Source organism: Epinephelus lanceolatus, chromosome 21, assembly GCF_041903045.1.
Source record: "Epinephelus lanceolatus isolate andai-2023 chromosome 21, ASM4190304v1, whole genome shotgun sequence".
In the NCBI taxonomy this organism is placed as follows: Eukaryota; Metazoa; Chordata; class Actinopteri; order Perciformes; family Serranidae; genus Epinephelus; species Epinephelus lanceolatus.
This window is the reverse complement of record NC_135754.1, coordinates 35621005-35765183: the sequence shown is the minus strand read 5'-3', so window position 1 is coordinate 35765183 and position 144179 is coordinate 35621005. Positions and strand designations below refer to the sequence as shown.

The 144179-nt window shown below is 41.9% G+C and overlaps 5 protein-coding genes across 12 annotated transcripts; 2 read left to right on the top strand and 3 right to left on the bottom strand.

Annotated features, from left to right (window-relative positions):
* Nucleotides 1-29780: 29780 nt before the first annotated feature.
* ccser2b (coiled-coil serine-rich protein 2b) lies at nucleotides 29781-116159 on the bottom strand. 8 transcript variants are annotated; one of them, XM_033610731.2, is made up of 16 exons: nucleotides 115697-116159; nucleotides 80561-81924; nucleotides 79239-79406; nucleotides 78945-79121; nucleotides 78790-78863; nucleotides 76313-76495; nucleotides 64970-65057; nucleotides 61857-61941; nucleotides 60833-60928; nucleotides 58996-59110; nucleotides 57029-57118; nucleotides 56794-56880; nucleotides 56578-56703; nucleotides 53408-53513; nucleotides 50101-50140; nucleotides 29786-31272 (listed from the first exon to the last, which is right to left on the bottom strand). In XM_033610731.2, exons 2-16 carry the CDS (start codon nucleotides 81879-81881, stop codon nucleotides 31227-31229), a joined length of 2802 nt encoding a protein of 933 aa, XP_033466622.1. In that variant the 5' UTR covers nucleotides 81882-81924; nucleotides 115697-116159; the 3' UTR covers nucleotides 29786-31226. The 8 variants fall into 8 exon arrangements, with proteins under 8 accessions (XP_078019767.1, XP_033466622.1, XP_078019768.1 ...); XM_078163640.1 differs by lacking the exon at nucleotides 50101-50140 and adding an exon at nucleotides 84350-84404 and having other exon boundaries at nucleotides 30969-31272; nucleotides 115697-115935; XM_078163642.1 differs by lacking the exon at nucleotides 60833-60928 and having other exon boundaries at nucleotides 115697-116149.
* Nucleotides 116160-121478: 5319 nt separating this feature from the next.
* On the top strand, nucleotides 121479-124065 carry LOC117247637 (D(5)-like dopamine receptor). Its single transcript, XM_033612227.2, has one exon. It carries the CDS (start codon nucleotides 121547-121549, stop codon nucleotides 122921-122923), a length of 1377 nt encoding a protein of 458 aa, XP_033468118.1. The 5' UTR covers nucleotides 121479-121546; the 3' UTR covers nucleotides 122924-124065.
* Nucleotides 124066-129404: 5339 nt separating this feature from the next.
* Nucleotides 129405-130993, bottom strand: LOC117247487 (uncharacterized). Its single transcript, XM_033612074.2, has 4 exons — nucleotides 130872-130993; nucleotides 130707-130768; nucleotides 129566-130387; nucleotides 129405-129486 (listed from the first exon to the last, which is right to left on the bottom strand). Exons 1-3 carry the CDS (start codon nucleotides 130892-130894, stop codon nucleotides 129570-129572), a joined length of 903 nt encoding a protein of 300 aa, XP_033467965.2. The 5' UTR covers nucleotides 130895-130993; the 3' UTR covers nucleotides 129405-129486; nucleotides 129566-129569.
* Nucleotides 130994-135766: 4773 nt separating this feature from the next.
* Nucleotides 135767-137019, bottom strand: LOC117247600 (uncharacterized). Its single transcript, XM_033612187.2, has 4 exons — nucleotides 136873-137019; nucleotides 136729-136790; nucleotides 135920-136450; nucleotides 135767-135842 (listed from the first exon to the last, which is right to left on the bottom strand). The coding sequence occupies exons 1-3, from the start codon at nucleotides 136893-136895 to the stop codon at nucleotides 135924-135926; spliced, it is 612 nt and encodes a 203-aa protein (XP_033468078.2). The 5' UTR covers nucleotides 136896-137019; the 3' UTR covers nucleotides 135767-135842; nucleotides 135920-135923.
* Nucleotides 137020-138860: 1841 nt separating this feature from the next.
* Nucleotides 138861-140428, top strand: LOC117247493 (uncharacterized). Its single transcript, XM_033612080.2, has 4 exons — nucleotides 138861-138979; nucleotides 139083-139144; nucleotides 139464-140285; nucleotides 140364-140428. The coding sequence occupies exons 1-3, from the start codon at nucleotides 138957-138959 to the stop codon at nucleotides 140279-140281; spliced, it is 903 nt and encodes a 300-aa protein (XP_033467971.1). The 5' UTR covers nucleotides 138861-138956; the 3' UTR covers nucleotides 140282-140285; nucleotides 140364-140428.
* Nucleotides 140429-144179: the final 3751 nt, after the last annotated feature.

Sequence of the window (144179 nt, the reverse complement as noted above, 5' to 3'; positions counted from 1 at the left end):
ACAATGTAACAAGGAACTCTGGCTATAATGATGTTAAGGTATACAGTGATATAAAAGTTGATGGTAATCATACAGTGCAAATTTGCTTATCTACAATACTGGAAAAAATGCACCTGGATGTTGAATCTCCTTTTTTTTAGTTATAACACTGTAATAATAACAGTAATAATAATAAAAACAGGACAAGAATAACCAGATGACATCACACACGTCGTGAAAGACGACCAGGGATGGTTGGTGTGGACCATCGTGTGGTCTGTGGTCTGTCATGTCTATCGGCCAAATCACGGCACGATTTTGTGACCCCGCAATCACATAATCTGACATAGTGAGTGTTGGAACAGACAAAAATGCTGTGTAGTCTGAACCCGGCATAACTCTAACTTTTATAATCTCATTTAATCTTCACCAAGAAAGACCACAGCTGCAACTAACAATTATGTTAGTAAGGATAGACCGATACATCGGCCGGCCGATATATCGGGCCGATATTTGAGTTTTTTATTTGTATCGGCATCGGCCCATACGCGCGTGAGTTCGCAGATTTATTTTTCCCTGGCACTTTTTTTCATTTGAAAGTATGTGGTTAAGTTGAACAAAGCTGTTGAATCCTACTGTGTACAGTAGTTGTTGTTTTATTTATGCTTCAGCTTAAATATTTGTTTATTTTATAAAGACATTACTGGAAGATTTAAGAGCACTGAACTCTTTTTTTTATTTGAATGTATAATAATAATAATATTCTACCTGTTCTACCTCAACTTTCCATCGTATTTTAGTATTTTTTACTGTTCAATAAATGTTTCTTATTTTAAACTTGAGACCTGTAATATTTGTTATCATTGTGTCATTTTTTTTTATGTAAATTGAGGGAGCAAAAGCAGTATCGGCCCCAGATATCGGCTCAAGAAAATCGGCAGTCCATAATCCGTCATCGGCTAAGGGTGATGGAAAAAAATCGGTATCGGCATCGGCCCTAAAACATCCATATTGGTCTATCCCTATATGTTAGTATTAACTTGATTCATTAATAATTTCTTGCCCAAAATGTTGGTTAATATAGTGAAACCTATCCACCACAAGATCCCAAACCCAAAGGACAGGCCTTCACATGACAGCACTGATTAAGTGTTGCTTACTTTCAAATAAGACAAAAAATTGAGTGTGAAATAGCAAATCAGTTAATGAGGTAAATGTTCACTTTCTTGGGTTACAACAACCACAGGTATGAATTTAAATGTCTGTGAGACAACATTACCAATCTATTATATTATTAACAGCACTGAAGGTGACAATAAACAATAACTCAGCACTATTACTGCTGCATTATTTCATGTACCAGTGTGTCACACAGCTCAGTTAAAACAACACAATGTATTGAACAGTAAATAACAGCAGTGTTAGCTAGCTCACCTCTCAGAGGAGCAGCTGCTGCTAACTCTGTTCAGCTTTGTTTTTCTTTAATTTATTGAATTAGCTTCAGACTGAAGAAGAGTCAGCTCTGCGTGTTGTCTTACCTTCATCATGTGTCCAATCCCACCATCCTCCTCCTCACTGAAAGCTCCTGGATCCATGAAAACGCAGTGACAGTATGTTTCTGTTAGCTTCCAAGTTTCCACCGCTGATGACGTTTGGATCGATTATTGACGTTCTGGATCGATTATTAACGTTCTGGATCGATTATTAACATTTCTCCGACATTTCGGTGATATTTTTAAGAGTTTCAACAAAGCAGACGTTTTTTAGTCACTCTTTAAAAGCCAAAATATGTCCAAACATCAGACTTCCGGTTCAAATCTCCCGCTCGAGCTCCGTGTCCGCCATGTTTGTTTTGCAGTGGAGGCGCGCGACCTCTCCGTGACCTTTGTAAACTTTTTTTTTAATTAAAACTTTATTATTATTTTTACACAAACGGAAAAAATGTAATAAACTGTTATCACACAAGTCAGAAATATAACTGAACACAATGAACAAAAATGAATGAATTAAAAAATAAAATAAAAGACAGATTTTAGTATTTTCTTTTTACCTGATCAGTTGGATTTTTTTTATTTTTCTAAAAACTGCCTCAGTCTAGTAGTGTTAAATTGCTGTAGTCATTATTTTACTAATTTTAAATTATTTTACTCATTATTTTTATTCATGTAGCCTATCATAATTTAAGTAATTATTCTTTACTCCATGTTTAATTTTTTGTCAGTATTTCGGTTGTTTTTAATGATTTTGATAATTAATTAATCTTAGTTATTAGTTTAGCCATTTATGATTATTTTGTCATATTTTATTGTAGCCATTATTTTAGAAATATTTATTTTAGTCATCATTTTCAGTAATCACTTTGGTCATTTTGTTGTTTTTGTCATTATTTGGCATGTATTATAATTGATGTAATTCATGTATTTGAGTTGTTTTTAATTATTTTAATCATTATTTTATCTTAGTTATTAATTTATCAATTTATGATTATTATAGTCATATTTGATTTAGTCATTATTTTAGTAATACTTTATTCTGGTCACCAGTTTAGATTTTTATAAATTATTTTAGTAATCATTTAAAACATTTATTTTCTTTTATTTTGTCATTTTTAATCATCGCAATCATTTATAATATTCATGTCAGATTTTATTTTAGTCATTTCTAAATATTCTAGTCATTATTTTAGTTATTCTTTCTTTTTTTTAGTCATTTATTTATTCTAGTTTTAAGTCTTTTTAATTAATTTAGGCATTAGTTTGGTCATTTTGAAGTATTTTTGACATTTTTAATTATTGTAATCATTTGGAATATTTATGTCGGATTTTACTTTGATTATTAATGTCATATATTAGTCATTTTAGATTACTTTAATCATCTTTTTTAGTCATTATTTAATTGTTTTATTTTATTTTCTGTTTCATTTTTATTTAAGTCTTTTTGATTAATTTTGGTATTTCTTTCATCATTTTAAATTATTTTTGTCATGGTTTATGTCTTGTTAAGCCACAGATACATTAGATTCTCCTGTTTCTAACTCTTGTAAACGTTGTTAACTGTATTTGTTGTTCCAGTTTGGCAGATAATGATTTCTATGAAATAAAGCATACAGTGTCCGTCTGTCCTGTTGTATCTGTCTGTGACATCAGCAGGAGTATCAGGAGTTGCCAGATTGTGATGTCATATCCCACCTTTAAAATCAGGAGACTCTGCTGCTGTGTCTGAGTCCAGGCCGACCACAGCAGGTCTCAGTTAGCAAGTCACCGTCACAGCTCCACTACCTGGAGCCACAGATTTGTCACCTCCTGTTAACGAACCAATGAGAGGTCAGTAAACACTCTGGCCTCTCTGTTAGAGTCTGAACAGAGTCCAGGCTGACGCTCACTCTGCAGATGTTCGGCTGAGTGGCCAGATGGTCAAGAGACAGACTGCTCTTTGGAAAGGGAGACAGACGGGATTAAAGAGAATATGTTTTCTTTTTTTCTTGACAACAGAAGGGCCTCTCACAGTCAACACATTATATTCAGGATGTGATGCAGCTTTTTGTATCAAAGATTTTATAGATTTTTTAATAAAATGCTTTTTTTTAATGCAACAATAATGATGAATAATTAAAATGCTGAAATTCTTGTCTAAAAAGATTATTTTATGTAGTATTTATGCGTAGCATGTTCATGTATGTATATGTGAGATATGTTCATGTGCAATTTGTTTTAAAAAAATATCCAAAATTGTGATGAAAAGTTTACTGATTTGACCTTTAAAGCAAACAGTTTCTGCCTTTGGCTGGACGCTGATGATTCAAACTCTCAAGTGTTTTTGTCTCACACACACACACACACACACACACACACACACACACACACACATACGTCCCAGTTGATCCCCACCAGATGGAGGCTGGAAATTAACCTGCTTTGTCGCCAAGGTGATATTTCAGCTGACAGGTAACAGTCGACTAGCGGGACCGCCATTGTATGTGTGTGTGTGTGTGTGTGTGTGTGTGTGTGTCAAGTGCACACACAGAGCTGAAAGTAAAGTTTAAAAATGGAAGAAGAAGAAATCCTCCTGCGTCCTCCGTCAGTGGTTCATCGACAGACTCTTCACACGTTCCTCTCTGTGGGAACATGCTGCCACAGATCCATGTGACCATCTGCTGAAGAGACTCTTTAAAGAGTAACTAAACCCTAAAACCATTTTTTTCAGCTGATAATCATTGTTTCTGGTTGTATAATAGTGTTACTGACTGATCCTGCTCAAAATCTTGACAGTTTAGTGCAAACTGTTGAAAAGCTACATTTTATTTAAAAAATGTGGTATGGAGTGCCCTCTACAGCTTGAAACCTGGTTACTACATTTGAATTTACATTACATTACATTGGAGGCGAATGATTATTTTCGAGGCGAATGACATCACTAACCTTCCACGCTAAAGCCTGCCCTCCTCCCTTTACTCCTCCCCTTACTATAAAACCATTCTGTCCGCAGAGAGAGCTGAGCCTCGGGGGTGTATGTGCGGCCGGGCCGCAAAGGAGGGAGGGGTGGATGGATGGATGGATGGATGGATGGATGCGGTGGGCTGCTGTGCGGTGAGCCCAGGCTCAGGCCCAGAATCGGCCGCCTTGCCTTCTGCCCGTGTGACACAGTTAGGGGCGGTTTTCCAAGCCACCATCGGCACAATGAAAATAAGTCGAAGTGTGGAGCGGAGAAGAGGGTCCTCTCTCCCCACAGTGAGGGACAATCTTCACTCTGCCCCCTTCCTCAGCCGCTCCATACATGTGCCCCATTAATCCTACACACTGGAGCTTTACAAGAGCCTTTCCTGAAGTCCTGGTAAAGCAAAAATAAATGTATTCAGAGTTTGTCACACCACAGAAAAATGTGTTAGTAACAGCCCAGCCAAATTTGAATGATTAAAAAAATCTCAAACTATATAATATTATGTTTCAATAGAATATAAAAAATATATATGTTTCTGTCAACATAATCCCTTCATTTGGTAACACAAGGCTTTTACTGTGAAATATTTGCAGGACCGTGTTGTTGACAATGCAGCGGCTGCACAGCTCCATGAATTAGTGGAATATCAGCTTATAATTGTTGACATACAGTCGCAGGCAGCTCAGAAGTTCCACAGTAGCAGCAACACTGTCTGTGTGAACATAGTCTCGCTCACCAGACCTTTCTCAAGAAAAGAAAGGTCTGGCTGGGCCGACTCTCACTTTAAGATTGGAGAAAAAAACGCCCCGGCTGCTTGTACTTCTTTCAACCAATCACAATTGTTCTGGGTGGTGCCACAGCAACGGTGCGCTTGCAAAAATATTGCCGGGGGGGAACAGGTTTTGGTGTAACACGCCCACAAAAATATCACCTACAGGACGCGAACCATGGCAGAAAAATGGCTACATCCCCGCAAGATCAAACACTGCAAAAGTTAGTAAAGGACGTGTTGAAAACGGTTGAAAACTGCTACACAACCGGAGGTGGTAGGGCAGGACTTCAGCGGGCGGCTCGTTCCGCCCAATGAGAGGCTGATCTCTGTAGCAAACTTCCGCCCACTCAGACTAGTGTGAACACCACACGACTGAGGTGACGTAGCGCTGCTCATGCAGGCAGTGTGGCCCAAATGTAACGTATCAGACAGCATGCAGATGACGCTGCTCTGCCTTTTTTGAGCATTTGAGCTTTTTTGAGGTTTGGTTAAACCCTTTTTGCTCTTTGGGGAGCATAGGTCATTCATGAACTTTCTCCAGCTGGTTCGGTGTTGGGTGATCTTCTCTGCTTCCTTCCAGGATGTTCTTGTTTCCTTGAGTTCCGCCTCAACAGTCCTTTTCCAGCTGTTTCTTGGTCTTCCTGGCTTTCTTTTCCCTTGTGGGTTCCAGGTTAAGGCCTGTCTAGTCGTGTTGGAGGATGGTTTTCTCAAGGTGTGCCCAATCCAGCCCCAAAGTCCAACCCCACATCCATGTCGTGAGAGGCGGGAACAGCTAGAAGTACGGGATTGCCAGGCAGGGTGAAGTATGGAGAGTGGCCACTGAGGCCACCCGGGCCACTACGGTACCCATGAAGGCCTCCCTGGACCCACCCGGAAATATGCTGACCAATGGGGCATTGGTGAAGCTAGGTGGGCCAATCATCCGCTTAGTGGATAAACATGATTACAGAAACATTCATGGAAAACATTCAGCAAGGTTTGGAAGTGGAAGGTGTCTCCCCCCCAGACAAAAATGACGCTGGACAACTCGTGCCGGAAAGATGTTGTTCAGATGATCCACCTTCTTTTGAGCATCGCAGCCCCAAAGAAATGACTCGTTTATCTGGATTTGATTAATTTGTTCCAATAACATTTGGAAAGTCCGGAAGAGCTGCATGATTGAATCTTTTCACCCCATACAAATGAGCTGGGTAATTTTATACTTACATTTACATTTTTTTGGCTTTGTTCACCACTGAGCAACTTGCAGAGGAATAAATTGGGCCCTGCCTCCAATGCTGTATCCAGGTCTTGCTATACCAGTGGCTCCCAACTGGTCCAGCCATGGGGTCCAGATTTCTCATTAGTCATTAGTTCCGCTGAAATGGCACTTCAAAATAAAAGCTCTGTGCCAGAAATTCACCGCACTTAAAATAAAGTGTGTTTAAACAAACTTGACACGTTTGCGAGTCACTTGTGGTCCATTCAGAGTGGACCCATGACCCATTTTTGGACCCAGACTCACCAGGTAGGAACCACTGCTTTTCCACAGAAGAGACGTGGAAAAACTCAGAAATAACATTTTATTTATTTGACTTTTTTAAATCTAGATAAAAAGACAAAACTTAAACTTCCACTGAGACTCATTTTTAGGTTATTTTTTCGAGTTCAGACGTTTACTCTTGTTGTTTTTTAATATAGGTATCACATCTTTCCTTTTTTCTTCTTCTGTGATCTTTTTTATTTTCCTCTTCCCAAGTTGTGTCGTCAGGAGCAGATAGAGGTAAAACTAAAGTTTAAAAACTGGGATTGGAAAAGCTCCTCTTGTGTCCTTCACTGATTCATCTACACACACACACACACACACACACACAGCTTTGGTCCCATTACAATAAGAGCACTGGTGCAGCCCTCATCCCAATTCCCAAATCTGTAACACACACTCTGTCCCTCTTGTTGCAGTTACATCAGCTCAGTTAAACCCCATCACTCTCTCACACACACACACACACACACACACATACACATACACACACCTCCCAGTGGAAAAGCCGCAGCAGTGAACATGTCAACATCTGCTGGAGGAAAACTCTTTAAAGGAAAGTTCCCTCTCGTTTCTTCACCCTCTCTCAGCTGAGTTCAGCCTCACAGTGTTTTTGTTTCACCTTACAATAAAGTGTGTTTACTGACTTTTATCTTAAATTTCATTCGATAGTTTTCATTGATTGTTTTTATGTCCTTGCAGCCACCTCGCCGTCCCTGCTGGGAGAGTTTATCCCGTGTGTTATCTTGTTTTATCTGCTCTGTGTTCGACCTCAGTGACTTACTACAAGCACAACAAGACAGTAAACGTCCAGATCAGCAGGAAGCAGGTCACAGCTCAGCGACGCAGACTTTTAGAAAACAAAATAGCAAAAAGAAAATCCTGCTCTTTCAGGGGCTGAGGATGTGCTGCATGTAAACACATCTCAGTGTATTTTAATGAGTTCTTTTCTCTGTACAGCCCGAACGCTTTCACCGACTGACCGCAAAATGTGATGACCTTGTAAACTGCTGAGCTGCTCTTTAGCTCGTCTGCTGCAGGAATGATGGACAGTTTGAACCTGCGGGGAGAAAATCAGGGTTTGTAGGAGATTATTTTCTGCACCATGGACAGACACAGAGAAATTGGGTTTGATAGAGTTCATTAGACTTTTAAACTTTGGTTTATTTGAAAGGTTTGAATCCAGAGATGGCACAGATCTTAGCATCTTATCACATATTACAGTGAGGGTGAACCCACAGTAAACATTAAAGTTGTGGCTGGACAGTTAAAACTCACTTTAAAGCTCCACAAAGCTGAGGGCAGCTGCTGATTACTAGTGACGACAAAGGCCGATTGTTGCGTCGCCTTTGTCTCGGACAGAAAGTTGCACTTAACGCACCGCACTGACTATAGCCCATGTAGAAGGAAGGACTCACAAAGCAGACTCACAGACTCGGATAAAAATTCAGGGTCTTTAATCAGGCTCAGGTTGGTATGCGGGTGAACACAGGCAAAGGTATCCAATTTGACAGGTGAAAAAGGGTGAAGGGGTGAAGACAATTTGGCAACAGAGGAGGGGAGGACAGGGACTTAAATAAATTAAGACAAGGGAGACAATGCGACACAGGTAAAACGAGCATGGTCTTTCTCCGAAGTCGTCAAAATCCAGTGCTTGAGCAGTGACTTGCATCAGAAACCAACAAATAAAGGCGTCCTTTAACGTCGGCATGATACACGGATAGGGGGAACACAGCTGGACAAGGATGAAAGTTGAGGTGACGAAAGTCCAACTGAGGTGGGCAGGAGGGGTGTTGGATGGGTCCAACAAACACCGACTTTCACCTGAGAGAGCGGTGTTCATGTCCCGTAAGATTGTAAAGCCAAACCCTGTTCTTTTGTCCTAAACCCAACCACGTGTTTTTGTTGTTGATGAAAAAAAAACATCAATTTGCTGTGTTGTCCTGATGTAATGCTTTTATTTTGAAAGAGACTGTGTGTAAACTTTAAATATCCCATGAAAACAGAAGTATATCTTGAAAGAAGAGAACTGTCCCAGAACGTCAACAACCAACACACCCAGGGTACCTTGCACGTCGTTTATGGACGTGGATAGTCCATGACCAAAACGTCGATATGTGACGAGGTCGGAGTGAGAATGTGTTGAGGGAACACATGAGGGCGGGGCAAGTAGTCACAAAGGAGGTAAACTTGACAGGACATGGGATCTGAAAGGAGATGAGACAATGGTTACCAAAATAAAACAGGAAACACCAGGATGACAAATAAAAATGAATTTAGGTAGCCTGACGGGTCATAACACACCCGACGGCTGACTAGCACGTACATTCTGTGTGAGAGGAAATAATTCTCAATACGAGCAACAGCGGTCGTTTGTATTCATCATCCAAAAAGGGAAACCAGAAGACCGACAGCACGGATTCAAGACACTAGCCAGTTAGCACCATAGCAACACAACCAGATGTTGAAAGATCAAATGATATATCAGTCAGGAACACTTTAGTCAATGAGACCTTTATTGCTATTTGCAGTATTAAATTTGACGGTATTGCTCTGTTCTGGGGCCTCTCTGCCCTTCCATGCGCCTACGCAGAAATCCTTTTCCATGCGCCTACATGGAAAGCAGCAGCAAAGACACCCGGGAACAGAACAGAGCAGCATCAGTGACAAACAGAAATGACATTGATAAGTCAGACACAGCATAAAAAGGAGGAGCTGGGTGGAGGCAGGTTGCAAAGCAGCTTGCAGAAGAAGCAGCAACAGTAGGCAGGCCAGAGCAGTTTAGATAGGGCGCCCTGAATGAGATTTGGTTGCATAGAAAGGAATCTTGTGACTCCATTAATCAATCAGCTGATCCATCAGTTGATTGGCTACTTGAGATCACCTGATGTAGCTGGGACATTGACATTGTGTCTTTAGTAATTTGTTTACTTTCCTCACTTCTGTGTCTCTTCGCATGCGCTGAGCTGAACTGCCAATCAGAGTGATTTTATCAATCCACGGCTCCTCTGCCTGTGACGCCGATTCAATACGTTGAATCTCCTGAAAAACCCAGAAAAGGGCCGACAAGTGGTGCTGCACGCTGCAAAAACTAGGACGACGGACGCTCACTGACAGCCCGACAGTTGATTAGAGTGTCAGGGCCTTAAATATGAAAATATTTATTACTATAATGGAGGTTTGAATTGAAAGTTTGCAGTCCCAACAACTGCACAGACTCCTTCAAACACTCATTTAACATGTTTTTCCTTCCTGTCGAAAAGTCTCTGCAGCTCGTCTTCATGCCTGACGTCTTCCTAACTGTGTGGAGAGACAAAAGATGGTGCAGCAGAGAAGTTTGGAAACTGTTTCACACACTTCCTTTTACTGGGAGTGAAATGCTGTGATGATCTTATGTGAGATAAAATGTGCAACATCTGTTTAATGGCGGCAAAGAAATGATATGAAACTCGAAGTTTATACAGCGCTGGAGTGAAATCTGCTCCATCATGAAAACAGCTGCTGCAGTGTGTTACAGTCACTGAGGAGGTTTCTGTTCATCCAAAAACACACTGAGACAGTGACACACAGATCTGAGGATGTGGAGAGGGTTCTTAAAAGTCACTGATGAAACTACACATTTCTATGTTATTAAAGATCTTCACTGGGAACCAGTGAGCTTAGAGCTGCAAGACACAGACAGGAAGTGAGGCCGTATCGAGAGACGCACTAACAGGTTGTTAGACTGAGTGTGAACATGAGATTTGATGATGATCGGGCTGGTATTGATCGACAGCTCAGAGCTCCATCTGTCTCTGTTTGATTAGTATTTAAACAGAAACCCGTCATCATTCATTCATTTTTATTCCCTGAAAATAAACGACCATAAAAGTTACCTGCTGCAGATTTAATGTCTTTTTCACTTCAGGGCTCAAAGCAATAAAAAAGATTTAAAAGAAGAGACAAGAATTAATTTACACACAAACACACACACACACACACACACACACCTGCCTCTCAGTAATTATCGATGATGCTGATGACACGGAAAAACCTCATCTGATTATGCTGATTGGCTCTGATTGGCCCCGCCCCCACACATACACAGGTACGAGTGCTGACAGAGGAGAGGAAAAGGACAAAGTAAAGACAAGGAGGATGAAAAGAAAAGGCTGATGAGACGAGATGTGAGGAGAGGAAGGAAGGAGATGTGGAGGATGAAGGAGAAGAAGGCGAGGAAAATGGATGGAGAGGAGCTGCAGGGTGGAGGACAGGAAAACAGCAAAGACAAGATGAGGGTGGATGAGATGAGGATGAAGATATAGATGATGACACACCCAAAGACATTATTTGGTCATTTTGTTTCTCTTTGTGGTCGTTTGTGTCTCTTTGTGGTCATTTGTGTCTCTTTGTGGTTGTTTTGTTTCTCTTTGTGGTCGTTTGTGTCTCTTTGTGGTCGTTTTGTGTCTCTTTGTGGTCGTTTTGTGTCTCTTTGTGGTCATTCTGTGTCTCTTTGCGGTCATTTTCTATCTGTCCCTGGTCAGTACATGTTAATCTGACATTTGACATTTTGCAGGTGAAGGCCGGGGCCCCTGACACTTTGGGCCCCTGGGCCAGTGCCCTGTAGGTCTGCTCACTAATCCTTCCATGGACAGAGAAGCAACAGACGAGGGTGGGAAGTGGAGAATGAAGGAAAAAATTAGTGGAGAGGATTAAATGTTGTGTTTTTTATGCCAAATCTGAATCTGAAAAGAAACTAAAGCCCGTCAGATAAATGTAATGGAGTAAAAAGTATAATGTTTGTGTTTTTACACAACAATGTTCCGGCATTAAAATAATCTGTTTTATACTTTATTACACACTTGTGACTATTAAAAATAAACCCAATGTCCCCTCATGAGGACTTTTTTTGTTCTCCCTGTTCAAAGACGGTGCGTAGTGTTTTTATACTTATCAGGTGTGTCTCATCCCAAATATCGAGGAGAAATTAAAAATGCATACCAAACAAAAGCTGGTGTCTCAGGAGGTTCACAACATTTTGCTGATACAGGCTTTAACTTCAGTTTCAAAGGTTTTGAATGCAGGACTTTAACTTGTAGTGGAGTATTTTCACAGTGTGGTGTTGGTACTTTTACTGCAGTAAAGGATCTGAATACTTCCTCCATCAACTCTTATTAAACACAAATATATAGAGATAAAATTAGCTCCACTGATGCATCAATGATTATAATCCAGCTGTGTGATATTTATGAGACTAAGTGCCTTCAAAGCCTCCTTTAATTCTCACCAACTTCCAGGGCCTGATGGTCTCTTTCATCAGCTCGGCTCATTGTGGTTTTTTATTGCTCTCGCTGCAGTTCTCAGATCAGCTCTGTCCTGCAGCTCTTCTATAAAACCGTAAACAGACTCATTGATCACGACGACGTTATTATACGAAGAAACAAACCTCTGCGAAAAGATTCAGCACCATTTGTTTGTAATAACCTGCACTAACTGCTGAGCACAGTTCATTTAACACACATTTATTGGTTAATAATCAATCCTGGCTGAAAGTATCTGCAGCTGTCGCCACGGATACAAAATCTGCTGCTTTACTGACCCTGTAATATGCAATAACAGCTAAACCCCATCCATTAAAAACACATTCATCCACCTCGACGCTGCACATATTTAATAAAGCTACAGGACGCCAGCGTGGTGATGATGGCGACGATTTGTCTGTTGCTATCGGAGACGACAGCGGCGCTTCTGGCTGGTTGTAAACGTGAGCAGAGATAATTTTAATAGAATAATTTGTCTGGATAAAAACGGCTGACGACGCTCAGGATTTAGAAAAGCTCCATAAGCTGTTTTGTAATTTGCAGGCGGAGGTCGTAATGATGACGTTTGTCTTTCAGCCTTAATGTGGCCTTATCTGACAGGAGCTGCAGCCAGAACAGCATTTCCCAGAAGCCCTCACTCTCTGTCTCCTGTTCATGCAGGAGATAAGCAGGTGGAAAGATTTACGGAGGTAAAGGAAAACAGAAATGATTAATAATGGAGGGAGAAAACTTTATGTATTTCCTACCAAAAATATTCATCTAGTTTATTAGTGTGTTTAAATAATACACATTATTGTTCTACATGTATTGGTCTTGTTCTATATTTTGTTTTTATTCTTCAGCCCTGACATAGTCCTGACCTCAGAGCTCTCAAACACTGCTCACATTTTAGTTTCTCAGATGTGGTGTACAGAAGATTTGAAGTGCCTAAACAAGACGACAAACTACGGAAGTGTATTGCATTCACTTGACAAATAAAAAAAGCCCTGTTTTTCTGAGTAATTTATTTATTTTTCTGTTTTTTGCTGTAATTTTTTTTCCTGAACGAGGAGACGAGATACTTCACAATCTCATGAGAAGCTCCCACCTGGCACCTGCAAGTGACCGGTGCCTGCGTAAAGTCGACAAACTAATGATAACACCATCTATATGACTTAAAGACAAGAGTATCTCCCAGTGTCTCAAACCCAAAACAAAGTAATACTGGATTAAACTAAACAAGCAGGTCATGTTTGCTTCCATTGTATTGAGCTTTCAAGGAAGGAATGAAAGCATCTGTTGTTCTATTGCTCTCTTAACTCAGAAAAAAATACTCAGAAAAACCGAAACAAAATTACACCGAAAACTGAAAAAATGACTCAATAAAACAGATTTTTTTTTTTATTTGTCAAGCGAATGCAATACGCTTCCGTAACAAACAGATAATTATCCTTTTCACATTTTCTTTTTAAAATATGACACAAGAAATGATAACCAAAAAGAAAATACATTTCCATTTATTTATTTATTTGATTTTTTTTTCTCGTCGGAATTTTGAATCTTCCACGCTGCATCACAGCCAGGGTTTTTCAAAAAGTACTCACTGTTCAAAGACGGTGCGTAGTGGTTTTATACTTAACAGGTGTTTCTCATCCCAAATATCGAGGAGAAATTAAAAATGCATACCACACAAAAGCTGGTGTCTCAGGAGGTTCACAAAGTCAGTAATGTGTGTGTGGTGTTGGTAAATCACCTGAAATGTATGGGGAGGGTTTTGGCCCAAAATTCAACTTAAATTTGACGCAGAATACCAACAACAGGTGGTCTGAGTTGCCAACGTTATCTTGACGTTAAACCCAACGTTGTGTCATGCAGCTGGCAGGTAAAATCTGGTGAACACATGAGGCTGTGACACTCTGGGATATTTATAACAGCCCCCCCCCCCCCCGACACACACACACACACACACACACACACACACTACATACTACTACACTCCCTTCAATCGCTGGAGGCCGAGCACAACGGGGAGGAGACATGTTTCCTCTCAGCTGTCTTCATTCAGCTCCAGGGCTCAAAAACACACTCTGATGTTCCACATCTCCCAGGTAGTGTCTCTCACACACACACACACACACACACACACCTGTCTGAACATGTGTCGGTGCGTTCATGGCCTCGGGTGAAACAAACTGTGCAGCTCTCAAACAGCAGCAGGTTGTTCTGTTCACATCAGTCTGATCACAGCCGTCCAATCAGCTGAGAGGAACACAGTGAAGTCACACACGTGTCAGACAGAGCACATGTAGCGAGGTCAGAGTGATGAAGACGTCTCACTGTTCAGTCACTCAGACAGAACACATGAGGAAGATACTGAATCATTCAGAGCTGCAGTCAGTGAAGAAAACAACCTGCGCCATCTTTGATCTGCAGCGCCTGAATGTAACTAAGTACTCTAGTTACTCAAGTACAATGTTGAGGCAGAAGTACTTGAGTATTTCTTTCTTCCATTACTTTAAACTTCTGCTGCACTCAGACAGAAATATTGTCCCTTTTACTGCACTATATTTATTTGACAGCTTCAGTTACTTTTGACGTAGAAATAAGATATGACTTTTTTTTTTAAATCAATATTTGGCATATGTTTATTTTTCTCTTTTATATTACCATAATATATAACAAATTATTGTCAATTTTTATGTTTTATAAAATTATTCTATTTTTATATTTTTATTTGACCAAAAATAAAATTTTAGTTAGTTTGACTTTAAATGAACAAAAGTCATGATCCTAAATTTGATGTGAAAGTGAAAAGACAGATTTACTTCCTGGTTGTGAAGATGTTTGTCGATCTCAGTTTTGAGGAGCAGCCGTCTCCGTTTCCATGACACCCACTCATCATCATCATCATCACGCCATCACCATCCCTGTCACTCTGCTCGGCCTTCAGGATGAAGACGGAGCGACGCCTCAGCTGACCATCAGTCCTGCTGCGTTCAGGGTGTCGGGACAAATGGGAACATTTTTCAGAATCGACCAGCGGGCTCAGATATTAAAGTTCAGCTGAGGACGATGAAGACGTCAGCGGGGAGATGAGGACACGTAATGAGGTCAGAATGAAGAGGCGGCTGTGAGGAGACGACGAACATCTGGACTGAATTACAGACACGGAGGAGGAAGTTTGCACAGACGCATGAGAGGAGAACTTTACGAGGACACGGCGTCTTCTGTTTGGAGGACAGTTTTAATTCGGTAAAGTGAAACCAAATGACGGTGAAGCACCAACAGAGAGAAAACTGGCTCCAAATTCAACTTCACTATCTGCAATCTGCTGGTCTCCAGAAGGGGGCGGGGCAGAGGTGAAACCCACGTGATCCAGATACAGGAAATGAATCTAAAGTGAGCCATCACAGTTTATCAACTGTCTCTGACTTCACCAAACCTTAACTGGAGTGATGTCAGAGCGTCCTGCTGATAAACACATCAGTTAGTGATTTTAAACGTTGCTCTGGAGGACGGACACAAACAGCAGAGTGTGTCGAGGACGTGTTGCTAAAAACGTCTGCTTTTATTTTGTAGGAAGATTTGTCCTTGGCGGAGGAGATGCAAGACGAGGAGAGCTTCCTGCTGAGAGTGAGAGGGATTATGGCCAGCTGAGTGTGTGTGTGTGCGTGTGTGTGTGTGTGTGAGAGAGAGAGACCCTCAGGATTTGTCTTGTTTTTTTGTTTTTTAATCTTCAGCAGCAGGAAGCAGCCGGATGAAAAACTCAGACGGGGAGAGAATTAATCAGGAGGGACGTCAGAGAAACTTTACTACGCTTACCTTTTCTCACTCACACACACACACACACACACACACACACACACACACACACACACACAGTGGTGCAGCATAAGGCTGTCAGGAGGGAGCTGACTGTAACTGAGTGCAGCTCCTCTGCTGCAGGTTCATTCAAAGTCTAAACAGCAAAGACATGATGTGAGTCCGTGTGTGTGTGTGTGTGTGTGTGTGTGTGTGTGTGTGTGTGTGTGTGTGTGTGTCTGTGTGTGTCTGTGTAGTTTCAGTTTCTGTCTGCAACATTTCAACATGACAGCAGACTACAGTAAATGATTCACACTCACATCAGTGTGAGTTTTTCTCCTCTGTGTGTCTTTGTTTTGTGTCATGACTTACAGGTCGAGCTGGTGCAACAGAACACGGTGCAAATGAATGAAGGTGAAGAAACATCAACTCTGAGGATAAAATATTTGACATGAACATTTTTACTGTAATATGAAAAACATGTCTGAGAGCAGAATTAAAGTGACTCTGGTCAAAGTCAGCATGAATAATAAATTGTTTCGTTGACTTGAGATTTCAGGGTTGTTGGATTTTTCCATTTTAGTTTTTAAAAAGTTCTCAGTGAGTTTTTAAAGTCAGGTTTGGAAGACACTGTGTGTTTTAAAACTGACAGATGTCAGGGGCAAAAAGTGACCGCAGTGCAGCCGTGCTCACCTTTAAAACTTCTGAGGACTTTAAAACTCAAACTTCACAAAACACTGAGACGCTCCGTGTGTTGTTCGTGTTGAACAGTGAGACTGTGGGAGACGTATCTCACTGTCTGAATAACAAATAAAGTCAAAGACAGAAATCAGGAAAAGAGCAGGTTTCAGACGCCATCACTCGAACACGTGTGGCAGAGTCCTGCACCGGGTCAGGTGCCTGACAGGTGACCTCACACAGCTGTGTAACAAGTAAAAATATGTATATATATAAATTCAGGTGTAAAAATAAAGCACATGTTGGAGGGCAGTGAGTGAGAACAAAAATACATTTTTATTTTTCAGAATAAAACAAAGTAAACAGATGTGCGGTATATGTGTAATATTAAACATCTAAATCACTATTATCAAGCTGCAGTTCCTTTTATTTTGAAAGTCAGTGACACAAGTGTAACCTTTGACCCCGTGGTCACATTGGTCACCGACGTGGAGGACTCCAGCCATGAAACTTTGCAGCCCGAGGATGAGGTGGCAGCCTACATGGAGTTCAAGACACCCAAGGAGGATCCTTTGGAGAAATATATATTAAAAAATGTTGGAAAAAAATAAAAATAAAATGTCAGAATAATTTTACTGAAATGTCCAAAAAATGTTGATAAAATGTCCAAAAATTATAAATAAAATGCCTGGAAAAAATCTGATTAAACATCCAAAAAATATTATTTAAATGTCCAAAAAAATGATGATAAAATGCCCCAAAAATGATGATAAAATGTCCAAAAATTATAAATGTCCAAAAAATATTGATAAAATGTCCAAAAAATGTAAATGCCCCAAAAAATGTTGATAAAATGTCCAAAAATTATAAATAAAATGTCCAAAAATTATTAATAAAATGCCCCAAAAATGTTGATAAAATGTCCCGAAAAAATCCAATTAAACATCCAAAAAATATTATTTAAATGTCCAAAAAAGTGTTCATGAGATGTCCAGAAAATTATAAATAAAATGCCCCAAAAAATGTTTATAAAATGTCTGGAAAAAATCTGATTAAACATCCAAAAAAATATTTACTTAAATTTCCAAAAAAGTGTTCATGAAATGTCCAGAAAATTATAAATAAAATATCCAAAAAATATTGATAGTATGTCCAAAAATTATAAATACAATGCCCCAAAAAATGTTGATAAAATGTCCGTAAAAAATCTGATTAAACATCCAAAAAATATCATTTAAATGTCCAAAAAAGTGTTCATGAAATGTCCAGAAAAGTATAAATAAAATGTCCAAAAAATGTTAATGTCTAAAAAAAATTATGAAAATTTCTTTAAAAAATTTAATTAAATGTCAGAAACATATATGAAAATGTCCCAAAAAATTGTTCATAAAATGTCTGAAAACATAATATTTGAAAAAATATATAATAGAAAAAATGAATTGAAAGAGACATGACTTAAACGTTTCCTAACCTGGCAGTGACTGAATGTTTTCACCACCATTCAGGTGTCGGTGCAAAGTTTTATAAAATGCCAAAATAACCACCTGACAAATAAACCGAAAGACAAAAAAACCCCCAAATTTCCGCAGACATAAATAAACAAACAGACCTCAGACTTCAGTCCATCGTCATGGAAACAGACTCGACAGACTCAGTTCGGTTGTAGATTATTTTTATTTCAGCTTCTCAGCAGCATCAGAAACATCTCAGCCAATGACAGAAGAGGACAATAAATATGAACCAATAATCGGCCAATCATAACAGGGCTACACACGTCTTTGAGGCTCGGCTTCGGTCCAAACAAACTTCCTGCGCTCAACACCGAAACAGGATGTGATGTCACAGGTCTGACGCAGGACACATTGAACACATATGATATTGACACAGATGAGCGACAGCAGACACACCAGTGATTTATTTCTTCTAACATCTGGATTTTAAAATCTTAACCAATGAGAGGTGAGCTCACAGCTGTCCTGAACAATGACGTCGTGCTTACATCACATGGGAACGTGTTTAAGGTGACATCACACTGTCAGGACGCCATGATTGTAGTTTCCTGTGTGGACTAACACATTAAAAACCACAAGCAGAAAACACTCAGAGGTTCAATGATGAAGATGTCAGTGATGATGATGGTTTACAGGGACAGGTGGTGAACTAATGACACAGGTGCTACAAACAGCCTTAAATTCTTCTTTGCCCTTTTACTGATAAATCTTAATTTTGTTGGTTTGAGTTGAAATAAAAACAACATTTCAGGAAGTTCACCTGAGCTCTTCTGAGTGCAGCTGTTTGAGCCGAGAGAGACAAACAAAAACAAACAAAAAAAAAGCCAGATTAATGAAAACAAAAAACAAAGAACAGAAATAAAATGCAGCAGCAGAGACAGAGCTGAACGAAGCCTCACGTCGTCTCCTTTACATCGTTTAAAGTGCATTTTCAGACTGAGATTCTTTACAAGCTCACACTTCAGTGTTAATATTAATAATAATAATAATAATAATTACAGTAGGTAAGACTTTGTACAGTTTATCACATAAATAAGAGTTAGCACGGCGGCTCCAGAGTTATTGCACACAAACTAAATTCAACAGAACCAGCAGGTGACACAGGAAACGGCAGGAAGTTCATCAACATAAACACCTGTCCTTCAAGTTTTCAGAATAAAAGTATTGTTCCCCAGACGACACAGAGAGAGTGCAGAGTACAGGACACAGCAGAGTGGATATACTGGATACATGTGAGTACATTATTCTGTGGCAATACGACATGAGGACGATATTAAATGTTTGTTTAAATACGTGTAGATACAGTGAGTGAAATATTATCGACAGCAGAGCAGCTTCCTGTCGAGACCACGACGGAACATCTGCAAAACATCCAAACATCCTGCTTTATTCACGCTGCCCGGGTTGTTGAGACTCAACACTTCCTACACAGATGTTTCACAATAAAAGCCTCTCCACGTTACAGAGACGAGCTCTCCTCGTGTGGAAGACTTTTAATGTGAAATGTCTCCAGAAAGTGTTTAAGGAGCGGCAGAGTCGATGTTATTTGGGAGTAAAAACTGTTAAAGAGAGAAACTTGTGTCCTGTGGAAATGTATGTTGTGATGACATTTAACAGAAACGTGTTGTAGAGCAGGTAATTATTGTTTTACCTCGGCCTCTGTTGGTTTGTGCGGCACTGAATTCAGGCTTTAATTTGCGACTTTACAACATCTGATCTTTCTCTGAGCCAAAACAAAAACCTTTTAAGATTCATTTCAGTGTTTAGTGTCTTTTATCACGTCCAGATCTGATTGGTTTAAAATAAAAAACACACAGTAATGTCAGAAAGGACTAAATGATCTTTTACACTGAGAAGAAAACTTGAAACAGTCGTGTGGTTTTTCGTCTGACGACAGAAACAAAGGTCACTTAACTTTCAAAAACACGTCCGTATATCAGAGGACATGATGCAGATGTGTACAGCAGAGCGTTCTGCCAAAAACCAACATCCAGATTCTGAATGTCTCGGACGTAATCGGTCTGTTTGTGATGACTTCCTGTCTCTCAGCTAGCAGTTTATATGGGAGAGGTCACGAAGTAAATGAGAACAACAACAACAACAGCAGCTGGTGATGTGAGGAACATATCAGCAGCTTTTTTAAGTAAGGCGGAACTTCTTTCATCCTGGAGGACGTCACTGATGGATGCCTCCTTTAGGTCCTGATCACACAGAAAGTCATTGTTTTAATGAGAATGAAGCTTTTTGCTCGCTGTGTTTGCGTCGCTACGTGCCTCGTGTTTCCGCGATCTAGGCGCCTGGTGTTTTTGCCGGAGCGCTCTGAACTCCTCAGAGCAGAAAAGCGCCCACGTCATCTCTTTTTTCCCATTGTCCAATGGGATGATTTGAGAGGCGGGCCTTCTGTGGTGATCACGACAACAAGTTTACAGTTGGTTAACAAGAAACTGCAACTGAAAGGAAAGGAACGTTGTAAGACAGGAGAGAAGGGTGAAGAAAAGAAAGGGGGAGGTAGGAAGTAGGATAGGAATGGACAAGGAATGGAAGGAAAGATGGATGCAGGACAGGAAAGGTAAAAGTAAGAAAGGAATGGAGGATATAGGAAAGGAATGGTGGATGTAGGAAAGGAGAGGAGGAAATAGGAAAAGAGAAATGAGTGTTGGGACAAAAGAAGCAAAGTAAAGACCAAGAAAGAAACTGGCAGTAGTGGTTGCTGGATACCCAGAACTATACGGCCTGATGATAGACAGCAGGTTGTCAAACTGCCCCTGAGTCATCCGAAAATCTGCCTGTAAACGTCCATGATGGAGGAGAAGCTCCTGGACCAACTGGTGGTACTCCCCATGATCCAGCCTCTTCTTTAGGGTCTCATGTACCCACACAGATCTCTGTTTATCTGCTGACAGCCTCTCACCCTCAACCAGAGCTACAGACAGTACCCTCTGCCTCAACATGGCAGCAGCTACACACTGATTACTGGGGGATAACTAAACAGTAGATTACACAAGGTTAGGGGGCGATCACACAGAAATGAGACGCCAGAAACGCGGACGCTTCAAAGACGCTTGAAACACTGGAAGCGCTTATTCAATGCGCGCTAGCTACTGGCGTCTGACACTCAAAAAAGTTGAAAATATTTAAACATTTCAGCGTCTACGCGCGTCAAAAAAGAAGCATCTAAAAAAACGCGCGTCTAAAAAGACGCTTGAATGCTGTTCAGACGCGCCGTATTATAAGAAAACAATGGTTTTACTGGAGTCGCGTTTCTAGCATTTCATCTTGGTGTGATCACTCCCTTAGAGTAGGGAGGTGATGGGGTGGTTGCCTGGAAACAATAAAAAGGTGCAGCGAGATTTTTTTTTACTAGTGGCATTCAATTTAAAGAAAAAAAGGCAGTTCGGCGCGCCTCATGTTTTGTAACCTCTGTGTGATCAGAGCTCACAGCGCCGCCTACAAGCAGCTCGCTGTGAGCGTGCCTGAGCATGTGCGTGCCTTTGAGCAAGGGGACGTCTTTTCTACTAGAAGCAGTAACGTTTGGGTATTTTTTACAAAATAACGTAAAAATACAACTAACTGATTGTCAGAATTATTGATGATTACTCCGTCAACTGATTGTTTCAGAGTTAAATTACAGATAGTAATGATTCTCAGTGAGCACAACAACGTCCGTGTTTTCCTGTCGGCACCGATAAGGAAATGTTTCAACCTACAGCCAGTTTGGAAAACCAACCTTATATCAAATAAATATTGATCAAATTAAGACTATCTCTTCATGTTGCTTGGTGTCATAGTTTGTGTCTCTGGAGGTTTTTCTGTCCTGATGAGATCTGAACATTAAACTCAGAGCTGTGAACGATGTGAAGCATTCTGCCAAAACAAACTGTTCTCCATCAGTTACAAGCTTTTTAGGATTCAGAGACAGAAACATGAAGGGACACGAAGGCTGCAGTGAAGCCTTGAGACGACTCTGAACTTTAAGAGCAATCAGTGATGTTTTTTGTTTACGCCTGTACAAGACGTCTTTTTGTGACACAGAAATTTTTAACCTTGTCTGAAGCTGAACAACAGCCGGCTATAATTTATTTTCCTTCCCTGTTAAATGGATCTTCCTCGTGTACTTTTGTCTCTTTTCACATCCAATTTCAATTCAGCTTTCAAAAGGAGGGTACGTTTTATTTTGTTGAACTGTGGAATCAATTGAAAAGCCTCTCTGCAGTGTGCGAGTGAAGTTGTAGCAGAGCAGCTGATGCTCGGCTGTGAACGCACCCCGCTGGGTTTTGTGTCACTTGCATGAATTAGCGCAGCTCAGCTTGCTCTGCTGGAAGCTAAAGAACGCGTCTGAGGAAGAAGAATGGCTCCACTTAAAGAGTGCCGTGACGCAGCATAAAGTTAAGATATCATAAAAAATATATTTGAGGAAGATTCCTGAAATTGGGATTCATATCAGCGGGAATTATAATACATGATGAATGTTCTGTGACTGAGAAATCTCTCTGCACTGAAGAAACATGTCAGATCCAAGAGAAACGGTACCATGTGGAGGTTATTAAAACAGTTACAGCTGCTGTGGGAGATCTGAGGGCAGCAGAGTCTGCAGGTTTCTGGGCTGATAATGTTTATATGATCATACTTCATGTCATGCAGCCTGCAGCAACAACTCAGCAGCTGAAACAGGAAAATGGTCGTTTAGAGACCAAAAAATTCCATCAGTTTGCTATTTTTAGAAGAACATTTGGTCCAATCTAAAGTTGGTTTTCAGGTTAAATAAAGTCAGGCTGATCCTGGACTTCAGAGGCCGGGTTTAAGAAGTACAGTACCTCTACTACTGGCTGATAATTATCATCTTTTTAAATGAAAATACAAAGCATGACATTTGTATTATTGTGACGTCATTTCTTTGAGTATCTTCAAATGCTTCATGTCCCTAAAATGTGTACAGCCAACGCTAAAAGGTTACGTAATGCCGGGTTCACACTACACGATATCAGCCCGACGCAGTGAGGTACAATGTCGGCTCGGATCGTGAACGTCAAAGTGTCGTACATGATCTTGTGTAGTGTGTCATAGTAGACGACAACTGAAGCCACGTCTGGGACGCCTCACGACATCCCAACAGAAAGTCTAGCATGTTTGATTTTCTTTTTGTCTTCCATGACTTCACGACCGTCATCTGTTATTGTGCTTTTAGTTTTAATCTGCTCCTGTTTGTCCTGTTAGAGTAAACGCATCGCGCTGTCATTTCAAACTCAACACTTCCTGTATCCGTTTCAAATTAAAAGTCCCATATAATTTCCTAAAAAAGCTTTTATTGTGAAATATCTGCAGAAACTTGTTGTGGAGGATTCAGTGACTTTTCATGCGGTGCTTCAAATGTAGCTCCACCCATCTGGTGACACTTTTTACATTACTACAGCAACACTTCAGCTGGCATGTGCACAGACATAATAGTAATAATAAAAATAGGACAAGCATAATCTGAAAGATGACCAGCGATGATTGGTCGAGGACAAACGTGTAGTCCTTTTCAGTCGGCAAAGTCATGGCGAGATTTTATGACTCTATCAGAACGGAGCAAACTGTCATGAAGTCTGAACCCGGCATTAAAGCTGCAGTTGTACTGTACTGTAGTTTAACTTAAATCAAGACTCAAAAGTTGAAAACTGCACATAGATTCAAGAACTATAAACATACAGATAGGACTGTCGGCCTGAGGGCCGCCTGACGTCCCTCCTGTTGTTCACTTCCAGCTGTTTTGTCAGCGGAGGATTTTAATTGGCCAGTCGGCTGCTGGGAGGCAGATTAACTGTTATTCCTCCTCGTAAATGAATCCCTCTTTAAGATGAAGTGACCTTCAGGTCTGAGCTCGCTCTCAGCCAGCGGCTGGTCTTTAGAGTTTGTTTGAGGGTGAGAATATTCAGCAGGTAAATCCGGCGTTAAGCTGCGGCTAAGACTCCGTTAATCTGCTCTTGTTTTAGCCCCAAATCCTCCTGCTGATGACACACGGCGCCGATGAACAATAAACTCTATGACTAAACTTTCATGGCAGATACAAACGAGTGGTCAGTGTTCTAACACGGATGTTTCAACCTGTCAGGCCTGGAAGGGAAGGAGAGAAGGAGATAAGGAAACAACGTGGAGAACGAGAAGATACGGAGGTTAAAACAAGAGGTTGAGGAGAAGGCAAAGGAAAGAAGGAGAGAAGGATATAAAAGAACGAGGAGCAAGGTGAAGAGAAGGAAATGAGGTATGAGGAAAGGAGAACATAGTGAAGCCATCGAGAGGGTAAGAAAGGAAAGGAGGAAGTGAAGGAAAGAAAACGAGGTGCAGAAGGAAAGAAGAAGGAAATTGGGGAAGTGAGGAGATAAGAAAGGAAACAAAAAAACAAGGACAAGGGACACGAAGGAGATGTGAGGGGTGAGGAAAGAAGGAGGAAAGGAAAGGAGGAGGTAAGGAAGAAGAAGAGGTAATGAAGATGAGGAGGAAGCTGAACTGAGGGGAAAGGAATGGAGGAGGTAGGTAAGGTAAGGAGGTGCAAACAGAACAAGGAAGTGAGGAAGGAAAGGAGGAGACAGGAGGAAAAATGGAAGGAAGAGATTACTGGGATTTGAACTGACACCGTTTTTAAAATCCAATGTGTGTGTGTGTGTGTGTGTGTGTGTGTGTGTGTGTGCGCGCGCCAGGGTGTGAGTTACAGGGGGCGCTCCTGATTGGCTGACGGGCAGCGGCGATGCGTCACATGTTGAGCATTTAGAGGCAAAACAAGCGACTCATCAGCATCACTGTTTCTGCGTGTGTGTGTGTGTGTGTGTGTGAAACAACAGAGAAAAGACAAAAGTGAGGAGAGGTGGGATGCTGTTGCCGTGGCTGCCGGGCCATATCGCCATGGCAACCGGGCTAACACCTGAGTGGTACCTGCTGGTGCTCTCAGGTGTGTGTGTGTGTGTGTGTATGTGTGTGTGTCTTGGATTAAAACAGTAGTGAGGCATAGAGAAAAGAACCAGATAGTAAAGGAAACCCAGAAGGAGAGGAAAGGAAAGGAGGATACAGGAAAGGACAGAAGTATGTGGGAAGAGAACAGAGGATGTAGGACAGGAAGAAGGACTCAGGGAAGCAATTGAGTATGTAGGAAAGTAGGATGTAGGAAAGGACAGGATGGCGTGGATCAAGGATGTGAGGAAGGAAAGGAACGATGTAGGACAGGAGAGAAGGGTGTAGGAAAGAAAGGGGGAGGTAGGGAAGAAGGCTGAGGGAAGACATAGGCCAGGAACAGTGGAGTAGGAAAGGAGAGGAGGAAATAGGAAAGGAACAGTGGAGTAGGAAAGGAGAGGAGAAAATAGGAAAGGAACAGTGGATGTAGGAAAGGAGAGGAGGAAATAGGAAAGGAACTAAGGATGTAGGAAAGGAATTGTGGATGTAGAAGAGGAGAGGGGGAAATAGGAAAGGAACTAAGGATGAAGGAAGGGACAATATAGGAAAAGAACAGAGGATGTAGGAAAGTAATTGTGGAAGCAGGAAAGGAGAGGAGGAAATAGGACAGGAACTAAGGATGAAGGAAGGGACAATATAGGAAAAGAACAGAGGATGTAGGAAAGGAACTAAGGATGTAGGAAAGGATGATGTATGACAAGAACAGAGAATGTAGGAAAGGAACTGAGGATGTAGGAAAGGAGAGGAGGAAATAGGACAGGAACTAAGGATGAAGGAAGGGACAATATAGGAAAAGAACAGAGGATGTAGGAAAGGAACTGAGGATGTAGGAAAGGATGATGTAGGACAAGAACAGAGGATGTAGGAAAGTAATTGTGGAAGCAGGAAAGGAGAGGAGGAAATAGGACAGGAACTAAGGATGAAGGAAGGGACAATATAGGAAAAGAACAGAGGATGTAGGAAAGGAACTAAGGATGTAGGAAAGGACGATGTATGACAAGAACAGAGGATGTAGGAAAGGAACTGAGGATGTAGGAAAGGAATTGTGGATGCAGGAAAGAGGAGGAGGAAATAGGACAGGTACTAAGGATGAAGGAAGGGACAATATAGGAAAAGAACAGAGGATGTAGGAAAGGAACTGAGGATGTAGGAAAGGACGATGTAGGAGAAGAACAGAGGATGTAGGAAAGGAACTGAGGATGTAGGAAAGGACGATGTAGGAGAAGAACAGAGGATGTAGGAAAAGGAATTGTGGATGCAGGAAAGGAGAGGAGGAAATAGGACAGGAACTTAGGATGAAGGAAGGGACAATATAGGAAAAGAACAGAGGATGTAGGAAAGGAACTAAGGATGTAGGAAAGGACGATGTAGGACAAGAACAGAGGATGTAGGAAAAGGAACTGTGGATGCAGGAAAGGAGAGAAGGAAATAGGACAGGAACTAGGGTCGAAGGAAGGGACAATATAGGAAAAGAACAGAGGATGTAGGAAAGGAACTGAGGATGTAGGAAAGGACGATGTAGGACAAGAACAGAGGATGTAGGAAAGGAACTGAGGATGTAGGAAAGGACGATGTAGGAGAAGAACAGAGGATGTAGGAAAAGGAATTGTGGATGCAGGAAAGGAGAGGAGGAAATAGGACAGGAACTAAGGATGAAGGAAGGGACAATATAGGAAAAGAACAAAGGATGTAGGAAAGGAACTAAGGATGTAGGAAAGGATGATGTAGGACAAGAACAGAGGATGTAGGAAAGGAACTAAGGATGTAGGAAAGGACGATGTAGGACAAGAACAGAGGATGTAGGAAAAGGAATTGTGGATGCAGGAAAGGAGAGGAGGAAATAGGGCAGGAACTAAGGACGAAGGAAGGGACAATATAGGAAAGGAACAGAGGATGTAGGAAAGGAACTGAGGATGTAGGAAAGGAATTGTGGATGTAGAAGAGGAGAGGGGGAAATAGGAAAGGAACTAAGGATGAAGGAAGGGACAATATAGGAAAAGAACAGAGGATGTAGGAAAGTAATTGTGGAAGCAGGAAAGGAGAGGAGGAAATAGGACAGGAACTAAGGATGAAGGAAGGGACAATATAGGAAAAGAACAGAGGATGTAGGAAAGGAACTAAGGATGTAGGAAAGGACGATGTAGGACAAGAACAGAGGATGTAGGAAAAGGAGTTGTGGATGCAGGAAAGGAGAGGAGGAAATAGGACAGGAACTAAGGATGAAGGAAGGGACAATATAGGAAAAGAACAGAGGATGTAGGAAAGGAACTGAGGATGTAGGAAAGGAATTGTGGATGCAGGAAAGGAGAGGAGGAAATAGAACAGGAACTAAGGATGAAGGAAGGGACAATATAGGAAAAGAACAGAGGATGTAGGAAAGGAACTAAGGATGTAGGAAAGGATGATGTAGGACAAGAACAGTGGATGTAGGAAAGGAATTGTGGATGCAGGAAAGGACAGGAGGAAATAGGACAGGAACTAAGGAAGGAAGGAAGGCACAATATAGGAAAAGAACAGAGGATGTAGGAAAGGAACTAAGGATGTAGGAAAAGATGATGTAGGACAAGAACAGAGGATGTAGGAAAAGGAACTGTGAATGCAGGAAAGGAGAGGAGGAAATAGGACAGGTACTAAGGATGAAGGAAGGGACAATACAGGAAAAGAACAAAGGATGTAGGAAAGGAACTGAGGATGTAGGAAAGGACAGGATGGCGTGGATGAAGGATGTGGAAAAGGAAATGAATGATGTAAGACACGAGAGAAGGGTGAAGGAAACAAAGGAGGAGGTAGGAAGTAGGATGTAGACAAGGAATGGAAGGAAAGATGGATGCAGGACAGGAAAGGTAAACGTAAAAAATGAATGGAGGATATAGGAAAGGAAAGGGAGTTGTAGGCCCGGAACAGAGGATGTAGGAAAGGAGAGGAGGAAATGGGAAAGGAGAAATGAGTGCTGGGACAAAAGAAGCAAAGTAAAGACCAAGTAGAACCAACAGCCTCCTCCCTTCACCTCCTCACCTCCTCTCCTTCACCTCTCGGAGGTGGTTAAAGTTTGGCTTTTTTACCACAAAGAAAGACGAAAATGACTTTAATGATTAACTGACTGTTAAAAAACACCAGGTGTTGTTGTTGTTGTTGTTGTTGTTTCACATTTGTCAGTAACATCTTAAAGCTGCAGTGACGTCTTAATGTCCGTCTTCTGTCTCTAACGACAGCACGTGTGATGTTTGATGATAAACGACCAAAAACAGAACTGATATCTGAGATCGTCCGTCACCTTCTTCAGCTGCATGCAGTGTGAAACTAATCTAACTTTGTTTTGCATATATTTTTTAACAGCTCGACTGGTGCTCAGTGGCACGCGGGCAGGGCAGGGTGTCAGTTTTGGGGGGTTGAACCTATGATGTTGCATATTCTGATTGCATACAGTGTCACTAATATCAGAGCGAGCAGCGTGGTGTGAGCAGAGTTTCCTCACTGATGATTGCCGACATGGACGAGATAATACTTTACTCGTCTGAGTGTTTAAAGTGTCGGCAGAGAGTAAATGTCAGCTGGCTCATTTTTTACCGTTTCACCAGGTATTTTCTGCGACTCGCAGCGTGATCTTGACAAAATGTTAATGTGAGGACGGATCCTGTAAATGTCTCAGAGGAGCAGCAATGTGCCTCACAAAGTGACTGACGGAGGAGGGCTCACATTTCAGACACAACTTTCACCTCCTCTGCTGAAGGTTGATACTGAAATAAATAAATGTTTAGCTGAGTTTCTCTGAAGGATCCAGACTTCGCTCTGTTAGTTTAAGGTCTCTGTGTGCTCCAAACAAACATGTCTGAAGTCAGAAAAAGCCTCCTGGCTGCCTCCCTGATCTCGCTCCATTCAACAGGTGTGTGTGTGTGATTATCTCCATGAAATCCCAATATTTACATTATAGTAGGGGATGGAAAAGTGCATGAACTGGTATTTTCTTTTACAGATTTGTGGGTGTCTTTATATACTCCACATATAAGCCACAACATGTACTTAAATTAACAAAAGTAGAAGTACTGGTTGTGGAGTTAATCACACGGTTTGTCTATAAAATCTTGATCTGCAAAGGAACGAGCGACAAGTATGTGTATCAGATAAATGAAGAACTGTGGTGGAGTGGAGGTATAAAGTAGCGTAAAATAGAAATACCTAAGTACAAGTACCTAAATGTTTCTTGAGTAAATGTACTTCATGAAATTCCAGCGCTGCACTGTTTGAAGCACACTGAGACCTTCACCTTCATCTGGTCTTCAGTCGAGCTCCAGGGTGTTTAAATCTCCACTGTCAGCTCCAACATGGTGACACTTCAGAAAACAAGAGATAACACCTTGTTTTCAACAAAGATGGCTGAACCATGCAGGAGCAAAGTCATCCAGACTGGAGGAAGGAAGTTTTAACCTTGAAATATTCAGCATTTAACCGTCAGATTATTACACTAATCAACCGCAGCTGTATCTCTGTTTGTAAAATGCATTTGTCAGCGATTAAAACCCCTCAATCTAAAGTAAATGTAACGAGTGAAATCAAGAATTAATCCTCGTTTTCTGGATTCACAAGAATAAAACTACAAGTGGAGACGAGAAAGAACAAACCGAATGTGAGGCCCAGACCGGACACGTGACGCAGACAGCGAGAGGATCTGAAGAGCTTATTTTCTCTGAACATAAAAAAAGTTTCTGACCTTGGAGATGTGTTGTTTTGCAGAGCAGCAGGTCTGAGTCTTAAACGAACACATAAACAGACGGAGGGATGGAAGGATCCTGTGTTTGGGTGTTTGGGCGACTCCCCAGCGAGGAAGACTTGGTGCCCTTGCTGGAGGAGATTTCAGTGAGGGGGAGGATGAAGGGTGGGAGAGCAGCAGGGTCCGAGGAGTTTCCACGCTGTCGGCTTGAAGTCAGACAGGAAGTGAGTCAGTCAGGCACACGAAGAGTAAAACTGCTTCCTAACACACAGCGAGTGTCGCGAGAAGAAGCACGACGTCGTCCGCTGAGAAACGACGAGCTTCCAGTGTGAACTTTTTGTCTTTGACTCATTAACTAATGGAAATAAATAATAAATACCACACTTAATGTTTCATAAGAGCATCATTTTAAAGTTTTTGCTTCAATAATCTCAGAGAAAACTGACTGATATATTTTGTACAAGCTGTTCGGATGTTTTGCGAGTTACTTTACAGTAGTGTCCGTATAGTATCCTTGAAAGAACTTCAATTTATTCATCACTGAAAACTTTATTCTCCTCGTTGATTTGCCGGCTGCAATTAACTGGAGTTAATTATTTGAAAGTGCCAGGGAGGTTTCACAGAGAAAATAAAAACAACAAATTAATTTGTGCTCTTGATTTAATATCATAACATATATTTCTTGTAGAGAGCAGCACACAGCTTGGACATGTTTGGCATTCAGTCGGCCCGAACTTTTAAAACGATGGCGCTGAGTTTTTATGAACTGGACGACATCTGCAGCTTCATCAGAGTGTTTTGTCTGTAAAATGAATCTCGATGATAACGTAGCGTCGTGTTGAAGAGCCAAAACCTGAAGCATTTCCACATTAAACCATATTAAACCGACGCCATGAAGGTGATGAATGAGGCCAAATCGAGGGTGCAAATTGTTAAGTTGTGCAAATTATTTTTTCTCCGTGACACCTCCGCAGAACACGGCCTCCATTTTCTCCACGCCTGGGACCAAATATCATCAAACACTGTTCTGAACTTACAGTTAAATATCAGTGTCGCTGTATGAAATCATTGTGGGACCTGTCAAATAAAGAGTTTAAACCTTTATTATCAGTCACAGTGCTCAAAATATCAACAATAAATAAGTTAAGTGTTAATAATTTAACGAGTTTAGGATCAATCACGTCGCTGCGTTTTAGGAAGGTGGATAACAGGCCGACAGCTCAGTGGCTCTTTGGCTTGGGGAGGCGCGAGGAGCCAGAGGTGAAGACCACCATTTTGACCTTTACCCCAGAAGTGCCGTTGCCCTCTGGATCGTGAGACACCTTCGTCTTCGCAGCTGAGGCAGAGGTGGGGTTAGGTCTGGAGGTCTGACACATGAAGAGGTGGAGTTTTGAGGGCTGGGGGGGCAGCAGCTGGGACCTGCTGTAGGTTCTTCTCCTCTCCTTCGTCTCTCCTTCCTCCTCTTTCCTTGTGTCCTTTCCTCCCTCGGTCATGCTGTGGGTGCCGTTGGTGTCAGGACAGAGTGGGAGGCTGTCTGCGGGGATGTGGGGATGGGTGGAGCAGGCGCTAGCTGGAGGCAGAGCTCGGGTTGGGGGTGGAGCTGGGCATCGGTGCGTCAGTGGTTCCTGGACTTCTTGGCTGGAGGGGTGAAGTATCTGTGACTGGAGACGAAGAAGAAGAAGAGGAAGGTCAAAGACAACAAGTAGGAGTCATGTTCTCTACATGTCAAACTGCTGATGTACAAACACACAAAGCATTTTTGGGAAAGTAGAAAAACGACATGAAGTTAAAGATGAGACATGCTTTTCAACATTTTAAGCAAGATCAGTGTTTTATTGTTGCTGTGAGACAACTTTTTCCAGGGTCTTAGACCTTAATGAGCTTGTTAGGGCTCTGGCTTGTTCACAGTCATCGTTAGCAAAGGCCAGGTGATGCTAATTTCAAAGCTTTATAAATACTCTGACTCCTGAAAGCTTGTCCCAGCAATCAGCAGCCATGGGCTCCTCTAAAAAGCTGCCTAGCACTCTGAAAACTAAAAGACCTGATGAAGACTAGAAGAAGATATCAAAGTGTTTTCAGGGAGCTGTTTCCTCGGTTGGTCATGTCATTAAGAAATGGCAGTTAACAGGAACTGTGGAGGTCAAGCTGAAAACTTTGTGAGGGATTGTTAGACAGGAAGAGTGGTGGTGCACTGTTCTACTGTGCAGACACACCTGGACAGGTGTGACCGTCATGGAAGAGTAATGCCAGAATGGAATAAAAAAGTCTTGTTCAGCTTTTGGTTGGACTAAAACACCTCGATAATGGTTTTATTAATGTTTTTCTTTAATAAAAATCAGTATTATGACAGTTAACCATAGCTGTATACGCACCATGCTAACTAAGCTAACAGCTAGCGTTAGCTCCACCCTCTTGTCCAAATATGCTGTTCGTCCAATACCCGTACTACCACACTGTATAGTAAGCCAGGAAACGATGTCCCAATACAGAGTATGTCAAATGCAGTTTGCCAAAAATACCAGGATGTTCTACGACATCCAGTCAGATTTTGCAGTCTGACAGTTCGCATGCTTTTCTGGCTGTTCTGACCCACAATCCTCGCAATGATGGACGACAGTGCTTTCAATCAGTGATGTCACACTGGCTGCGTCCTTGATTTTATACGGTCTATGTTATTTTCAGATGTTTCTCACTCTGTGTGAGTTGGATGTTCAACCACACCTGCCGTCACGGGCCTGTTTACTAGTGTGGAAACATTTGTAAATACTTCGACCAAACCAAAATCAAACTTAGGGAATTAGATATTGTCCATTTACTGTGAAGGAACTTGAGGTTTGGAGTTATAATTTCATTGATGCGAGTTTAATTAATCTCCTTAAACTACAGAGGAATCTACATGGAGCTCTGCTTTTTTTTAAAAAATAAATACAAAGCAGTTTAAAGTTTTTCAGCGTGCAGCATCAGGAAGGAAGTTTTGTTTGAATTCTGACACAGACGCAGATTTAAACTGTATCTCTGATGCTCATGCTCCTCTTATCTGAGCTGCACACACACACACACACACACAGGCATGTTGATAACTTTGCTTCATTGATCGCAGTCTGTTTGAATATAATAAAGACAGACAAACAAAGAAACAGAAACAGAGGAGCGAATCCTCCTTTGTTATATAATTTATCACTTGGTGGTGAGAAGAGAAAAAATGGTTTTGGAGAGTGCGAGAGAATAAGAGGGAAAAATGAGTTATTCTTTCAGATGAGTGGTCATTTTAGACATCCACACTTTGATCTCTGTGTGTGTTTGAGTGTGTGTTTCTCTGTGTGTGGCTGCTTCTGATGTGTGTGTGTTGTTGCTTTGATCTAGGTGTGTCCTGCTGCATACGTTGTATATGTGTGTGCAATATGGTTTTATCTAAGAGCTGCTGGAGGAACAGAAAATAGATCTGTTTCTCATGTCATTAAAAGGTTTCAGGCTCACAACAACTTTCTCTTATTTCTCCTGTTTGTTTATCATCTCTCTTCTGCAGTGAAGTTCGCTCACCACAGAATATGTTTTAATTTCTCTATTTTATTTTCATCAATTACAGCTCCTCTGTTTCCAGTGTTGTGTTCTGACGTCAGTAAAAAACAGACGACACAAAGTTTCAGACACAGTTCGGCAGTGAGCCATCATCAGGGTCGCCACTTTCAGAAAGGTCAGTATATTAGCTCACAAATATAAATGTAGGGTTGTGTTATTATATTTCAATCTGTACATGTGCTGAAAACCTTGAAATGTCTACACACAGAAGTCATCATTTTCACATTTTTATTGTGACTTCTTTCAACTTTGGTTTCAGTTGTGATCAGTTCAATCGCTGCAGTTTGGGCAGACGCTGACATCATCAGCACAAGAAAGTTAGATCAGCTCAAGAAACATGAGGACAAATATAAAGAAGAAATATGGAGGACAAATATGAAAGAGATAATGCTGTTTTGTTCAAGGATTTAAAAAAAATCTCTATAGCTGAGATCATTAAATATTAATTTTTGATTTTGGGGTAAAGTGTGGACTTTCAAAAATCTTCTCAATTTCCAAAATGTTCCAACTTTTCAAAAAATGTTTCCACATAAAGAAAAAGAAAATAAATGGTCAAAAACATGTTCTCAATGTCTGAAAAAAACCCATACTTTTCAAAAATGTCTTTAGTTTCTAAAAATGTCTGAAATTTCCAAAATGACCCCAGTTTTCTAAAAATGTCACCACTTTGAATATGTTTTTTCACGTTAAAATATGTCTTCAGTTCTCTGAAAACAAACAAAAAACCCTCACTTTTCAAAAATGTCCACACTTTGAAAGAAAAAATCCTGTTTAAAAAAAAAAAATGAAAATCTCTTTTCAAAATATCTCCACCTTCCTCAAAATGTCCTCACTTTTCTAAAAAAAAAATAAAATAAAATAATTCATCACTTACTGAAAATGTTCTCACTTTTCAAAAATATCACAACTTTCCAAAATGTTCTTTGATTTCTAAAAATGGCCTAAATTTCCAAAGTGTCCCCACTTTTCTCCAGTTTTCTGAAAACAAACAAACGAACAAATCCCAACTTTTAAAAAAATGTTCCCAATTTCCCCAAAAATTATTCCTCGTTTTCTGGAAACTTTTTTACTTTTCAAAATGTCTTGACATTCCAAAACCACCCTCACTTTCTAAAAATGTCATTAGTTTCTAAACACTCCTAAATTTCCCAAACTGTCCAAATTTCCAAAGCCCTTACTTTTCGAAAACATCCTAGTTTTTAAAAAATGTCAAAAATTTCCAGAAGTGTTCTCACTAATCTAAAAAAATGTTCCTCACTTTCTGTCAAACTTCTCACTTTCCAAAAATGTCCACACTTTGAAAGAAAAAAATCGTGTTAAAAAAAAATAAATCTCTTGACTTTTCAAAATATCTTCACCTTCCTCAAAATGTCCCCACTTTTCTAACAAATAAAATAAAATAATTCATCACTTACTGAAAATGTTCTCACTTTTCAAAAATATCACAACTTTCCAAAATTTTCTTTGGTTTCTAAAAATGTCCTAAATTTCCAAAGTGTCCCCACTTTTCTAAAATGTCACCACTTGTCTCCAGTTTTCTGAAAACAAACAAACAAACAAACCCCCACTTTTAAAAAATGTCCTCAATTTCCCCCCAAAATATTCCTCATTTTCTGGAAACTTTTTTTACTTTTCAAAATCTCTTGACATTCCAAAACTGCTCTCACTTTCTAAAAATGTCCAAAATTTCCAAAAGTGTTCTCACTAATCAAGAAAGAATGTTCCTTACTTTCTGTAAAAGTTCTCACTTTTCATAAATGTCCAGACTTTCCAAAAATGTCTGTAGTTTCTAAAAATGTCTAAATTTAAAAAATGTCCCAACTTTACAAAAATAATTCTTTGCTTTAAAATTTTGTTTTCAGTATTCTGAAAAAAAAACCCTTACTTTGCAAAACTGTCCTGACTTTCCTACACCACCCCTATTCTCCAAAGATGTCTTAAACTTCCAGAAACGTCCTAACTTTCCAAAAATGTCTTCACTCTCCAAACAAAGTCACTGCTTAAAAAAACAAAAAATAAAACAAAACAAAAAACCCTTCTGATTCCAAAAATGTCCTCACTTCTCAAAATGTCCTCTTTCTCCAGGTCTAAAAACCTAAATGGTCCTCACAGAGATGGAAGACCAGAGCATCATTCAGCAGTATGTAACAGAGTGTGACTGATACAGAAGCATTAAGCTGCTTGTTGCTTTCCACACTTTAATCCTGCAGCCGGCTCTCATCTACACACTGATAATCCGATTTACACCGAGAATCAGGGGGAAAGTTAGAAAACCGAGCAGTGAAATCCATCATGTGCTACAATCTGAGTTTATTGATCCTGGCAAACTTCTGTGAAGTAATAACTAATCTGCTGTTACCACTCTGGTCCTTTATCTGTCTCGCTCTGAGCTGCTGCTGCTGCTGCTGCTGCACACTACCTGCAGAAATTCACTTAGTTTATATCTTTCTCATTTATTTATTCCTCCTGCTTTTGAGATTTTTCCACAGAATAGATTAATGTTAATAATGTAATGATTATTTCTGCACACCTAGCAATGCTTTCAGACACACCAGAGCCAAATAATCTTCACTAAGTCTTGGATTCCGAGAACATCTTTTATTATTGATTAATATGTCAATGATTGTTTAAACTTTTAAAGCTGTACACTTTCCTTCTTAACCTTCCTTTGTTGCTGATCAACAAATTAAGACTATTCAGCTCTATTTCCACCTGTTGGCTGTAAAAATCAAGACCTTTAAAGACACCATGGGCGTCGTTAACAATTCATGAACGTTTGAAAGACTGAACAATTAATCAAATAATCAATAGAACACCAGCAACTTTAAACAGACGACCAGAACTAACGCATTCACCATTTACTGTACTTGTCTGGGATGTAAGCTGCTATTCTGATTGTTGCATATTTGCACCTTTTGAATTGATTGCATTTACATCTTTGCACTATGTGATTGCTCTTATTTATTTTTATTTTGTATTATCTCTTCTGTTTTATACTTATCCTTTTGCACTGTCTGCACCGTGGATCAATTCAGAGTGATTCTCTGTACACAACTGTAGAATTGACAATAAAGCCTCTTGAATCTTGACTCTTGAATAATAATTAAGATAATTAAAATAACTGTTGGTTTCAACCTTTGACATGTTTGAAGTTTCAGATTGAAGGATGTTGTAATTCTGGCAATATGCTACATTTTTCCGTGTAAATGTGTTAAGGCCCGAACATACTCGGGCGGAACGTACGCGGAACGGACTCCGCGGAGGTCTGCGCGGACTCAAAGTGGATGTCTGCAAGCCCTGTGCGCGCAAAGCTCAGATTTTATGACCGCACAGACTCTGCTCCGCGCACCAGTGACTGCTCGGCATGTATTTTTCACATCGCAGGGATTTTTCACAGACATTTTTACAGGAAACTACAACGCGGAAGTGCGCTCGACTATGGAAGCCCGAATGACTGCGGACATTCCTCGCGGAGTCCGTTCCGCGTACGTTCCGCCCGAGTATGTTCGGGCCTTTAGTGTGACTGAAATGGTTCTAAAGTGAATTTATCACAGTGGGACTAACACACCTAGATTACGTGACTCCTGCATGTATATAGTCAATCAGACCCAAACTGACCGAGGCACTCTGAGCATGCTCCACAGTTTCCGCCCCGGGCTTTGACCCAGAAGTCCAATAGCATTAAATGTGTAAGAGAAGAAGAAGCCGGTAACAACATGGAGAAATCTACATCCAGAGCCGTGACTTTTTGGACGGACCAAATGTACAGAGCTGTAAAGTTGTCCACCATGGTACCAGTTAGCAGCTAGCTAACCGTAGCTAACTTGTTTGTCCATTGTTTGGTCTGTGACGTAATAGGTCAACAGGACAAAGGTCCAATACTAACAAGCTGAAAGGGGGCATATCTCCACCTATCGTAGAGGAGTTGCACATACTTGGCTCAATAAATGGATTCCCCTCCTGTGCTTGTATACTGGGACAAGGACAGTAGGCCAGTTAGATGACATCCCTCATGTTGGGGAGAAAACTTATTCTATCAGATCTATCAATCTGGGTATTGCGGTCGCACACAAGGTCCTCGTGTTTAGGCTCATCAATCAGGTGCAGAAATACTGTGCTAGGTGGGCGAATTACATCTCCTTCATTTAAGGTTCCTGATGTTACTATATGATGACATACTGGCTCAAATCCTGTGTCAAGGATTATTTAATGAATGTATTTTTATTATTTATCTTTTTTGAGTTTTTAGTTTAGGTTTGTCTTAGCTTTTTTTTTTTTTTTTTGGTCGGACAAGATTTGTCCAAATATTCAACTATGGGTGAAACATTTCGATACTTTGAACACTTTAAAAATGTATTCAGGTAAAAATAATTTGGATGTGGAGAAGTGGTGGAAGCATTTTAGGCAACCAACTGCTTCCATTCACTTGATGGGTACTGAAGGAAGATAAAAAAGGTATTAAATAAAGTACTCTACTGGTATTGGTTTCACTTTAAGGATACTGGTTTTGATACTGGGATTGTAATTTTCTGAACAATACCCCGCCCTAGTTCATGGTGATGAGTGACACAGTGAGGCTCACTGATGTCAGGCTGCAGAATCACACTGTACTTTTTATTAGACACATTCACTGTTAGTTTGAGTCTGGACATGAGATTTATTGACGAGGAGAACAAATTCTTTAATCTAAAATACTTTGATGCAAAACTAAGCAACATCAGAAACTGTCCAGCAGGAGGCGACACTGAGCTCATGTTCTGAACCTGTGACATGACAACATGTGTACGTTCTCTGTAGAACATAAAGCTCCAACAAAACGCACAGGAAGGAAATATCCTCTGGTGAACACTGACATCTGGTGGTGACTGTCGGTGCTGCAGCCTGTCTGTCTACCTGTCTGTCTCCTGCGGGGACCTCTCCAGTGTCTTAAAGTGTGTCTGTGTCCAAGCCTCATAAATAATGCATGACAGGATGGATTAACGAGAGGGAGAGAAGGGCAGCAGGAGGAAGGACGAGGAGGAGGATGAAAAGGAGGGAGGAAGAGGTGACGATGGAGGGCAGGAGAGACAGTGAGGAAGATGGAGGGAGAGAGTGAAGAGGAGGATGAAGATGAAGAAGAAGAGTGTCCTCAACTGCACGCCGGTGTTCTCAAGGAGGATTCACCTCTCCTGTGTGTGTGTGTGTGTGTGTGTGTGTGTGTGAGAGGGGGAATCACTCGACTGCCAACTTTTTCTGCTTCCCTGACAACGACTTATAGGACGTCCCCACACACACACACACACACACACACGCACACACACACACACACACGCACACACACACTTTTTTGGCGCACAAACTGCTGATCCATCCAAACTAACTCTCTCCCTCTGCTCTGTCCTCTCATTGGCCCCCTGGAGGCTCGTTAGATGAATAATATCACTTCACTCTGCATCATCAATTTACTCAATTATTAAAATTAAGACAATAATTAATGAATAAACATGAGGTTGTAGTTTTGAGCTGGAGGCAGTGAAATGGTGGGAAAGTACTCAATTACTACACGTATTAGTACAATGATGAAAAAACAATAAGTGTTACAGAGTTATTTATTTCTATATGTGTAATAGTTATTATTTTAATATTGGTAATTGGGGACGTTTTACCATTTAAAGGCCCTGAAATCTGTCCATGACACTAAATTCAAAATGTGAAGTCTACACAAATGCCCAGGATTGTCAAAATGACAAGAAACTTTGTGTTCGCTCGACACAAAAACTCCTCCATTGTGAGTTTGACATAATTTTTTTATGCTGAGTCAACAATTTTTTGAGTTAATTCTACTGATAAAGCTGATTTTACCTAATTAGTTCACGCAGGGCTTGACGCTAACTTTTTTCCCAAGGAGCACATGTGCTCCTAAGTTGAAAAAGTAAGGAGCGCACAAAGAACTTTAGGGGCACAATGTAAATTGATCAAATAATGTGTTTTCCGTAATAAACCTGATGCAAATAGACATTTCCAAACAAAATTATTTAATGAATTTGTATACAAAATGTACAGAAAGGTAAAATCATCAAGTTTATTTAATTTTGTCTTTAATGTTATATATTATCTTTGTAATATGATTATCTTATATATTGTTATTACTATCCTAAAACATTCTCCAGGTCCTCTGAAACTCTGCAGGACTTATTTCTACCCTACCTCAGCGAACGGTCAGAGGTGGTGCTGGCTAGTGTTACGCCCTGGGCAAACCATCCCCCCCCCCCACCATGGTACGATACCAGTGAAAGTATCATGGATGATGTGCCTTTTGTCATTTATAAAAAGATAAATCACTTTTCTATAATACATCAATGATATTTCTGGGCAGTCATGACACCAACGAAAGAGGAAATTACTGGACCTGGAGTCGGACTTCTCTGTTGCCGGTAAGCCGTTATCTTGCGCCACAGAACACTATGAGCCTCCGCCGTATTCCTGTCTGTGACCCCCGTTCAACCCACAACCGCCAGGATTCGCCTTTCCTTTCTGCTGCTGGTTGAAACGTGATAATAGGGGCGCCCCAGCGCCCACTCCACTAACTTGACGTGGAAATGAGCAGCAGTCTAGAAAACTGGCGAGTTTTGTTTGTTTTTTGTTTTTTTTTTGGAGGGCGCTCGTGCGCCCTCAAATAGATTGCACCCTGGGCTGTCGGCCACATTGCCCATAGCAAAAACCGTCCCTGCGAACGGTCCCTAACTGCAGGGAAAACGGAGCAGGCTTCCCTGGAGGTCCGCCGCTTTTCCCGGTCCGTCTCCTTGACTTATTTCCACGCTGCCGACAGTGGGACTTATATTCATTGTGCCGACAGTGGCTTGGAAAACCGCCCAAAACCGTGTCACACAGGGAAGAGGGAAGAGGAAAGGCGACTGGAGTTCCTCCAACATTTGCGGTTAGATTATCACATTTTTTTATTGACAAAAATATAGGCTGCTTTGGCTGATTTTTTTATGCACACAGTTCACACACACCTATTTTTAGTCTCAAATGCGAGTGAAATGCTCGCACTGTCGAGCCCTGTTACAGCCAATAAACAACTAGAGCTGCCCCCTAATAGTCGACTAGAAAGGTCATCAGTCGGCATTGGTTGCTTCGTGGCAGAAAAACAAACAAACAATCACAAAGAAAATGTCAAACTAAGAAGCTGCGTCTTGTCAAAATTAATCCAAACCTCTATGACTGGACCATGTGGGACTTAAATTTGAAAGGACAGACACAGGAAGTGTCCTCGTCAGGTTAATTTCCAGGGCTGGTACCTGCGGTTATTCCACAGGCTAGTTAATTTTATTTTATTTAGCTAGTTTTATTTTATTTTAATGTCTACTTTAATATTTTATTTTATTTATTTCATTGTCTATTTTAGTATTTTATTTATATCTTCATCTTTATCTCTTGTTTCCATTCATGCTGTATTTCTATTTCTACTTTGCACGGAGCATTGGAACAAAAACAATTTCCCCCCGGGGATTAATAAAGTATTCTGAATCTGAATCTGAATCTGAATAACATGTCGGGCAGGAAATCCAAAGTGTGGGATCATTTTGAGAAGGTGAAGGACGAACCCAAGGTGATATGTAAACTCATCTTCATTGGTCGACTACAAACATGACGTATCATCTGAAACATGGAAGTAGCTACATGCCCATTAGCCCACAGCGTCATTAACAGGCGGCTCGCTCAGTGTGTGACGTGCACTTGGAGATAAAATATAGGCCTATATTAATGAAGGTTCATTAGTACGGTTTTGTATTTCTCTGTAATGTAGCACAGTGTTAACAATGTTACTGATACTATTCTTTCTCACACCTTCAACTCAAACCACCAAAATATATCATTTAATCATTACATTCATATCAGAAACATGCAGGAGACTCGTCCACTGATGGACCCTGATGAGGACTGTTGGTTAGGGCTGCCACTAACGATTATTTTCATTGTCGACTAATCTGTCGATTATTTCTTTGATTAGTTGAGTAATCATTTCATCGAAAAATGTGTTAAAATGTTGAAAAATGTTGGTCTGTCTCTCCCAAACCCCCAAATTATGTCATCTAATGTCTTGTTTCATACTCATGCCAAAGGGTTTTAGTTCACCGTCATGGGAGAGTGTGTAAAGCTGCCAATATCTGAACGTAAGAAGCTGCACTAAGAGTATTTTGGGTACTTTTCTATGAAAAAGGACTCAAACCGATTAGTCGACTACTAAAATAGTCACAGATTATTTTAATAGTCCATTAGTCATCGATTAGTCGACTAATCGTGGCAGCCCTACTGTTGGTCAACTATCATTGCGCACTTCACATATTGTTGTGTGTTGGGGCTAAATGGGTGGAGTTGCGTTACAGTAAATGTGGTAAAAGACATTTTGCACCCTGAGTTAAGTCGTATACACAGTTAATGACCTCCTGCCTGTGTGGACATCAGTGTGTCGGACACAAAGTTCTGTTGAGGAGAGATAAAGAGCACTTCCTGGATCAAGTTCATCTCTAGAGAAACCTCAGCTCACCACGCTAAGCTTTCATAGTTCAATGAAATTAAAAAGAATGGTTGTAAAATGTGAACTTTTTATGTTTATATGACGTAGAATTAAATTTCTGCGCTTCAGGCATTTGCACAGATGGACCTCATGTGGTGCTCAGGCACCGGCCCTTTTGGACTGACTGTAAGACTCTTGATAAAAAAACAAATCTGCATATTTATTTGCTTTTTAATTACAATTGCTGCTTGTTCAGTCAAACTAATTACATATTGCAGAGAATTATTATAGATTAATAACTACGTTTTTAGAGGCTTTCAAGCATTCAAAACAATCAAGCAATTTAATATTAATTTAAAATTCTTTGAAGCCAACTTTAATAACTCAGTATCTGTGATCAAAAGGTCAGACCTGCAGGTTGCTCACATGCTGACTGACGGGTCTCTAAATACGCCAGAAACATTTTCAGCTCTGATTAGTTGAGAAACACAAAGTGTTATTTCTTTCTGGGGATTTGGCATGTCAAGGTTTGGCTATTTTATTGTGTTTATTTCATGTTTGGGCTGAGGTGTATTTGTGGCTGTTATTCAGAGGTGTTTTAAGGTCTTTACAGGTGGCTTGATTTGTTTGTTTTTGTCATTTTGCTGAATAAGGTGAGGCGATCGTACATTTTCGAAGGTATTTGGGAGGCTTGGAGGTTAAAGGGGGTTTTAGAGGGTTTCTGGGAGTCGAGGGAAATGCTGTGTCTGGAATTTGTTAATGCTGGAAAACAGCTGCAAGGTGAAAAATACAAACATCACAGATGAGGAGAGCTGTTCCTCGTGTGATGGAGTTTAAAACCAAAGTTCTGTAACAGAGATGGCTGAAATACTGACCCACAGAGAGCGTTAAACAAGAATTTAAATGTTTTTGGTGCCAGTTTTCTTGTAAAATCTTTAAAGTCACTGACAGCCGATCTTTTTATCTCATGATCAACACTTCTGTGATTTTCCTTCAGGCGTATGTGCTCTTGTTGCCATCAGAGAGCAGAAATGCTGCTCAATTCAGAGGCGACAAACATCTAGAGATTCATAGATCGAGTAGGTGTATCGAGTATCTCCTTGGGACCGTTTATGGACTCATATCAAAATGGAAGATAAGCCTACATAATTATGAACCTGCTCTGTGACTATAGCCTCTTTTACACTGCCAGATTTTCGGCGAATGTTGGGTTGTTTGCCAGCAAGCTATGAGCATTTAGACACACAGAGCCGGATTGATGAGTTGATCCGAGGGGTCCAATTTTCTGCCGTAGGGTAGACATATTGGCTTTTGGTTTAAACAGACCGAGGCGACCTTCCACAACAGGAGGGGCTGTTGATGACTTGTGGGAGGAGCTGTTGATGACACTGCACGTGCGAGCCGCTAGTGGTGGATAAACAGGAAACAGCTGATAGCAGGAATTAGTGAGCAGCTAGTAGCAAGAGGGAAACACAAACCTGACAGACACTGTAAAGATGAGCAACTGGGGAGACAAGGAATTGCACGCCCTCCTTGTCCTCGCAAACGAAGAGGCCATTAACCGTCAGATGACGGGGACGGTGAAGAACGGGCCGACTTACGAGAGAATCGCTGAAGGACTGACCAGCCGCGGCTTCCCTCCCACGTCACTGTTTACGTCACACGCTGAGCTACACGTTTTGTTACTTGCTCACGCCCCCCATTGCCCTGAAAAAGGTGCATTCTGTATAAACAAAAGTAGGCAGGCGGCATTTTGCTGCACTCCCCGATTTTGTTTTTATACTGCCAATGCTGAAAAAGACTGATTGGGCTTTCCTGCAAATTTGCACAATTCCTATTTAAAAAGGGCTACTGTGACCCTGCAGAGTGATGTATGAGGACATATGTGTGACAGGTTAGTTGTTTTCCTTTGCTTTGATTCTAGACTAATTTGTTAATTTTTCTTTATGTACTGGAGTCCACCTCCATATTATAAAAAATGTGTGCCTTGTATTCTTGTATGTACCGAGCCTTTCAAACCAAGAAAAACTTGAATTATAACAAAAAAGAAAGTGTACAAAAATGTAAAACGTCGGATGCCTTCAAAGTACTGACATCCACTGTGAAGCAAATTTAGAGACGTTTATTGCCATAAAGTATTACGCTACGAAAAGACGAGATGACTGTGACTGACTGTGTAGCTTCCTAGACATTCAAAGTTTGGTCAAGGTACGTATGTTGTTGTATCACAATGCTTTTTTCCGAAGCACTTCTAAAAACGGCTCCCATGTGACCTGACATGAGTTTCCGCTGGATGATACTGCGACATATAAACTTAGCTATAAATTAAAAATTAGAAATTAGCTATATTCCTTGAACCCCCTATCCGGCATCAAAGCTAAGTAACATACTGCTGTGGACACCATGTTAGTTCAGATATGAAAGTCACACTGTAACACAAATTAAACGATTGAGGTGGCGGTAGACCAACAGCTCTTCTGTGAGGTAAAATTAGTGCTCTTATTTTAAGGAGTTTGGTGAAGATGTGACGTCTGATCAGACCCAAACAATGTGGCCCGATCTGACCTACGGCAGCAGTTTTGGCCCAAGCCAGATTAGAGACCCAAATTTCTAGTGTAAAAACATTACTGACGTGTTTCCTCGCAGCACTTCTCCCTCATCTGTTATTTCAGCAGTTCAGTGGTTCGGCAGAGCGGGTTGTGCATCTCGTCAAATGACAATCACTGCTCTTCGCTGTATGTTACACACATCACTCCAACAGCTGGGGAGGCATCAGGAAACACTACCAACCAACCTTGTCGACTTGTAGCCCCGTGTGCACTCTATGTCTCCGCCCCAGTTCTCCACTACTATACTCCATTGTTCTGTCACGTTCCTCCCTCAGTTGCAGTCCTCCCCCTCCTCTTTTGAGTCAGTCCATTAAAACTCTTGCCATATACGTCTGAGTACTGCCACTTTCATTACCACCCTGACCCAATCCAAGCCCAGGGGAAAATGTGAAATTACAGCCCGACCCGGCTCGAACCCGGCAGGTTGGGTCGGCCCAGTGGGGTTCAGGCAGAGAATCAGAGCTCGAGAGTGATATATGGGCTTCGGTTCCCCATCACCTTCTTAAAACTGGGAGCGTGTTGACCACCACCTACTACATTTCATACACTGACCATAGATAAGCACCTCTTAGAATTCCACTTCAAAAAATTCACAATATCTCTTCCAGTTATTATTCTTATTATATATCAGCGCTTTCACCTACGGCACTGCTTTGCGTTATCGGCTGAGTTGACATTTCCACTTGAAAAGCCCTGGAAAGAACTTTGAGGGAATCGGACTTTAAGTAGACATGGCTTTGAAAGGTTTGAAACACCTGACCTCGTCCACATAAATATCCTAAAACCCACAGAGATTGTAGAGAACTACTGGTACAGTTTAATTATGTAAACAGTTAAACCGTTACAGGCTGTTGGCTACGTTTTCACCTTCATAAACTTTAACCATGTATTTCTATGTCCTCACTTTACCGTTAAGATGTTTTATGCATCTCATCTGGAGCCCAGAGATCCACCTGACGAACTTCAACGAGGTCCGTATGTTAACTAATTAACTAAACTCCCATGATCCTACAGCGCTATCCGGACGTGATTTCCTGAGAGACACGGCAGCTTCACTCCATCACAGTGAGGAAATGAAGGGCGTCCTGAGTGATCTCATCTCTAGTGGTTTGACTGCTTCAAGTGACTGAACAAGCTGAAGTGAAGTGCACCTCATCTAATACAAAATTTAAGAGCCATTTAGAAAGATAATTTTAGCTCGGCGCTGCTTCCTTACGAGCCTCTGGACTCTGCTTTACTGAGCTCATTTCAGTGTGAAGGAGAAGTTGTGACCTGTCCTCCGGGGAGCAATGAATCATGGGTAAAACAGACTGGAGAGCCACTCTGGGTGGGAAATAAGTTACTTATGGATATCAGCACTCTTTGCTTGTAGTGTTATATTTGTGACACGACAGATTCTCATAGTTCGATTAGTCTGATGTATGGGTTGGGTTTGTAGTCTAGTTTGTTTTACATTACGAGAAGGAGGCAAATAAAAAATCCACTGTGGTCCCTCTATGTAAATACAGCAAACATGCAGGAGCCCAGGTGACATCATATCACCCACAAACTAATCTCTATAAACAGATATTTGCAGGTGAACGCAGAATCTGTCGGCGATGGGACAAGATTTTGGTATCAGAAGCATTCAGGTTTCTGTTTGCAGTAAGCAAAGTATTGACCAATCATGTTTGAGCAGGCTTTGGTTGCCTGAAGGTAAACAGTCAGTGTGAAGAGCAAAAGGTGGAATGCAATGGCAGAAATACAATACTGGAAAAACACATAATTGGACTGTAGACACATGGAGGAAGAACTCTTGAAAAGGGATGAACGAATACAGCATTATCTGTATCTGTAATGGGCGGGGCTTAAATGGGAGGTGGGTGTGGTTCACGCTGGAAATGGGTGGGACCTAACCTGAGGGGTTTATTTTACACCTAAAATTGATATGGGTTGCTACATTTATTATTTATTAGGAAACTATTTCCAAAAAATTTCAGGATCGAGCTTCAGATTATTTTTGATCACAAGAGTAAGGGGCCAATCACACCTACAGGTTGCGCTAGAAACGCGGATGATTCAAAGATGCTTGAAATGCCTGAAACGCCCTTTCAATGAGCGGTCCTTATGAGGAGCTGGAGTGCGTACACAACAGCTCCTTATGAGGAGCTGTGGTGCGTGCACAACCGGGTGATCAAAACATTGAGAATGGACCCAAGACGGAGCTATGGTGCTACTGGCACCAAAAGTTGAGATTATTTCAACTGTCAGCGTCTACAAACGCACGTCTAAAAAGATGCCAGAAAAAGAATGTGCGTCTAAAAAGACGCCAGAAAGACGCACGTCATAAAAAATGCTTAAAAAACCAGTCACACGCATCGTATCATAGGGAATCAATTTTTTTACTGGCGTCTCATTCCTAGCGCTCCTTGTAAGTGTGATCGCCCCCTAAGAGATTAAACACAGCATTTCAAATCAGGATTTTCCTTTCATTTTGATCATATGGTATTCATACTCGTACAAAGTACATCAGCTGTACCACATACGTGTATTCGGCTCAACCCTAGTCTTGACCATCATATTTGTTATCAGCATATCCTCTGGCTGCACCGCAAACCCTGAAATATTGCCCGTGGCCTCATCGTCAGACAGATAGCCGATCAGTTCTGAGATTGCCCACAAACTGCCACAGTAAATATCTAATCAGTCCAATTCACATCCACATAAAATTACACACAACTTATGACTCGTAATAATTAGCTCTACACTTCCAAGTTTCCCTTAAACCGTGTGGTGATGTTTTTAAAAATGTGTTGTTGTTTTTTTATTGTTTTAATGTGCAAGGGGAAGTTCTTCCACAAAACACAAAGGAACAACTGTTGGTGCTACAACATCAGCAACACTAGCTCTTGCTCCACCCAGTTCAAGTTGACCGATTCGTCTGGCATTGTGACCTGAAACAGCAGTTTCTAGGATTGAAATAAAACCTGACCAATGGGTGCTTCAGATGGGGCTAATGATTGGTGACTCGGTGCAATGGGCAGGACAAACTCCATTGTCAAGTGTTGTCAAGCGAGGAGTAATAACAACAACGGTGAGCGCTAGGGACAAGAGACTCTGCTATTGAGGCTGATCTAAATCATGATTTTACTTTGCTCCACTCTTAAAAGCTCAGAAAACATGTATGTTGGCATGGCTACACAACTGCGTGGACTTAAACTGACGTTACAGTCAGGCAAATACATTGGTCTGCAGTGATTGGTCAGGGAAAATCAAATCTCTGCAGAAATCTGAGTGGACATAATGTGAGACTGACGATGGAAACAGAGTGAGCTGACAACTGTGTGTGATATCAGGCGACAGTTGGCCATGAGATGCTTCGAGATACTCAGAAGCTCTGTGTTTTATAAATCCTGTGACCCACAGTGAGCTGTAGTCGTTCAGCTTCATTGCTGCTGTTTGCCAACCAGCACTTCAGTGTTTTCTCAGACCTTCAAATCACAAATAGACTGAAGAGTCACAGCAAGTCACAACAAGACAATTAGACTTAATTTACCAATTAAATGAGCTTTTCTAGCCAGAGACCTGCTCTCTTTGATGTCACGCTCTCACCACCCACACTGCTGCCTAACAAACATACAAGACGATAAAAACATCTCTGACTTTCAAGGACAATACTGATTTAAAAACAAAGATTGAGCATCAAACACTTGATTTCCTGCATTCTGGCAATTTTTTATTCACTGATTTATGATGTAGAAGACTTTAATTTTGTGCTTTAATTTCTTTATTGGGGGAACAAATGCACATGTTCTAAATATCAAGGGGAATGTGTCCTCGCCCCGACCCCACCCCCTGAAATCTACACCTATGACTTACATTATGTATGTGACGTTAAATCAACTTATGAACAATAGTGTTGTGTCGTTCGCGAACGAATCATTCAAAAGAACGAATCTGTTGAGTGAACGTACTGAACTAAATCACTTCCAGAACTGATTTGTTCGTTTCTCAGTTCAGTTGAGCTCAGCAGCGAGCGTGCAGGCTGGGAGTGGAACTGCTGATTCGGTCCGTGCAAACGATGAATCACTCGTGAGTTGCAAGGCAGCCAGGGTGCAGGGAGGGAGTGCCTACTGTGTGACGAATCACTCGGTGAACAAATCACTCAGTGAACGACGTAACCCCAATCCCTGAGTAGGGTTGGGTCGGTTCTCGGTAATACCAATTTGGTTCGGTACTCTGTCTTGTCTTACTCTGTTTTTTTTTTTTTGAGATGGGTTTTTTTTTTTTTTTTTTTTTTTTTTTTGAGACCGAGCGGACTCCGTGGAGGTCCGCCCGGACTAAAAGCGGACGTCTGCAAGCCCTGTGCGCGCAAAGCTCAGATTTTTTTTTTTCACATCGCGGGGGTTTTTCACGGACATTTTTACAGGAAACTACAACGCGGAAGTGCGCTCAACTATGGAAGCCCGAATGACTGCGGACATTCCTCGCGGAGTCCGCTCCGCTTGTAGTACGCCCGAGTCTGTGAGCACCTGTGTCTGCCTCTTCACCAAGCGCACAGCGAGCAGGAGAGAGTGGGGGGTGGGGCGGGGACTGAGCTAGGGGGTGCGAGTGCGCATGCGCCGAGGCCTCTACTGTAGCCTGGAGTTTGTTTAAAAGTGAAGGGGAGTCGATAATGGCGGACAATTTAGTCTCGAAGAAATCAAAGAATGCGCCACTATGGCAACACTTTGGCTTTGAGCCAGACGAAGGAGGCAACCCTTGTTTGCAATTGAGTAAGCTGCAACATTTATTTGTAAGGAATAAAAGAAACAACTTGTTACTGTCACTCTGTTGTCCTAAGGTCATTTTTTATTTTAAATGAGTCAATTGCGTCCCCAAGTGGCGAAAATCCGGTATTACTGACTTTTTCACAAAAACCGGACCGTTTTTTTTTCCCCCTCATACCGACCCAACCCGATCCCTGAGTGATTCAAATAATTTCTTCTCAATGATACACTTTCATAGGGACTGTTTTCTCCAAGCTAACGGCTAATGTAGCCAGGAGTCAAGCCACATGAACACAATCACACACCTCCCCATTGTTTTAACAGACTTAGTTTCCAGATAAACAAACTTAAAACGTTAGGCTAGCTAGTAATGAGACTCACCAGTGCAGGGCAGACGCAGCAGCAGCTCAGCCGTGTATCAGTTCAGTGAGTCGGACGACACAGTACACAGTCAGGGCTCCCCCTGCCAAGCACTGAACCATTCGTTGAACGAATCTTTTGAACGAATCTTTTTAATGAACTGATTCTAGTGATTCAGTAACATCTAAAGAACTGCTTTGCCCATCACTAATGAACATGAGTTAAAGTAAGTCAAAGTTGACTTTTGGTTTGACACAGGACACAAACAACCGTTTCCTGGGTCAGAGTCCTGTGTTTCTTTGACACATCTATCCACCCCAACTTTTTTCCACTCTTCATACTATGTCACCTGACTCCACCTTTGCTCCTCTCATCATTACTGTCAGCACTAAAGGTCGCCACATCACAATAAACGTAACTGCGGATCGTAATAAGATGCTCGTATAGACAACCTATGGAGTTGTATTTTGGGGGAGGACAGTCTCACACAAACACATGGGATGATCAAATAATGCAGCTTTAAGGTTTGAAAAAAAGATGAACACAACATGAACTATTTCATCACAAAGAGAACAACTTCCTGTTTCCTTTGTTTTATAGGTAAAAGAGGACAGAGGGAGGGAGGGATCAGGAGAAGGAGGGAGTGGAGGTGGAGGCTGAGGAGGAGGAAGATAAAAAAAAGTTGCACCGTACCACGCTGTGTCACTGAAGTAAAGCACTAAGTTTTCCACTCCTGGGCGAGGGCAGAGAGGAGGAGGCAGAAACACACAGAGGACAGAGGGAGGACAGTTAGAGGAGAAAATAACACCAGAAGACAAAACAAACTCACACATTTCTCAACTGTTTCAAGCAGAGACATGATTTCTCAGACGCACTGAAGGCCACGAACCGTCTGTCCTCAGCAAGAGACAGACAGTGTGGACGTGATGAGTATGAATTTGGGCTGAAGAGAGGATGGAAGAGAGGACGTACGTACGCACAGGAGAAGAAGTAACTGTGGTGGAAGTAAATACAGCAGATTCCAGACATGATTAATGAACACATTTATAAATGAGGAGCTCGGAGTGAAGTGACCAGCGGATTAAATTCATGTCTGAACTCAGTTTCCACTCTCAAGTTTCTCCACTAATGTGCATTCCCATGAATAAGTTAAAATAACCTTCAATGTCAGGGAAACTTTTAATTTGGAGAACTCGATTCAGAGTCATTTTGAGTGTAATATTCGAGTCATTTCATGCTGGCAGAGCCTCCACATCTCCATTAAAAACATCTCTGACCTCTGACCCTTTACCAGTTTACCTCTGGTTTCTTCTGGTTAAATTAAAATCCCACAAACTGAAGCTGCTGTGCTCGTTTCTAACGGGCTACACAGACGACAGAGTTTCTATTAGACTCTTTAGCATTCTGTTTTTTAATTAAAGACTGGATATAAATGGAAACCCTCAAGTTATTCAGTTAATTTCATTGAATACTTCTTTTCAGGAGCGACTGCTGTGAAACCTTCTTTCATACAATAATCATACACCTATGCTTCATGAAAATAGTTGACAAATTCAAAGTCAAGTCAGTGAAACTTCAGGGATATCAATGTGTCCATTTAGGAAGCACAAGTGATTGTGAATCAGTTTCAGCTGCTTTGGTGCAAATCGAAGTGACAACAGGTGCAACGGAGAGGCAAAAGCAAGACAACCCCCAAAAAGGGAATGGTTTTACATGTGGTGTCCACAGACAGTTGCTCTCTCCTTATCCTTCCTGACTGACTCTTCTCTAGTTTGGTCTTCCGCTATTGTCCTTGTCACCTGCAGCCCAGTCAGGTTGATACCAGACACCAGGAGACCGGCTGTTACACCAGGAGAGCTGGACAAGACCATAGAAGGGCATCAACCCAGCAGCAGGACCGCTATCTGGTCCTTTGTGTGAGGAGGAACAGGAGGAGCACTGCCAGAGCCCTACAACATGACCTCCAGCAGGCTACTGGTGTGCATGTTTCTGACCACACTGTCAGAAACAGACTCCATGAGGGGGGCATGAGGGCCCCATGTCCTCTAGTGGGAACTGTGCTCACAGCCCAGCACCGTGCAGCTCCATCATTCACCAGAGAACACCAGAACTGGCAGGTACACCATCGACACCCCGTTGTCTTCACTGAGCACATGTGACAGGCGTGAAAGAGTCTGGAGACGGCGTGGTGAATGTTATGCTGCTTGTGATATCATCCAGCATGACCGGTTTGGCGGGAGGAGGAGGCCATACAGGTAGACAGGTAGACTCACAAGTCAGTCTTTAGACACTTTGCTTAACTAAAGACTGATGTCTTTCTCCCTGATTTTGTGTTTAGATGGGCGGATACAATTTCAGAGTTTAAAAAACTCCCTACGTTGCAGAACCAATAGTAAATCTGCAGGCGGTCCTTCGGTGGCTCGCTGAACTCTTGTGCTCGTAAACATAGTCCGACTGCGTTAAAAGTTTTAAACAAAGTTGCTGTAAGTCCTTCATTTCCACAATCTTGTGGACTGAGCACACGTTTGATAAAACGGAGTTTAATCTCTCAGCATCCATTTTCAAGCTCTCTGTGTGTTTGTTGCCTTGTGGACGAGAAAAGGGGGAGCGCACATTTCCGGGAGGGCGTGTCCTTTTCAAAAATGCAAGAGCCGTTGCTTTGTTGCCGGCCATTTTCTCCGGTGTGTTAAACACACTTTAGAAAGGAGTGTCCCCAGACTATCAGAAGGCGGAGATCTCTGATTGTCTGGTGGCGAGACTAGTAGACGGGGGCCATACGCACTATTGAGTCACATTACGAGTGCCATGATAAATTCACGCAACTTGGATTAGCCTGCGTTTTCGCGTTTTTACCTTGACTTCCAGTGTACACTCCCTCCTACTCTGCTGCTTTAAATAAAGTTTGATTTTATCTTGATGTGACGGGTAATGCCATCCAATCGGAGCACAGAGCGCTCTTCACCTGTAAACCTCCATCAACAACATGTCCGCCCTGTCTCATGTCAAAGCAGCAGCAAGAATTTTTGACATGATGATTGTCTGATCCAGGAGTGTCAAACATACAGCCTGTGGGCTAGAACCAGCCCACCAAAGGGCCCAATCCGGCCCACTGGATGACTTCGCACGCCTAATATTGCTAATCTTGTGAAGGCTCAGAGATGTCAGGTCTCAGGAGCAAGTTAAACAGTGATGAGCCTACTTTATGTAAAATGCTGCTTCAGAGGCGTTTCACCCTGACCAGAATGCAGCTCTCTGAAAATACAATTAATAGTTGTGTTTCCCCGTTACCTATTTATCAGCGGCAGAGCGCTGCTGCTGAATGATGAGCTCTGCTCCTATATGAAAATCTCCCCATATGCAATTAACTCATTATCTGTGCAGCAGAGTCAGGACAAGCAGGGATTATATATTAAACACCAGATAAAGGTGCTCTGATCGATTGGCCATCAGTCATTACTGGTTGCTGGGCATATTCCTAAGAGCCTATCAGATGACGCAAAACAGTGAGGGCTCCCTGATTGGCCGGAGAGTTAAAAGCATGGCACATATCAGGCAAAATGACGCCTACAGACAGAATGTGATTTAACACATATTTACTATATTCACAGGGAAATATTGCCTGTCTCTCGCGATGAGTTAAAGTTAATATCAATATACTGTGCTGTGCTAACACTGACATAATCAGGTTTTTTTGCACTGTCGATTTGTTTCACTCACTTATCCTGTGGTGTATTTATTGATATTTAAAACAGATGAAAAGAAATGACCAAATACTTAAAAAAATGTTAATAATTAAACGAATAATGAGTTAGCTAGCAGGGACACGAGATGATTCGGTGTGTCTGAACGTTGACTGGAATTAAGTAATAAAGTTTGGTTAGCTGGTGCACTCCAAGCCTTAATGATGATGATGATGAAGTTAAGGATGAAGAGGGCGTAAGTAGCATGGACTGGGTGATGGCATCACTATGGCATTTGGGGTGGTTATTACATGACTCACTTTTTCTAGCGAGGTGGGAGGGGATGCTGGGCTTCGGCCGGCCCCTGTAAGGCCTGGAGCGCTGATACTGCCAGGGTGGAGAGAGGAAAGGAACAGGAGGAAAAGCCTGAGGAGACAGAGGGAAGGAGACAGGAGAGGACGAGACGATGCTGATTCAGAACGTCAAGCAAGAAAAAAAGAGGAGGAAAAGAGGATGACAGGGAGACAAACTCTGGAGTGTGACTTTGGTTTCTTGAAGGAAACAAGAAGAGAGAGTTTGGAAGAGATAAAAAAAACACACAACACAGTGGTGCCATCTGTGTTTACAGCACCAGAGACCTCCTCAGGTACAGGGAACTTTGCACTTCATTACCCAGAAACCCTTTCTCAGGTGACATCAGCAAACTGGCTGCTCTGTAATACGTAATATGCTTTAGAGCACTGTTTGCCAACCTGGCAGATTTCAAGGGGTGTAAGAAAACCCTTTTCAAAAGAATCTATTTCATTCATTTATGTGAGGAAAATAAATTACATTTGTTATTTCTAAAGTTTAGATTATTATGCAATATATTAGCTGAGGATCTCACAGGATGAGGACTCAGTGAAGACCTGAACACAAGTTATATTCACAGAGACTTCACTCTCTGCTAAACAGCCTCGTCCTGCAGTAGAAGAGTGTTAAACAGTTAAATCAACCAAAGAGCGAACAATGGCCAAGAGTCAGGGAGAAGAAAACACTTAGGCCCAATCCCAATAACCCCCCTTGTCCACTACCCCTTAGCCCTTGTCCACTACCCCTTCGCCCTTGTCTACTACCCCTTCGCCCTTGGCCCTACCCCTAGCCCTTGTCCACTACCCCTTCGCCCTTGGCCCTACCCCTTAGCCCTTGTCCACTACCCCTTCGCCCTTGGCCCTACCCCGTCGCCCTTGTCCACTATCCCTTAGCTCTTGTCCACTATCCCTTAGCCCTTGTCCACTACCCCTTCACCCTTGGCCCTACCCCTTGGCCCTTGGCCCTAGCCCTAGCCCTTGTCCACTACCCCTTAGCCCTTGTCCACTATCCCTTAGCCCTTGTCCACTACCCCTTGGCCCTTGGCCCTACCCCTTGGCCCTTGGCCCTACCCCTTAACCCTAGGCCCTATCCCTTAACCCTTGTCCACTACCCCTTAACCCTTGTCCACTACCCCTTAACCCTTGGCCCTACCCCTTAGCCCTTGTCCACTACCCCCTTAACCCTTGGCCCTTACCCTTTAGCCCTTGACCACTACCCCTTAGCCCTTGTCCACTACCCCTTGGCCCTTGGCCCTACCCCTTGGCCCTAGCCCTAGCCCTAGCCCTTGTCCACTACCCCTTGGCCCTTGTCCACTACCCCTTAGCCCTTGGCTCTACCCCTTAGCCCTTGTCCACTACCCCTTAGCCCTTGTCCACTACCCCCTTAAACCTTGGCCCTAACCCTAGCCCTTGGCCCTAACCCTTAGCCCTTGGCCATACCCCTTAGCCCTTGTCCACTACCCCTTTGCCCCTTGTCCACTACCCCTTGGCCATTGGCCCTAACCCCTTGGCCATTGGTCCTACCCCCTAGCCCTTGTCCACTACCCCTTGGCCCTCGAAATGAAGCAACTAGGGGTAGGGGTTGAAATCTTTCCCTAGGAATTGGGACACCACTCACTACATCACTGCGTCGGTTACGTTCACGCATACGTAACTATTTTAAACAGGAAGCTGCGAGCCATCTACATTTCCAACCGGCACCTACAATGGAGTCTCATTCATCCTACCGATCACGTTTGCCTTCGTTTGATGAACGACAGATGACAGGGGACTTCTGCTAGCTAGCTAACCAGCTAACATTACGAGGCAGCATAGTTATACTAGCTGGCGTGTTATCGTAATGTGAAAAGTCCGACAATTTTGCAGAACAGGACAGATGACAGGCGCCAGATAGTGCGAGCTAGCTAGCTAGCTAACAAGCAACCTGACGACGGTAATGTTAGCTATGTATGAACGTTTTCCCCTGTCTCTTGCTCGGTGGTAGCCTTGGCGACGTCTACCCCTTGCTGGCAAGTCAGCATCTGAAATCCCTCGCTCTGAAGGGCTAGTTTCATACCCACTACCCCTTGTTATGCCCCCTACCCCTACACGCAAAAAGGAATTGGGACACCACTACCCCTTGCGGGAACACGCAAATCAGGGGTAGGGCCAAGGGATAGGGCTAAGGGGGGGAGTATGACTCCGCCCACCAGTCCAGTGTCTGTGACAGTTTCCATCCATGTCAGTGAAAACATGGACGCTTCACACACACAGAAGATCTATACAATCAGCACAGTTTCAAGATTAGAGTCACCAATTCAGTATCTGACCAAATGTCTCCCCTTCTGTTCCTGAGAAATGACAATAAAACATGATGATGTCACAGTCAAGCTGACCTTTGACCTTTTGGATATAAAATGTCATCACTTTATCATTTTATCTTGTTAGACATTTGTGTTCAATATCAGAATCAGCTCAGTCTCTACTCAAAGTGGACCCTTCAGATTTGAAGAAGTTCCCTCAAGGTGTTGTTAAGATGCTGCGTACACTAGAATGAGAGCGATGCAAGGTAACAGTGATCTTGACCTTTGACGTGTGACCACCACACCACACCACACCACACCGCGGGCGTGGAGACATGAAGAGATGCCTGCTAAGTATGTAGGATTGTTGAATCTAAAAAACATAAATAATACAGACAGATAATAAATATGAAATGTCCACAATGTTTGTCATCTCGTCAGGGGTCGTTACTTTACTCAATGACTAGGGGTCCCTTGAGGAGAAAGGCTGAGAACCAGAGCTTTAGAGGAAGAAGAAAAGAAGTATAAAGGCGGAGACAGAAGAGACGAGATGATAAATATACAAGGAGAATTAATTATATAATACACAAAACAAAAAGGTTCTAAAATCCAGAGAAAGACAAAGAAGATGTTTTGTACAGACGTGCACTGATTGAACCTCCTGAGACTTTGTTTTGAGAAGCAACAACAGGTATTTTACTACTTGATAATATTTTATTTATTTCTCTTTTGTTTTTTTAATCATGTTTTCAGTGTTTCAGGGTTATTGTTATATTGCTCCTTTTGTTGGTAGTTAAAAACACGATCAATAAAACTGTGTGTGTGTGTGTGTGTGTGTGTGTGTGTGTGTGTTCTCACAGTGTGCTCTCTCCACGGCGTCTGCGAGGCCACGCTCTCTCTCTCCGCCACACTCGTCTGTGTGTGTCGATCCACCCTCCCCGGCGTCTCCTGGCAGTGACACCTGGTGGTCGCCGTGGGGACAGTCTGCTCAGAGGGAAACAAGGATGTCAGATTGAGCATAACAGCGTTTGAGCTGCGTACGGATCAGAGTCTGATCATGTTAGAGACACGGACCAGCTGCATGGTGAGCTGTGCGATGGTTCGGTCTCGGCTCCTCAGCTCCTCTCTGAGCTGCTGCACCTCCTGCAGGAGAGCCTGCACCTAAACACACACAGAGAGACACAGTTAGGGCTGTGGGAAGGGATTCTGGGAAATGTAGGAGCAGAGGATGCACATGAGGCTGGCTGAAGGACAGAATGATGCAGGCTGCTGCAATGTCGACCTCAGCTGTTTGAAGTTTGAAACTAACCCGAGTGTCGGAGCTGTGGGAGGAGTCGTTGTTCATCTCAGGACTCAGGAGAGTGTCCGTGGTCAGCGTGTCCTCACCCATGTCCTCCTCCTGGACAACACACAGCGTGCACGTTATTAAAACATGCATCATTTTGTAGTTGCTTCTTGATGCACTCATGCAGTGTGGAAACATTTCAGAACAACATTATCAGCATTTGCATTTTTCACTTGTGAGTATTTTAAATAGCTTTGGAGAAAGATTTATGGAAATTGCATTCTGTCACGCTGAGCTGACAACATTTCTGAATCATATTAAGGTGTGTTCAGACTGAAAGCAAATTGAATTTCAAGTCAATAAAAAGAAACTCGACGATGCAAATAGACATTACTTTGGTCTGGGCTGTGCAAATTAAGAAGGAGACTGTGGGAGCCAAAAATGTTTCATTTGTATCCAAAAACCTACATTATCCTAAAAATGCATTACTCAGTTTATAAACAGAAGAGGCAAGAAGAAAAAAAAAAAGTAAAACCACACACGGTCGGTGCGTACTGGAGCTGCCTTTAGATGATGTCTGTACAGTTGGCACACTGAATGTTTGAGGGGAGGAAACATGGACTGCAGAAAGCACGAACAGAAGTTCACCTCAGGTTCACTCTGAACACATAATACACTCACACACGAACACACAAACTCCGGCTCATTACTGTGCATGATGAAAGACACTGTGGAGCTCTGACATGATGGAAACTAAACTTCTTCACACTGAGCTGTTGCTGCAGGACAACATGCTCATGTTTACGTGGTAAAAACGTGAGTAACATAAGTTTTAAACCTGAACAGCAAAGACATGCAAATATGAACATTTAACCCTCTGTGAGCCGCAGGAGCGCCGGTGATCTCGGCCACATCACCGTCTTTAAGAGGCCGTGCACGCTTGTTTTTTAAGCTAAGGTTGTGGCATCATATGAAACTAGAAGACAAGCAGCATCAGCTGGTGCCAATGATGTCATGCTCCTTCTTGGGAAAGGGGGCGAAATAATGCTTCAAATATGGGCTAAATTTTGGCTCCATGGCCATTTTCACAGAGGTTCTTTGACGTCTCAGCTCAAGATATCTGAATAAAATGGGTTCTCTAGGTCCCCATGAGTCTCCCCTTTACAGACACACCCACTTTATGTTAGTGCCATACAGATTTGGGCACCAACTATGCACTTTTTAGCATTTGATGTTTGAGACAGATTTCATGACTAGAAGAACTTGACACACAGTGCTGAGCTACATGTCATCACTGTGACCTGTAGTGACCTCTGGGATAGTTGCAGCGTCATGAAACTTTACAGCCACAGACTAAAGACCTCGGGTAGTCAGAGGATGTTTGGTTTTCATCATACATTGACACTGACAATAAGGCGGTTTCTCAGCAGTTTCCAAAACAAATCGCTGAAAAATTCTTAAGAGAATTCTTCCAGAAGTCTCCACCATATTTATGATTACACCAGTGGTCCAAAAATTGTTAAATTTAGCACTAAATCTGTGTCACACATGGAATCAACTCAAAAACTGCTGCAACAACTTATGAGATATAACTGAGCATGAGGATGTCGATCATAACGCTCTAATCCCTTAAACACCTTTAAACGTCTCAAAGGTTTCAACAGGCGCCTGAGGAAACACATTTGTCACTACAGATTTATGACTAGAACAACTTGACACTCAGTGTTGAGCTGCATCTCAAATGAATCTTCAGGTTCTCAGCTTTCAAATGATGTATAACAGTTCTATGTGGCATTTACTGTCGCCCTGCTACCTCTCACTAAAGATCCCCCTGTCCCCCAGGAAAAAGACAAACATAGGTCTTTGGCTGGTTAAAGAAAAACAACCACACATCTCTGAATGTTTTTACAATAACATGTAAATGCTGCACATTGACAAACGTTGATATGTCCTGTAGTTGTCGAGGGAGCGCAGTGTTTCTGCCCTCTCACCTGCAGCAGCAACCTCTGCAGGAACTCCAGCTGGGACCTGACTGCAGAACAGTCTTCAGCCAGTTCCTCCACATCAGCACCCAAACCAGGAGTCCCAGGAGACAGGCAGGGAGACCTGAGCAGGTGAAGGACAGAGACGTAATAAATCAGGTTAATGCATGTCTCTCTGCTGCGTTCAGGGACGAGTGTGAAATGTCTAAGTGGTTTTCGCTACAAATACCAAAATACTGGTGTCAAAAAAAACCAAACAAACAAACATCTAAATAGGCTGCTGAAAATGTACACATCTCACATACAGTATCTCACATAAGTGAGTACACCCCTCCCATTTTTGGAAATATTTTATTATATCTTGTCATGGGACAACACTATAGAAATGACATTTCGATATAACTTAAAGTAGTCAGTGTACAGCTTGTATAGTAGCATAGATTTACTTTCCTCTGAAAATTACTCAAAACACAGCCATCAACATCTAAACAGCTGGCAACATAAGTGAGTACACCCCACAGTGAACATGTCCAAATTGTGCCCAAGTGTCAATATGTTGTGTGCCAACCATTATTATTATTATTATTTTTTTAATATATATATACTTGATTAATCCCAGAGGGGAAATTCAATTTTTTTTTCACTCCGTTGTCGATTACACACAGGTCCGACCACACACATGCACAAACTGGACCTATACATGCACTAAGTGGAGAGATGTCAGAGTGGGCTGCCCATGACAGGCGCTCCGAGCGGTTGGGGGGTTCAGTGCCTTGCTCAGGCACTGGCACCTCTCCAGCTACCAGTCCATGCTCCATATTTTGGTCCGGACGGGGACTTGAACAGGCGACCCTCCGGTTCCCAACCCAAGTCCCTATGGACTGAGCTACTGCCGCCCCAAATCTATCTATCTAGCACTGCCTTAACCCTTTTGGGCATGGAATTCACCAGAGCTCACAGGTTGCTTCAGGAATCCTCTTCCACTCCTCCATGATGACATCATGGAGCACATGGATGTGAATACACCTTGCGCTCCTCCACCTTCAGCTTGAGGATGCCCCACAGGTGCACAGGTGAGTTTAGGGCTGGATACATACTTGGCCAGTCCATCACCTTCACCTTCAGCTTCCTCAGCAAGGCAGTTGTCATCTTCTAGGTGTGTTTTGGGTCATTATCATGTTGAAAAACTTGATAATGAAAACTTGCAGTCCAGTTTCTGAAGAGGGGCGATCATGCTCTGCTTGGAATTCATGTTTCCCTAAATGAAACGAGCTCCCCAGAGCCGGCAGCACTCATGAAGCCCCAAACCATGATGCTGCCACCACTATACTTGACTGTAGGCAAGGGACAGTTGTCTTGGTGCTCTTCACCAAGGTGCCACACATGCTGAAAGAGCACCAAGACAACTGTCCCTTGAATTGAAATTTCGTTACCTTAGAATGAGCTGTTTGTATCTACATAGGGAGCAGGCCCTCGTCCACGGAGATCGCCATGTTTCTACAGTAGCCCAGAACGGACAAACCAGACTCTGACTCCACTGTAGTTAGCAGCTCCTCCATTAAATATTGATTAATGTGAAACTGCTTTATTTTATATTTGTTAAAATCACCTGGTCAGTTTGTTTTGTAGAGGAAGACACCTCTGTGGATAATTCAGCCTCCTGAACAATGAACACTGAAGGAATTCTAACCAGGATAAGGTTCAGCCGGTTGCAATCTGCAGTCCTCACCACTAGATGTCACTATTTCCCCCTAAATCTGACACACTGGACCTTTAAAAAAGACTGATCTAGTGACACTGAGCTCTGGTTTTAGTGCAGAGTGAGACTGAAGATGTTTTGTGTCACCTTGGAGGACAGAAGTCCAGAATGAGGTCGCTGTCCCTGGCCATGTCTGTCCTCTTATTCCCAGGGTCCTCAGTTAGCTTGTAGCACTGGAAATCACTGAGGGGATGATGGGAATATTTGCATGATGGTCAGTTTAATACAGGCAAGCTTAGATGACTAGTGTTGAATCAGAAACGTCCCAGAACATTACATCTGCTGCCACACTGACAGACGACACAGACAGTGATACACTGGAGGAGTTTTTCAGGAAAAATCCTGCCAACATTCGCCCCAGTTTCCACGTCAGTCTCATCCAGCTACATTTAATATTTCCACTCACACTGCATGAGCGACTGTCTCTATAAAAACAGCTCATAGTTTCAGTAATTGCCTTGAAATAAGGCGGCTAACTGTCCTCGCTGGTAACTTCCACTTCTTAAAATAGCAGCAGGGTTTGTGGAGCCACAAGTATTTTTTATAACTGAACATTTTGCAGACTTGCTAACGCATAAAAAACTTTGAGCCAAAAGAGAAAGTTCATAAGGCCATGCTCCACAGATAATGTTCTGTCGCGTTAGTTTTAGAAAGTCACTGAATGATCAAGATTTTAAAAAGGCAGTCAGAGACGCTCTGTGACGGGCTGCAAAATGAAAAGCTTTTTCATTCAGCTCCGAGCTTCAATTTATTATTTGCTCCTGCAGGAGCAGAGGTTTATGACATCACTTCTTCCTCTTCATTCAATCATTCACAAGAAAATGTGAGATATTCTGATCCCATTAGGAAAATAAACATTGATTTCAGTGACCCTGTGGCTCCCCCTCTCGCTCCACCGAGCAGAGCAATTCTTCAGATTTCTAATAAGCTGACTTTGTGATCAGACACAAATACGGCTGCACACATTCATGCTCCAAAGAAAGTAATAGAAACCTTCAGTGTGATGCTTCTGTTACCTTTCCCCTAAAACCAAAACAACCAAAACTAACATGTAAACTTTAAAACCACCCTCTCTGGTCTGCACGCAGTCGACGGGAGCACGTTCCCTCACCTCTCATTGTCGTTGTGGACGTCCTGCGTTCCCCAGCAGAGCTGTCTCATCCTCCACTGAGCCATGTGGGCGATGCCGTCTCCATCTGCAGGGTTCAGACCAGCAGCACCATGAAACGGGTTATTACAAATGAAAACAAGCTCATTTGGCACATAAAAAGCAAATTAATCACAAAATGAGCCAGACATCAGGAACTTCACTCTTGCACTTTGTCTTCAGCCCCTGACAGGATCCTGATAGAATGATTTACATGGAAATAATAGAAATTAAGGGTGTGTGGAGGTCGAAAGGCGTATTGGTGGAACTTCAGTTTTAATTTCCTGCATTCAGTTAAACACATTAAAATATTTTTTATTACTAGGAGGGAACATCACTTGACCCAAACTGCCGCACCATCTAAAGCTGGACTGTTTGCTAAGCTTCAGTATTTCAGCTTCTAAAGTGGAACGTAAGCTTAACAAAATGTTTTTGCTTCTGAACTAGCCTGTTAATCTGTTTGTTTTAGCAGCTAACTGAACCGTTAACGTTCCTGAATTCAACATTTTTAGCTCCGACATCAGACTGTCAGTGGTTTAACTGAACCAAAGCATTTCTGAACGGTTAGCTATTTAACCTGACACAAATTGTTTGGATCAATAAACTAAACTTTTATTAAATTAAACCATAATTTTGTTGCTGCCTAATCAGTAAGCCAGTGATACCCAACTAATCTGGCCCTCGACACAGTACCGGGTGGCCCCCCAAAACATTATTTATTTCACTGGGAAAATAAATTGAGCTGCCTTTACAACACCGCACAGCAACCACCCTGATCTGCCTGCCCAAAATATATTAAATACTTTTAAATGTATGTATCATTGCGCAAATGAATAAAAAGCATGTTGGCCGATATGTGGATGACATGCCGATATTATCGTGCATCCCTAGCTTCCATGATGCCGGCCCCCTTTTATTTGATTGTCCAAAGCCAGGCGGCTACTGTCTGACATTCAACACAATGAACAATGAATCTGTCTAAAAAGCAGCACGCCATGTAGAACTGCAAGTTTGCTACTGCACATGCTCACATCCCGCCCTTTCTTCTTCTTCTATTTGGATTTTTATGGCAGCCTTTGTTGCTACTTGATTGGTTAAGGTAGCTTAACTCAAAACAATAAGTAAATTGCGGGTTTTTTCAACCTGCAGTTACTTAAAAAACAGTAAGAAGAGCACATTGCTGATTACCAAGTAAAGTTAACTAATCTCTGTAAGTAAAGACAGCTATTAACCCTATGGGCCCTAGGCCTTTTTGGGGCTATTTTTACTGCCTTTACTTTTAAGCTCATATAAAGGCATTATAAAGGCTACATGCACATGCTGTATCTTGTTTTTTTATTCAGGACAATCTGGGCTAACCAGATTTGCCATCATTACATGTCCTTCTATGTGCCTGTATTTTATATTAATGGAAAAACAAAAAAAAAACAAATCTAAATTCTTGCATTTTTACATGTATCTCAGCATAGCAAGTTGGAAGTTGACATATTCTGCCATATATGAAGAGGGGAGACTCTCTGGTATCTGGCAATATAAGAACCATGATGGTGGGACATTCTGTCACTTCACAGCTGTCCAACACATGTGGTTTGTGTCAGGCGGACATGATTGCCAGTATTTTTTCATTATTGCAAGAAATTCCATTGACTCATTCACAAGTCAAAAATGTGTTTTATCTGAAAGAAACATGCAATATTTACATCTAAGATAATCATTCCTCACTATATGAAGTGACTGATAACAAGATCTATATCATGGATTGTAAAGAAATACTTCAGGTTTTTATTTTGTAGACAACTGATCTGGATTTACAGCGTGATGGGATGACAGTATAATGATGTGTTTGGTATCATCGGAAAGCTCCGGTCCTGCTCTTTCAAGTGATATGCGTGGCATTTCTGTGCGACCCTGCATTCGCTTTGTTATATGTAATTTTAGTGTAACTATGGACTGCCAACAAGTGTCCACGGAAAGCTGTGGTTCCGCTGTTTCGTGTGATATGCGTGGCTTCTCGCTATGACGAACGGTTGTGGAGAAAATCCACAGAGAAGAACAGGTGTGAATTTGGACGCACTTTGCTTCGTTCGGGCCCATAGGGTTAATATTTACAGTGATGCACTGATTTATAGGCTGCACATCAGTATCAGCCGATATATTTTCCTTGTTAACTGGCATCGCTCTACACATGAGATAACATTGTTGGCTGTGGCCAACGTTTTTCCATTAACATCAATTTTATGCAGGCTAAAAAGCAGGCTTGAGACTTACAGCGACAAATGAAAATGTGTCTAGAATGATCCTCCCTGGGATGAAAGGACGCAGTAATCTCACTACCGAAGCGTCAGTGGACGCAGCCAATTAAGTTCCCCAGGAATGAGTCGTAACACCCGGAAACGAGTTAACATTTTTGCACTCTTGGTTCCCTCGTCTCAAAGTCAAATAGTTTTTGGCTAGATGCCTGAAATAAGGTCTGTAGTTAACACAAACTGAAGATACTTTCACATTTTATTCTGCAATGTAAAAATACGTCCGTAATACCCAATTTGTCAATTCTGAAGTTTTTATGTGTCTTAAAAAGGCGGTTGCTAACAAGTGAATAAATGAGACGACAGGATGTCATCACACTGAACACAGCTTTACAGCCTCACTGTGGCGGTGACGTTAAGTCATGTGACCGTGGTGTAGTTTCTTGATAACCTAATGTTAGCCTTTTATTTTGGGCGATTGCATTTTGCTTTCAAAAATCACAAAAGTGGTGTTTATTTGTGAAGATTATCTTGCTGAACAAAATTTGTACGTATGATAAATGTTTGTTTGCCTCAGAGCTTGTCTTCTGCAATAATCTAAATTCCCATTGGCGTGATGTTTAACTTTGCGTTGGGCGACAAATAAACGTCTCTATTTGACATTTAAAAAAAACAATCCTCACCGTTTTAGCTCCTAAAATGAGACTGCAGTCTTCTACTGGTTAACATGGGTTATTTTGCCTCAGTTGAAACTGACAGGCTGTTTGTGGCGGTCGTGTCTGTATGTGACTTTATGACATCTACAGTCAACACACACATGTACAAACATACCGCTGTGAAGAGAAGCATCTTCTTGGAGGTCTGCGTCCAGCATGAGGTCATCATCATCCAGATCACAAGACAGGTTGTTCAAGACGTCCTGAAAGACACAGAGAGACAAACATGGGCTATTTGTTTTGTTACGTACAGGTAAATAGGTCCAACACTTTAATGCCATCTACCAACTTCTACGCTCACAGCAGCTTTTTTTTTGTTCTTGGCTCAAACTCCCGTCTCTCACATTCACTTCTACAGGTTTTATGTGAGGGTTGTTGGCAGGGACGCCATCGTTACAGCATATCGAACATCACTGATCAATAACGTAAAACTAGAGAAGGGGCAGATGATGGATTTCTTTTCCTTTCTACCAGTCGCTCTGTTGGTGTTCATGAGGGACAGTGTGTTGTTACGAATTTTTCTACAAGGTGAGACACACAGGGACACAAGGAGACACACGGCTCTGCTCCCCCTTGCACACAAAATAAAATCCCTGAACAAACACAAAAAAACAAAAATCCAAACCAATTGATTCCCTTTCTGCTGTAAGACAGAAGCTACAGTACGAAGGACGGTGGGACCAAATACTGATAAAAGACTGAAAGACCTTCAGTCATTGTGAGGAGGTCTGTGAGCCTGCTGATCAATGCAGTCTGAGGTTTTGTGTGTGTATGGTGAAGAAGAGGAGAGACGGTTTGATTTAGACTTATTTTGAAACTTTAAGAGCCTGAAAACCAAAATCTGCCACTTAAAGGAGCAGTGTGAGGATTTAGTGGCATCGTGAGGTCTGCGGATTAAAACCAGCTGAAACTTCTTCCGTTTGCTGAGCTTGAACTCCTGTTTGGAATTCCTTCAGTGCTCATTGTTCAGGAGGTGGATGTAAAAAGTTTGGACGCTGTATCTTTTTCAACATATATTTTATCTGACTATATAATGATGAAAACTCTGTGTGTGTGTGTTCCATGTTTTTCTCCTCACTAACTTGGTCAATCCATGTGAAATTTGGCACAGTGGTAGAGGGTCATGGGAGGATGCCAATGAAGCAATATTACATCAATTGGCCAAAGGGGGGCGCTATAGCAACTGATTGAAATTGCAAACTTTGAATGGGCATATCTCATGCCCCGTATGTGGTAGAGACATGAAACTTTGCACAGAGATGCCTCTCCTCATGAGGAACACATTTGCCTCAAGAACCCATAACTTCCGCTTATATAGATTTTCCACCATTTTGAATTTTTTGAAAAACACTTCAAATGGATCTCTTCCTAGGAAGTTTGAGCGATCTGCATGAAACTGGGTGAACATAATCTAGGGACCAATATCTAAAGTTCCCTCTTGGCAAAAGTTGGAAAACTTACTAAAACTGAGCTTCTATAAGGCAATGAATATTGCGGAGGGCGTGGCTCATCACATAAAGGTGTATAACATCTCAAGGGTTTCACCCATCACCACGCAACTTTGTAGGCATATGACCACACATAATCTGAGGGGACCCCTCCATTATTGACCCCATCAAACAAAATGGGGGCGCTAGAGAGCTCATTTCTTATCTAGGCCTAACCGCCATATGGATTTTTACTAAACTTGGTAGATATGTAGAACAGGACGCCTCAAGGTGACTGGAGAAATTTAACTCTAATTGGCAACTGGGTGGCGCTATAACAACAGAAAAATGCTTCAAAATGGCTAAAATGCGACCGATCGCTGTGGCTCCCCCTGTGGACCAATGTTGGTGTTGTTTTCTAATGTTTGGTATGACTAAGTCATGGTATGGTATGCTGTACATAATCACGGAAACTGTCAGTGTGTCATTCTGTCAGTCAGTCATTCTGTCTGTCCCACGTTTTTCTACTCACTGACGTGGTCAATCTATGTGAAACTGCACATAGGCATTGAGGATTGGCATAGGTAGAAGGTGACAAAGCTGCCAGTGGGTATGGACTAGTTGAGTACAAAACAAATGTATTTAATATTCAAAATGATAAACTTTATTGATTTTCGTAGGGCTGTTAGTCGTAACGAGTTAATTGCAATGTGACTAAAGTCCGAACATAATTTGATCATTTTTTATAATCGTGTTCTGCTATTTTCGCCATCGCCTGTCTTTTAGAGGCGTTACATGGCTCAGTGTTAAAGCTGGAGTGATGACACAGGTATCATATGAAAATAGAAGACCTAAATATACAGTGGTACCAACCACGTTATGCTAGCATCTCAGGAAGGGGGCTGAATAAGGTTCCAAATGTAGGCTAGATTTTGGCGAGGGAAAAAGCAATACTGCCATTTTTCAAAATGGTGTATCTGAATATTTCTGTGGTCCCTGAACTGTGTTGCATAAATTGGGTACAGTTGGAACACTGAGAGTGTTCCAACTGTACCCAGTCACATACTCTTTACACTGTTTCAGTTTGACCAATATTTGATTAAAGCAGCCTCAGGATTGAATCAATACATGAAGAAAATAATTATTTATTCACTCACGGTTACATCTTGTGATTTAACACCTTGCAGTCATTTTCTCAATCAATGTTTAATCTGACTTTTCTCTAATCATTTATTGGAGGGATTGTTTTCAGGCCAGGACACACGTGACATCTGCTTTTCAAAACAAAAAAAACAAAGTCTTATCAGTAGAAACAAAATACACATGATTATATTTACCTGTATTTCATAACAGCTGACCTGCCCAGATTTGGCCCACGGGCCGTAAGTTGAATATCACAGTCTCTGACAACAACAGTAAAATCTGAAAACAGTTTAAAAGATTTTCCCCAAACTCATAAATCCAAAACAAACTTTACCTCGAAGAAGAAAAGGAGACGATTTAGTGAAAACAGAGACGAAGACGAGACGAAGAGTCTGACACACCCACAAACACACACACACACACACACACACACGGTTTGTTTGGAGGAGCTTAGTCACACCACAGTGACCTGAGAGGAAACCAAACGTTCACCCTGAATAACTGCTGCATTTAAACACACACACACGCACGCACGCACACACACACACACACACACACACCTGCAGCCTACCCCTGGTGGCTGGGAGCAGCCATCCACATCAACACATTACCTCCTAATCTCCTCTTTCTCTTCCTCCTCTCTTATCTCTCTTCCTCCCGTTTGTCATATTCTCTCCCTTCATCCTTTTCTCTCCTCTGTCTTATCCTCCACTCTGCCTTTGTTTCCCATCACCTCGTGCCTCTCTTTCCCCTTCCTCCTATAAATTACCCTCAACCTCCTTCTTTCCTCTACCTGTCTGCTCCTTCCTTCCTCCTCACATCTTATCTCCCTTTCACCTCCACTCCTCCCACCTCTTCTTTCTTCTCGTCCTCCTCTTCTTTAAATCTCTTCTTTGTCCTTTCTCTCTCTAGTCTCTTTCCTCCTTACTCCCTCCCTGTCCTTACCCTCCATCTCCTCTCCTCCTCTTGTCTCTCCTTCTCTCGCCTCCCCACGGTGGACATTTTGACATCATCTTCATCGTGTATTTTTGATGTGTCTTAGCTGTCGCCATCTTTGCTGTGTGCAGTTACCATGGTTACAGGTGTCTATTATAAAGTTAAACACACTCTTTACCTGTTTATATCAGACTGTAATATTTCTCACACACACACACACACACACACACACACACACACACACACACACACACCCTTTCACCAGACAAGAACGGAAATATTGGATGAATATACAAATTCAAAGATTAAATCCAGTGCCAACATGTTTCAGACTGACAGGTGTGGTTAAGGTTCCTTACTGCGACTGCAGCAACAGAAAGTTCAGTTTACTGAGGCAACATCTGCGCAATGGTTAAGTCTGACGTCCACGTCTGCCCCTAACACGAAGAACTTGTGTTTCCGTCTGGACAGGTTAAAGGAAATGGCCACTTCAGAATGAAAATACAGACAGTACTTACTGACCCTCATGCCGAAGAAGTCCAGTGTAGTTTTTTAATCCACAAAACTCGTTCAGGGTATCGGAGGTTAACAGCTAGCCGGAATAAGGGGGCGATCACACAGAGATGAAACGCAGGACGCGCAACGCCAGTAAAACAATTGATTTCCTATGATACAGCGCATCTGACCGGCGTTCAAGCGTCTTTTTGGACAGGCGTTTTTCCAGCGTCTTTTTAGACGCGCGTTTTTTTATAGGTGCTTCTTTTTAGACGCGCGTAGACGCTGAAAAGTTAAAATATTTTCAACTTTTTGAGCGTCAGATGTCAGTAGCACCATTCATCGTTGTCATCATTGGCCCAGGCAGCCAATCAAATCCTTCTTCCTGTTTTGTTGTGGCAGTTACGGCAGTTTACGAGCAACAGACAACACAATGCAATCCGACGACGAGAAATTTCTCCTGACAATATTTGATTTTTAAGAATTATACAACACACGCACACCTCAGTACTCGAACAAACACAGGAGGGGACACGCATGGAGCTGTGCGAGCAGCGCAACAAATTTGTCTGGTGAGTACGGTGTAATTGACGACACGTAGCAGCTAGTTAACTTTCAGACAGTGGGATATGTGACCTTAGTTCATAGTTCACAGTTTTTGTGCTGCATTTTTATGTATGAAAAGTGCTATATAAACAAAGTTGGACTTGATTTGATAGCTCGTGATAGTTTCACGTAAGCTAGTACTGTCTCTACTGTCTTTGAGGAAAACACTATATTCAAGGGGAGACATAGGGAGATGACGGGAGGTGTGTGTGTGTGTTGCGCACGCACCCCCGCTCCACAGGCGCTCCTTGCTGGGTTTTTTTGTCTAGCGCGCATTGAATAAGCGCTTCCAGTGTTTCAAGCGTTTTTGAAGCGTCCGCGTCTCTAGCGTCTCATTTCTGTGTGATCGCCCCCTTACAGCTACATTTGAAGTGCATGGAACCCACATTTCGAAAATGTAATAAAAGTCCGCTAATGCATTTCAAAAACGTCAGAACGGCCCGTCCGTCGTAATCCAAGTGCCCTGAAGCCGCAGCATGCAAAACTGACTTGAAAAGATGTAATTTACTCCACTTTTATAGCGTCATGTTTCACCGTATGTCGTGGAGTAGCATTTTACATCAAAATGGTGATTAATCAAAAGTCCATTTGTTCTTCTTTGATAATTGATTAATTGTGTCAGTCATTTTTCAAGCAATAAGGTCAAACATGATGGTTCCTGCTTCCCAAATATGAAGATTTGCTGTGTCTCTGTCTTTTATGATGGTAAACTAAAAGTCTTTGGGTACAAAGCAAACTGAAGACGTCTCTTTGGGTTCCTGGAAACGGTGATGAGCATTTTTCACTTTTTTTGACACTTAATAGACTAAATGATTAATCGATGAATCGTCCCAATAATCAGCAGATTAGTACATAAAAAAAATAAATCATTAGTTGCAGCCTTATTCATGAGGACTACAACATTTGTTATCGTGCATTCATTTACAAAGGTTCCTTTTACTTCATTTTTTGGTCCTGAAACATTTTCCATCAGTTTTCATCGACTGAATTACCTCCTCTCCTAACTTCTCCTCCACCCGATTTCTTTGCTCGTCTCACCTCCTGCTCTGATCCTCTCCTCCTAATTTCCCTCTCCTTTGATTCTCCTCCTCCCTCTTTATCTGCTGACCTCCTCAGCTCTTCCACTCATCTTCTCTTCCTCCTCCTCGTCTTCGCTCTACTCTCTTAACTAATCAATGTGTGGAGGCCACACACACACACACACACACACACACACACCGCTGCACCGACAAACAAAAATCTGCTTTTTCAGTGTCGATCCTCAAAAACACACAAAAAAGAAACCACCAGCTTTCAGCTTCACACATGTACATGTACACACACACGTACACATACACACACAGTCTTCAGACCAACACTGACCCCTGGTGGTCAATTAAAGACTATTAATAACAATTTCTGTCACCAAATGTACAAACTTGTGTAAAATAAAGTGACAACTGATTAAAATATAAAACACAGACCTCATTAATGTCGTCAGATCATTACAGCTCTGAGCTCACGAGGGTCAATCGCTCTCTAAGCCCTCGTTAACACACTGAGAGCTCATTAACACTCTACACATCATTCAGGGAGGATATAAACTGCAGTGAAGAGCAGACAGTAAGAATGTTTGCAGTCACAGCTCGAGCTGAGTGAAAATTGAAGGACTAACTTATCCTGAGCGTCCTGTCTGATTCTTCAGGTACTTAAATCCGCTACAGCTGCTGATGGACGTGAAACTCTGCTGTTGAATCATCAGAACAAAAGATAAACAACTGTACTAGAAAACATCTGGTACAAGTTAGTTATTCTTTTATCTCAGACATGTTAGGATGTTACATACATTGACATGTTTTGTTGTGTCACTTGGTGATGGTTGTGACGCGTATTTATCAGCTGATCTGTCAATCAGCCGATGTTAGGGAGGCGTGACCGTCCTGTCAAAAACTGACATGACGGTCACGCCACCTGCTGTCCGTCCGCCGCCTCTCCAGGATGCTGCTCCAGGTGTGGGAGAGCATGTATGTCCCCTCGTCCCTGTTCATCATCCCTGGACCCCGCTTCCTTATTTCAATAGCCTCCCTGATCCAGCGCCGGTATTTGTTGTCCTCGGTGTGTATGATAATGTCCCAGTCCATAAGATGATTTTCCCTTTTGCAGTGATCTGTTATGGCTGATTGCTCTCCCACACCTGGAGCAGCATCCTGGAGAGGTGGCAGACAGACAGCAGGTCATGCCTCCCTAACATCGGCTGATTGACAGATCGGCTGATAAAGACGCGTCACAACCATCACCAAGTGACACTTCTGAGGAAGGCGGAAGGTATGTAACATCCTAACATGTGTGACATAAAAGAACAACTAAAGTCATTATCAGAAACTAAAGATTATCAGTCTCATATTGTGGGATAAATGTGGATGAACAGTTGTAATATAATTAATTTAGATTTACCTAAAACTATGATTCACACCTTGGGGAGCCGAGGCTCATGGGTACTGTAGTATTGAAAGACGTCCTCGCATGCCAAACTGATGAACAAATATTTCTTACAGAAAAAAAAAATCAAATATTCAAAACTGCTGGACAAAACACACACTTACATGACTGTTATTATAACCTAAAAAGCCGCATGATTCTATGTTCAGTTACGCTGAGGATAATGTTTAAAGATACATTTAAATGTGGCTCCAGAGAGGAGAAAACACTGAGCAGCTCCCACTTATTTTTACTTTTGGATATACTGATCACCCGAGCCTGTCACAGTCTGATCCCAGGACAGCCTGTTCCTTCAGCCTGACATATCTATTACTGTGCTGCTTTACTTAAAGGGGAACTACACCTATTTTCAAAATTCATACATAGCATTCCTACGATTTAAGAGAGAAACTGAAATCTGTGATGTCACAGTGTACAAAATCCGGAGCTGCTCCACATACTGTTTGGTGAGAGATGTTGGAGGTTACCCAGGAGAATGTTCTGAGTATATGGAAACATTTTCTGTTTCACAACTGTCGCTTATATGTTCCTGTTGGAATCAGATACACCCTGATTAACATGTGGAGAGACACTGAACTGTGTCACCTTCAGTCAGCTCAGCCTCACACACAGCTGTGAAAGCCACACACTGTAAAGACGAACTGGTTTGTAGCTGCAGCTGTAATTCACACTGCAGACACACGAGGGAGCCAGAGGACTTCATTCAGACTTCAATAGTCCTGATAATGAAACATCAGTAAAAGTCAGACAGTGAAACATCCAAGGAAAAATCAGTCTGAACACTCACTGAGCTGTAAAGGACCCACAACTTTTCATCATATTAATTCTTAATTAATCTGAAGCTGTGAATGAGTTTGACTTAATTCTTTCTGATTACATATCATCCGGTAAAATACTGAGAGACTGATGATTACTGAGAAGTGGCAGCTTTTCTCCTGCGTTTGGTTCGAAATAGATAATAAGAGTAAGACAGAGCTTTTATTGGAGGGTTGGTCGCAGAGGGTTTCTGCCCTGTCATGACATAAATTGCAGGTTTTCAGTTGCAATTATCGTGTTGTGTTCAAGTCTACCTCTACTGTCTTTTTAATCTTAAACTGGGACCAGCTCAACAGTTAAAGAAGCTTTAAAAAAGCTTTTTGATTCAAACTGAGACTTGACTGCATCATTATTCATATCAGTGACAATACTTTCAAAATAAACAGTTGTAGTTCAAGAGCTGGTGGAAAATCCAGATTCCACTTTGTCTGCCAAATGACAAGTGTTGCATTCAGGTGCTTTTATGTTAAATTAGATGGTTATGATAGAGGTGTTTTGGAATCCACTCAGAGACCTCGAGTCCAGACTAGTTTTAAAATATGTGCAACATGTGCCAGCTGTGATGTTCTGACATTTACCGTGAGCAGCGACGGCCTGTTTCTGCCTGTCTGATGCCCAGTTTGTTTCTTCAGGCTGCTCGTCGGGGCCGAACCCTCTGCTGTCCGACGGCAGACACAAGACAACCTGATTCTGGAGCCAGAAACTGGCCTCAAGTAGGACGGAGAGGGAGGACGGAGCTGATGCTGCTGGAATATTAAACTCTCACTTTTTGTCTCTTTTCTGTTCAGCAGCACAAAACCAACAAATGCTCATCTGGCACATGTTCAGCTGCTGAAGCTGTGAGGTCAGCAGTCATTCATTCAAATAATGATTGATGGATGAACTCAGTGAAAGCAGATGATCTGGCTTGTTTTTTTTTCACAGCTGTTGGGCACAAACATTACAGCGCGTAGTTTTGTTTTAATTTAAAGGGACAGTTCACCCCAAAGTCAGGAATCCTTTTTCCCTCTTATGCCTGGTTCACACTACACGATATCAGCCTGACGCAGTGAGGTACAGTGTCGGCTCGGATCGTATACGACAATGACTGTCATACACGAATTGACCTATGGCTAAGTCCCGCCCTCAAACGCGATGAGCCAATCACAGTGCGTATAGCCATCCCCATACACTCGCACATTCTCTGCCTGGACGTCCATTGAAATGCATCACAGAAAGTCAGTTTGTTCGGTTTTATGAGCTTTTTCTGAGATTTGAAGTTTAAAAATGGTCAAACGGTGTGCATGGGGTACATGCAACTCTGACACAAGGTATCCTGAGAGGCTGGGCGACCAGGTGTATTTTTTACACTTTAAACCACATCTCAACCGAGAAAAGTGTCTCCTTTGGATAAAGTTGTGTGGTAACGTTAGACCACAACATCAACTCAACGTGAATAAGATTAACAATGATGTCTACATCTGTTCTAAGGTAAGTCAACATTGTGTTTGAGGCAACATATTGTCACTTTGCTGGAAAGAAATATAAAGTTATCTTTAACATCTCTAGCTAACGTTAGCTAAAGTTAGCCTAACGTTAGCTCCTAGCTGCGTTGTTCATCATGTCACCTTGTTTGCTGGGAGTTCATTAGCCTATTTTGTTCTAGTTTTGTACTTTGGTGATCGTACATCATTGTTAGCTGTTGTCCAAAGGGCTCTAGTTAAGCTAACGTTAACTTCTGGAGCTTAGCTTCATTAACTTATCTGTAATGGCAGAGATAACAAAGGTTGGCAAACGTTATGCTGAATGATTCAGTGTAAATACTGTAGCACCAAACTAACGGAGAGACAAGATGGTAAAGATGGTAAAAGATGGTAAAAAGGCCGTTATCCTTTTCTCATATTCTGAGCCAAAAACCTTAACTTCAGTGGCACTTTGATGCACCAAAGTTTCCAGTTTCCAAAGGCTTGTTCATGAATAATTCACAGCCTGATACATTTTTCACATGGTGAAAATTGATTTCTCTATTACTGTTGTGTGTAGACCAGTTTCTGACTTATAGAGTGACAAAAGAGATCAACAAAGTTGAAGCAGGCTTTATTTATATGTCCATATTTTTGCGAAATGCCGTGTACTGTGACACCTGCCATAGCGCCAGTCACTGAATGTTGATATTTGTCCGAGTGAGTGGAGGGGGGCGTGGCTTAGCCATAAAATTCTGATCACCTGAAGTCACAACCTAAATTCACCAAATATAATAAAGTCTGCCAGTAAACCCGGAACTCCGTTAGCGCTTTTAGCACTTCAGGTTCTCTTGTCTAAAAGTCAATACGTTTTTTGAATGGGATTTTGGTAAAATGCCTCAAATAAGGTCTGTGGTTAACAAAAGCTTAAGCGAGTTTCAGGTTTTGTTCTACGACATAAAACACGTCAGTAAATACCCTACTTGGGAATTTTGAAGCTTTAACATGTCATAAAAAAGGCGGTTGCTAACAAGTTGCTCAATACGACTACAAACCCTGTCGGGGACATTAAACGTCATCACCCCCGAACAGGCGAGAGTGCTGGCAGTCCGCCATTACAGCTTCTTATTTAGCTTAAACAGTCCGATTTCCCCATTATACAATGTTTTTAAAATAAAGCGGCCGAAATCAGTTGAAAGCTTAGTGGCGGTGACGTCAAGAGTCATGCGACCGTGGAGTAGTCATGTAGTCCGTTAAAGCCTAACGTTAGCTTTTTACTTCTGGCGATCGCATTTAAGCTTCAAATGCGGTATGAAAGCTGTTCATATGTGAAGATTATCTCGCTGAACAAAACCTGTAAATATCATAAACTTGTGTTAGCCACAGAGCTTATTTTCAGACATAATCCAAAACGCAATGCAAAAATCACATTCACTTTCTCTTCTGGGAACCTGCGCGATGCTAAACTTGTGGGTTTTGACGTCAACCCTGGCACACTCTATATGTAACGGCGTCAGTGTCCAGCTGGGTACGTGCATGATTTTCTTTTGAAACATATTTTAATGAGCACTGCAGGAGGAAGTCTGAGATCCAAGACTTTCATTACCAACGACTGCTTCTCTGTAACTGTTGTGCACATGACAAATAAGTAATTAGTATCTTGTTTGTACACATCCCTCAAAAGAAATTTGTTTGATTAGTCACCGCATCTAATTATCATAAACCTTTAACACCTGTTGTCGTACTCTCACACAAACAGAAGCTACATTCAGTGCTACTAAAACTCACAGTGAGCGTGTCGAGTGCATTTCCTTCCTCATGAAACATTTGCAGGTTAAATTTTAAGGTATTTTAAAGCCAACATTGTTTACATCAGTGTTCACATGCTATCAGCCTTCATCTTTGCTGTCTTCTCCGGCACATTTACCGCATGAGAAAAACAAAAACTCCACAGAGAACCTTTAATATAAAAATTGATTTTAAAATAATAGTTTTTCCTCCCATGGTGGCTTGAAATCTGAACGATATGATGATTTCTTCTGGGAGCAGACTGGTGTTTATGTTGATCGACTTTAACCTGCATCAGGGTTCATTATCACTCACACACAGACTTACGATGCTGTTGAGGTCGGAGTCGAAGCTCCCGATGTGATGGGTGGCGTTGCTGTTGGTTGTGTTGATGTTGATGGAGGCGGTTGTGGCGGCGCCCCCAAGTGGCTCCAGGCCCTCCTCATCCCACATGTAGGTTCCCCCAGACCCACAGCTGTCCGATGGGGACAGGTCCAGAGACGAACCGCCCTGCGAAGCACAGAGAGGACACGGAGGCTTTTATCTTGTGAGCACTCTGAATATATTCCTGTAGTTCCTGCAGTAGATACACTCAGGAAACATCTGCAGTTTGTGTGTAGATTATTTCACACTGTAATCTTGTTAAAATTATAAAAGCCAGAGAGTTAATCTGTCTACAGCAGGTGAATTATGTTTAGTTTGAAGTGCTTTCTTTCCCTTTCTCTTATCTTAAAATAAAAGCAGCCTCCTTTGACTCCTAACAGAGCTGAGATGTCTCCATGATATCTGGCTTTCAATATATTCTTTTGTTCAACAGCTTGCAGGTTTTAATGGACTCAAAGTGTCTGCTAAACGCCGCAGGATAATTCAAAATCTGTTAATAGGAGGTTAGAAATTGCTTGTATAGCGTGTGAACAAAGTATCTGATGTGTCGCTCTGCTCTAACTGTCTGTGGGTGGGGCTCAAAGGCCAACTGTAAACTACTGCACCTATGAACTCTGACTCAAGTATGTTGACACTCCAGGCATTTACTATTACATAATTTTAATGACGTTACATTTTGTCACTGCATTCTAGCAAGACATACTAAGACCTTGGATATTTTTGAGAACAAATACGTTTCTCCTATGTTTAAAAAAAAACAATCTGTGGACACAACAGTGCAAAGACAACTCCAAACTCTGGCTGAGTCAGTAGGTGGTGATACAGGCTGCATCAATGGTTCACCAAAAAGAAAATATTAATTAAGGTGGAGCAAGTAACACTGGGAGCAGCAGACGCCTCCATTTGTCTGTGAAATGGTGCAGCAGTACTTTTATTTCTCCTGTTCATTTTTACTCTATTTTCTTTATTTATTCATTCTCTTTTCATTCTATGGCGTTTGAATCATCTTTTTTGTAAGTTTGTTCTGTTTTGGTTGGTTTGCTTTTTTTCTATTTTATTGTTTTTTTTGCCATGTGAAACACTTTGGGGTGCATGTTTGTATGAAAGGTGCTGTATAGATAAAGCTGAGGCCATGTTTACACGAAAATGATCCACTGAAAACAGAATCGTTTCTCATTTTTGTTTTGAAAAAATTCCGCGTTTAGATGACAATGTTTTGATAACAATCGCCGTGCACACAGATTCGCAAAAATGACCAAAAACGCTGCAGTATACATGCCAGGCCAGTAGTTGGCAATGTGATGCTTACGCTTCCTTCTACAGAGCGGTGATGTAGAAACAAACAAAATGGCAAACGCACGAACGTTTGTCTGGACGGACGACGAGGTGGAGTTACTACAGTAAATCTACACTATGATGGGGAAGCCTTGATAAATTCAACAGGGTGAGCAGCAAAAGCAGAGCTCAGGAGTCAGCCATTGTTGTTGTGATGGTCGACTTTCTCGTGCATGCCTAGTGACTGGAAGCGTGATGCGCACGTGCAAAAAGTCTCCGTTTTCGGCGGAACTGCATATTGCAAGTTTACATGACAACGGAGACGCTGCCGTTTCCAAAAAATTGCACTCTGGAACCTGTTTTCAATACACCCAAAACGCTGCTGTCATGTAAACGATCGGCCAAAACGCAACTAAAGTTTACCGTATTCAGTTGAAATCGTTGTCGTATAAACGGGACCTGAGTTGAGTTGAGTTATTAATGTAAAGTACTCATTAGACCAGGCAGTGCCAACAAAACACAAACGAACCAGTAGTTTGCGTTTTGTTTTTATTGTCTCTAATGCATACTTATTCCACAAAGCAACAACTGGCATTAGTAAATTGAGATGATGTCATCTGCACCTCAAAGGGCTTTTCCCAAAAATTCTGTTTTAGTGACCTAAAACCATGGATGTATAAAGACAACAGTGGTGCATGAAGCCAAAAAAGTTTGACTTTCCAGATATAAAATTACCCAGATCTTACGCATCATTACTTTTTCTTGAGCCGAGCAGCTAACGTCTCGTTTAGCGCTCTGCTAACTTAAATGGGGATAAAATGACTTCCAAATGTTTCCGAAAATGGATCAAACCCTGGAAGTGAAACGGATCATTGTGTGGAGCTTGTGACACTCAAAAAAAGTGTATCCACTAATTGACAGACGTCTCAATCAAAATGAGGCAAGAGAAGTTTGGTGTTGCCTCTAACAATGAATCAAAGTGCATAAGCTTTGTTTTTTAGATGGAAATTCTTTCATCTTTCAAATACAAGTTGAAGAGCACTTTACCAGATAGTTGGTGAGGAATCCAACAGGCTGTTATTAAAGTGACAGTTACAGAAGTCTCCTATCTGCTAACTGCTTATTGGTCTTTATCATGGTGGTACCTGCTCGTGGTAGTCCGGCTGACTGGACGTTCTCCGATGGGGGAGTTGGGTCAGATGATGATCCCCTTGCTCACCTGGGGAGAAACATAATTAGTTTACCAAATGTTTCATGACTTTTACTGACCTGCACATTCATCCTGTAAACTCAAACTCACCGCTGAGTCTCATGCCGGCCCAGTCCATACCGTCGTCCAGGAAACAGAGGCCTGCTGCCTTGGTGACACCGTTAACAGCCACTTTGTCTTCATCAAACCTGGTGCATGACTGGTCGAGCCCTGAGTCATCCTCATCGTTTTTAGAGGACAGAAGCAGTATGCCCACCCCTCCGTTTCCTGCAGACACAAGACCAGATGCTGTCAATCTATTGAATTCACAGTTTTAACCCCTAAAATGCACCGACGCTCTGCACATATCTGACACAGTAGAAAATAACTGTTGTCTTTTCTTACCCAGGTTGTCAAAGTCGTCCATGTACTCCTGACTGGTGTCGTTTCTATCCAGAGACGAGTTGGAGGACAGGGACATGTCCTCCAGTGTCTCCCCCACAATCGACACCTCTCCCTGGGATGCTGGCTCTGCCGACAGCCCCTCTGTCTCTGGAGCCTCCGGGGGACTTTCTGATAGTGAGGAGGAGGAGGAGGAGGAGGATGACACAGGATTAGAAACGTCATGACGGTGAGAAATCAGAGATGACTGCATAAAATAGAAAACTAGTTTAGTTGAAAAATAACATATAAGATGTGATATTAGATATGAAAGATAAAGTCTAAAAAAGAGAAGAAACATTTGAGATTCAATTTCAAATATGGAACATGGGATAAAATGCATGATCATAACATGACAGGATGTGAAAAAGAAAAGTAGCTGAGAAGTGATGAAAAGAGAAAAGACAAACCTAGGATAAGAGATTTGAGGAGATGAAACAATGAATAAAATAAAAGATAAGTTTACAACAAAGATGACAAAAAATATGATATGTGGTAAGAAATTTGCCTTCAGATATCAGAGATGGAAAACTGAATAAAACATGAGATAAGAGACGACAAATGAGATGAGAACTGTGACATAAAATATGACATGAGCGTCAAAGATTTAATCATGTTTGATGACAACAGGAGAATGTGAGAAGAGATAAGGCAGAGGGAGAGATTTAATGAGACGAGAGATGAGATTTGATATGTGAGATCAAAAATAAAATTACATATAAGATAAAATGAGCTAAATGAGATCTGATAAGATGTGGGGGGGGGGGGGGACGAGTGGTTTAAGTCAAGATGTTGATGGAAAATGGCGTAAAACATATGAGATGAACGATGACATAGGACTTTGATGATATTTTGATGAATTATTAAATCAACTGCAACTAATTGTAATCAGGGATTTGAAATGAAGTATCCGAAATTAACCAAAATTTCTGCCTCGTGGTTGTGCGCTTCCTCGAACCTGTCAAGTTGCACTTACAGGTTATATCCAAGTCTGAAATATCATCACTTCATCATCCTGTTCGACATCTGAGTGAAATTTTGTCATAATTAGTGTACGAAATTCTACTTAGTGGACGTTTGTGCCAAATTTGAAAAAAATTCAGTGATTTAAGAAAATAATAGCCCGAGCCATTAATTGAAGTTTTACGGTATACTCCATAAATTTAAATTTTAAGAGGTTTAAGATGAGAAGAGAGAGAGAGTAAGTGACAGGATGAGATCAGTCAAGATGAGAAATTGAGGATGTTTGAACAATGAGAGTCACGTCCGTGATAAGAATCTCATACCTGGGCTGTTTTCTGTAGTCGAAGGCGTCTCCACTGAGTCTCTCCGTGCTGTCAGTCCTTGGTTCACTTCCTGTTCATCCCCTAGCTCATTGGCTGAGGTCACTCGGAGGGGGCGAGACTGCTTGATGAGTGACGGGCGTGACAGCTTGTAGCTGATGCCGCTTGGCTTAGAGGCGGGGCCAAGGCTGGGTAGGAGGGGCTTCTTTAAGGCCGTGGGGGGAAGTAGGGAGGGGATGCTGAACCCTGACCTCCCTGGAGCAGCAGAAGTTTGAGCTTTGGCCCCTCCACCTCTGCCTCCTCCCTCAGGAGGCTGGCTGGTACCTGGAGGCTTTGCTAAGCTGCTCCTGGGCGGAGCCTGAGCAGAAGAAGCTCCTCGCCCCGCAGCTCTGTTAGAGGAGTAGGAGCGGGTGTTGTGAGAGACTGAGGAGGAGGAGGTGGAGGAAGAGGTGAGCGTGGGGGAGGGCTGCCGTCGGACCTGCGTGAGGCTACGTGACCGAAAGCGATCGCTCTCTGTCAGCTGGCTGGACGGAGCAGAGCCGAGGCTGTCACTGGAGTAGGAGCGGCTGGCCGGTGGTTTCTTCTGGAAGGGGGAACCAGAACGAGAACCAGGACCTGAACCTGGTCTAGAACCGCCAGAGCGAGCAAAGTTCTGAGGCTGTCTCAGAGAAGTGCTCCTTGGTTTGGAACCAGAAAAACCATTTAGGGTTGGTTTGGTGCCGTTGCTGAGCCCAGGAGAAGTTTGGCTCGGTTTGGAACCGTGCGATCCACTTTTAGAGACAGGAAGTGTTCTGGGGCTGGACTGTGGCGATGGTGTTGATGAAGGTGTTGCAGAAAAACCAAAACTACGCCCCTTTCCTGCAGAAGACGTGGTTGTCTTCTTGGCATCACGCTGTGACACCACTGGTGATCCCGGTTGGCGTTGGGAATTAAACTGATGGATGCTGTTAAAGGAGCGGTTCTGCCCGACATTCCCGCCAGTTCCTTTCCTCCACTCCTTCTCTCCGTCAGCTCCTCCGTCCTCCACCTTCTCATTTTCCTTCTTCCATTTCATGGAAAATGAAGTCGGCACTCTGATGAATCCATTCTGTTTAACAGCAGCAGGGGGCGTGGTCAGACTGCTGTTGACCCCTGCTGGGCCGGGGTGGTGGTAGAACCCATTGGTGAGGCGAGTGCTGGTGAAGGTGCCGGTGCTCGCGGTGGCAGCCGGACCTGTCTGAGTGCCATTGGAAAGTGCAGCAGATTTGGGACGTGAGCCAAACTTGGGAAGCCTAGAAACCATGGTGGGCATGGTGAGAGGATCGAAAAGAGGAGGGGCTGACATCAGACCCTGCCCACTTCACCATGGAGACACTGAGCACCAGGAGCTGGAAGGAAGGAGACAATAGAGACTGATGTTAGATCCACCTTTCTAGGTTATCACATGGGCATATAAGGTATGTGCAGGTAATTTTACAAGATGTTTTCAAACCAAATCTAAAGAAAAGTGAGACTGATCTTTTGACAGATTTTACAGGAGGACTTCAGCCAACATGAGGAGACAATAATAAGACTTTAATAAAGGTTATCATCTGTTGAGATCAATCCAAACATCATTTAAGTTTTTAATAGAAAACACATTCCCATCAAGAAAATGCTGCAAGTGAGTTATCAAGTTTTAAGCATAGCATTAGCATTAGCTTTATGTTAGCTTGTGTTGTAGCTGTTGAAAATATTACACATAAAAACATAAAAATGCTTGAAGGTCCAAATTGAAACCTCATAACTAATGCCTTCTGCATATCCAAAACCGTTTGGCCCAACAGCGACCATAATTGTCAGACATTTGATGAATGACAATCTAACATCCGTTGGGTACTGGCCCACAGCTGGCCCAGGAACTGTGAACTGGAGATGATTCTCATGCCAGTTTGTCGGAGTTCATGCCACAAAACACGGCCAAGCCAGTCATAGGGGCTACAGCTGGCTCACATTTGGTCCGCTGGTGCCAGAAAACAGCCGAACACACCGACACTCAGCCGCAATCTGCCACGCTGATACTAGATTTACGAGGCTGATACAGGCACTGGTGTTAGAGAGCTTAAAAACATTTTGCCAGGGATCCCTTCAGTCGGCCGTGGAGGAAAGTAGGGAGGGGATGCTGAACCCTGGTCACAGTTCTTGAAAACTGTGACCAGGATTTTTAGGAGTGGAACATTTTACAGTGTTAGAATCAGGGGTGTCAGCTGGCAGGATGGGATCATGGATGGGAAGGGTGTGACAGTTTGAGAACGTCCCACCACGAGAGATTCAAAAAGCAGGCAGCAACAGTTCACGGCTAACTCTGAGAAAAACAGCAGCCAAAAATGTCTGCAAACTGTGGAGACACTGAGGTCCAGGAGCTGAGTTGGCAGAGGACCAGATCAGCTGCCATATAACTACTGACATGTTCCGCCATTGTTACAGGTTTATATAATGCTGCTGACGTGAATGTTATGTCACACCAGAGGCCCATGCTGTTGTGTTACAGCTCACACCTCTTTATTTATGCTTCCATGCTGTCTAAAATCACACACTGGAGCCACATGACGCCGCCATTTTTCGGTGCTGTGTAAAAATACAAAGGCGCCGTAAAGCAGGGACTTCCCAGCCGCTCTATGGTGCCATCTCAGTGTAACAAAGGCAACAGTGGCCGACCTCCAGTCTCCACCCAGGTTGCCCCGGTGAGTAAGCTGATTCATTTTGGGCCACAAAACCCCCCTTAGCATTAACGATGTTAGCTGTGCTAACAAAGCTAACAGTTATAACATAGTCAACAATGCTAAAGGGGCTTTTGTGGCTCAGACTTGAGCAGCTTTATTTACGTGATGACCGGTGGGAGACTGGAGGGTGGGAACAATGTTTCAACAATAACACTGTTCAGTTGGGGCGGCATTAATACTGGTAATCACCAAATGAGCTGTGCCGCTGGCTAGCTAGCTCCCATCAGACCCAGTTCGTGCAAAGTGCAGTGAAATGAAGAGCAGCAAAATTGATCTACAGACTGACGTGAGTAACCAGTCTGAAATATTTTCGGCAGTTAACTGACTGACATTGCCAGTTAGAATAAACTTGTCAGTGCTCTCTGGTGGACAGATCATGTAACAAAGCAGCTCAGATTTACAAACATATGTACAAGATGCTGTCCAAATTAGTGGCTACTAGTTTGTAAACTGGTTAGTCTCTGTGGCTAGCAGATGCTAACAGATGTTGACAGAGTTTTATACTACCTGAGTTTAGTTTTAGAATAGAGATCAGAGTGTTTACTGTCCAACAAAAGACACAGTGACCCTTCTGAGCAATACATTTGCATCATGAATCTCCTGCACAATACAACAACTGTGTGCAGCCAGTTTCATGTTCATGAAAATTCTCCTGCAGACTTCCATGATGAACATGGCTGTTGAGAGGTCTGTAACATGCCTACAGTGTAGAAAATAATTTACAGTCATGAGTCAGTGGAAAAATCCAGCGAGAAGCAGCAACTCCGACACAAACTGTCACTGAGTGATTAACACCTGAAGCACGTGGCAGCTCCAACACTGCAGGCTGAGTTCAGACATGTGGTTGGTGCAGAGGTAACACATTAACCACCACACACACACACACACACACACACACACGCCCTAATAAAAACAATCAGCTGCTCAGTAAACGACAGATAGTAATCAGACAAACGATGTTCAGCAGGGCACACCCACCACATCCTGTCTGTGTGCAACACACACACACACACACACACACACACACACACAGGTGAGACAGGGTACATACCCTCAGGCAGGACAGAAACAAGGCCGGCCTGTTTCAGAGCTGCGAGTGTTTGATTCTAAAAAGACAGATTTTGGGTGGAGCGTCACTTTAGTTGTTCCTTCAGCACAAACACATCAGGCCTCAGTGAAAACACTATAACAGACTGATATACTGCGGCTGCACCTAATTATTGTTGATTTATCTTCTAATTATTTTCCTGGTAAATCAAACTATCTTTATAATAATAATAATAATAAAATATTTTTACTTGTATAGCACCTTTAAAAACAGTTTACAAAGTGATTTAACAAAGAAGCAGAAGAAGAAACCCCAGAAGCAACATAACAGAAGCCAAACTGAAGTGCTGAATGTTGAAATAAAGTAAGACAAAAAAGACGCAAAAACATATGAGCAAGAGGACAGACAAGACTGAGTAATAGAGATAAAAACGATACAAAAAATACCAGTAAAAATAAATACAATAAAAAGAGTAAAACACAAAATAATAATATTAATAATAAGGAGGATAAAGACAGTCTAAAAAGACACAAATAAAAACATGAGATCACAGAAGAGCACGTCTGTGAAATGGGTTTTAAGAAGTGATTTTAAGGAGGTCACTGATTCTACGAGCAACTTTCAGGTGTGTCGCTGCAAAGCTGAGGGGCGCTGCTGGCAACAGTATAACAGTATAAAAAAACAAAAACAAAAATTCCCAGAACTCTAAGTGAAATATTCAAAATGCTTATTTTGTCCGAGGAGCTGTCCAAAACTCAAAGATATTAAATCTACAGTGATACGAGATACAACAAGCAGGACAGCATCACATCTATGGAGCTGGAGACTGTTTTTATCTGCAAAATGCTTGAAATGATAAATTGATTATCACAATAATTTCCTTGATTTGTACAACAGAGCAAGCCTTCAGTCTTAATTTGAATTATAAAGGAGAGAAGTACGATTTAACAAAACAGAGCTAGGAGCTCACAGTCTGTACTGAAGCATCGTGGTGCTCTGAGCTAAATGCTAACGTCAGCATGCTAACATGCTCATGATGATAATGCTAATATCGTGATATTTAGCAGATATAATGTTCACCATCTTAGTAGTTTAAAATTAGACAAAAGCCCTATTCGGACGGGATTAGTTCAACGTGGAGACGTGAGGTAAAGTAATCATTACCAGGGATTTTAGTCCTTTCGAATGCGCCATGTCTGTAATCATTACGGATAATGTCAGTAAACATTACGGCGACATTTACCTTCTGTAAAACGGTCCAGAGAAAATACCTCGGGTAATATTAACCCCGTGCGAACGCGATCCTCTGTGAAAATGTATGTAAATATTTCGTCACGTCCTGTTTACAACCATTTTTCTGCGTTTACAACTACAGTCCCTGACAAAAGTCTTGTCGCTTATCCAAGTTGTAGGAACAACAAATAATAACTTGACTTGTAGTTGATCAATTGGGATCAGAAATGGCTTATATGAAAGGCAAAGGCCTCTAGATTATGCTTATTATACCAAAATAAAGTTGTGCATCATTCACTGAATTTTATCATTTAATTAGGACAGAAAGGTCAGATCTTGCTTGGACAAAAGTCTTGTCGCATACAAAAATAATGTACTGTAGAAATGATACTTTATTTTGAATACACAAACATGCTCCAATAACATCAGAACATAAAGTCATGGTGCCTTGGGAAAAAGAATTAATATCGTGTATGACTCCCATGAGCTTGGAGGACTGCATCCATACGTCTCGGCAATGACTCAGATAACTTATTGATGAAGTCATCTGGAATGGCAAAGAAAGCAGTCTTGCAGGACTCCCAGAGTTCATCAAGATTCTTTGGTTTCATCTTCCAAGCCTCCTCCTTCATCTTACCCCAGACATGCTCAATAATGTTCATGTCTGGTGATTGGGCTGGCCAATCCTGGAGCACCTTGACCTTCTTCACTTTCAGGAACTTTGATGTGGAGGCTGAAGTATGAGAAGGAGCATCATCCTGCTGAAGAATTTGCCCTCTCTTGTGGTTTGGAATGTAATGGGCAGTGAGAACCTCTTGATACTTCAGGCTGTTGATGTTGCCATCCACTCTGCAGGTCTCTCGCACACCCCCATACTGGATGTAACCCCAAACCATGATTTTTCCTCCACCAAACTTGACTGTTTTCTGGGTGAATCTTGGGTCCATGCGGGTTCCAACAGGTCTTCTGCAGTATTTGCGGCAATTGGGATGCAGTTCAATGGATGATTCATCAGAAAAATCAACCTTCTGCCACTTTTCCACTGTCCATCCTTTCTGCAAGCTGTGGGCCTTGGCAAATGCAGCACGATTCTTTTGTTGTCTTCTGTTTAATGCTGGTTTGTGAGCAGTAATTCGGCCATGGAGACGATTGCGTGAGAGAATTCGACAAACTGTTCTGGTAGATACAGGGGTTTCTGGTGACCAGTTCTGATGTAGCTCTGCTGCAGTTGAAAAAGGGCTGGCCCTGGACTGCCGAAGCAACAAACGGTCCTCTCTAACAGTTGTGTTACGGGGTCTGCCTGACCTGGGCTTGTCATGAAGTGTCACCAGTTTCTTCAAATCTTTTTTTTATCCTCTCCACTTGACGTTTGGATACACTGAAGATGTCTGCCACCTCAGCAGCAGACTTGGTCTTCAGGCTCTTGATGATCAGCACTTTGGTCTGTGGTTGAATCTTTGGCATGTTGTCAGCGGTCAGGTTGCACTTCACATGAAGGTCTGGTGTGCTGGGGTTCTTTTTATACACACCTGGGAATGTGTTAATTACAGTATTTGTCACAGGTGGAGCTCTAATCTGTGATTGGTTGAATTGTTTAAAGACACGACAAGACTTTTGTCCAAGCAAGATCTGACCTTTCTGTCCTAATTAAATGATAAAACTCAATGAATGATACACAACGTTATTTTGGTATAATAAGCATAATCTAAAGGCCTTTGCCTTTCATATAAGCTATTTCTGATCCCAATTGATCAACTACAAGTCAGGTTATTATTTGTTGTTCCTACAACTAGGATAAGCGACAAGACTTTTGTCAGGGACTGTAGTTTTCCGCATTTTTTCGATGATGGAGGCGTTTGAAGAAGCATTCAGTCGTGATAGTGGACATTCTTCTACGTGGGAGACCAATCAAAAAGGTTGAGAAGAAAGCACTTCAGAGCCACGAGACTTCTGGTTGTGTTAGGTAGGCCTAATATGAATCCATATTGCTAATCGCTGTGTACACACAATCCTGGTCATGGCCAATATTTCACATTGGGCTAATCATTAATTATTGTTATCCTTCAGCTGATACTTACAGGAAGCAACGTAGCACGCACATGCCGACAGGGAGGTGACGCTAGGGCGCAAACCAAGTTACCACTCCCATCTCTGGTAGAATTACGGAGATTTCTTGTCCCGTGCAAATCGGACATTTATTACAGACATCCTGTGGTGAACTGACTTTAGTCCACATCCCTATGTAAAACTAATCCTGTCCAAATAGTACTAAAGATGAAGACGAAGACGAAGACGAAGAAGAAGAAATTCAACTTTAAACACCTTTCATGCAACCTAGGGACATTTTACGTAAAGAAAAAAAGCAAAAATCTACCCAAAAAAAGCTTTTTTCATTTATCAAATTAAACATGAACCAATCAAATCCCTCAAAAACTTTTCCATTTCTCTCTTTTTAAGAATGTATTTGCTATAACAGAGACATGGGAATGACACACAGAGAGGATGGTAGGAGTGTGTCCAGGTTAATAATGTATGGAAATAGAAACAGAGAGCTCAGCTGTAGATGTGCACGGAGAAGATGTGCAGTGACTGTTGTGGTGACGCAGCTGTGTGGTGTTAGTTTGAGTCATCACTGATAAATGTGGCAGCTGTAATAACACAAAAAACAAAAAGACTGTTGGTAGAAAGAGAGATCGGTACTAATAAGTGGATTGTTGAATAAATGCGTAGGTGATTTGTGTCTGTGTTTGTAGGTGTGTTGCCACTTGTGTGTCTGCCTCTGCATAGTGTGTATGTTTCAGATCATAATAATGACCTGTCCCTGCAGTCTGAGCACATGGTGCTGATGCTGAAAGCCTCCTCAGTCATTTGTCCGCCCAAGGCCACCGTATCATAAACTAAACTGAGCATCACAAGCCCGTCTGGACGCTTAAATTAACCCTGCTGACAACAGAAGAAAGCGAGGTGTGACAGAGACAGAAACTTGTGATTTCAGTGTGAGAGAAACACAAAGGTCAAAACATCATGCTGGATTTTTTTGACTGATCATCTGCTCGTCTTGAGGGGATCACAGGTTTATAACCTCCTGAGGAGAATCAAAGATGATGATCACACAGTCTGATGCACGTGTCATTAGATAACACAAACATGTTTCACCCATGTGTTTTACTGACAGAAGGAATATTGTTCTCAGTTACATCATCAGACCCAGCAGCATAACATCTCGAAATAAAACGTGTTCAATTTGTTTGCTTTAAACTCTTTTATGCACGGGTCCACAACAGTTGACAGATATGTGGGAGCCATTTTTAACTATTAAGTACCACGTCCCAACCACCAGGTGTTGGACCTGCATAGACTTGACCGTGAGTTATGTTATTGGAAGGATAAATGCATCAGGTACCTCGGGCAATACATACATAAATAAATAACAAATGAAACTAAATGGGATGTTAAAAAATGATCAAGGAAAAAAAAAATCTAGATTAATTAAACTATTTCTGGGACTGATATACATCTGTCCTCCCACCATGTATCAGTAGACACCAACTGCATCAACTGTATATCAGTGCCTTAATTGAACTCGATATAGCTCTGAAAATTTCTTATGTTCTTTGTTATTTAATGTTCTCATGTATGTTCATACCATTAGCTCTTATTTTTCAGACTTTTACTGAGCTTAATTAAATCACTTTTCATACCATTGATGCATGGTGTCTGCTGCAGTGACAAACATCATCCAAACTCCTTCAAAATTACACATATTAAAAAAAATAAATTGTGGGCACGACTTTTCACCTGTTTTAAAGTAAATGCAAACATCAAAAAACTATTCATTTGTGATTTGGGGTTGACATTTCGCCATCACAGAAAGAAACCTATCTTACAGCTGGTGCAAAGTGGCGCACACAGGGGCGTAAATATAGACAATGTAGGCAGTGCGGTTGCCCTGGGGCCCGTGAGGTGGGGGTGGGGCGTTGCAAATGATTCAGATTGCCACCTTGGAACTACACCAGTGTTTATAAAAAAAAAAAACTAAAAAAAAAAATTTCTGCAAATGTACTTGAGCCCATTCGTGAGCTCATGAGCCTGTAGGTCTCAAAATGTTGGCTTGTTGCTATTTTGAGGCAGCAGAAAACGACTGCATCATCGATCAACAAAATCCTGATCTAAAGTCAGAATGGCGCAGCGTTTTCCTCCTCTTTAATGGGCACATCATTCAGATTGTAAGATGCACCTGCAGAGGTGGGTTCACAACGAGTCTACACACAAAGGGACACACAGTTGGGCTGTGGTTGGGTGAAATAATCCATCATTAATGAGGAAAAAATGAATGACATTCTTAAAATGTCAACGTAGCAGAGATAAGAGCAGAGCTGCAGTCAGACTCAATATTAAGAAAGACACTGTGAACATTTACACACAAGGAGCAGCTTAACTTCATTGATTATTTTAGAGGTAAAAGTGCAGTTCTGTTTCATCTGTCAAGTTTATAGCTACAGTTGATAGTTTTGATATTTGCTACAGTGACATTCTGTGAAATGTGAACGTGTCAGAGACAAGAGCAGAGCTGCTGTCAGACTCCACATGACGAGAGATGCTGTGCTGAGCAGCGTAACTTCACTCATTATTTTAGAAGCTAAAAGTGCAGTTCTGTTTCATCTGTCAAGTTTATAGCTACAGTTGATAGTTTTGATATTTGCTACAGTGACATTCTGTTAAATGTTAACATAGCAGAGATCAGAGCAGAGCTGCTGTCAGACTCCACATGACGAGAGATGCTGTGCTGAGCAGCGTAACTTCACTCATTATTTTAGAAGCTAAAAGTGCAGTTCTGTTTCCTCCGTCAAATTTATAACTTCAGTTTTTAGTTTTGCTCTGACTGCATTACTCTCAGCAGAAAACTGCTCACTTCTCTAATTTGGAAATAGAACATGATTGGTCGAATTCATGCTAAAACAACCCCTTTGCCCCTTGCACCTTACTTTCCGCCCAGATTATGTGCCATTTAACTTGCAAAGTGAAGCTGGCCACTCCTTAACTGCACTTGCATCATGCGCTTAAGGCCCTGAGCTACAGATCATCTAAAACGGGCCCAGTGACTTTAAAGAGAAAGATAAACTAATAAAGTGTTTCCCATAAAAGATGCTGCGGTAAGCTGACTCACGACTTCCCCACTGCTGTGTCACAGTCACAGGCTGAGAAGCAGAAGCACTCAGAGTCATCATCACAACCCCAAAACCTCCGGTCAGTATCTGTTGTCTCTGCAGGATCTAACATGACACTGGGGAAATAAAGTCCGACCTTGTCTGCAGCAGAATCATCCAGTGTTGGTTTCACAGCTCTTTAGTGTTTAGTCAGCTCACTCAGTTTAATCCTTCCACCTCAGCTCCACCCAGATACCTTTACGCTGTGTTCACGTTAGGATTTTCCTGCTTCAGTAAGTGACAGTTGCGTTAATGTTACATGACGTTTAAGTGATGCCTGACAATTGACTGAAAGACCCCCAGCAGATAATCGGCTTACTGACCAGTTAAGTGACAGAAACCCTGAAGTTAACTGACTTTTAGCTGAAATTTAACAGAGAGTCAGGTACCAATGCTCGACAGTTAAATGACAAGTGAGTAACACTAAGGCCCTGATCACACAGAAAGCATTTTAGCAGCTGCAGGTGGATTTTTGTAATTGTTTTTAACAACTGTTTCTGAAGTCTAGGCCCCTGGTGTTTTTGCCAGAGCGCTCTGAACTCCTTGAGCTGAAAAAACTTCAACTGGAGAGCACAGTGGGTCACAAAGCATCCAAATCAGTAAAGAACAAAATGATAAATCATAATTTTGTTCACAGAACTTATTTCACCCGTTGGACGGCACAGGATAAAAAGGTAAAGGTACTTTTATCACATGGTATGGACTTGTACTAAGATTAAAACCTTCTGGGACAAATCATTGTATATTGTTCACTGTGATCCTGCAAAGTGTCTTCTGAATTCTACTGTTTAAGGACAACTGGATGCACGAGAGCTAAAAGACTGATCATAATAAAGCTCAGCTGACGGAGGGACTGTGGCTTCAGACATGTCTGGAAATGATCTCCATGGAGGGAGCAGCATCTAACCTTTCTGAAGTTTCTAATGAGGAGCAATGACTGTGGAAGATCATTCTGGATACTATTTGTAAAATACCCTCCTTTCCAAGACTCTAGAGACGGACTCCAGAAGCAACGTGAATGGTCCAGTATCTCTCTCTATTTTGTCTAGTTCATCCTGCAGATCCACAACTGAAACCCTCTGAAATTACAGCAGTGGTGCAGTAACAGAGATTTTACGGTTGAGAAATGTAGTGTACAAGAAAAGGGCTGTCTGACTGCGAAGTAAGACTGTGAAAAAAGAAAAAAAAAAAACCCTCAATATAGCGTCCACTTAGACTGATGATGATTTTTTAGGTGGGCCTCTTTTAAGGTGACTAAAGTCAAACAGTTTTCTGAAATCATTCAAATGTGCCGTTAAAAACGTACAGTCATGATGACACAGACCAAGCGGCCATGTTTTCCTCCAGTGTGTGTGTGTGCACTGCAGCAGAAACACTGCTGTGATACCAAGGACACACAGGAGGAATGAAGACTGATGAACGAGGTCACGACTGAATGATAATGAGACTCTCTCTGTCTCTCTCCTTTATTCTACACTTTCTTTTCTGCCTCTCTCTCTCTCTCTCTCTCTCTCCTCTCTGTCCATCACCGAGCCTCCTCCTTTATTTTGGACTCTCTTCAAGTTGAAACTGAGCTCCTGACCCACTCACTCTGTTTGTGTGTCTGTGTGTGACTATCCTAACACATCCAGTATCACACAGCTGCACCTCCACTCTGTTGGATCATGCACCATGTTTTTCACATTTCCTGTGGGTGGGATTTAAACAGACACAGGTCAGTGAGCTGCCAGGAAATAAAGTTTGAAGGACAAAAGGAAGCAATGAGTTCATAACAGGTTTCCAAATGAGGCATTCATTGTAACATGGAGGTCTCTGCCACGCCCCCAGGAAGTGCGCCAATATTTGTAGTGGTCAAACTGTGGAATTACAACTTCCACGTCTGTCATGTGATGCCACCGGGCGCAAAAAGACTTTCTGCCGTACACATACATTGTGAAAGAGACATGTGTAAAGTGGGTTAATTTCTTTGAGCGTCACAACCCCTGCAGAATGGCTTATAAGGGGAGTTGATTCCTCCATCTGACAACATTTAGAAAGTCTAAAGGGGTCGCATGATCATTTCATCCCCATTCAAGTTATTGGAGGGCTAAACCAGACGGTCGGCCAATGTCGGGCCATCAGTAAGCATCTGTCGCCCTAGTTTTTGCGGTGTGTCCCGCACCGTTGGCACTAGCCGGACCCCTGTCGTCAGCTTTTCGGCTGTTTGAGCATGTTGAATCGGCGGCGGAGCTTGTCGGTGAGAGAGATCACTCTGATTGGCTGTTCAGGTTTTATTTCCTCACCCCTGTAGGGAGTAAATCTGCCTGTAGTGAAACCGGGGCTAACCGGTGCTTCCTCCTCAGGCTCCACTTCACTCAGCTGCTCCACAGACCCGCTGCTTCTTCCCACTTTAACCTGAATAACAAACCGGGGATCGGTGCTCCCGTTGGATCCAAACGGAGAGCCGGGGCTAGCTCAGAGGCTAGCGGAGCATTAGCCGTAGCATGACCACAGGGAAACACAGCCAGTTAGCCTCCTTTTTGAGTTATTTCCTCTCACGCAGGCGCAGAACGCACATGCTCGTTGGCCGTCGGATGTAATCTTTGTAGTGTGTTCAAATGCAACTGACACAGGGCGACGTGAGGCGATGTGAGACGACGTGAGACGACGTAACAGTTGGCTTTCATCGCCGCTAGTTCTTTGATGTCGGTTTGGTGTGTCCGCACCTTTAAACATCTGTGGTCTATGGGGACTGACTCGCTTCTGGAGCCAGCCTCAAGTGGAAATTAGAGGAATTGCAGTCTTCAGCATTGACTTCATTTTTCAGCCCCAGAGGTTGCTGTTTGGTCACAACTGTGCAAGATGCAGTCACGAAACGTCACCAGTGTGTATTTGAGATCACAATGAAGGCCAAGTTTGAAGATGGGCGTGGTCAGAGTGGGGAGGAAGACAGGGAGGGGGCCACTGTCTTTCAACTTTACCCTCCCTGCCCACATTCATTTTATAATGTGGAACACTGTATCTTAGCTGGAGTGTTTGTTCTTGGTTGTGTTTGTTTAATGTTTGCTGTGTGGCTGTTATTGTACAAATATTTTAGAATATATTGATTAAATTTCTTTCAATAAACTAACTCGAAATATTGAAAGACATCAGCTCTTTCATTTCATAAACTACAGAACAGCAAGCGACATGTAGCCAGAGGCATGTTATATAAGTCTCTGAACACACACACACACAAGTCGAGGTTTGAACTACTGGAGGGGAAAGGTCACTTTAATGTGGCATCTGCTCCTTTGAACTTGTGAGCTGGAGGAGTGAGGTCACTGGGGTGAAAGTGCCAGCAGGAAAATTCAATAAGTTACTTTACCTTTACACAAGCTGCTGTACATCCAGTTCACAATGGCCCACAGCAGTGGTTCAACGCTTACTGACTGAAAGGAAAACTGCACTAAATAATTATGAAGCTTTTAATTAAAGGTTGATCAATTCCACTGACAAAAGTTTGATGAATATAACATCCACAGAACCTTCAGTTTCACGTCTCTCTGTATCGTTTCCTGATTTCTCCGCAGGGATCTTTAAAGCTTCAATCAACCACAGTCCACTCTGATGGTTTTGCTGTTGGCTGATGCACGAGAGAGATTTCTACTGTGAAACCATTGTGTCAGATTTATGTGTGTGCTTTAGATTAATTTCCACTTTGATGAGTGTGAATGTGGGGAACACTGAAGCTTTCTGTCTTTGGCTGCGAGCCACAGAGTCCATTTAAATAAATGAGTCCAGGTGTGGCCTAAAGTCTGTTCATTTGTTTAATGGATAAGAAAATGCTAAACTGTGATTACTGACTGCAGGAAGAAAAGCTGCGACTAATAAACCAAAAGTAGTGAAGGTGAATGTAATGATCATGCTAAGACGCTATTAGGGATGTCATTTCTGGTTAATTTTGCTTTCAAAAGCCTGACACCCATTAGCCAGTAACAACGCACATAATGTGAAATACAAGAGGCCTTTTCCTTTCGTCCAGCGCTCCATTGACTCATTGAGCTTTAGCGCTACATTTCAAAGCTCCGTCCATTTAGAGGTGGTGAAATTTGAATGTTTTGTGATGTAAATATTTTGCCAACATTTTGTTGACAGACAGCCGGCCAGCCACATTAACATGCAGAAGCATGCTGTACCACCCTCTGGTCTCCACTGGTTAATGCCAGCCTTGGTTGCTGTGCACCGAGCGCCACCTGGGTCAGGTGGGAGCTAACGAGCAGAACTGCTCATTCCAAGATTAATGGTGGTAACGCCTTCCTGGTGGTGGGACGGCATCGCTGCAGAAACATGGTAAGCGGGTTCATTTTTAGCTGCAGAACGGGGGCGTGCGTCTATTCATGGTCGAGGGGTTAGGGTTAGGTGGGGACCTAAGAGGGAGGCAGAGGGAGGGTGCAGAGGGAGGCATGCGTCTATTCATGGTCGAGGGGTTAGGGTTAGGTCCCCACCTAACCCTAACCCCTCGAACGTGAATAGACGCATGCTTCCCTCTGCACAGTGATACGGTTGATGGGTGTAGCTAGGCAGACAGAAAACAGTTCCTACATGAAGCTGCTGACGAAAAGGTCTGTGGATTATCTTGAGTAACCAGGTCATGACTTCTAGAAAGTGACACTGATGTTGAGTTTTTCAAATGTATTTTTCTGGTGTTTTGAGCTCCACAAGCTGAATGAATCTAGTTCCATTATATTGGAGAGAAGGCAGACATCTCTACGGTCGATATATTCAACAAACAAACAAAACAACGGCACTCACTAATCCATCTTCTTTTGTATTTTAATTGTGGACAGAAAACGAAGGCGTTTCAGCGCAAAGCCATCATCAGCTAAAACGTGTTCGTTTTCTGTCCACAATTAAAATACAAAAGATGGTGCCATTGTGTTTGTTTGTTTGTTTTGTCTTTATCGCAACTGTGCACCCGACATTATCTTGAGATTTTGAGTTGTGCACACTGTTTCTAAGTACCAGATAAATTCAACACTCTGCAACTCATACCAAAACAACCCGGTCTCACGCCAAAGTCATTGAATGCCGGTGCTGGGTCAGTGACTTCCAGCGTCAAACACCAATAAAAAAAAGTTGTCTATCCACATCAGCATGATATGTGGCTGGCTCAGTGACATCAGGGGGAAACCCATGCGGGCAACAACGTAAGTTAAGGTGGCGAAAGTCCGATTAGGGTGGGCAGGAGGGGTGGTGGACGAGTCAAACAACCACCGCCTTTCCTCTGGGAGGCCAGTGCTCGCTTACCATAAGATTGTTAAGCCAAACTCTGTTCTTTTGTCCTAAACCCAACCACGTGTGTGTTGTTTAAGTAAAAAACATCGTTGCGCAGTGTTGTCCCGATGTAGTGCTTTTATTTTGAAAGAGACTGTATGCAAACTGTACATTTACTGTGAAAACAGAAGTGTATTTTGAAAACAGACAATGCATGTAACAGGCTGAAGTTGACACGGCGTCCCAGAACATCAACAACCAACACACCCAGGGTACCTTGGACGTCATATGTGGACGTGGAAAGTCCATGACCAAACGTGGACATGTGACGAGGTCAGACCAAAACTATCTAGACAGCACTTGCTTTAAAAAAACTGAGTCTGACTCTTGATTCTCAGTGAGCTCCTGAGTGCAGAGCAGCTCCAGTGTTTGCTTACGTGTCCTGACCTTGACAGCCACGTTATCGACTGAACCATATCAGTAAAGGATCCCATGATGAGCTCACCCAGACTGGCTGTACTGTACCCTGCTTACAAGTCACTTTCCCTTAATGGAGTTCACAGCAGAGCAACCAGGAAGCTGCAGAGCTGCAGAGCTGCAGAGCTTCACCTCCACTCAGCAGCTGCAGTCACAGTCAGAGAAAAGCAGCTGAAAAACCTTCAACACCATCCGATGACTTTATTCTTTGACCATCAGAACAACAACATATCCTCAGTTATCAGCTGAAGTGGCTGCAGACGAGTTCACCAATGTTTTCACATGATTTCCTCTCTTGTGTCTCAGAGTGCGAGGCGATTCATCAGCTGTGGTTTGTACTTGAAGCCCGGCTGATGTGATTGATGGACTGACAGACTGAGTGGGAGATATGGAGGAATATCAGCGATGGCTCCCTGCCAGCAGATATATTTAACTCTGTAACTTCAGCACACAGACTCAACTTCCTCAGGAACTTGTTTAGCCAACGTCGTCGTACAGCCACGGTTCACGGCTCAAGGTTCAGCTCATTATACAACACAGGATTGCACAATGAAATACAGCTGTAGGTCCTGCAATGCCGCACATACAGAAAATGTATAAACAAATATTTAAATATTTAAATGAGAATAGAATAAAACAATGACATAGGTGATAAAATAGATAACGTATATACAAGAGCAGCCAGGTCTTGCTCCTGGGGCATCCAAGCACACTGCTTGGTCAGCAACCCTGTCCTCACTAAAATGATGCTGGGGGCACCGTTTAGCATCTGTGTGAGACACACCAGGCGTTCAGCCAAGTCCAATGTAAACCCATCCATGTCTTTATTAGACACTCAGAGCAACAGACGCAGCTTAAAGGACAGAAAAGTAGAGGGGACTGGAGGGGAGGTGGAGCAGCCCAACGGACACTGGACTTGATCCAACAGACTGATGTTCGAGACCAACAAACAACATCAGTTGCAGCATTTGTGCCACTCAAAGCCGGGTGTTTTTTTAGCAGCAACTGAGATCTTTGTTTTGTTGCCTAAACCCAACCGCCGACTTCAGTAAAATAAAAGCCCAGACACACCAAACTGAGGACTAGCGGCGATGAAGGCCCTCTGCTCCGTCGCCTCACGTCACCTGTCTCAGCCAAATAGTTGCACATGAACACACGGCAAAGACTACAGCCCACAGCCAACCAGCAAGCAAGTTTCGCACCTTCATGACAGGACATAACTCTCCACACCAGCAGATGGCGGGAGTCTGTAATGGTAAGTCAAAAAGGGGAAACAGAAGGCCAAGAGTATATTTACTTTAGAGCTTAGTGGATAAAGAAAAAAAATCTGACCTTATGGAACAAGTTTGTTTTGGTTTCACTCCCTCTGGACTTAAGCTGTTTGTTTACGTTCCTCACTTCCATTTCTCTTCTTGTGCACTGAGCTGAACTGACAATCAGAGTGATTTTCTGCTGTCGCTAATTCAACATGCTGAATCAGCGAGAAAAAAGCTTGCTAGCGCTGTCAAGGGCCAACGGTGAGGGACACACCGCAGCCACAAGGGCCACGGACGTTCACTGATGGTCCAACATTGACCAACGGCACCATTGGCTTGGTGTGTCAAGGCCTTAAAACATGAAAGGTTGTCTCCAGTGTCATTATAGCAACACCTGAACTTCTGCCAAAATATGATGAATACGGATGAGATTATGTTGCAAAGTTGGACTCGAAAACAAATTGTATTTATAAAACGTTTATTAGCTGCCATTAGAGACAAAGTTTATTTTTACACACATTGAGATTCTTACAAATGTTGAAACCTAAACATTTGATTCAGATTCAAACCACAACACGATCCTGAACCTTCAGCTCACATCTCCCTTTTCCTCCTCCTCCTCCTCTTTTTATCCATCTATGACCACCATCTCCTCAGTCTTCCTCTCAACCTCAGCTCCTCCTCTTTTTTCCTTTAGCCTCTTATTATCCTTTCATTTTCCCCTCTTCCTCCTCCTCCTCTACTGTACATCCACTCAGCCACACTCTGGGTTATCAATGTCCTCATGCTCCATTTCTCCGCTCACTGAGCTGAGAGCAATCGAGGGCCTCCAGCCAGAGAAGGTCAGCTGCATCCATCTGGGTCCTCATATTTCACATATATTTGATGTTCTTTTAATACTTTTTATCAATTTATTAAATGTCAAAGTAACAGCAACAAAAACTAGAATCACTTACATATAATCTTCACAGTGACGTTATAGACACCTTACATGAGTCAGTGAAAACAAGATTTTTTTTTTTGTCACACATAATAATCGGGACAATGTCACAGAGAGACGCCACATCCTGTTTTAGTCTGTCGAGGTTTATTCTTCAGTCATGGTGGCGGTCCCATCGTCTCCTGACAGATGCTGCTCTGGGCTCTCAGGTGAGCGCATGAGGTCAAGTTTCGTTCACACTCTCAGACTGAGAGAAGGCGTTGGAGCAGAACTCACAGATGGAGCAGAGACACAACAGATGGTCCGACCGACCCCTCTGAGTGTGTGAGTTTAAACTGGACACTATAAATCTTCCTCATGCCGAGGAGGGAGGGTGAACTCAAAAACACACACTCTCCCATTGTCATGTGTGTTTCCTGACCTCTCAGCTGAGAATAAAACCTGCACACAGGACAAAGTTCTGCAGCAGCAGCAGGATCATCTTCCATTATCGCTCAATGATAAATGAATCAATGGTAACCTGATCGGCTGCTGCTGCTCTCTGAATCACGCACACAAACCAAGAGAGGACACTAAAAACATGCAATAATCCTGGGAAAGTGTCTCATTTAACGGTTTCATTTTTTACTGTTTCTCTGATCTGAAACAACATCTGCCAACAGCTAAAAAAAAAAAACATGCTAGTCTGTGTTTTTGGCCTCAAACTGACTATTTTTTCATTGTAGATTTATGAGTCAGTTTCGTTTTTGATTATTGTTTGGTGTATAAAATCTCTTAAGTGTCTATAAAATAGCAAAAATTGTCCAAAACCCAAAGACCTTCAGTTTACAGAGATACAGATGAAGCAAAAGCAGCAAAATTAAAACCACTGATTTAAGCAAAAACTAAAATAAATTAACTATTAATCAATCCTAAATACAGTTGCCAACTAATATCTGTCCATCCACTAAGTGACTTGTTGCAGCTCTACACAAAACATGAACTTGTCAGCAACATCACACCTTTAGGAAACAAAACTACGTACTGTTAGATCTCTAATTATTTTGCCCCATCGACACTCAATGAAATCTCCTTTTGGAAATTCCTTGAAATTAAAACTGAGGTTAAGAAGATTATGAAGTGAGTTTTTACTTTAGAAATATAATGAATAAATACTCTTGGACTGGAGCACATTATCTTTTTCAACCTCTGTCATCTAAATATAGTCCTTTTATTTTACATTTATTCATTTTGTTTATGTAACGTGTACTTGTATTTATGATTTATCACGACACCTCGCTACAACACGTTATCACTGGAAAAACTGAGCTTATTTTGAGCATGTTTTACCCATATAAATAAATGTGCAAATCAAATTTGGGGTGTACCGATCCATCGATCTCGATATATCAATTCATTCAATAATCATTCATTGTGCAAAATAAGAAAAAGCATATTGGCCGATTCTGTGTTCACTTTAAAGCCAATATCGTCTGTTACTCATGACATGCCAATATTATCGTGCATCCCTAGTAAAAAATGACGTTATGAGATAAAACATGATGTATACGCCTGGACAGCGTCTCACAACACTAACTTCTCACCACAGTAACATCAGCTGCTGTTTCAACAATGATTGGCTGAAACTACGTGCACGCGGGCTGAAATTCAACCGAGCTGAGATTTTAACCAATGGTGAGGAGGAAAAGTAACAATGTTACATGTAATCTGTTCAACTATGAGTAGAGGGAAAAGTCCGCTAGCTGCTAGGCTAATTTATGTAATGTAAACATGCTTTAGCTGATAATGAGTGATGAGCAAAAACAACTGTTTTGTCCATGAACCCTGACAAGTTTGTCTTCAAGACTTTAAGACAGAAGTTTGTCTTCAGGACTTTGAGACACAAGTTTGTCTTCAGGACCTTAAGACAGAAGTTTGTCTTCATGACTTTGAGACAGAAGTTTGTCTTCAGGACTCTGAGACAGAAGTTTGTCTTCAGGACTTTAAGACACAAGTTTGTCTTCAGGACCTTAAGACACAAGTTTCTCTTCAGGACTTTAAGACACAAGTTTGTCTTCAGGGCTTTAAGACACAAGTTTGTCTTCAGGACTTTGAGATACAAGTTTGTCTTCAGGACTTAAGACACAAGTTTGTCTTTAGGACTTTAAGACACAAGTTTGTCTTCAGGACTTTAAGACACAAGTTTGTCTTCAGGACTTTAAGACACAAGTTTCTCTTCAGGACTTAAAGACACAAGTTTGTCTTCAGGACTTTAAGACACAAGTTTGTCTTCTGAACTTTGAGATACAAGTTTGTCTTCAGGATTTAAGACACAAGTTTGTCTTTAGGACTTTAAGACACAAGTTTGTCTTCAGGACTTTTAGACACAAGTTTGTCTTCGGGACTTTGAGACACAAGTTTGTCTTCAGGACTTTTAGACACAAGTTTGTCTTCGGGACTTGGAGACACAAGTTTGTCTTCAGGACTTTGAGATACAAGTTTGTCTTCAGGACTTTAAGACAGAAGTTTGTCTTCAGGACTTTGAGACAGAAGTTTGTCTTCAGGACTTTAAGACACAAGTTTGTCTTCAGGACTTAAGACACAAGTTTGTCTTCAGGACTTTGAGACAGAAGATTGTCTTCAGGACTTTAAGACACAAGTTTGTCTTCAGGACTTTGAGACACAAGTTTGTCTTCAGGACTTAAGACACAAGTTTGTCTTCAGGACTTTGAGACACAAGTTTGTCATCAGGACTTTAAGACACAAGTTTGTCTTCAGGACTTTGAGACAGAAGATTGTCTTCAGGACTTTAAGACACAAGTTTGTCTTCAGGACTTTGAAACACAAGTTTGTCTTCAGGACTTAAGACAGAAGTTTGTCTTCAGGACTTTGAGACACAAGCTTGTCTTCAGAACTTTAAGAAAGAAGTTTGTCTTCAGGACTTTGAGACACAAGTTTGTCTTCAGGACTTTAAGACAGAAGTTTGTCTTCAGGACTCTGAGACAGAAGTTTGTCTTCAGGACTTTGAGACACAAGTTTCTCTTCAGGACTTTAAGACACAAGTTTGTCTTCAGGACTTTAAGACACAAGTTTGTCCTCAGGACTTTGAGATACAAGTTTGTCTTCAGGACTTAAGACACAAGTTTGTCTTCAGGACTTTGAGACACAAGTTTGTCTTCAGGACTTAAGACACAAGTTTGTCTTCAGGACTTTAAGACACAAGTTTGTCTTCAGGACTTTAAGACAGAAGTTTGTCTTCAGGACTTTGAGACACAAGTTTGTCTTCAGGACTTTAAGACACAAGTTTGTCTTCAGGACTTAAGACACAAGTTTGTCTTCAGGACTTTGAGACACAAGTTTGTCTTCAGGACTTAAGACACAAGTTTGTCTTCAGGACTTAAGACACAAGTTTGTCTTCAGGACTTTGAGACAGAAGTTTGTCTTCAGGACTTAAGACACAAGTTTGTCTTCAGGACTTTAAGACAGAAGTTTGTCTTCAGGACTTAAGACACAAGTTTGTCTTCAGGACTTTAAGACAGAAGTTTGTCTTCAGGACTTAAGACACAAGTTTGTCTTCAGGACTTTAAGACACAAGTTTGTCTTCAGGACTTTAAGACACAAGTTTGTCTTCAGGACTTTAAGACACAAGTTTGTCTTCAGGACTTTGATACAGAAGATTGTCTTCAGGACTTTAAGACACAAGTTTGTCTTCAGGACTTTGAGACAGAAGATTGTCTTCAGGACTTTGAGACACAAGTTTGTCTTCAGGACTTAAGACACAAGTTTGTCTTTAGGACTTTAAGACAGAAGTTTGTCTTCAGGACTTTGAGACACAAGTTTGTCTTCTGGACTTTGAGGCACAAGTTTGTCTTCAGGACTTTAAGACAGAAGTTTGTCTTCAGGACTTTGAGACAGAAGTTTGTCTTCAGGACTTTTAGACAGAAGTTTGTCTTCAGGACTTTTAGACACAAGTTTGTCTTCAGGACTTTGAGACAGAAGTTTGTCTTCAGGACTTTAAGACAGAAGTTTGTCTTCGGGACTTTTAGACACAAGTTTGTCTTCGGGACTTTGAGACACAAGTTTGTCTTCAGGACTTTTAGACACAAGTTTGTCTTCAGGACTTGGAGACACAAGTTTGTCTTCAGGACTTTGAGATACAAGTTTGTCTTCAGGACTTTAAGACACAAGTTTGTCTTCAGGACTTTGAGACACAAGTTTGTCTTCAGGACTTTGAGACACAAGTTTGTCCTCAGGACTTTAAGACAGAAGTTTGTCTTCAGGACTTTAAGACAGAAGTTTGTCTTCAGGACTTTAAGACAGATAGACCGTAAGTTTTAGGAGAACAATGATGGTTTGGGTTAAAATGAAAACGTTTCTTGTAGAAAGGTCTCTCTGACAGAAAGCCCTGAAGGTTAACTTATCTCATGTGCTGTTTTTTGTGTGTTAGTAGAGTCAGTTTAAAGTCGACTTTACTGTACTCATTATTTATGTGCTGTTTTTATCTTTTACAGCCCAAAGTAAAAAACAAAGCTGCAGCAGCTTCTTTTGCAACAGACTGTAGTAAATGATCAGATAATATCGTCTCATATGGATCACAGGCGACTGAATCGTACTGAATCAAAATCATACCATGGCAGACTTTGTAATATCGGCAAATATCGTATCATAATGAAACTGGTGATTTACAAGTTTACTGCCTGTGTGTCTGATATAGAGGATGTCATTAGTTAGAGATTACCAGATGAAGTGAACTGTGTGCTGCTGTGGAGAGTTTAAAGGCCAGATGTGACGTAACTGCACGTGTGAGGACACGCTGTGTGTGTTATCTGTTTGTAAGTTTATCTGAACTCTTCAGTGTGTTTGCTCAGGGGAGAAAAATGTCTCTGATGACATCACATATCACAAGTGGAGACAGCAGATCTGTGCTGCTGTGACCGTAATGTGACCCAACAACCTCAACTAAACCCAAAAACTGCAAAGGATCATGGTTAGGAGGAGACAGGCAGAGTTTGGAGTGATGCTGCTGTTAACTCGTCTGAATTATCTCAATGACAACATCTTCTTCACATCCTTCCTTCTTCTTCCTCCTCCATCTGTCTCTTTGCCTCAATCCTTCCTCGGAGCATTTTGTGGTTTCAGTCTCTCTACATCATTAGAGAACGGAGATATTCTTGGCAGAGGGGAAAGTAACGTAACCTCCTCCTCCTCCTCCTCCTCCTCTCTTTCTCCTCGCCTTCATTACAAAGCTTTTGTTTCATTTCCTCCCTCCTTCTGCCATCTTGGAAAAACTGTAGTCCAGAAGAATAAGACCATGACATATTTACTGTTACATCTTTGTTAGAGATGAGTTAAAACTTAGGTTATCAATAAAATGTAAAAATAAAAAAATCAAATATCTTTTATTGTTTGAGATCTACTCTAAAACCTGTTGGGAAATAAGTCAATAAACAGTCATTTAAAGACTTCCTCCAAAGTGTGTTCTACATTTAACAACATTAATATCATCATACATGAAATATAAGTCAGTCTGTTGGGTTTGTTCTCCCCCTCCGTCAGAACGACTCCTCATCAAAATAGCAAAGCCACTTTTAGCTGCCGGTGTGTTTTTATTATTCATGGCTGCCGGTTGGACGCTGGGTGTGTTTGTTTGGCGTCAGGCAGGCTGAGACTGCGTCATCAGGCCGCTGAAGATATCTGATCTACGGAGCATGAGCGACGGCTTTCCTCCCAGCCTGATGTCCAGACGCTTAACCTAAATATCCAGTCAGACAGAAAAGGAAACAGCCGACTCTACTCCATCATCAGAGAGATGTCTGAGATCATTTTACAGATTGTAACGTTCATATGTTTCACATGGAGACAGGTATTAAACTCATCTGCAGTGTGTCGGCCCTGGATAGTCAAAGGTTTTCTTTTAATCCTTTAAGTTGTGAAGAAAACTGCATTTTCCTTTAAGTGTAATGTACACTACATTTTTAGGGTGGTGAAAAAGTGTTAAGATGAAATAAACTTCATAATCCTCAAAAATATGACAGCTTGCGTTTTTGTTTCTAGCATTTACTTGTACTTTCAATACTTATTACATTTAATATAACTAGAATCACCATGGTCGTATGACTCGGCCCACCATGGATGGAAACTGTCTCTGACATGTCTGTGAAAACATGGACTCTTCTTCATCTATACAATCAGCACAGTTTTAAGATTAGAGTCACCAATTCAGTATCTGACCAAATGTCTCCCCTTCTGTTCCTGAGATATGACGTTAAAACACAGTCAAGCTGACCTTTGACATTTTGACCTTCATTTTTTTTATCCTGTTGGACGTTTGTGTCAAGTTTTGTCAGAATTAGTGTATGAGTTCTTCAGTTATGGCCAAAAACATGTTTTGTGAGGTCACACTGACCTTTGACTCGAAAATTCAAATTCGTTTACTCTTTGGTCCAAGTGGACGTTTTTGACAAATTTGAAGAAATTCCCTCAAGGTGTTCTTGAGATTGTTTTTATGAGAACGAGACAGACAAATTGGGCCCGTCCCAATACCCCCCCTTAGCCCTACCCCTACATTTGCGCGTTCCCGTGAGGGGTAGTGGTGTCCCAATTCCTTTTTGTGTGTAGGGGTAGGGGGCATAACGAGGGGTAGTGGGTATGAAACTAGCCCTTCGGAGCGAGGGATTTCAGATGCTGATTTGCCAGCTAGGGGTAGACGTCGCCATGGCTACCACCGAGCAAGAGACGGAGGAAAAAGTTCATACATAGCTAACATTACCGTCGTCAGGTTGCTTGTTAGCTAGCTAGCTCGCACTATCTGACGTCTGTCATCTGTCCTGTTCTGAAAAATGTTTACATTTTTCACATTATGATAACACGCCAGCTAGTATAACTATGCTGCCACGTAATGTTAGCTGGTTAGCTAGCTAGCAGAAGTCCCCTGTCGTCTGTCATTCATCAAACGAAGCATGATGAATGCGGCAAACGTGATCGGTAGGATGAATGAGACTCCATTGTAGGTGCCGGTTGGAAATGTAGATGGCTCGCAGCTTCCTGTTTAAAATAGTTACATATGCGTGAACGTAACCGATGCAGTGATGTAGTGAGTGGTGTCCCAATTCCTAGGGAAAGATTTCAACCCCTACCCCTCGTTGCTTCATTTCGAGGGCCAAGGGGTAGTGGGCAATGGCTAGAGGTAGTGGATAAGGGAGGGTATTTGGATTGGATTTGGATTCGGATTATTTGGACCTTTGACCTATGACCACCAGAAAGTTAGTTGTTGAGTCCAAGTGGATGTTTGTGCCAAATTTGAAGAAGTTCCCTTGAGGCGTTCTTCAGATATCATGTTCACAAGGATGGGAAGGACGTATATGGACAACCCAAAAACATAAAGCCTCTGGTCGTGGCTATAGCCGGCATGGAGGTTTAATAGAATTACTTTTGAAATATGAGTAAAGTAAATATCAAAAACTTCAAGACTTTTACTCAAATAATATTCTAATAGGTGACCAACGTCTTTTTCTGGCATGATATCTGTGCTTTTACAAGTGTGGCGTTCAGGTAACACTGTATTTTTGTCCCTTATGCCGCTCTCTGGATTCCCTCAGGATGAATAAAGCTTCATCTTATTTTATCTTTCTGACTAATTACTGAAACCACTGTGCTCATGTGGTGATGCATATACATGTTAGCACTGTAACTGAATGATCTTGCATTAATATACATGCTGCCAATGACCTACATATGATCGCTGCCTTCACAGTCCAGGATCAGCAGAGGAAACGTCTCAGACACATCGATACAGGTGGTTTCTGCTGAGCGTCTGAACAATACGAGCAGCGACACAGATGTTGGTCTGTAGCAACAACAACAACAACATAAACCTGTTGTATGGTTTCAGTGTTGTATGACGGTGTTTCAGAGGCTTTAACTCACTGAAACTCACACACACACACACACATATACACACACAGCCCAGCTTCAGGCCACATATGACACACACAGCATGAATGCCCTGCCTTGTTGGGCATTAAACCAACAAACACACACCCTCCTCACACACACACACACACACACACACACACACACACACTGTATGGCTGAATGAACCAGAACCATGCCTGAATGAGCTTCGCCCTCAAACAGACAGACAGACAGACAGATCTGAGGAGTCACCTCCATCAGAAAACTGCTGACACTAACATACTCTGAATTTCTGTGGTTCTGTTTCTGTAGATAACAGATGTTTCCTAATCGTCAGGTTTGGGTGTGAAATAAATATAAATGTCACATAACATAAACATGATTTACATCATAATAAGAGAACTGGTGAATGCCACAAATCTTTTTTAAATCACTTGTACGTGCTGCTGCAGAATCAGTGTGTTTGTGGTTTGTGGTTCTTGCATGTTTGTTCACAAGTTTCCTGGAGGAAGTCCTGTAGTTCACACTCTGAGATGCACATTATGTCATGTTTTATAAAAATCTGGTTGCATATTAGATGCTAAGCAGTGTTCATAAAATAATTCAGCCTTCTGTAAAAGAGGAAAATTGTTTCCAACCCACATGATCACCAGATTCACTGTGAACTCTTCATCTCGAACACACGAGCTCAGGAGTTGAAGGTTGCACATGTTGCCTGGGAGCCGTTCAGAGCCCTTTAGTTCTGGTCCCCTCCCCCCTCTGATCCTCTGGTTTCATAGCAACTTGGCATGGACAACATCCCTGTTGTACTGGGAGCTGAGGACCTCCACTCACTCCACCACCACCATCATCATTAATCTGCCACAAAGCAGCTCTTTCTCTGAGCTGCTCGGCACTGAGCTCCTGACAGGCACACCGCCTCCTGCTAATCCACAACACTTCATCCAAACAGGCCGAGAAACCTATTTCTGGAAATCAAGCAGCTAATAAGCAGCTAATAATAAGCATGTTTGACCATCTGAGGGCCAACAAGTACTTTAACAAGAGAACTGGTTAAATATGGCCCAGATCCTGACACAGCCGAGGAAACTAAGGGCCCGCTCACACAGAAAGCAGCACCACTACTAAAAAAAACTTGCATGCTGCACCTTGTTATCGTTGCAAGTCAACCACCCCATCACCTCCACACCCTCATCAATCTACCGTTTAAAAGTTGCTGGTAGCTGTAGCCCTGCAAACCTTACCGAGGAATATGAAGGAGAAAAAGTCCAGCTGGGACACAGGCATAAAACAACCCTCCCTCTGGTCTGAAAAATTAATGACAATGACCACAAAGTCCCTCAGAGCAGCACACAGTAAAAATGTTCAACAGTATACTGGACTTCTTCCAAAGATGGGCAGCAGCAGCAGCTCAGATGATTTGATCAAAGTGAGGACACTCTGCAGACGGTCAGAGACGAGAGATGGAAAGATTCACTAAACACTTCCTGCCACCAAAACCCATCAGCAGAGAGAGAGACAGAGAGAGGAAGAGGAAGAGGATGTCAATTATTTATCAGATATGAACTCACAGAGACGAGAGAGGAGTCAACCACACGACAACCAGGAAATACAGCTGACTTGTTTCACGTCACCGCCACTGACACAACACTGGAGTTATTTTGTATTTTCAAAATACTCAAAAAACCTTCTCCATGATTCATAAAATATAAAACATCAGAGGACTCCTCTGCCTTGGACCAGGTCCAAACCACAGTTTAACTCACTGTGCATGAAACACTAGAGGGCTTTTACTCTGAAACAGGAAGTAACTGCATTTACTCACTGTCTTTCATTCGAGCGCTTGTAAAACATCCTATCAATGCCAATTAATAACCAATAAATCTGTCAACCTCTGATTTCAAGCATGGGTCTGGTTGCCAAATAAAACAACCTTGAACCCTTTTTCTCACATTCTACAGACAACTCAATTAATCACTAAAATAACTGATAAGCGAGTTAATCAGTAAAATAACCTTTAGTTTCAGCCCGACACAAACCTTACTGTGATTTACTACACTGGATGTTTCTTTCTTCATTATTTCCCACATGGCAGCAAATAGATTAAATTCCACAAGTACAGCCGACCACTCTTCACCTGAGTGCAACAGAGAGGACAAAGACAGAGAGCAAACAGCGTCATAAAGAGGGAGAAGGAGAGAAAAGGTCAAGAGGGAGAAAGAGTAAACAGAGGGAGGGAACAGAGTGAATCAGCAGAGGGAGAGATTCAGTGATGGAGGAAAAGGAAAAGTCAGTGAGTTTATGGGGCCGGCAGCAGAACACCAGGACATTAGTCAGGGAGCGAACTGATGATTGTGCTTCGTTGGGAGCTTCTCACTAATAAACCACAGAGACTGATGAAGCCTGAGGTCACAGTGAGGTCACAGTGAGGTCACAGTGAGGTCACAGTGAGGTCACAGCTTCACACCAGCATCATCACTTTCAATATTTAATGTCCCATCGTCCACATTTTACCATTTTGTGTCACAATAACAAGAAGGTTTCAGGAAATAAGTAGGGCTGTAGTCTCCTAGATGATTATTTGGTCGATATGCTCTCGTCCGACCAAATTCTCATTGGTCGTATTATCACTGTGTTACTTTCGTAAGGAGAAAAGTGTTACATCAATAGCTTTCCAGCTCCGTGAGCTTTAAGTGTGAAGGCAGTCAGCACTGGCATATTTCAAAATGTTTGGTCTAACCCAGTGCACTGTGGCTGATTTACTCAATCTAGATATAATAACGTGCAGATTTATTTTCCTATGACTAATCGATTAGTTGAAGATTATACGACTTTAGTCGCCCAAGATTTTCATTGGTTTTTTGGTCTCCATTATTTTTTCTTTTATCTATTTTTATTTTCATATTTATTTTTTATTTTTATATGATTTTGCAGCTTTCCAGTAGTGTTCAAATTCTGGTCGTATGTATGTATGAATAGCCTGGAAATCCAGACTCAAATCTAGAAAGATTTTGAGTCTGGCCTCATCGACACACCCTTCCTACCCAAGGGGCGGCACTAACTGAGGCATTTCAAATCCCGCTGCACGCAATTGGATAGCACGATGGCCAATCAGAGCAAAAAACAAGGTGAGGTATTCATTGCACTAAGCCCCATTTGTTTGCCGACCAGTGGGGCTAACTGATATGTTATGCTTTTGCTGTATCCCGTCGGCAAAACGGCAAAAATGTCCTTCCTGAAAACGAAGGCTTCTAGGGCAGTCGTCTGTTCCTCTCTCGAGGAAAAAGATAAGTGTAGTTGGCTTAGTGTTTATTCCAAAGCTAAATTGAATGGACGCGGTCCTTCAGCAGCTGCCATCTTGGCTGTTTACTTATCGAGTCCTACAGCGCAGCGCTGTCATCATCATGTTGTTTTTGCCTCAAAATGCTGTTTTCGCAAGCCTCCACAAACGGCTCTGACACCACGTTAGGACGGTTTCCTCAGTCACACAATAACAAAATGCACAATCGAGGCAGCAGTAGACCGACAACTCCCATGTGCTGAGAGGTAAAATTACTGCATCTGTTAATGGAGTCTGGTGGCTTTGAAGAGAGGACAGACAATGGCTTCAGTTCCCCTTCGGAAAGTAAAGTAGCGCAAAGTAAAGCAGTGACCTAACCTAAATATAGTCTATACTTTAAATGGTGCTGATACTTTTACGTAAAGGCTAAAATACGTTGTCCTGCTGTCGACAGCCACATGACCTTTACAGTAATTTTACTTCCCAGAACAGAAGGAGTTTGTATCAACACTGCTGCTGATCGGTTAGTTTGTTGGTGTTATTGTGCTTTAGGCTGTAACCTGTCATGTGTTGAGAGTTTCCATGTGAAAAACACAGAAATACTTTGAATACATGTGTTTCACATGTGGTCTAAAACTGTTTTAGAGACACTGACAGATGCACTGATAATACCAATAATTAATAGTCTTTAAGTTAATTCTCTATAGTCAGTGAAAGATGTAAGTTCAGAGACAGACTGTTGGCTTGTTGTCTGGGGAGAGAGAGCCTGGAGACATCTGTGAAGACAGTACATTTAAATCTGACTACAGAGTTAGTTTGGAACTTTTTGAGTAAATTATTCACCAGATGGGATGTTTTTGTTCTACGAGAACAGACTGGAAGTATTTATTTTTGATAAGCTAGACCCAAACTCATCGCTGGAGCGTCCCTCTGCTTCCTCATCATGTGGATTAATTAACATTCAAAGAAGAGTTAGAGTAAAAGATGATTTCATTTCAACAGTATCTTAGAGAAAAGACGAGATGAACAGGCTGTGATGTTTTACTGTACTTTAAATTAATTTGTTGCATGGTGTTGTTAGTTTCAGTCGTTCTTGGTTCTCTGATGAAGACCAGATTCTTCATCTCAGCAGGAATTCAAACAGGCGGAGCAGAAATGATCCGTCAGAGGAGGAACAGAGTAATAAAGTCCAGCAGAGTGGAAACATCAGAGAGAGACAGATGGAGAGACGGACTGAACCCCCACCAGACTGTAATGGACACACACACACACACACACACACACACATAGACACAGATCGGTCACAGTGTCAGCAGGCTCCTCTGGACTGACACCAGATGAGCAGCAGCTTCTGTTCTGCTGCTGTCAGAGAACGCTGCAGGTGGAACCAAATACGACAGAACCAGCAGGCCTGAAGGACGACGAACCAGCCACAGAACCAAAGAGTGGAAAACACCAAGCAACCACAGAACCAGCAGTACCAAACACTTCAGGACAGAACCTGCAATACAAGGTCACCAGAGGAGACAAGCTAAGAACACAAGATCCAAAGGAACCAATAAACTACAAGACACAACTGTAGAACAAAAGATCTAAACGGTGGATCTCTCAGACTTCATGCAAACTATGAAACCATTTTCCAAGACTGTTATCATACCGTAAAAATCTCTAGTCAGGATTCATTTCATGAACCTAAATATACAAGGATATTATTATCTACCGGCTGACCTCTGTGCCGCCCTGCAGCCTTTACCAGGGCACGCCGCTGCACTGATTTTAAGAGAGAGCTGGGATGAGAACAGGTGAGCGGGCAGACAGGTGTCGGATCTGTGCAGAGCACAGGACAAAAACACCGACACATATCAGACAGGATCTAAAACACTAGTTTCACCCCCAGTGAATTCTGTGAAGTCATGCAACACCACTGTTTCAACACATATTCCTGTTGGCAATGTAGCATCAGGGGAAATAACAGGGTGCATCCCTGCGACGCATCAGTGGTGAGTTTACTGCATCATTTCAGATTTTCATATGTCAGGGATGCAGGACATGTAACTACCAACATCACTGGAAGAACTACAAGACACAACATGCTGAACAAAACATATAGAGGACGGCATAAACAGGGTGAAACAGCCGGAGGGGAGAACCTACAGGACAACATTTTTGAAGGACAGGAGAGAGCACAAGATCTACAGCCCGGCACACAGTCAGAGAGGTTCAAGGGTGGCCGTTCAGTCTGTGATCAAAGACAGCCTGGGATAAATTCTGATGGTGTGACTGCTGTTACCACCTACTTCTACTAACCATCCAATAGAAATGCAGCATGAAATGACACACTGATCAGCGCTAAACCCAAACAAACAGATAGACAGCAGCTCGCCATGGAGGCAAAACTAAAGCGCTAAAAGAAATGTGAGGAAAATCTTGTGAAGCCTTGTGATGTGTCCTCCAGCTCTGACCATGATCGCGTAAAGAAGGACGAAGCATGGAAGGAAATAGAGGCGGAGCTACAGCTGCCAGATGCGACACCTAGCTAACACACACACACACACACACACACACACACACACACACACACACCAGTACATAGTGACCACCGAACTTTATATTATTTTCAAACATTTTAAGAATATTTTTCTGACATTTTATCAACTTTTTTTTTTGTGTGGACATTTTTAAAAAATATATTTTTCGGGTATCTTTTCAACATTTTTTTCTGACTTTTTTGATATTTTTTAGACATTTAAATAATGCTTTTCAGACATTTTGTCAACTTTTTTTTTTTTAATTTTTTAAATTTTTTTGAGGACATTTTTTTAAAAAAAAATATTTTTCGGTTATTTTTTCAACATTTTTTTTCTGACTTTTTCTGATGTTTTTTTTGACATTTAAATAATGCTTTTCAGACATTTTGTCAACTTTTTTTATTTAATTTTTAATTTTGTTTGGGTCATTTTTAAAAAATATATTTTTCGCTTATTTTTTCAACATTTTTTTCTGACTTTTTTTAATATTTTTTAGACATTTAAATAATGCTTTTCAGACATTTTGTCAACCTTTTTTATTTAATTTTTAATTTTTTTGGGTCATTTTTAAAAAATATATTTTTCGCTTATTTTTTCAACATTTTTTCCTGACTTTTTTGATATTTTTTAGACATTTAAATAATGCTTTTCAGACATTTTGTCAACTTTTTTTATTTAATTTTTAATTTTGTTTGGGTCATTTTTAAAAAATATATTTTTCGCTTATTTTTTCAACATTTTTTCCTGACTTTTTTTGATATTTTTAGACATTTAAATAATGCTTTTCAGACATTTTGTCAACCTTTTTTATTTAATTTTTAATTTTTTTGGGTAATTTTTAAAAAATATATTTTTTGGTTATTTTTTCAACATTTATTCCTGACTTTTTTGATATTTTTAGACATTTAAATAATGCTTTTCAGACATTTTGTCAACTTTTTTTTTAATTATTTTGGGGACATTTTTTAAAAAATATATTTTTTTGGTTATTTTGTCAACATTTTTTCAATACTTTTTGGACATTTTCTTAATTTTAGTATTGATAATAATAATTCTATCAATTTTAATAATGTGAGCCTCTACGTTGTGCTGCTCAGTTGGAGAAGTAATAACCTGTGCAGCATCGTTGCTCACTCAGTACAGTATGTGAAGCTGTTGCATCGTACGTTGTAGCCTGTGATTCAGTAGGCACTGTCATCGTACAGTCTGCAGACATCAAACTTGATGTCGTACCCAAGTTATTAGATCCATGTTGCACAGTGTAGCTGCACTATTGATCAAATCTCACAGTCTGCAGCAGGCAGCAGAGACCACAGAAAACAACAGATCTGAAAGACAGAACCTTCAGAACAAAACAACTTGACAACAGATAAAACACCTGAAGAACAGAACCTGTAGGACATTTCTATAAACTGATATCTGAATATGGATGCAGCATCAAATGAACATAAATATTAATGATGGTACAGCTGATAGCTGACAGGTTCTGGCAGATCAAACTATAAACAGTGGCCGGCACATTGAAGAGGAACCCCACAATAATTGGCCGTTGACCCCAGAAGCAAAATCACCGTCAGATGTCTGGAGCCAACGGGCGCTCAGGTGGTGCAGGGATGAACTAACGTACAGGACTTGCAGTGATCACTGGTGAGAAACCACACTGGGAGCTTTAGAGAGAAGCCAGATGGAACTAAAGAATGGAAATAACCAGGTTAAAGATGTGAGAAATGTGGAATGTGGAGACACTGAAACAGTCATTAGCCTTGGGAACATTCCTCACACGTCTAAAACACTGAGTCTGGAAACTCTTCAACATATTTTGTTTCAGTTCCTGTTTCTCAAACTGAATCTTGTTTTTCTGTTTGTTTTATATGTCTGTAAATTAAGTTCTGTAAGTTCTGGACTTTTGGTCGGACCAAACGAGACATTTGAAGACTTTACGTTATGGGAACTTGTGATGGACTTTTTATGGATGAATCTAATTATTCTAGAGTATTATGGATGAAAATATACGTTAGCTGCAGCCCGACAATCAGCGTATCTGCAGTAACATCACACAGAATAACATCTTGTAAAGCAGTCTTATGATCTAATTGAAATAAACAATGTTTTTGAAATGAAACTAGCTCTGTTTTATTGTGTAAACAAAGCATTACGGGATATTACTATGTTGTATTTTCCTATTATGTCATTCAGAGCTGCAAATAACGAATGTATTCATTATCAATTAGAAGATTAATTGTTCTGTGTAAAGTTTAGAAATTGGTCAAAAATGTCCAACACACACACACACACACACATGTATATATATATATATATATATATATATTTAGAATTATTTTATTTTACTTTTGTATCATATGCTGGAGGAATTTTTTGGGGGAGGTTGGCGCAAAGAAGGCGCAAAGTAGAATTTGTGATCTAAGTGTAGATGGAGGTTAGAATATCGTAATCATTATTATTATCATTATTATTATTATTATTATCTAGGTTTTTTGTCTCTGTCCTTTTAATTAGTTGTGACTGAACTCTGTTTAAAAGGTGCTATGTTCCTATTTTGGGTCCTATCCTGAGTATATGGATGTACGTATCCTTTATTTGATATATTTATTTATTTATTTCACTCGATTCCATGTCGTTATGTGAATGGAAAGCAATGTAAATGGTGTTTATGGGACTGCCAAACTGAACAGATGAGCAACTTATAAATTGTTTTTATAAACAATAAAGGAATGAGAAAAACAACTGCTTTTTCAGTCCAACAGACACATTTTGCTGCGATAAAAATGAAGATAAGCGGAGTATAAACATATTCAAAACAGATGTCGACAAAGTTTTCCTCTGGGGACATGATCTGTAGTTGAAAAAATATAATAAATCGTAATAAAAGTCACTGCGATACTTCACATATCGCAGAACAATCGCAATATTTGATGGTGTATTGTGATAATATCATACCATGAGGCCTCTGGAGATTCCCAACCCGCTTCTACATATTATGTGACGTATGGAATATGATTTAAGAGATTCATAAAACACTTTAAAGTCATAATCTGTGATTATGATGTGTCATATATCATCATATATCATCAGCAGCTCTCTGTCATAATGTGTTGTGCTGTTATACTAAACGTCATTAACTACACCATCAGTGTTCCTCTGCGCGCTGTCAGCTGGCTGTCAGGAGCTGTATATGCCTCTATATATTATATAATATGCCGTATGTGTGTATATTTAACATTAATGTGTCACAGCATCATTCACAGGAGGATTTCATGTGCTGTGAGAGGCTGAAACTCACCTGCCGGGTAGTCGGAGCATCAGACGTCAAAATGCGGAAATGTACAAGTTGAGGTGTTTGAATGAAACCAGCTGTGTGTTAGTCAGGACGAGTGCGAGTTAAATCCACCCGTGGAGAGTCTGAGGAGCCACGACACGCGATAACAGTCCCGACAAATACTGATAATAAGGATAAAATCCAGTGGGAGATGGAGAAGGACAAAGCCTCAGTGTTGCTGCGGTGTATCGCTGCTGCTCTCCGGCCTGTTAACGGCTCCAACACTACGGGGTCTCCGGCACTAATGTCCCACCTGCAGGGGTTCACTCACTGTCTCTACTGCAGGTAAACATGTAAATAAGAGCTGTTTGTTTCCGCCGGTCTGCCCGGGGTGGACCTGTGCAGAGGTCGAGCTGCTGTGGACTGACTGCTGCCGCTGCACGAGCTGCTGAATCATCCACACACACACCAACACACACGTGCACGCGGACAGCGCTTGCCCGAGAAACAGCTGACACTGACGTCATCTGCCCACTGTAAACATAACCCTTTCCTCACCAGACATTATTTAACACCAACTTCATGTGGAATAAAGAAGTTTAGGTTATTTACCACGGTTTATTTATTTTAAATTGATATCTAAATAATAATAATAATAAAAATAAAATAGGTATAATAATAATAAATAGTAATTAATAATAATAATAAAAATGATAATAAAAATAAAATAGGTATAATAATAATGATAATAATAATAATAGTAATAATAATAATAAAAATAGTAATAATAATAATAATAATAATAGTAATAATAATAATAAAAATAGCAATAATAATAATGATAATAATAACAATAATAATAATAAAAATAGTAATAATAATAATGATGATAATAATAGTAATAATAATAATAATAATAATAGTAATAATATTATTATTAGTGTAACATATGATATTGTATAATAATCTGATATTATATTATAATATAATATAATATAATATAACATAATATAATATAACATAATATATTATATTATAATATATATTCATAATATAGATAGATAAATAAATAAATAAGTTATAAAATAGAAAAATATGCCAGCTAGAAAAACAGATTAATAAAAATGAATAAATAGATAAATACAAAATTAAAAAAAGACATACAGTTCAATTAAAAGCCAGGCTAAAAAGGTCGGTCTTGAGTTTGCTTTAAAAAAATCAACACTGTGCAGCCCTCAGGTCTTCAGACAGCTGCTCCACAGACGTAGACCATAGTTATGAAACGATGCCTCACTGTGTTTTTTTTTGTTCTGATTAAAAGGCCACTTCCAGGAGACCTGAGGGTTCATATGATAAAAGCAAATCTGATAAACATGTAGGATTAAGATCATTAAAAGCTTCAAAAACCAATAAAAAGGATCTTAAAATCAATTCTGACCTTATGTTAACAACTAAAGTGGTCAAATAAATGTTGTGGAGTAAATGTAGAAAGTGGCAGGAGTAGAAAAGACCAAGGTCAACTGCAAATACTTTCATACAGTACTTGAATAAATATACTTGGTTAATTTCCACCATGATCATATAATGAGTTCTTAAATTCCCTCTTCAGCCAGAATATTGTGCAGCAATCTTTCATCCATGTTCTCTTCTGCTCCCAAAGATAAATACAGCATAATCACCATTACCTGGTGAAGGCTGTTCCTTTCTGAGTCACAAAGAAAACCAGTAAATGTATTAAAAACACAGAGAGGCTCAGTTACTGCGCCACCTGGTGTTTACTCTGTGAACAACCGCTGGGAAAACATTTACCGGAAATAGTCTTGGATGTCATCAAGGAAATGTCATTAATCATTAATTAAAAAGGTGAAACAGGATTCTGGAATCCTCATCATAAAGTCACCATCAGTGCAGGTCACCTTATGTGTGTCTCAAAGGTGTGTTTTCAGACGGGGTTTAAGGAGGACAGGGAGTCAATATTGTGAATGTCATGATGGAGAGAGTTCCAGAGGCGGGGGCAGAACAGCTGAAGGATCTAGAGCCCATGGTAGTCAGGAGAGCAGATGGTGATGTGAGCTGGACTGCAGAGGAGGATCTGAGGGTACAGGAGGGTTTGTAGATATGAAGGAGTTCAGACAGGTAGGAAGGGGCGGGGTTATGAAGGGCCTTAAAGGTGAAAAGCAGAATATTTAACAGGAAGCCAGTGAAGTTGCTGGAGAACAGGACTGGTATGATCTATGGAGGGGGGTTCTGGTTATGAGAGTTTATGAGGACACTTAAGAGGAAGACCAAAGAGGACAGAGCTGCAATAATCAATACAGGATGTAACCATAGAGTGAACAAGGTTAGCGGCGCTCTGAGGTGTAAGTGACGGGCGAAGACGGTTAATATTACAGATGAAAGTCTGCAGACAGAGTAACATTATTGCTGTGGGCCTGAAAGGACAATGTACTGTCCAGGATGACACCCATGACGTTTCTCAATCTGCGTTCTTGCCTGTACTTGTGTTCTTGCGGACTTGTCAAACGTCATCAGTCGCAGCCCAAGTACTGTTCCAATTCAAAGTCTGCATCCAGCCAAGTACAGTCCAAATGCCCGGATGTGAACTTGCTCTACCCGTTCCATCTGGGATGCATCGGGAGGGGACAGCCAGGTATCCCAGAATGAATTTCTCACAGACGAGCAGCAATGGCAGCGGTCCTTGGGAGTTCGTACTCCTGAGTCGAACTTGCCATGTCTGAACTCCCGAATGCGCAAGTCCGAACTTGGCGTACTTGGTATTGAGAAATGCCACCAGACTCTTATCCTGATGGAAGGACAGACTTTGGAGAAACTATGCGGTGTGGCCAGTGGAGTTTTATCACTGTTGAGTTTGAGAAAGTTGCATTAAAGCAAAGATTTAATATCCAATAAGCAGCCAGAAAGTTGTAAAGGCAGTTACAATAGGCTCCAGTGCACGCTATTATGACGGGCCCTGGTGCACGCTTGTTACTATTTATGCACCTCAACTACCTCCCGTGTAATCTTATCATCTTGTCACATTATCAACTGGAGACTTGACACTGTTTAACACCGACATACATATTATCCAGAAATAATCATCCCATATCCTCCTGAGACCTAAACTTTTGTTTGGTATGCATCTCCAATTTCTCCGAGCTATCTGGGATCAGTAGGACCTGATAAATATAAAAAACTAAACATTGTCAATGAAAATAAAGTCCCATGCTGTGTCTCAAATCGCATATTTCTTTACTTACACTCAATATTTTGAGTGCATAAGTGCGTTCACACTGAGAAGTATGGAAAATGTAGTGCACTATGAGTACCTGGATGGTGCACTCAAAACGGTCAAGAAGTTGAGTGTGGAACTATGGACACTTCTCGCCCTCAATGGTCGCCATCTTGGCTACGTAGCGGAAGGGGAGGGACCACTTTTCGAATGTCGCTGCATTGTACGAATACATGTGTTTTTTGCACTAAGCACCACTATACTGTTGTCAGGTATAAGCCAGCAGAATGTTTATTGGGTTAATTTAGCAGTCTGTAATGATTTGGTACAGCGCACGATAACGCGAATGCTAATGCTAGTTTGCTAACTAGCTAATTTGTGGTCGTCATTTCCAGTGAGTGCTTGTTGGTTTGAGACAACACTACCCTGTCGAAATTTGCGCACTACACCAATGAGTACATAGTGCACATGGTATACTACATGGAAGTGTGCTAACGGAAGTATGTGATCTGAGACACAGCACCAGTGTCCTCAAATTAGTACTTTCTAATTAACAGTGTCTTACTGTCGCTAAAATTAGTAACATTTGTTTCCATGTCAAACTACAAACGTTATCAATCATAAATAAACAAGTTTCAACCACATAATCTGATCAGGTTTTTGACCGTGTCCACTTTTGTGTCGGGATCGGCTGCAGACTGTTTTTACGTGGATTAGTGTATTGTGCTCTTACTACCACTAGATGGCACAAAGAAGTGTCCACGAACAAGGACAACAGGTCTGAGTTATGTAGAATGAAGTATAAGGTGCAGTAAACCCAGTTAGTGGCATCTAGTGGTGAGGACTGTAGATTACAACCAGCTGAAGCTTCTCCTGGTTAGAATTCCGTCAGTGTTTATATTTCAAAAGGTTTTACACCAAGAGCCGAAGTCTCCGCAGAGGTCTCTTCCTCTCTGAAACAAATGGACCCTGTGAATTAAACCAGTAAAACCACTGGCTAAAGTAGGATGCCTGGATGCTGTTTGACTCGTCAGAGACAGGCTGCTAGCCCAGCGCCTGCTAATGTTTGCTAACCTTTAAATTTACAGCGGGTAACTAGCCCATATGAAATATTATTTTGAGATATTTAACGTTACATTGAAACCTGTCATAGAAATAATATGTCTGACTTATTCATTAAGGCCTGCATTGATCTATTAGCTCAACGCTAACACGTAATGGGAATTGCCATTAGCGCGCTGACGGAAATTAGTATCGTGATTGCAATGATACATTTTTGTTCACATGCAAAATAAAAAATGACGTGCTCATACTTGCAGGGATATGACCTGTTGAACAAATAGCTGCTGACCTCACATTACCAGTCAATATTGTAGTTAATGCTGCATTCATGTGCTCCTTGGACTGTCGGATTTTTCAAGTTGAGAAGTCATTCTTCACATATTGTGACTTTATTCAATTTTTTTTAATAAATGTGACAAAAATTTAATTTCCACAAGAGCCGTTTACAGTCGTTTACTGTGATGGAAAAGATATATGGTCGTGGACATGTAACTGTTATCTTAATGAAAATGATCTATCAATTCATTTCAAATATGTATCAGACCAAGACCAAGATGGACCAGAGTTGAAGAATGACACGTACATGTTTAATTAAGATCTGAGCAGGACCTGAAAATGCAAACTCAGCCTCTGTGGACTGTGCAGCTGTTGGTGTGTTTTGAGTCTTTGTCCACTAGAGGGCAGGATTCACCTTCCTTCACTCTCCTGCCGCTCTGAAGACTTCACAACTTCCTGATTGTGTTTTGTGGACTTGAAAGGATTCTCTCAGGAGCAATAATGTATGGAAAATGTTTTCTGTTTTTTTTGGTTTTTTTTTTTGTTTTTTACTCCTTTAAAGCATGCTTGTACCTGACAACACACATTTCTAATTCTCTGAGAAAATGCCCCCAAATTCAGTTTAAACACAAACTTAGTCTGCGTTTAGGGATGAACTGTCAAATCAGTGACCTCTTTAAATTCGGCTAATTTAGCCTTTTGCACTTCCGTCTTCCTCCCCACGTGTTTTAATTTAGTACTTGCTGTATTATTCATGCTGGAAGACTCATAACTCAGATTCACCTCAAAGACATATTCTATTTTAAGCTCAGAGAGAAAATGTGTCCCTCGTTTATTTTCACATATTGTTTCTGTAGCTGCTGGTTACTTTCTGACATTAGAATTAAAAAGTGTTTTGTCATATTTGGTTTCCTTCAAGTGTTTGGATGCAAAGCTGTGGAGATCTGATGAGAAGCAATGAAAAACCACATCAGGCGACTGGAATCAATACGTTGTATATGTCTTAACGTGGGACTGAATATGTTACAGACTGGAGAGGGTAAATATACTTAAGGCGCAGAGGGTCGCCTTCTGCAGCCTCAGTCACTGCGCGCGGGCAGCAGCGCACAAACTGAGTCTCCTGCAGGAGGGTCTCACTGCTCAATCTGTTTTTAAGCAACAACGGGAGGATTATTCTTTTTGTCTGAGTGTTGGAAACACAGAGTTTGGAGTTGAGACGCGCTGCAGGTGATGGTGGACAGAGGGTGTGAGCGGCAGTTTCATGAGGAGAGGTTGACATGGCACCGAGGGCCTGAGTCTGGATATCCATGGAGAGTTTTTTTAATGAGAGCCAAAATCACCCGGACCAGCATCAGGTGGTCACAGCGGGAGCGGACAGCCCCGGGCCGGGTGGAGGTCTCAGTCTCCGCGCGCTGACCGGCTGCGTCCTGTGCGTCCTGATCGTCTCCACCCTGCTGGGGAACACTCTGGTGTGCGCCGCGGTCATCAAATTCCGCCACCTGCGCTCCAAAGTCACCAACTCGTTCGTCATCTCTCTGGCGGTGTCCGACCTGTTCGTGGCCGTGCTGGTGATGCCCTGGAGGGCGGTGTCCGAGGTCGCCGGCATCTGGCTCTTCGGCCGCTTCTGCGACACCTGGGTCGCCTTCGACATCATGTGTTCCACCGCGTCCATCCTCAACCTGTGCATCATCAGCATGGACCGCTACTGGGCCATTTCCAGCCCCTTCAAGTACGAGCGCAAAATGACGCGCAGGTTCGCCTTCCTGATGATCGGTGTCGCCTGGACTCTCTCCATCCTCATCTCCTTCATCCCTGTGCAGCTCAACTGGCACCGCGCGGACGCGGACAACTCGACCGCGGAAAACCCGGACGACTGCAACGCCAGCCTGAACCGGACCTACGCCATCTCCTCGTCCCTCATAAGCTTCTACATTCCCGTGGTGATCATGGTGGGGACGTACACGCGCATTTTCCGCATCGCGCAAACCCAAATCAGACGCATCTCGTCTTTGGAGAGGGCGGCAGGGCCCCGTGCGCAAAACCACCGCCACCGCGCGTCAGCGCACGACGAAAGCTCCCTGAAAACATCTTTTAAGAGAGAAACGAAAGTTTTAAAGACTCTCTCCATCATCATGGGAGTGTTTGTGTTCTGCTGGCTGCCGTTTTTCGTCTTGAACTGCGTGGTGCCTTTTTGCGAGCTGGATAAAGTCAGAGAGCCGCCGTGCGTCAGCGACACCACCTTCAGCATCTTCGTGTGGTTCGGCTGGGCCAACTCGTCCCTGAACCCGGTCATTTACGCCTTCAACGCCGACTTCAGGAAGGCTTTCTCCACCATCCTGGGCTGTAATAAATACTGCTCCACCTCCACGGTGGAGGCGGTGGACTTCAGCAACGAGCTGGTGTCTTACCACCACGACACCACCATGCAGAAGGAAACCTGCGCCATGCCGGGCCCCGGGGCGCAGAGACTCGTGCCGCCGCCGCAGCACACAGGTGGAGACCTGGAGCAGAACTTTGACAAAGTTTCTGTCATTTCAGATGATTCACGGAACCACAGCAACTTACTGCTGCCCGCCATGCTGCAGTATGAGTGCGAGGCGGAGATCTCTTTAGACATGATGCCCTTCAGCTCCTCCGGACCCGCAGACTGTTACGTTATTCCGGGTCAAATCCAGGAGCTGTGAGCTGGGAGACAGTAAATACTCAACATGTCTGACACGATACAGAGGCCCTGTTCAGTTTTGTTTCATCCTGGGCCTCTACACATACCAGGCAGCAGGGATCATGACCCTCTACCACTGTGCCAAATTTCAAATGGATTGACCAAGTCAGTGAGGAGAAAAACGTGGAACAGACACACACACACACAGAGAGAGAGAGAGAGAGTTTTCGTCATTATATGGTAAGATACATTGGCGAAACCCCGACAACCTGGTTTCACTCTGCAGTTGTTCAGTACTGGTGCTTGGGCAGTGATTCCTGCCCTTTCACATCGCCATCATGATTATTGTGTAACTGTAAGATTGTAAAGTCAAACCATGTTCTTTTTTTCCTAAACCCAACCATGCGTTTTTGTTGTTTAAGGAAAAAAAAGTCACTTTGCGGTGTTGTACCAACATAGTGCTTTTATTTTGAAAGAGACTGAATGCAAACTGTACATTTCCTGTGAAAACAGACACTGCGTCCCGGAACGTCAACAACCAACACACCCAGGGTACCTTGGACGTCATATGTGGACGTGGAAAGTCCATGACCAAACGTGGACATGTGACGAGGTCGCAGTGAGGATGAGTTGTCTCTGTAGTAACTCTGAAGAACTTCTGTTAAAGACACAGGTTACAAACAAATCATCGAATTTTAATGGAATTCTTTTGTGATATTTTAATTTATTTATTTTAATTCTGCATGTATTTCTGACAAAGTGATATATTAATACTAGAAAATCATTTTAATGATAGTCTTGATTTCATTCATGAACCATTTCACTCTAATTGTTTGTCAAATGCCACCCTGACTTCACTCTAATAAATTAGCTAAAGTGTGTAATAACACAGAGACCCGTCTGGCTGATTGTCAGCAGCAGTAAAGTCCAGTTGTTTGTTATAATGGATTCAGTGACATTTGATCCAGAGTGGTTTGACGTGAGTGCTCCATCCTGCAGCACTCACTGAACCTGCCTTTGATATGTTAAAATGATAATTAATACCAATTACTGCGTTAGCTTCAGTGTTTATTTGGCCCTTCAGGTAATTGCAGGCTGTGTCTGTCAGAGAGCTCAATCGCTGAGACTCAGTGAACCCAAATAAAACATGACGCTGATGAAACATTCAAGTGTTTGTGTCTATTCAGACAGTCTGTGTTGTGACGGTCAGACAGAGAGTGTGATCAATGCTTCTGTGTGGCAGTGTGGTTAAAGTGAAGGTTGTTGAATTATTTCAGATGGCCTTTGTCTTCTTCTTTACTGAGGTTTTATCTGCTGGTTCTGAGGAAATGCAGGTTGATCCAGCACTTTGGAGCAGACTGAAATATCTCAGCAGCTACTGGATGGATTGTTCTAACACTTTGTACAAACATTCACAGTCACCAGATGATAAATCCTGATAACTCTGATGATCTTTGCACTTTTCCTGCAGCACCACCAGCAGGTTGATTTTAATGTTTTTCAGTGAAATGTCTCAAAGGTGATGGGATGGACTGTCATATTCCCGGAGCTCAGTCTCACTCCCAGCTTGTTAAATACCGACACTTGGTCAATGGCCCTGAGTGTGTGATATTGACGCACCCAGGTCCCCCTTAGCGTCTGCATGAGACGTACCAGGCAGCATCATTCTTAGACACTCAGAGCAACTGATTTAATATAAAGAACGACAAAGTGTGAGTAGGGAGAAGGTCAGGGTTGTCAGATGGGTCAAACAAACACAGGACTTTGACCCAGAAGATCACTGTTCATCTCCTTTGTGATACCAAACGTAAGCGTTGAGTTATTTTAACTACAGCCACAAGACTTTACGATATACAGCAGGATTTTCCTAAAATCAATGTGTAAAGTATAAAGTAATCCCTCCCAGTCACCACTTGCTCTCAGTGTGTGGTGCTGCGTTAATCTGCAGAGACTCTGCCCTCTGCCTGATCTTATTTTTTTGCTCCTTATTTTGGTGTGTTTAGGACATAGCACCGAAAAACGAAAATGCAGTGAGGCAAAACCCAATCGCCCCCCCCCCCCCCCCCCCCCAAAAAAAGTTAGCGGAAAAACAGCAACGAGTCGCTAAAAACAACTGATTTTGTTCTTTTTTTTTAGTTGTTTGTGGTTTTCAGCTTGGCAGATGTCTTGCCTAATTTTCGGTCCATCACCGGACGACAAACGTACAATGCTAACATTTCTCTGGTGTATAATATCTAACAAATTAGCAGTCCATGAATGGCGTCGTCACATTACGTAGTCTACTTAACGTAATACACTGCCTGGCCAAAAAAAAAGTCACCACCAAAAAAAAAGGTCATACACTCTAATATTTCATTGGACCGCCTTTAGCTTTGATTACGGCACGCATTCGCTGTGGCATTGTTTCGATAAGCTTCTGCAATGTCACAAGATTTATTTCCATCCAGTGTTGCATTAATTTTTCACCAAGATCTTGCATTGATGATGGTAGAGTCTGACCGCTGCGCAAAGCCTTCTCCCGCACATCCCAAAGATTCTCAATGGGGTTAAGGTCTGGACTCTGTGGTGGCCAATCCATGTGTGAAAATGATGTCTCATGCTCCCTGAACCAGTCTTTCACAATTTGAGCCTGATGAATCCTGGCATTGTCATCTTGGAATATGCCCGTGCCATCAGGGAAGAAAAAATCCATTGATGGAATAACCTGGTCATTCAGTATATTCAGGTAGTCAGCTGACCTCCATTCTTTGAGCACATACTGTTGCTGAACCTGGACCTGACCAACTGCAGCAACCCCAGATCATAACACTGCCCCCACAGGCTTGTACAGTAGGCACTAGGCATGATGGGTGCATCACTTCATCTGCCTCTCTTCTTACCCTGATGCGCCCATCACTCTGGAACAGGGTAAATCTGGACTCATCAGACCACATGACCTTCTTCCATTGCTCCAGAGTCCAATCTTTATGCTCCCTAGCAAATTGAAGCCTTTTTTTCCGGTTAGCCTCACTGATTAGTGGTTTTCTTAAGGCTACACAGCTGTTCAGTCCCAATCCCTTGAGTTCCCATCGCATTGTGCGTGTGGAAATGCTCTTACTTTCACTATTAAACATAGCCCTGAGTTCTACTGTTGTTTTTCTTCGATTTGATCTCACCAAACGTTTAAGTGATCGCCGATCATGATCATTGAGGATTTTTTTTTCCGGCCACATTTCTTCCTCAAAGATGATGGGTCCCCACTATCCTTCCAGTTTTTAATAATGCGTTGGACAGTTCTTAACCCAATTTTAGTAGTTTCTGCAATCTCCTTAGATGTTTTCTCTGCTTGATGCATGCCAATGATTTGACCCTTCTCAAACAGACTAACATCTTTTCCACGACCACGGGATGTGTCTTTCGACATGGTTGTTTAGGAAATGAGAAGCAACTCATTGCACCAGTTGGGGTTAAATAACTTGTTGCCAGCTGAAAGATAATCGCCCATGCAGTAATTATCCAATAGGAGGCTCGTACCTATTTGCTTAGTTAAATCCAGGTGGCGACTTTTTTTTTGGCCAGGCAGTGTATTATGTAGGTTAGCTTCAGGAAAAGAAACACAGTGACAATGTACCTTAAAATAACTCAAAGTTCTCTTGGTTTCAAATCCTGCTGGTCAAAGTCCTGTGTTTGTTTGACCCGTCGACCACACCCTGCATCCATATGGTATCTTATTTGCTCATACTACGTGCTTGTACTGCTGTCAGCGCATCGGTCACATGATTGGAGCCTTCTTTATTTAAGTTATATTACTGGTTCAGGATTACATGGGTTCTATAGAAATTGTGATGTATTACTTTATGTACGAACAGCATGCAAACGGTAACTGACACTTCCTGAGCTCATACCTTATAATCTATTTATGTCAGTTACTTTTTTTTACCCAAAACATGCTCTTATTTCGTCAACTCATCTCAGTGGTTTAGATTCTTAAACCTAACAAGACGATTACTTTGAAAAGACACATACAACGAGCAGAAACTGTGCGCTTCCTGGGAACACTAAAGTTTATTTTAAAGATACTGTATACAGGTAATGAGTGGAAACTGACACGTCTAAAACTGATGCCAGAGGGTCACTTAGAGCGTCATAGATTGACACACAGGGCCACCGGCCAAGCATCGGTATTTGGAAGTCTCTTGTTTGATTGTCCAGGATGAGCTAATCCATTTTACTTTTGTGCTGGTTTTCAAAGCAACACTGGACTGGATCAGCCTGATCCAGATACAGAGTTTTCAAGACCACATCTGGATAATTAAAGCTTAAACAAATCAAGTGCAAAATGAAGTTTCATTACATTTTGTACGTGAAACCCACCTTGAATCCAGCCTTCTGCTTCTGAGCTATCCTAGTCCTACTGAAAAGTTTTGAACAACACATCCTGAAGGTTTGATTGGGATCAGAACCAGGTCCGGATTACATGATCTAGTCTGATTTCAGAATCCTTTTTTCTTTTGAACAACCTATTTTTAGGATTGATCCTTTCCAATAGCCAAAGTCCTATTGTGTTATTTCTGAACGCCTAGTGCCAGAGGATACTTTACAACTGTAACTTAAATCTGGCGTCATCATCAGGTCATTTTAATGTGTCCATTACTTTAGTTTATGAGTAAATACCTGCAGAAGTATAAACATCTCTACCTCAGCTTCACTTTGTGCTGTACAAAATAAGATGGTTAAACCTGCGACACATCAGCATGTTACCACTGTGAGCAGGTTTAGTGTCTCTGTGAAGGACTGAGTGTCTGATCTTTCAGACCGAGGATGAGGACATATTCACAGAGTCTTCTCCAGGCTGCTGTGTGACTTTGGCCCGGATGGAACAGGTGGAGAGCTGCGATTCTGTGTCCCTCCAGATGGAGAAGCCAGAGCTGATTATCATTCAGCTTCCTGCCAGAGACACAGAGAGGATGGATGAGGGAGAAAAGTTGAACACAAAGACAGAGAAATGATGTCTTTGCTTGAGGAATTAAGTTTCCACACTCAGAGCTGCTGTGTGATCCCACAGAGAGCTCTGCAATCTGACAGCATTTTGTCCAACTTCAGCTCAGTTTGATGGACAGTCCGTCCATCTGTCTGTCTGTCCTCCAGTTTAAACAGCTGAATTTGAGCACCAGGCTGTTTAGCTTTCCAAATATTCACATCTTACAGTCCTTTGTGATTTTGGCTTAAATCCTATAATCTATTTAATTACATTTTCCATAATAAACTGCTTTAGTGTTCAGTGGAAAAGAACTGACGGCTTCTGAGGTGTTTCGTGCTGTGAGGAAGCTTCATTCTCATCGGATTTCCTGCCAAATTAAATCCAGAAAGAGGACACAATATTAAAATTTTTAAAAATGTGCTGAAGTCAGATTTAAAGCTCTGGAGTCTCATATTATAAACACTGTGTACGCACAAATGAGGCCTGAAAGAAATGTTGTGATGCATAAAAACAGACTTGCTGGGAGAAACTTGACCCACGCTTATGAACATTTTGGAGACAGGAAATTGGCGATGCAGATGGTGAGGTGGAAGCCTGATTGTTGAATATTTGGTAGAAATAAACAGGCTTAAAACCATTAAATTATTATTTCCAGAAAAGCTAATCATAGACTCTTCAAAGTTCATGAAAGAGGGAACCTGGAGTGGTAAAATGCTGAGTCATTCTTGGTGGACTCGAGGCCAAAACTTTTCTACCAAGCTGTGAACATATTTTTCTGCTGTAAAGTTGGACATGTTAACATGGGTCTGTGGGGACTGAATTGCTTTTGAAGCCAGCCTCAAGTGGACATTAGAGGAACTGCAGTTTGACACTTCAGGAAGGACATAATGTTTTAGCCCCAGAGGAGGGTGCTGCTTGTGCATAGAATTACTTGACGCCTTTTCCAGAACACTTTTCCTTGATCTTGGTTAACATGAGGTCAAGGAAAGACGTGAAGAATAGTTTAAGGACTTAGAAATCCGGACATCCATGGCGAAAGTTTTACATTGATACATGATCTACATAACAGTGGTCTGCAGCTTGGCAGGCCCCTCACCTAGGTGTCAAGCCGACATACCCCTCCTCCTAAAGACCAAGTCATAAATATGAACTATACAAGTGTAAGTCATTTTTGCAGGGACACTTTCTGGCAACTTGACTGAGTCCCTTCAACACCTCCGCTATTCGTATGTGCGCCAAGAGTGTTGCCAAATTCACTTTACATTTAAATTCAAGAAAGCTTGAGTTTATTCCTGAAGAGTAGTTCAGAATTTACACATAGGGGTTGATCTGTTAAGTTTGTCTCAGCACATAGATGTATGTCAGAATTTAGGGAACAAGAGGCCATTTTAGAACACGATAAGTAGCCAATATTCTTCTACACAGCCATCACTGGATCAGCATTCACACAAGTTTTCTAAAAGCAGACTGCATTTTAAAGCAAATGTAAATTTGCTTTAGGTCACAAGAATTCAGTATGGTAAGACTCAAGACACAAACGACGTCATGTCAGTTCTTTTATTTTGAATTTAGCATACTTAGCAAAAACAGTTCCAGAGAGGCTAAAGCTCAGTCAGCAAGGTGACCTGCAACACAGGGAAAAGGTCAAAGTCAGTCATGAACCACCACCATTATAAAACAGCTTAACTTCAGTTTGCATTTTACCTCTTTAAACCTTCTTTCCTCCTTTGCTCCCAGCCTCTGGTGGAGACATGTGTGGTGCTTTGACGGTCTCAGCAGCAAAGACTGGTGGTTCAGGGTACTCTGGGGAGTATTTAGTGTGGGAAAGGAACTCTTGTGCTCGCTGGTAGCCATTTCTAGACTGGATGATGTAGGATGAAGGCGGCAGAGGGGGCAGAGGGGAAGTCTCGCTCATGCTCTGCGGCATCTCGGCATTGGAGTCCCAGACACTGAAGTCTGGGAAATCACGAGATGGCATCCAGTTGCTGGGGTCGGAGAATGAGGAGTCGGCTCCCCCTGCAGGCTGCATGGACCAAGGAAGGCCAGGAGAAAAATCACCGTCGTCACCAGAGCTGTAGGCTACAGGAGCAGCGTAAGCATAAGAGCCGGCAGAGCTGGAGGCTGCAGGAGCACCGATGTAAGGAACAGGTCCGTCACCAAAGTCCATGTACCCAGCAGCAGGGTATGCTGGAGCAGCCCTGTATACTGGACCAGATGCCGCCCCACCTGAGCCCATGTTGAGGTTTCCACTGGTGCCAGCAGCAGACTGAGGCTGCACAGAGAAGCTGGGAGTCTTCTTCCCATAACTTGGTGAAGAGGCTGCAGATGCACTGGGAGCTCCCACACTGGATGGGGACTGGTTTCCAGTGGAAGAGCTGGCCTGCTGGGGGGCTGTCTCAGGCTGCTGAGAACTAACAGATGGTTCATACTGCAGGTTCACCAGAGGAGGACGTGAGCCTTCAGACTCAAGGTTTGATCCAGGAGCTGAACCACCACCAGAGCTCCAGGTGTAGGGATACCTGTAGTCTGGACAAACAGTCAAAGTGAGTCAGCATCTGCAGCCAATACAGGAAGTTCTTACAAGTACTTGATGTGTCTGAGTAGGAATTTGAGTTTCAAACTTGCATTTTCTAAACTAGTTGAATCAGATCTCAGGAAGCTTTAAGCATTTCTCAGCAAAGTAGTTTAAGGATTTATGGCACCAGAGAGACAAAGTCAGTTTGTGATTTCTTTACATTTCCACAACATCTGAAGAGCCATTAAATTAAAAGCAAATTAATTCTGGATACCTTTGAACCATCTGTGTGGTCAGGAATCTGCTGCTAGACAGTAAAAAGAAACTCACCTCCTTTGGTTGCAGGAAAACAAGCACCACTGCTGAACAGCAGCAGACAGATCCAAGACACCCTGTAAGGTGGAGACAGGAGAACAAAGTTAACCCCCCAGAAGCTGACACTGAAGTAGAACTAGAGCAATCATTGGTTATATTGTATAAACTGATTTAACTCACCTTAAAGACAGTCCGTACATCATGTTTGACTCGTCCTCTGCAGCCTGTTGAGATTAACAGAAGCTCTGAGCTGTGAGGTGAATGTGGCTCCTCTGGTCTTATATTGGTGCAACACATGCTCTCTAATTAAACTCATTAATGACACCTGGAGCCCAATCAGTACCTGCAGCCTGTGTCCACTGGTGGAACACAGTGATCACATCATCGCAGTGTTATATTTTTTGATAGAAAATCTTACTCAGCTGTCAGATATGTGTAGTGTAGTAAAAAAAAATACAACATCAAATTCTAAAATGTGGCTACAAGTGTAAAGTGGCAGACATCACACAATCAATATTTAATCAATATCCTAAACCTTTTCTTGCCTTGTTGCCTTGGTTGGCCACATATTCTTAGTAATTCTGCACAATCAACATGATATGAAGTTAATTTAACAGTTACTGGTAATTTAAATAAAATAACCAATAACCTATAATATTTAAAACTTGAATAACACACAGTCAGTCCTCTGCCACTACACACCTATTGTAGACTGAAGAAAAAGAAAAGAAAGATGGGTTGAAACTGACTGGATTGGTCGTCAAAAAGTAGTTGCACCATATTAAAATATCACAATACACATTATAAATCATCATGTGGTTAAAAATGCAGCATGTGTACAGACCCTTAAGCCCTGTTTCCACCAAAAACTTTCAGTTGTTGTTGTCACTCACTGCTCCGTCCAGCACTCGCTGTATTTCCTCATCAGCGGTGACACAGATGGAAGTCTGCACCTGGTTTATCGTCCACAGAACGAGGCTGCACGCCCACATTTTCACAACAAAATAGAACAGGCTGCAGTGAGAGTCTCTCTCCATGGGATATTTAAAAATAGCAGCTTTGTGCATTTAGTCCTTCTCAGGCAAGCTCAGGGGTTTAGTGTTGCTGTAGCCCACAGGAAGTGAGGATTAGAATATATGACCTTCACATAATCCGCTCCAAATTAAAATATATTTTATAAGTGTGTGTCATATAAAAACTAAAGTGATGGTCAAAGTTGTCACAGTGAAATTTAAGGTGTGCTGATGGATTCACGTCATCAACTCATGCATTGAGTAACATTACAAGTTAACGTTCCACCTTAAAAGTTGCCGGCAGTCGGCCCAGTGAATGAAGTTATTTTTTTCTCTTTCATTTTATAGTTGTAGTTTACTGATGTATGAACAGAGGTTACATAAAACCAGAGTGACCGTCCTCTACTGACCAATCAGACTGCAGGGTTTCTAGCTCCACCTTTTAGTACCAGATCTGTGTGCTAGGTACCCCAACAGAGGGGGGACCAAACATGGGGACGCTAAGGAACGCTTCTGCTGGTACCATCCACAACTTTTCACTGTGGAAACTTAAAAAATGTGGACCAGACTGAACTGAACTGTACCGGACAGCTTTGGTGGTATGTGCCATGGGGCAATTTTGGTTGTGCTGTTCCCCAGCGTTGGATGCTTAATAGTTCAGTACATGTATTTCTGAAAACATGTGAGGGGAGAAATAAGCCATGCAGTTGCTGTTACAGTCTATATCTTAGATGAACAACGGCCAGTTTTTCATGAGTTACCAGAGTCGGCGTGTCCAACTGGATGCCCCTAATCTGCCTAAAATAACCTAGACCTCAACTTCATGAGTGATCAACATGACACCATGGGTGTATAAAAAGAACTGCGTTGGAGGCGGGACCCCATTCATTCCTATGACAGCTGCTCAGTGGCAAAATGAACCCAAAAATGTTCAATTGCTGTGTATAAAATTACCCAGATGACCAGCGCTGCTTCTGCACTGTGTGGTCCGCACAGTAGGTGCACTAGAGACTTCCGCTGGCCGAGCCAGCTTCTTCCAGCTTCGCACTCCGTTAACTTGATAAAATGGATCAATGGTGCAGCTCTTCTAGACTTTCCAAATGTTATCAGACCAAATGGATCAAATCAGACATCTGTTTTGCTGTGTAAGTCTATGGGAAAGTCTTTTTGCCCCCAGTGGCATCACATGATGGATGTAATTCTACTGTTTGGCCACTATGAAAATTGGCTTCAAAGCCGTGTGCACTTCCTGTTGACCTGTGTGACACCCCATCTTGCGAAACACAATATGGCACTACCAGAATACATTGCATGCCTGCTTACAAAGACAATGTGTGGAAATGATGGATGCCATGGACACATATGATAAAGGTCACTTGAGTGTCTCTGCAATATGAATCAGTGAAGACATTGTGTTGAAACAAACACTGATACACATCTAGTGACAATCTACACTCAGTGACACAGATTGATGTTCTCCCTCGGACTCGAGTGCAGCAGTAAGTGTCTCCTGCCGCCTCTCACCGTTTGAAGCTTTTGTTCCACTTGTGGAAACATGGCTGCTGTCGCATGGCAGCGAGGTCAGAGGTCAGGGAGCAAATCAGACAACACACACAAGCAGCCCTTAAGAGCTGTTCCCAACACACACTCCACTTTGATCTCCAGCAGAAGAAGGACGGGATTGTGTTGCAGCCTCTTTTCATTCACTCTCTGAAGTCACTTCAGCTCTGACTGCCTTCACACAACAGCGGCTCTTAAATGACCGTTCAGTAGAGACGGACGGAGACACTGATCATCAGCACAGTGTTAATCCTCCTGAAGAAGTTCAAGCTGTTAGCAGCATAATTTCACCTGACCGAGGATGGAAGATACAAAATAAATCACTGTACAAAGGTGAGACACCACTGAGCAGAATTCAGCGACTGATCGATAAATTCAGGGTTCTGATTAAAGAGTCAGTTTGCAGCTCTGGAGAAAGACAGTTCATCAAATACCTACGACCATGGGCAGGAGGTCGGACCAAACAAACAACCCAAAGCTTCAGTATTTGATGAGCTGAGGATGAAACTGAAATAAAAACTGTTCTACAGAGTTACATACTGCACCCATAACTTATATCAATACAGGTTATAGATTTAGAAGTTGATGTGTTTGGTGGGTGTTGGTCAGGTTCCCCTTTATTAAACGTGCTGTATGAACTGAGTTGCCTCCCTAATGTGTTTCACATCACACCACAGTATCTAACAGGTTGGTTTTGAGGTGCAGAGAGTGTTTCCCAGCACCACACAGCAAACAGAGTTATGGCCTATTCTGTATTGCACATTTTTGCTGAAGGTCTACTTTAAAGCAACATAACCCCCCCAGAATCTTCAATCTGTGCAGTTATAACTTTAAAGTTCAATTCAATTCAATTTTATTTATAAAGCCCAATATCACAAATCACAATTTGCCTCACAGGGCTTTACAGCATACAACATCCCTCTGTCCTTGTTGAACTACACACACTGCAAAGTAACAGCAGCAGATCTCTCAGGGTGGATCTCCGTCTCTGACAAACTCTGTAAGTGCCGTTTGTTTTATCTCCAAGGTAACTGATATAATAGCAAGCGGGTCAAAGTTGAGTTTGGCCACGCCTGCCATACAGTCTCCCTCTTTTATTCCTTCAAACATCTTCTTGAAAAGGTCGGTGCTGTGATATTTGCACATATATAAGTCTTTCATAATGTTTAAAAGCAGTTTTGTTCTTCCAACTAGAAATGTTGGATTTTCTTTTGGGCGTGCAGCTCTACCCCACGGCCTTACAAACTGTTGGCGAGTTAGTTTGTGTACAACACACAGAGCTGATTATAAACAAGAAGCTGTGTGTTGCAATCTCCAGTAAAAACCCCAACTGATACACATATCCTGAACACTTTATGCATGTTTAAATATTGCTATAAAAACCCAACTAGTACCAACATCTCATGTCTCAGAAAATGCCACATTTGGAATAAAGCCTAATCAGGAATATCTAAATGGAATATGCTGTTTACATGACCTGTATCATACAGAATATTGTGTGCATATTAACACAGTCAGTGACAGCAAGAATTACAAGAGCATGCATGTGGAGTGAAAGGCAGATGGTATGAGAGATAATGGCTTAAAGTAAAAATGTATAAGTTCAACACATTCCCACTCCGACCTCGTCACAGACGTTTGGTCAATACACCAAGATATGACGTCCAAGGTACCCTGGGTGTGTTGGTTGCTGACGTTCTTCAGCCTGTTACATGCATTCTGTTTTCAAAATACTGTTGTAACAGGAAGTTTACCGTAAAGTCTGTCAAAAAAAAATCCCCACTACATCAGTACAACACCACACATTGACTTTTTCCCCCCTCCAACAACTAATGCACATGGTTGAGTTTAGGAAGAGGGTTTGGCTTAATAAATCTTAGGGACACAAAACACCACTCCTCAGGTGAAAGTGTTTTTTAGACCCATCCACCACCCCTCTTTAGACTTTTGCTGTATTAACTGTCTCTTGTCCTGCTGCATTTCACGCCGATGCCGCAGAGCGCTGTTAAACGGACGGTGACCAGCCGTGTCTCATGACACTGAAGGATGGCTTTTTGTAAAGTCTGACGCCGCAAGTCACTGCCCAAGCGTCAGATTGACAACTTCAGAGTGAGACCGTTTAGTCCTCCTGGCATTTGTCAACTGATACAAGTCTGATCGACTGAGACTTCTCAAAAGATTAACATTTTAACATGCATGTTGTCCTTGTTATACTGGTAGCACTTCCTTCAGTCTTGAGTGGTGAAGACCACTCAAGTGGTGATGGCATATTGAGTTTGTCCCAAGCCAGTTTAGCTCAATTTACACTTGTACCTTGAGATTCTTTGAAAAGGCTCAGATTAGTTTGAGATTTGAAGGTCAGGAAAGTTAATAAAGCCAAGAGTTTAGTTCTTAGACTGAACCCTACAGATTTTAGAGCTGCAGTGACGCAAGTCAAACATTTTGTTTCAAGGCAACATCCAAAAACAGAAATCTGAGAGTTACAGCAGTAAACAAGAGCTCTTATTTTTAAGAATTTATTAAAATTTCTTCACTTCTCCAAAACCAGGTTCAGGAGGGCTCTGCCGATCAGCTGCACCTGCAGGAAACCAAAAAGTCATTCTTTGAAGTAAAAGACAGGTTTCTGAATAGTTTACACTTCAGTTTGCATTTTACCTCTTTAAACCTTCTTTCCTCCTTTGCTCCCAGCCTCTGGTGGAGACATGTGTGGTGCTTTGACGGTCTCAGCAGCAAAGACTGGTGGTTCAGGGTACTCTGGGGAGTATTTAGTGTGGGAAAGGAACTCTTGTGCTCGCTGGTAGCCATTTCTGGACTGGATGATGTAGGATGAAGGCGGCAGAGGGGGTAGAGGGGGCAGAGGGGAAGTCTCGCTCATGCTCTGCGGCATCTCGGTATTGGAGTCCCAGACACTGAAGTCTGGGAACTCTCGAGATGGCATCCAGTTGCTGGGGTCGGAGAATGAGGAGTCGGCTCCCCCTGCAGGCTGCATGGACCAAGGAAGGCCAGGAGAAAAATCACCGTCATCACCAGAGCTGTAGGCTACAGGAGCAGCGTAAGCATAAGAGCCGGCAGAGCTGGAGGCTGCAGGAGCACCGATGTAAGGAACAGGTCCGTCACCAAAGTCCATGTACCCAGCAGCAGGGTATGCTGGAGCAGCCCTGTATACTGGACTAGATGCTGCCCCACCTGAAACCAGAGACAGATTAAAGCTAAATTTGTCTAGAACATTGTGCTCATCCAAGGATTGTTTGGAGTGAAGTGTTGGCATAAGAAGGTCCAGCACTAGACACAAGGCTTGAGACAGCACCACCGTAGGGAACAGGTCTAAAGTCAAGCCCAGGTGTGTTTTGACTTGTTTGACCTGAAACACGAGTTGGATTAAAACAAAACTTGTGCATGAGAAAGTGGAAAGTGAAGTTCATGTTAAACTTCTGAGCTAGTCTCAATATTGTTGGGAGTCTTACCGCCTTTTGGTGCAGGATAACCTGCACTGCTGCCAAAGAGCAGGAAACAAATCCATGACAACCTGTTCAGACAAAAGTCCAGATTTTCTTCAAAAATCTTGACAAACTAACTACAACCATGAAAAGTCAAAATCTCTGACTCACCTCAGAATCAAACCAAACACCATCCTGAATCCTCAAAGAAAACCAACACAACAGTTCAGCTACAGCAGGTTGAACTCAAGAGTCTGACAGAAGCTGTAGACAGAAGCTTTGTGCTGTGATTGGCCTGTAGCTGCTCTGTCCTTATATACATGTCCTCTCTGCTCTAATCAAACTGATTGATCACACCTGAGTCCAATCACTCCCAGTCAGTCCATGCTTCAGTGCTGGAGGTAAGCTCTACAACATGGGCCAGAGTGACAGAAAAAAACTGTCTTTTGCACATTTGCAGTCACAAAACATACAAACACACTTGTTTAAGATGTGCCAGGCCTGCGCAGATTGATCGCTGCATAATACAACTTCAACTTCAACTTTGTTTTGTCCCTGGAGGCCAATTGGTTGTACAGCAAGTAAAACACACATAATACGCATGAATGAACGCATTTCATGTAAAATGGAGGTTAAACCATGAATCATCGAAATCACCTGTGAAGCATTTTCACAGGTCACTCTATCATAATTAAAACTATAGGAGACTAAGAATATATTGATTTATGGATCTGACAACATTTTAAATAAATTGGCATCAGATCAGAACAGGATGTGAGTGTTTCTGTGACTTCCTGTACAGACTGAAGGCTGCTGGAAACTGTCGGGAAACTGTCCGATTTGACTGCAACCTTTTCTCACCGCCTCCTGCTGCAGCTGCCTGCTCTCATCCACTTTCCAGGCAAGGTGCAGTTCATCTCAACCGAGCCTCATGTCATCTATCCTTGGTTTGCAGCAGCTAGCAAACACACACACAGGCACACACTGCAGTATATAGTGACCACAGAACTTTAGGTTATTTTCAGACATTTCAAGATTATTTTTCGGACATTTTATCAACATTTTTTTCATTTTTTTTTTTTTTTTATTATTGTTTTGGTTTTTTTTATATATATATATTTTTTGGATATTTTTTCAACATTTTTTTTTTCTGATGTATTTTGGTATTTTTCTGACATTTCATTTACATTTTTTGGACATTTTAAAAATGCATTTCAGGCATTTTATCAACATTTCTTTGGAATTTTTTTTAAATGTTTTTTTTTTTTTTTACATTTTTCAAAAAATATTTTTTGAATATTTTTTCAACATTTTTTTTCTGATGTATTTTGGCATTTTTGGGACATTTCATTTACATTTTTTGGACATTTTAAAAATGCTTTTCAGACATTTTATCAACATTTCTTTGGAAATTTTTTTAATGTTTTTTTATTTTTATTTTTTACATTTTTCAAAAAATATTTTTTAGATATTTTTTCAACATTTTTTTCTGATTTTTTTTTTTGCATTTTTGGGACATTTCATTTTTTTGACATTTTTAAAATTGCTTTTCTGACATTTTGTCAACATTTGTCTCACATTTTTTCAACATTTTCTTGGGCATTTTCTTAATTTCAGTATTGATAATAATAATTTTATTAATTTTAATAATGTGAGCCTGTATATTATGCTCCACAGTTGGAGAAGTAATAACCCGTGCAGCATCCTTGTGCGCTCAGTATGGGCAGCTGTTGCATTGTAAAGTCTGCAGACATGAAACTTGGTGTCATACCCAAGTTTATTAGATCCATGTTGCACAGTGTAGCTGCACTAAACTTAGAAGGTTGTTAAAATCTCACAGTCTGTTGGAGGCTTAAGACCTGCCCTTACTAAGTTGCATTTTAATCTCTTTTATGTGGATATCTTAAATTGCGTCTTCATTTTATGTCTTGCTTTTCTGTTATTGTGAAGCACTTTGTGATGTCAGCTCTAGAAATGTTAATTTTATGCCACTTTATATTTCATTACATTTCATAGTTAAATGTCCACTTCATTTATCTGACAGGTTATGAGTTAATTAAGATTAGAACACTCACAATGTGATCACTGTGTTCCACCAGTGGACACAGGCTGCAGGTACTGATTGGGCTCCAGGTGTCATTAATGAGTTTAATTAGAGAGCATGTGTTGCACCAATATAAGACCAGAGGAGCCACATTCACCTCACAGCTCAGAGCTTCTGTTAATCTCAACAGGCTGCAGAGGACGAGTCAAACATGATGTACGGACTGTCTTTAAGGTGAGTTAAATCAGTTTATACAATATAACCAATGATTGCTCCAGTTCTACTTCAGTGTCAGCTTCTGGGGGGTTAACTTTGTTCTCCTGTCTCCACCTTACAGGGTGTCTTGGATCTGTCTGCTGCTGTTCAGCAGTGGTGCTTGTTTTCCTGCAACCAAAGGAGGTGAGTTTCTTTTTACTGTCTGGCAGCAGATTCCTGACCACACAGATGGTTCAAAGGTATCCAGAATTAATTTGCTTTTAATTTAATGGCTCTTCAGATGTTGTGGAAATGTAAAGAAGTCACAAACTGACTTTGTCTCTCTGGTGCCATAAATCCTTAAACTACTTTGCTGAGAAATGCTTAAAGCTTCCTGAGATCTGATTCAACTAGTTTAGAAAATGCAAGTTTGAAATTCTAATTCCTACTCAAACACATCAAGTACTTGTAAGAACTTCCTGTATTGGCTGCAGATGCTGACTCACTTTGACTGTTTGTCCAGACTACAGGTATCCCTACACCTGGAGCTCTGGTGGTGGTTCAGCTCCTGGATCAAACCTTGAGTCTGAAGGCTCACGTCCTCCTCTGGTGAACCTGCAGTATGAACCATCTGTTAGTTCTCAGCAGCCTGAGACAGCCCCCCAGCAGGCCAGCTCTTCCACTGGAAACCAGTCCCCATCCAGTGTGGGAGCTCCCAGTGCATCTGCAGCCTCTTCACCAAGTTATGGGAAGAAGACTCCCAGCTTCTCTGTGCAGCCTCAGTCTGCTGCTGGCACCAGTGGAAACCTCAACATGGGCTCAGGTGGGGCGGCATCTGGTCCAGTGTACGGGGCTGCTCCAGCATACCCTGCTGCTGGGTACATGGACTTTGGTGACGGACCTGTTCCTTACATCGGTGCTCCTGCAGCCTCCAGCTCTGCCAGCTCTTATGCTTACGCTGCTCCTGTAGCCTACAGCTCTGGTGATGACGGTGATTTTTCTCCTGGCCTTCCTTGGTCCATGCAGCCTGCAGGGGGAGCCGACTCCTCATTCTCCGACCCCAGCAACTGGATGCCATCTCGTGATTTCCCAGACTTCAGTGTCTGGGACTCCAATGCCGAGATGCCGCAGAGCATGAGCGAGACTTCCCCTCTGCCCCCTCTGCCGCCTTCATCCTACATCATCCAGTCTAGAAATGGCTACCAGCGAGCACAAGAGTTCCTTTCCCACACTAAATACTCCCCAGAGTACCCTGAACCACCAGTCTTTGCTGCTGAGACCGTCAAAGCACCACACATGTCTCCACCAGAGGCTGGGAGCAAAGGAGGAAAGAAGGTTTAAAAAGGTAAAATGCAAACTGAAGTTAAGCTGTCACACAACAGTGATGTCCTCATAAGTAACATTTGGCCTTCTTGTGTTGCAGGTAACTTGGCAAAACTTCAGCCTTCCAGAACTGTTTGAAAAATAAAAATCTAACCATGAAACTTGTTTGCTTGTCACTTAGTTCTTGTCACCCACACATGGGTTCAACTTGTGTAAATGTGGAATTCAGTTTAATTAGATCAGCCAGACATCTGTAGACACAAGGTCTCTGTGATCTTGAGATCCAACCATTTATCATTTACCTTCGACCCCATGGTCACATTGGTCACCGACATGGACTCTAGCCATGAAACTTTGCAGCCCAAGGATGCGGTGGCAGCCTACTGGAGTTCAAGACACCCAAGGAGGATCCTTGGAGATTTGGTGGTGAAGGAGCATGCTAAACTGTTTCCTCACCCCAGCATCAAGCACAGCCAGTGACAAGACTTCAAATCTGCTGGATCTGTAATTCAAGAATTGAGAATCTTAATGAGTTAAGCATTTCTTGCCATTTTCTGACAGTTACACTGAAGTTATTGACTCAGTTTACTTGACACACTGAGAAATCATTAGCTGCAGCCCTATGAGAATCTAAAACATCCAAAAGCCAGTAACAATCGACATTTCACAGCATTTTGATCACTTGACCTGCATGTACCTAATTTGAGGGTCCAGGAGAGGTAGAGCACAATGTCTAAAAGGCACTTCACATAATGTAAAGCTACTCTGATCAGCTAGATTCATTTTTAACAGCAGCAATGAACCCTTTCAGAACAGTGAATGTCTGAAGCATTTTGATGTTTTTGTTGTTGGATGGTGATCTTTGCAAATCAGTGAACAGACACATGTTCTTTTTCCCACTTCAAGTGATAGGTCAAGTTTTTCAGGGTGGGTTTTTATGGGTTACTAACACTGATCAGCCAAGATATTAAAACTACTGACAGGTGAAGTGAACAACATTAAACATCTTGTTACAGTGCAGTGTTCTGTTGGGAAACCATGGGTTCTGACATTCAGGTGGATGCCACCAGACACGCTCCAACCACCTGAACACCAGTGCAGAGCAGGTACGCCCCTGTCATGGCAACAGCACTCCTCAGTAGCAGTGGCCCCCCCAGCAGGACAATGCGCCATGCCACACCACAAAAGCTGCTCAGGAATGGTCCGAGGAACGTGACACAGAGTTTAAGGTGTCAACCTGTTCTCCAAATTCCCTGGATCCCAACCTGATCAAACATCCATCTGAAATTACCTGAAACTATGGCCATGTTTAATATGAACATCCAACACTATCCAACAGAAAATATGGAAATCAAAACAGGTCCCCTTTTGAAAACCCTCATATTTTTTTTACTACAGACTAGATCTTACTATATAATGACGAAAACTGTGTGTGTGTGTGTGTGTCTGTTCCATGTTTTTCTCCTCACTGACTTGGTCAATCCATGTGAAATTTGGCACAGTGGTAGAGGGTCATGGGAGGATGCCAATGAAGCAATATTACATCAATTGGCCAAAGGGGGGCGCTATAGCAACCGATTGAAATGTCAAACTTTGAATGGGCATATCTCATGCCCCGTATGTCGTAGAGACATGAAACTTTGCACAGAGATGCCTCTCCTCATGAGGAACACATTTGCCTCAAGAACCCATAACTTCCGCTTATATAGATTTTCCGCCATTTTGAATTTTTTGAAAAACACTTCAAATGGACCTCTTCCTAGGAAGTTTGAGCGATCTGCATGAAACTGGGTGAACATAATCTAGGGACCAATATCTAAAGTTCCCTCTTGGCAAAAGTTGGAAAACTTACTAAAACTGAGCTTCTATAAGGCAATGAATATTGCGGAGGGCGTGGCTCATCACATAAAGGTGTATAACATCTCAAGGGTTTCACCCATCACCACGCAACTTTGTAGGCATATGACCACACATAATCTGAGGGGACCCCTCCATTATTGATAAGCATTCATAGGCACTGAGGATTGGCATAGGTAGAAGGTGACAAAGCTACCAATGGGTATGGACTAGTTGGTTTAATTTTAGGCCAGTCTCAATTTTTCACCAAAATAAGCTAATTTCACAGTTTCACAGAATAAAGTGACTAATAAGTAAGCAACCAACTCAGGCTCAGTCAGATCAGAACAATCAGTAACACCAAATGACTAAAGACCAAACACGGGTCAGAACTTAACAATGCAGCTTAATCAACATTGATGAGGGGAAGTTTGTTAGAGTTCAGTAACCTGTTAGAAATGTATGGCAGCACATCATCGGTCTTTTTTTGTTCTTTAGAAACTCCTGAGTCTGACATAAAGGCCATAACAGTCAAGCAAATAAGCAACTTCTTATCTGGTAATATCTTTTTCAGCAATTTTCTGCTGTTTGTTTGTCTCAGTTTTTTTTCTTGCAGGAAACTGAATGACTGAACCTTCAATTTTTAGTGAGCAGATTTTGCTGACTCATTGTGGCTGTCTGGAGATCCTGTCAGGTAGCAGTGAGAAGAGGGAGCGCCTTAAAGTTCCAGACATCCCAGAGGAGACTTTTCGCTGGCTTTTATCGGCTCATCAAAATGCAGATCAGACAGGAAGCTTGAATCAAATCTGCTGTTCCTGCAATGAAACAAAGAGTGTCCTTATTTATTCTTGTGTCTCTGTCATAAATCAAGACTTCTAATAGAGACAGTTTACACAACAATGTAATGATCACCTGATTCTGGCTGAAATACGGACAAGCTTCTTCTGTCAAGCCACAAAAGTCCAGGGCTCATGGGAAATGGTGTTCGTTAATGGCTGTTAAACATTACAGCAGATTTTTGCTCTCAGAAGACCTCTAAAAAAAGACTTTTACTTTTAGATACAAAGTCGTTATTTTAAGATAAGATTTCTCAAAAAGAATGACAAGATAATGACAGGCTTTTTATGACTTCTCTCAAAAAGACGACTTAGTATTTCAAAATGACAACTTGGTGTTTAAAAGAAATGAGAAGATGACTTATTTATCTCAGAATAATTAATTACTTATATCAAAACAGTGACATAGAATCTCAAAATAATGACAAACTTTCTCAAAAATAAACACTTGTCTAAAAGAAATGTAAGTAGGTATGTAGGTAAAGTATCTCCTTATCGTGTGTTGAAGTTTTCTGTTTTCCATCACACTGGTGAAAATGAGCTTCTATAGAAAACAACAGAGAAGATCAAGACGAGAACTGACTGAACTCAAAAATGACAAAACAAGAAAAATGACGGCAAATCAACGAACAGGAAGTTCAGCAGGTTCGTTCAGGTGATGGTTTTGACAAATAGCAGCTGTTTCCTACAGGATGAAGTGAAAACGTCTTCATGGAGGACTCAGTGAGTACAGATGGCGTGACGCTGACTGAAGATGGCACATGTTCAAACAATCTGTGCTGCTGTCAGTCTGACTGACAGGTCTGCTGCAGCCAATCAGACGACAGCCTGACATTTGGATGTAAACCAGTGAACAGATTGTCGGAAATCCACAAACAGAGTACAGTTCAATAATAAAGACATCAAATGTCACGGGTCAACAACAACAAGCTGCTCAGATTATGTCATGTTGAACACTTTCCAGAATTAGAAATAAACCAAATGTCAATACTGGTTTTGTCTGAACACACACGAGTCTTTTATCACAGACATCAGAGTATAATTTAAAGGAGCAGTGACACTCCGAGCAAATCTATAGCCCAACAGGAAATAGGAAAGCCCAATCAGTCTTTTTTCAGCATCGGCAGTATAAAAACAAAATCAGGGAGTGCAGCAAAATGCCGCCTGCCTACTTTTGTTTATACAGAATGCCCCTTTTTCGGGGCAATGGGGGGCGTGAGCAAGTAACAAAACGTGTAGCTCAG

Bases quoted from the DNA above. Each gene is read 5' to 3' on its own strand.
- LOC117247493 (XM_033612080.2), top strand. From the start codon at position 138,957: ATGATGTACGGACTGTCTTTAAG. The intron at 138,980-139,082 runs GTGAGTTAAATC...TCCACCTTACAG, and splicing joins ATGTACGGACTGTCTTTAAG to GGTGTCTTGGATCTGTCTGC. The intron at 139,145-139,463 runs GTGAGTTTCTTT...CTGTTTGTCCAG, and splicing joins TTTTCCTGCAACCAAAGGAG to ACTACAGGTATCCCTACACC.
- LOC117247637 (XM_033612227.2), top strand. From the start codon at position 121,547: ATGGAGAGTTTTTTTAATGAGAGCCAAAATCACCCGGACCAGCATCAG.
- LOC117247600 (XM_033612187.2), bottom strand. From the start codon at position 136,895: ATGGTGTTTGGTTTGATTCTGAG. The intron at 136,791-136,872 runs GTGAGTCAGAGA...TTGTCTGAACAG, and splicing joins GTGTTTGGTTTGATTCTGAG to GTTGTCATGGATTTGTTTCC. The intron at 136,451-136,728 runs GTAAGACTCCCA...CTCTGGTTTCAG, and splicing joins TTATCCTGCACCAAAAGGCG to GTGGGGCAGCATCTAGTCCA.
- ccser2b (XM_033610726.2), bottom strand. From the start codon at position 81,881: ATGTCAGCCCCTCCTCTTTTCGATCCTCTCACCATGCCCACCATGGTT. The intron at 57,119-58,995 runs GTGAGAGGGCAG...TGTGTTGTCCAG, and splicing joins TGCAGAGGTTGCTGCTGCAG to GAGGAGGACATGGGTGAGGA. The intron at 31,273-56,577 runs GTGAGAACACAC...CTTCGTCTCCAG, and splicing joins CGCCGTGGAGAGAGCACACT to TCACAGATACTTCACCCCTC.
- LOC117247487 (XM_033612074.2), bottom strand. From the start codon at position 130,894: ATGATGTACGGACTGTCTTTAAG. The intron at 130,769-130,871 runs GTGAGTTAAATC...TCCACCTTACAG, and splicing joins ATGTACGGACTGTCTTTAAG to GGTGTCTTGGATCTGTCTGC. The intron at 130,388-130,706 runs GTGAGTTTCTTT...CTGTTTGTCCAG, and splicing joins TTTTCCTGCAACCAAAGGAG to ACTACAGGTATCCCTACACC.